This window comes from Hyaena hyaena, unplaced genomic scaffold (genome assembly GCF_003009895.1).
Source record: "Hyaena hyaena isolate Hyena2069 unplaced genomic scaffold, ASM300989v1 scaffold_94, whole genome shotgun sequence".
NCBI classification, from domain to species: domain Eukaryota; kingdom Metazoa; phylum Chordata; class Mammalia; order Carnivora; family Hyaenidae; genus Hyaena; species Hyaena hyaena.
Genome location: NW_024080726.1, coordinates 1,442,426 through 1,585,933, shown reverse-complemented (window position 1 = coordinate 1,585,933; position 143,508 = coordinate 1,442,426). Strand labels below are relative to the sequence as shown.

The 143,508-nt window shown below is 45.3% G+C and overlaps 1 protein-coding gene across 3 annotated transcripts; it reads left to right on the top strand.

The window, feature by feature from the left end:
* The first annotated feature begins 23,249 nt into the window (after window positions 1–23,249).
* UBE4B (ubiquitination factor E4B) lies at window positions 23,250–143,143 on the top strand. 3 transcript variants are annotated; one of them, XM_039234916.1, is made up of 27 exons: window positions 23,250–23,913; window positions 59,586–59,772; window positions 76,784–76,919; window positions 83,202–83,289; window positions 84,559–84,703; window positions 86,292–86,520; window positions 96,257–96,398; window positions 97,318–97,418; window positions 98,792–98,906; window positions 102,288–102,371; window positions 105,402–105,458; window positions 106,056–106,172; window positions 106,272–106,370; window positions 106,959–107,072; window positions 108,749–108,947; window positions 110,882–111,020; window positions 115,645–115,744; window positions 116,999–117,126; window positions 117,872–117,970; window positions 118,836–119,071; window positions 126,634–126,760; window positions 128,725–128,869; window positions 131,493–131,627; window positions 134,522–134,713; window positions 140,659–140,833; window positions 141,327–141,473; window positions 141,770–143,143. In XM_039234916.1, the coding sequence occupies exons 1-27, from the start codon at window positions 23,890–23,892 to the stop codon at window positions 141,829–141,831; spliced, it is 3,522 nt and encodes a 1,173-aa protein (XP_039090847.1). In that variant the 5' UTR covers window positions 23,250–23,889; the 3' UTR covers window positions 141,832–143,143. The 3 variants fall into 3 exon arrangements, with proteins under 3 accessions (XP_039090847.1, XP_039090849.1, XP_039090848.1); XM_039234918.1 differs by lacking the exon at window positions 23,250–23,913 and adding an exon at window positions 63,554–63,622 and having other exon boundaries at window positions 59,688–59,772; XM_039234917.1 differs by lacking the exons at window positions 23,250–23,913; window positions 59,586–59,772 and adding an exon at window positions 63,049–63,622.
* The last annotated feature ends 365 nt before the right edge of the window (window positions 143,144–143,508 follow it).

The following is a 143,508-nucleotide window of genomic DNA, read 5'->3' as shown; positions in this document are numbered from 1 at the left end:
ATTGTTTGATGATCCAATTAAGGACAAGGAGTGAATGAAAAGATTTAAATTTGTGTTAATCTGCATAAAATAACCCACTGAGGGAGTTGATATGAAACATAACACATCATTGGGGCGCCTGGGTGGCCCAGTCGGTTAAGCGTCCAATTTCAGCTCAGGTCATGATCTCGCAGTTTGTGAGTTCAAACCCCGCATTAGGCTCTGTGCTGACAGCTCAGAGCCTGGAGCCTGCTTCAGAGTCTGTGTCTCCCTCTCTCTCTCTGCCCCTTCCCCGCTTACAGTCTGTCTGTCTGTCTGTCTCTCTCTCTCAAAACTATAAAAACATTTTTTAAGGATAAAAAAGAAAAATGTAACACATCACAATGACAACAAAGCCAAACCAGTGAATGTGTGTCATCAATTCAGAGCGCTGTTGCTAAGCACAGGGTAAAAAACTTCAAATGCCCTGAAATCTTGCAATTCATCTCTGAAGCTTCATAGAAATATCCACAGATCTAAAACAGTCCTAAAAACACATGCTCTCCCCAATAATGAGTTTTGAAGCTAAAAGAAACCTTTCTGAAACTGTCAATAATAAGTTTTGATTAACTATGCTAGCAGAAAGATTAGCTTAATTTTTTTTCATATTTTATTTTTGAGAGAGAGAGAGAGACGGATCGTGAGTAGGGGAGGGGCAGAGAGAGAGGGAGACACAGATCCGAAGTGGACTCCAGGCTCCCAGCTGTCAGCAAAGAGCCCTACATGGGACTTGAAGTCATGAATTGCAAGATCACGACCTGAGCTGAAGTTGGATGCTCAACCAACTGAGCCGCCCACCTGCCCCAAGATTAGTTTTATTTCTGAATCTAAATATTATCTTATGAAATTGTCATATGGGGGAGGCAAAGCTGCAGAAAAAAGTTATTATAGAGGCAGTTAATAAAATTGTTTTTTTGAGCTTTTGAATTTCTTTTTTCATTCTAAATATTCATATTTGAAACTAATTTGGTGTTCTTTTTCTTTTCTTTTTTAACTCTTTTGAGAGGGAGAGACAGAGCACGAGCCAGGGAAGGGCAGAGGGAGAGGGAGGGAGACACAGAATCCCAAGCAGGCTCCAGGCTCTGAGTTGTCAGCACAGAGCCTGACACGGGGCTCGAACTCACCAGCTGTGATACCGTGACCTGAGCCAAAGTCCAATGCTTAACTCATGGGGACACACATGCGCTCCTGTATTCTTTTTCTTAAAGGAGATCCCTCCTCCCAATTGTTCACCTTCATGTGCTATGGAACCTAGGTCCATCTCTGTACTGGTACTTTCTAAAAAAGCAACTTACTGGGGCGCCTGGGTGGCTCAGTTGGTTAAGCATCTGACCTCAGCTCAGGTCATGATCTCGCAGTTCGTGAGTTCAAGCCCCACGTCAGGTTCTGTGCTGACAGCTCAGAGCCTGGAGCCTGCTTCAGATTCTGTGTCTCCCTCTCTCTCTGCCCCTCCCCCGTTCATGTTCTGTCTCTCTCTGCCTCTCAAAAATAAATTCTAAAAAAAAAATTAAAATAGCAACTTATTAATACTATTTATTTAGCCACTTATTTCTCAGTAAAAGCTGTCTCAGAAACTACTGAGGTGGATGATGGGACTTTCTTTTGGTGGAAGGTATCTATTTGGAGCTACTGAAGGTAACTCTACCTGAGCTCCAACAGAGAAAGGTGTGACATGTGATGAGGCTAAATCACATAGTACTTTTTGTTGTTGTTCTTGCATGTGGCCCAAGACGATCTAATCTGAGTAGGTTTCAGGATTCTAGCCGGGAATAATGGGAAAAGATCAGTCTTCCTTGCAAGGCTTGGTTGAGGAAGTATCCCCATCCTCGGGGCCATTTGAACACACTGCTTTTCTTTAGTTGCCCAGAAGCTGTCCTAAAAATTAAACACAGGGCAGTTATAGAGAAGCACCTGGGAATTCCTAAGCATTATTGAATATAAATTGTGAAATATAAGCAAGAACTGATTCTCATTTCCTGGCCCCTTTGCCTCAATTTACATTACCCAGATATTGATAAGGATAACGATTATGATTAAGGTACGTTCTCAAAACAGGAATGCAAATACGACCAAACAAATAAATAAAATCCTTCAAGCTGGGGCTCCCACTCTGTTTGGGTTTAAGCAGTCATTCTCTGCCAATGGGAAGATACTCAGAACCCAGTGTTCACGGCAAGCTTCATCCCTATTTTACAGATGAGGGCCACCGAGTTACAGAAAGGGTAAGTGATTTCCTGGGAGGGTCACAAGGTTGGTGAGGGACAGAGCCACGAGTAGAACTATAGGCTTGAACCTCCACACTGAATGTTTTCTGGATTGGTGATTGGTTTCATGTCCTTTTAATGGTGGGCGGTGTTAGTGTCCTTTGATGTAGATTCTCAGATCTTTCCACTGTAGACACTAGGAATCCACATGATTGGATAAGGGTCAGGCATAATTCATACTCAAAAGTATGAGCATCTCAAAAAAAAAAAAAAGGTGAGCATCTCAGCTAGGTACACATACCTTTGGTAGTTCACTATTGATGGATCTGAATGGGGAAGGGTATGGTGTACAGAGAAAGGCTGAAAAGTGCTATTCACTAAAGAAGAGGTTGAAAAAATTGGCAATAATAATTAAAAAAACACTTATATAATGCTTACTATGGAGGGGCAAGCCAATTTCTAAGTACTTTACAGAGATCAACACAGTTACTTTTCACAACATATGAAATAGCTACTATTCTTACTCCCATTTTATAGATGAGAAAATTTTGACCCTGCAGTATTGCGATTTGTAAGAAGTATATATCAGTCATTTAGATGACCAAAATAGATTTCTTTTTTTTTAATTAATTAATTTTGAGAGAGAGAGAAAGTATGAACAGGGGAGGGGCAGACAGAGAGAGAGGGAGGAGGGAGAGAATCCAAACAGGTTCTATGGTCAGTGCAGAGCCCAACGTGGGGCTTCATTGCATGAACCCAACCATGAGATTACGATGTGAGCTGAACACAAGAGTCAAACTCTCAACCGACTAAGTCACCCAGGTGCCCCACCAAAGGGTTTTCTTATATATGTTTGGTCTTCATTCCCAGTTCCTAGCTCACTGCTCTCCAAACCCTTGGAATTTCCTAAGTGTTGAGTGTGATGAATGTGTCTTTTGTGGCATTAAAGAAGGTGCCTTTGGGACCTCACCCAAGGTGGGGGGCTGGTTACCGGGGTGACCAATCACGTAATGGGAGGGTTGGAAATTTCAGTCCCACTCCCCACCTCTAGGAAGGGGAGAGAGACTGGAGATTGAATCAGCCAATTAGTCAATCCTGACTTTGCAATAAAGCTTCCATAAAAACCCAAAAGGATGGGGTTTGGAGAGCTTCTGGGTTGGCCAACACATGGAAAGTAGAAAGAATGGTGCTCCTGTAGAGGGCGGAGACGCTCTGTGCCCTTTCCCCGGACTTCACCCTGTGCATCTCTTCATCTGGCTGTTGATTCATGTCCTTTATGACATCCCTTGATAAGCTGGTAAACACATTTCCCTGAGTTCTGGGAGCTGCTCTGCCAAATTAAAGGCACCTAAAGAGGAGGTCATTGGAACTTCCTATCTGTAGCTGGTTGGGTCAGAGGCACAGGTAACAGCTTGGGGCTTGCAACAGGCATCTGAAGTGTTGGGGCAAAGGTGTGGGCGGGGCGGGGTGTCGGGGAGGCAGTCTTGAAGGACTGAGCCCTTACCCTGTGGAATCTGATGTGATCTCTAGTGGATGGTGTCAGAATTGCCGGGGGCTATGCGTGTGGGAACACCCCCTCCTACATGGGAATTGGGTCCGGGAACCCAAAAAGAGACACAGATTGTCTTACGTTAAGTAACATGTTCAAGGTCACAGTTAGTAAAATGCGGAAGCCGATCTGAAATCAGGTGATCCGGCTCCAGAGTGTGTATTCGAAATCTTAGTAGGTTCCACTTAATGAATCATTTCATCAACCCTGGTGCTTTGTAAAATGTTGCACCTTCGTTCCTCACGTATGTTTGTTCTCTTTCTCCTGCTATGCTGGCCACTAAAACACCGGGAAGCCAGAGTGTGCATTCGTGAGTGGGGGAGGGGCAGAGAGCGAGTTGGAGAGAGAGAATCCCAAGCAGGCTCCACACTGTTAGCGCAGAGTGTCACGTGGGGCTTGAACTCATGAACCACGAGATCATGACCTGAGCCAAAGTCAGACGCTTAACTGACTGAGCCCCCCAGGAGCCCGGGAAACTATTTCTACAGAGAAAACTTCTCTTCCTTCCTTCCTTCGTTGTTGGGCTCCCCGTCCAACATTGGGCTCAAACTCACCACCCTGAGATCAAGTGTCGCATGCTCTACTGACAGAGCCAGCCAGGCATCCTGAGAAGTCTTTTCAATTGTTCATTTCTTCATTCCTTCAATATATAGTGTGCCTACTGTGTGCTCATGCGTGCCGGTTGTTTGGAACCCAGGGACACTTAATGTTTCTAGTGAGTTACGCTTTGCACATTCCGAAGCTTCGTACAAAGGTGTTCGTACATATAGACCTTATTCTAGGTCACTGCTCCCAAATTCAGAGGTGTTGGCCTCTGACTATAGAAGCAAGGTGAGGAAAGGAAAGTACCCGACCACAAGGAAGCTGAAAACACAACTCCCCATGTTTGGATACTATGTGTTACATGTTCTTTCTCAAGGCTTCACAAGGCAACTGCACCCCATCATCCCCCAGGCTAGGACATGACCCCCAGGTAAAGATGTGCCAGATTCTGATTTTGATCTGCCAACCACACAGGTCAAATTGGGAACATGATTAAAGACTACTATTAGGCATGTCCATTATACCTCAATAAAGCTAAGGTTAAACAAAAAATCCCCTGCCCCAAATAGCTCTAGTTCAGAAATGTGTAAACTCAGTGTTTCTGCTGTTCGTTAAGAAGCTTCACAGATTAAAAAAAAGCGGGGGGGGGGGGGGGGGGGCGATGCATGGGTGGCTCACTTGGTTGACTATCCAACTCTTGATTTCGGCTCAGGTAATGATTTCATGGTCCATGGGTTCAAGCCCTGTGTGTGGCTCAGTGCAGATGGCTCAGACCCTGCTTGGGAGTCTCTCTCACTCTCTCTCTGCCCCTTCCCAGCTGTGGTCTCTCTCTCTCTCAAAATGAATAAATAAACATTAAAAAAGAAAAGTTGCAGAGACACTGACTCTGTCTAGATCTCTCATGTTTTGGTTCCCAGGAGAGCTGATCAAAGATCTTTCCATGAAATCACTTCCAGATGTTGGCCCTTCGGACAACTGGCTGCAGTGACTCATCTTTAGCAAAGGAATCTTTCCTAGCAGGCATCTCCGTTATCCATCCCTTCTGAATTCACGGAAATGAAAACAAAAACAAAAATAAAAAACAACAAAGGAAGAAAACAAACAAACAAAAACAAAGGAAGAGAAGAAGATGGGTAGAAGGAAAAATGGCATTTCAATTTCCCTAGTAATAAAAATGTAATTTCTTGGAATGCGACCCTTGTGTTTTTAAAAATGTTAACAGCTTTACTTATAATTTACACACCATAAAATTCACCCATTATAAGCGTACAGTTTGATAATTTTTAGTAAATGTATGCAACTGTGCAGCCATCCCACATACCCTCACATTCCTGAGAACATCCATCACTCCAGAAAGTTCTCTCCAGCTTGGTTGCTGACTATGGTTATTTTATAACCTCTTTGGAGTCTCAGACAGTGAACACCTATAATGGATGCTTTTTATATTCACTTTGTTTCTGCCCAGGGCAAGAATCCCTACTTTATTTCCCCTGAGATCTTTCGTAGGATATTATTTCCCCTAATTTTCTTACCCTCCATTCATTTGAAAGGTCTTTGGTTCTCCACAGAGAACAGGTTTGCTTTTGATATTTACTCCATGTGCTCACCAGCATTTAATTATATCTTTGGGGTGTAGCAATTTGGGCCCTTTGCAAAATAGTCTTCTAATCAGTAGTAACAAACAAGTGTTTGGTGGAGGTTGAAAATAACAGGTACCCAGTTCAATTCCTGCTTTGAAAGCATTTTCTGTGAATATAAAAATCACCAGTCATGAAATTAGAGGATAACTTTTTATTTCCATGAGGAGGTATAGATTTGTCTCACCCCTTTGAAAAGTGCTTATCTTTTTTTAATGTTTGTTCATTTTTGAGAGAGAGAGAGAATGAGCAGCGGAGGGGCAGAGAGAGAGGGAAACATAGAATCAGAAGCAGGCTCCAGGCTCTGAGCTGTCAGCCCAGAGCTCAATGAGGGGCCCGAGCCCGTGAACCATGAGATCATGACCTGAGCCAAAGTTGGACATTCAACCAACTGAGCCACTTGCGCACCCCAAAAAGTGCTTATCTTAATACCGAGAATGGCGGGGCAGATCATGGTACCGGAGGCTCCAAGAACAATGAGTGCTGACAGAGAGTGCTGAGCCCTACGCCCCAGACTCAGCCCTATGCCTTGTTCCTCATGAATCTGGTTCAGGGGACATTATGGCTGCCTCTCTACTACCCATTCTGCCCTTTTCCCATTTTGTCCCAGCCACGGGCTTAGGACAGGATTGGCCACACCCAGGTCTGAAATGGGGCCAGGTTGTGGTTGGCATTTCCTTACACCTGTACAGACTGGTTCAGAGGGAGGTAACGAGCACAGTTGAGCCATTCAGAGTGAACGATTTTTATTTATGGATGGTAGGAAGACATTCCATTCTCCCCCCATTCCCTGCTTCCCACTTTTTCTTCAAGTCAGGTGGGTCAATCAATAAAAGTCTTTTAGTATCTAACACAGCTTGAGTTGGACTTCCATGCTTGTGTTGTAAGGAGTCCTTGTGGACATGCCTTACAATAACACTGTAAGGTAGGTATTATTATTATCTAAACTTCATAGACTAAAGTTTGATTTGCTTAAAACTTGCTTGAGATCTACATGGTGTTAGAGCCCACCCTACTCACCACTGTGTATAGTACCTCTCCCATCCCGTGTAAGGTGCTCCCATTTTCCTGCACACTCAACAATGCAGGATGGCAGCACTAGATTGAACAGACAAAACATATATTCCAAATATTAAAGATATAACTTGAGCCTTCCCCTCAAGCCCATAAATGTCAATGAACTAATGGAAATCGCCAGGAAAGGAAATCATTCCATTATAATGAAGAGACGGCTATTTTCAAGCCAAAGGATTCAGAAGGGATGCAGGGTCCGAGCACCGGCACCCTGCACCGCTCGAACAGCCCAGGGGCCAGCAGGAAGTGTCCCCCTTCCAGAAAGTGGCTCCGTCTGCACACGGGACACTACCAATATCGGTGCGGGGGCCACACTTTCTGTAACCATCATGGCTTCGCATGGAGACACATGTGCTGGAAAAGATTTCGGGTCCATGCAGAGTCCTCCTCCTGGGGTTTGGACGGGAATTCAAAGTCCGGCTCCAGAGGCGAGAGAGCAGGACTCAGCACAGGGTTAAAATCTTCACCCTGGGGGAGGCGCTGCTCCCGGGAAAGAGGGCTGGTTCGCACTGTGCCAAGAAGCCCCACGGGAAACAGTCCGGAGGGACGACGACGCTCAGCCTGGAAACCTTGAACTCTCTTGAAAGAGAGAATGTTCATTCCAGTGTTTTCGTCTCCACCACAGGGGTCAGCAGGCTGATTGAAGCCACATGGTCATTGGCAACAGGTGGGGAGGCTGCCCAGGAGCTCGTCACCAAAGCAGCGTCATCCCTGTGACTCAGACCTCAGTGCGAGGGGCTGGCCTGGGACAGGGGCCCTGCCCTCCGAGGCGAGGCCGGGTCTGAACTCCACGTTTGCTCCTGGGGCTCCGGGGCGACAAGGTTGTCAGGGCTCCACCCATCTTTCTCCTGCGGAGACACTCGTTGAAAGATTCAAACACTAGTTACCATAAAAAAAACCTTCAAAAACCATATACAGACATATACATAGATACATGTGAAGATTAGTTGTCAAGAAAGGCAATCTTGGGGCGCCTGAATGGCTCAGTCGGTTAGGTGATGACTCTTCATTTCAGCTCAGGTCATGATCCTAGGGTCATGGGATCGAGCCCTGCATCGGGCTTCACGCTGAGTGTGGAGCCTTCATGGGATTCTCTCTCTCTCTCTCTCTCTCTCTCTCTCTGCCCCTCCCCTGCTTGCATTTGTGGCGTGCTCTCTCAGTTAAAAAAGAAAAGAAAAAAGGCAATCTTGCTTTGCTTGCTCCAAGACAGGAGAAAGCTAAGAATTACAAATGGCTGGTTCTGCTTTATCCTAAGGTTTTGTATTAGGTGGGGCAGTGACTAGGATTTAATGTTCTAGGAGCTTTTATAGATAAGGGAGAACATTATTCTTTCATTAAGGCCAATTTCAAAAAGATGTTTCATTGCTATTAAACAACTTTAACAATCCAGAAAGAAAAGAAGGAAGGAAGGAAGGAAGGAAGGAAGGAAGGAAGGAAGGAAGGAAGGAAGGAAGGAAGGAAGGAAGGAAGAAGGAAGGAAAGGAAGAAAGAAGGAAAGGAAGAAAAAATGAAAAAAAGGATGCGTGTGCTCAGGTGTGCTGGGATACAAAAGCAAAAATATCCATAACAGCATTGTTTATAATTGCCAAACTCTGGAAATACATGTTCATCAAGAATGAAATGGCTCAGGGCATCTGGTGGCTCAGGTGGTTAAGCATCTGATTCTTGATTTTGGCTCAGGTCACGATCTCATGGTTCAGGAGTTTGAGCCCACATTGGGCTCTGTGCTGACACCTCAGAGCCTGGAGCCTGTTTCAGATTCTGTGTCTCCCTCTCTCTCTGCCCCTCCCCCCTCAAAAATAAATATTAAAAAAATTTTTAAAAAGGGCGCCTGGTGTCCTAGTCTGTTAAGCGTCTGACTTTGGCTCAGGTCATGATCTCATGGTCTGTGAGTTCAAGCCCCATGTCAGGCTCTATGTGGACAACTCAGAGCCTGGAGCCTGCTTCAGATTCTATGTTTCCCCCTCTCTCTGCCCTTCCCATGCTCATGCTCTGTCTCTCTCTGTCTCTCAATAATAAATAAACGTTAAAAAATGTTTCTTAATAAAAAAAAAACTAGAAATGTACCAGACCGCACCAGATGTCATCTTTGTATTTGGATTCAGAACCCATTTGATGTACTGCAGGATAACTGGCTTCAGCATAATTTACAATTTCTTGGATTAGGCAAAACAAACAAATAAAATGAACCCAACCTTGATTTGCAAGACATTGCCTGTCTGAGAAGAAAAAGATCCCAAGAAAACAGTAAACTTTGACACTAAAAAAGAAATAATAAAGTCATGGGCACTGAAAAGGCTCTGCCAATGCTTGCAACAGGAAGGAGAGATTCTGCAGTGGTAGCACAGTGCTTTACCGAGAGGATTAATAAACTGAAAAAACTTAGAAAGAGTAAAATGGATGAATAATTTGTGGCATACGATTCATACAGTGGAATATTTTACAGCAATAAACATGAATGGGCTATGCAGGCTAAATAAAATAACACGGATGAATCTTGTATTGTTGAACAACAAAGAGGTTATAGGAAAATACTGTAGTATAATTTCATTTATATGCAATTAAAAAATAGTCAAACATAGTGTAGTGTTTTGGGATGCAAACATAAATGACAAAATTATGAAGAAAAGCAGGAAATCATCACTGTGGAAGTGAGGATCATGACCCTCTAGACAGAACGGACTGTGTTGTGAAGGCATGAGTTTAGACTGGTGACTATGGTCTGGTAACACTAGTCCCTTGACCAAGGTTGTGAAGCCATGGGATTTGCTTTATAATCACGTTTATGCACATTTCTATATGTGTGTTATATTTCACAATGAAACATTTTCTTTTTCCACACAGAGAAAAGAATACCCTTAGGGAAATAGGTAAGAGTTAAAAATCTTCCTGAGATTGTTTGCTCTGTTATTTTACTGTTGGTGTAATTTTTCAAAAACAAAGACACAATACGTGTGATGAGGTCCAGTTGAACAGAAACTTACTAGAGTATTATTTGGAAACCTGTTTCTCAGAATAGTGCAAACTGGAACTTCATTCTGGAACCTCATTTTAAATATGTGTCAGGTCAATTATACTCAAATTTTTAAAAAAGGGAAAAATATATGCCAGCTGGAGATACAAGAAAACGGGTACTAACTATACCAATGGTATACATACATACAACTATACCAATGGAAATAACATAGGTTTGTTTATAAGTGTTTATATATCTATATATATATAAAACATTGATAAAAACTTGTAATTTTTATGTGGTTGCATAAAAATAGGAATGTACCTTATGTTTTACATGGTTGACTTACCTTCTTCTAAACAGTTCTGTTAACTCTCCAGTTCTTCTTACACGTGCTGTAAGGCCACAAGTCTAAACGTCTAAACCAAACTGACTCCATGACAGGCTTTAAGTTTCCCCTCTAAACTAGAAGGCCTGAGTTTCGGCTTTCTTGAAACTACCAGGTAGTTACACATTGCCCAAGGCAGGAGTAACCACCCTTGCAACACCCAATCAGAAAGGCCAGCGACCACCCTCCACATTGTTAAGGGAGAGGCCTGGAGATAGAAACTATAGATAGGACCCTGTTACCTAATGTTAACGTTAACCTGTTAGTCGCCCAACAAGACCCTAGGCTCGCTCTGTGATTGTTTGAATTTAAAGGTACTCTAAATGTTGTAATTGGATCCCGCCGAAAGTAACGAATACTCTAGACAATGTGTATGGTCAAACCCACTGTCAATGATGTTGAATAATTATGATTGGATCACTGTTCCCATGTCACAACTTCTGTAACTCCCCCGTCTCAAACCCCATAAAAACCCTACTCTGCTCTTGTTCTAGGCTCTCAGCACGGACCCATATGCTGGTGAAGTCTGTGAGCCCGAGCTTAAGCCCGTAATAAAGCCCTTTGCCTTTGCATACGTGACTCGGACTCCTTGGTGGTCTTAGGATTTTGGGGAGATCGCGATCTGGGCATAACAGTGCGTGCACGCGTGCACACACACACACACACACACACACACACACACTTCGGGAAGCTGGGGGAGGAAGGAATATAATATATTCTCTTTGTGCTTAACTCACATCAAACTTATAACCTAAAACAAAACAAATTGTATCTTTTTGGATCCAGGTTTTCCAAATTCAGTGTAACTTCTTTTTTTTTTTTTAACGTTTGTTTACTTTTGAGAGACAGAGACAGAGCATGAGCAGGGAAGAGGCAGAAAGAGAGGGAGACACAGGATCTGAAGCAGGCTCCAGGTTCTGAGCTGTCAGCATGGAGCCTGATGTGGGGCTCAACCCACAGATCGCGAGATCATGACCTGAGCGGAAGTCGGATGCTTAACCGACTGAGCCACCCAGGCTCCCCTCAGTGTAACTTCTTCATGCCTCTCTTGAGTCTACCGTGATGTTAGTCAAGTCACACTTGAAGCTGCTAGAAATATTAAGAAAGGAGAAGGAGGGGACAGAGACACAATTAGTATTTTTTAGTTTGAATAATATGTACCTCTTTTCTCTCAAGTCCCTCGAATCTGATGTGATTGATTTACTCCCATGTAAGGGAGCTTCTACCTTGTCTCTTTCTTATGCTAGTTCACACATTTATCAGTCTTTTCTAAGTGAAAAGAGAGAGGAAGGTAGGTGACTTATGCAAATATAGGCAAGAAGTAGAATTTCCTTCAGATAACACTTTTCTTTTCACTTAATGAGGAAATATAGATATTGAGTTGATGAGTGGTCCCCCTGACTACAAACACATTAAATCTTAGGGGCTCCTGGGTGGCTCAGTCCGTTAAGTGTCCAATGTCAGCTCAGGTCATGATCTCAGGGTTGGTGGGTTCGAGCCCCATGTTGGGCTCTGTGCTGAGAGCCCAGAGCCTGGAGCCTGCTTCACATTCTGTGTCTCCCTCTCTCTCTGCTCCTCTCCTTCCCCTGCTTGTTCTCTGTCTCTCAAAAAGAAATAAACGTTAAAAATTTTTAAACACATTAAAACCTTATTTTTATTAAACTGTAACCACATGTTAGCTTTTAAAAATTAAACAAAACCCCTCTAATATTAAATTTTAAATATAACTTTAATGGAAAAATGTTATCAAAAAGAGGTAGAATCTGTCCATTGGGCTATAAAATGAAAGTGGGGTCAAAATGTTCCTGCTTTTCAGGGTATTAGAAAAATGAATCACGGGGCACATGGTGGGCTCAGTCAGAAGAGATGTGACTCTTGAACTGGGGGTTGTAAGTTCGAGCCCCACATTGGGTGTAGAGATTACTTAAAAATAAAATCTTTAGGAGCGCCTGGGTGGCTCAGTCGGTTAAGCACCTGAGTCTTGATTTCAGCTCAAATCACTATCTCACGATTCATGAGTTTAAGCCCTGCATGGAACTCCGCACTGACAGTGTAGAGCCTGCTTGGGATTCTCTCTCCTTCTCTCTCTGCCCCACCCCACCCCCAAAACAAATAAAAATACAAATAAATAAAAATAAAATCTTTAGGGGTGCCTGGGTGGCTCAGTGGGTTGAGCACCTGACTTCAGCTCGGGTCATGATCTCACACTTCATGGTTTGAGCCCCGCATCAGGCTCTGTGCTGAGAGCTCAGAGCCTGGAGCCTGCTTCAGCTTCTGTGTCTCCCTCTCTTTCTGCCCCTCCCCTGCTCACGCTCTGTCTCTCTGTCTCTCAAAAATAAATTACAATGTTAAAAAAATAAAAACAAAAATAAAATGAAATCTTTAAAAATAAGTAAATTTAAAAAAGGAATCATTATGTTTTAAAAGGTGGGGAAATACTGATAGAAGCTGAGATCATTGTAAGGAAGGCTGTGGGTAGATTTCCTTCAGAATCCTTGCCTACTTCAGTGAATCAGAGCTCCGTCCTCCAAACCAGAAGTCATAATCTCTCTCTTTCTTGTTTTGTTTTTTTTTGTTGTTGTTGGACTCTTCCAGCACTTTCCTTGGATTTCTTTTACGGCATTTAACACGTTTGACTGTGTCTTATAGTTCTATCTGGTTTTTTTCTCTCTCCTTGGCTCCAAGTATCTTACGGGTAAGGTAACACCTAGGGTTTCTTGATTCACCCATTAGTCTTTGTGTCTTGCCCGACGCTTTGCCCAGTGTGTGGTTACTGGATGCGAGAATGGATGAGAGACTGAGTCAGCAGCACCCCTCTCCCCTGCCCCCGGCCTTTAGCAACCACATCTGCTGAGCGTATCAAACAACCCCAGACATTAGGCCGTGTAATCCCATGGAAATAAAATCCAACTCCTAGCCAGAGAACTTCTGAATCGTTAGTCCAAGTGAGTGTCAGAAAAGGCAGATTTAAGAGAGTTAACTTTTAGAGGTGTTAAGTCAACCACAGGGCATTGCCTGTGATTATAGCCCCAAATGACCAATGCCTACCCATGAGGCCTCATGCAGGCGCCACTCTGTGGCAGGTCTGCTGCAGCATTTTATGCAAGAAGAAAGTTAAACATCTAGAAAGCTGCTGACATCGAGTCAACGGCGATGGCAAACAAGACTGAAGCCTTCCAGGCTTTTGTATAAGAAATAAATTGCTGTTACTTTCCTTTCACGAGGAAATATCCTCTTAAGCCAGGAGACCCTTACGTCTTAAGAGACAGATTCTCAGAAGACCCCGATAGTGCACAGAATCTGAGAGTGCTCCTCAGATTTTCTCGCTACCTTCTCCTAACTCTTCACATTTTCCCCTCTCTATAAATAATTCTCATTAACATACAAGATATGCTATTATTTCCCCGAATCTTAAAAACAAAATAGTTTGACCCACTTCTTGCTCCAGATAATGTCCCATTTCTCGGGTCTCTTTTGTCACAAAACTTCTTGAGAGAGTTGTCTGTCCTTGTTTGTTTGTTTGTTTATAAATAGACTACAACCTGGGGCTCAAACTCACAACCCTGAGATCAAGAGTCCTGTGCTCCACCAACGGAGCCAGCTAGTTGCCCCCTCACATTCTTTCTTTTTCTTTCTTTCTTTCTTTCATATTTATTTAAAAAATTTTTTTAAATGTTTTCTTTATTTCTGAGAGAGAGAGAGAGAGAGAGCGTGAGCAGGGGAGGATCAGAGAGAGAGGGAGATACAGAATCTGAAGTAGGCTCCAGGCTCTGAGCTGTCAGCACAGAGCCTGACACGGGGCTTGAACCCAGGAACCATGAGATCATGACCTGAGCTGAAGTCGGTCGCTTAACCGACTGAGCCACCCAGGCGCCCCTAAATATTTATTTTTGAGAGAGAGAGACAGAATGCAAGCAGGGGAGGGGCAGAGAGAGGGGGAGACACAGAATCCCAGGCAGGCTCCAGGCTCTGAGCTGTCAGCACAGAGCCCGACGTGGGGCCCGAACTCACGAACCATGAGATCATGACCTGAGCTGAAGTCGGATGCTTAATAGACTGAGCCACCCAGGTGCCCCAGATCTGTTTGAATCTACAGCATTCATCACCTTTGAATATACTATACAATTTACTTATTTTACTTATTTTCTGCCTCTCCCTCCAGCCCCCCCCTCCCCCCATGTAAGCTCCATAAGGGCAAGGATTGTTTTTTGTTTTATTTTGTTTTGCTTTTTACACTGTTACGTCTCTGTATCTAGTCAGTGCTCAATAAAGATCTATTCAATAGTCATGTACTTTTCTAGATACTGGGGTTTTAGCAAAAAAAACAAGAGGGGGCCACGTCTCTGGCCTCGGAGGGTTTACATCCTCTTGATGGGAGACAGTGTGGGGAGGAGGGAAGGCGATAAACAAGTAAACAGGCAGATGAAAACATTTCAGATTTTGATGAAGCGCCATGAAAGAACTAAACTGGGGAACTAAGCAAAGAATGACAGCGAAAGCAAGGTGACTTAGGAGGGGGTGGTCAGGAGGGTGAACTCATCATTAGCACGGAAGCCACACAGGTATTTGGACCTTGTCTATCTTGTTCAGGGTGGTGATGGAATTTCCCGGGGGTGGGGGTGGAGTTTCTCTATTTGGAGCATGTTGAGAAATAGGAACCTAGCAGGGGGCGCCTGGGTCGCTCAGTCTGTGAAGTGTCCAACCTCAGCTCAGGTCATGATCTCATGATCTCAAGAGCTTGAGGCCTGCATCAAGCTCTCTGCTGTCAGTGTGGAGCCCGCTTTGGATCCTTAGTCTCCCTCTCTCTGCCTCTGCCCCACTTGCTCTCTGTCTTTCAAAAAAAAAAAAAAAGAAAAGAAAGAACGAAAGAAAGAAATGGGGTGTGTGTGTGTGAGAAAAATGATGATGCAGAAGAAAGGGAATAAACTCTGGACCAAAGTCCTTTAGAAGGTGGGAGGGGAAGGAATCCAGAGTCCAGGGGAAGGGGTTGGCAGTAGGGAAAACAGAATATACTTAGATCCAAAGGGAGATCCCCTGGGAGTAGATCTAGCTTTGTAGATCATTAGGAAGTCACGTTTTGATCCAGTGAACTCTCTATGTTCTGGCACTTGAATAAAAGCTATTCCTAAAAGGGTTCTAGAAGAAATAAAAATAAAACCCCCGCACAACTCCTCTGCCTTGATAAACTCACAAAATCTGTCCACGGTGTACTTTTATTTTCCGTTTTGTGGTTCAGTTTGTCCTTTATCTGTTACTAGTATTAAAAAGTACTTTTGGGGGCGTCTGGGTGGCTCAGTTCATTGAGCATCTGACTTTAGCTCACGTCACGATCTCGCGGTTCATGAGTTCGAGCCCCACGTCAGGCTCTGTGCTGACAGCTCAGAGCCTGGAGCCTGCTTCGGATTGTGTGTCTCCCTCTCTGTCTGTTCCTCCCCCACTTGTGACCTCTCTCTCTCTCTTTTTCTCTCAAAAATAAACATCAAAGGATTTTTAAAAAAGTAGTTTTGCTTGCTTCTAGGTAGTTCTAAGAACTAATTTGTCTTGAGCCTTGATGCTTGGTAGTTCCCAAGAGCGGCAGACATTATTTTGCATCGTCAAAGGGGCTGAAGTAATGCTCAAATGGAAGACACTGAACAAAACAATGAAAATATGAGCAAAGCGTCATGAACACATCTGAGGCCCTTTTATGCTGTAGTGGGAAAGCTTCCCCTAAGGGAAGGGGCAGGACTCTAGCACTTAGGTAAAAACACAAATGCAAAAAGCACCAAAAACTCTAGAACAGCCTGGGAGTACAGTAGTATGTGACCAAAGGGACTTCATCTCTAATTTTTGTGATTTTACAAAATTACATTACAGTGGCAGGAAGTATCATAGAGTTGAAGAAAAAGAAACGGAGTAGGGTTCCCTTGTAAACGGTAAGAACATTGATATCGTGTCCTTGTAACACATGGAGATATTTGTGTGACAGGCAAAGAATTCAGGGGAGAAGAAAGGTTCCTAATCAGTTTCTTGTTTGACTTGGGGCAGGCCATTTAACTCTAAAAATTTTATGTTCTGCAATCACAAAATGGGAAAGATATTTCTTACAATATATGAATATTGTTATGGACTGAGTATTTGTGTCCCCCTAAAATTCATATGTTGAAAGCCTACCCCCATGCCCCCAAAGTGATGGTATTATAGTGGACTCTTGAGCAACAGAGTGGTTTGGGGGTCCCAACTCCTACCACCCTGGGTCTAAATTTTATGTATAACTTTTGGGGCATCAGGGTGGCTAACTTGGTTAGTGTCCAACTTCATCTTAGGTCATGATCTCACGATTTGTGAGTTCCAGCCCCACATTGGGCTCTCTGCTGTCAGCGTAGTGTAGAGCCTGCTTCGGATCCTTTGTCTCCCATTCTCTTTAACCACCCCCCCCAAAATAAATAAAACATTTGGGGCATCTGGGTGGCTCAGTCGGTTAAGCTTCTGACTTCAGCTCAGGTCATGATCTCATTGTTCGTGGGTTCGAGCCCCGCATCAGGCTTTGTGCTGACAGCTCAGAGCCTGGAGCCTGCTTCCCATTCTGTGTCTCCCTCTCTCTCTGGGTCTCCCTGACTCGCACTCTGTCTCTTTCTCTCTCAAAAAGAAACATTAAAAATTTTTTTAAAAATAAAACATAAAAAAAAATAATAAAATCATAAGGGAGCAGCTGGGTAGCTCAGTCTGTTAAGCATCCAACAACTCTTCATCTCTGCTCAGGTCTTGATCTCTCAGGGTTGCGAGTTCAAGCCCTGTGTTGTGTTCTGCTCTGGTATGAACCCTACTTAAAAAAAAAAAAAAAAGAAAAAGAAAAAAAGAAAGCAAGAAAACAGAAAGAAAATCATAAGGAAGAGAAAGTACTCTTATAGTATTTTCATTGGAAAATATCTCCATGTAAGTGGACCTGTGTTGTTCAAGAATCAACTGCACTTCAGGAAGGAAATTAGGATTAGATGAGGTCACAGAGACGAAGCATTCCGGAAGAAGATTAGCGCCCTCATGAGAGGCACTTGAAAGCTTGCTTCCTCTCACTGCGCTCCCTCATGTGAAGACACAGAGAGAAGTCTGTGGTCTACAACGTGTTAGAGAGTGAGCATCAGACCTGACCTTGCTGGCACCCTGAACTTGGATTTCCAGCCTCCAGAACTGAGAAAGACATTTTTGGTTTTTTAATTTTTTAATGTTTATTTTTTATTTTTTAGAGAGAGCGAGCGAGCACAGATCCCGATGCAGGGCTCGAACTCACAAACTGTGAGATTGTGACCTGAGCCGAAGTCGGATGTTTAACTGACTGAGCCACCCAGGCGCCCCACATTTCTGTGGTTTATAAGCCACCCAGCCTACAGTAGTTTGTTATAGTAGCCCAAACTGACTCAGAAAAATACTAGACTACTAAATATGCCTTGTAAAAGTGAACATGTTATGTCAAAAGTGTAAATGATGAGAGAAAAAAATAGATGAACTGGACTACATCAAAATAAAAACTCTGGGGGCACCTGGGTGGCTTAGTCGGTTAAGTGTCCGACTTTCGCTTAGGTCATGATCTCGTGGTTCGTGGATTCGAGCCCCGCGTCGGGCTCTGTGCTGACTGCCAGCTCAGAGCCTGGAGCCTATTTCGGAGTCTGTGTCTCCCTCTCTCTCTGACCCTCCCCTGCTCACGCTGTCTCTCTCTCTCTCTCTCTCCTAGAAATAAATAAAAATATTAAAAAAAAATAAAAAGTATTTAAAAAAAATAAAAAAAATAAAAACTCTGGTGCTGCGAATGATACCATCAAGAAAGCGAAAAGACCACCTATGGAATGGGAAGCGTAGTTGCACATTGTAATCAGACCTATAGGTCCAGAGAACAGACTGGCAGTTGTTGGAGGGTAAGGGGGGATGGGGAGATGGGGAGATGGGCCGTGTGGGGATGGGGAGCGGGAGATACAGGCGTGCAGTTATGGGAGGAATAAGTCACAGGACCAAAAGACACAGCATGGGGAATACAGTCCGTGGCATTGTAAGAGTGGCACATGGTGACAGATGGCAGTCACACTGAGCACAGCATCAGGTACAGAGTTGTTGAATCGCTGTGTTGTATACCTGAAATTAATGTACCATTGCGTGTCAACTGTACTCAAAAAGATTTGCAAGTTGCACATCTGTTAAGGGACTGGTATCCAGAATATATAAAGAACTCTTACAAGGTTGCCTGGGTGGCTCAGCCGGTTGAGCATCCGACTCTTGGTTTTGGCTTGGGTTGTCATTGCAGGGTCGTGGGGTCAAGCCCCACATTGGGATCCAAGCTGAGTGTGTCTGCTTGGGATTCTCTCTCTCTCTCTGTCTTTCCCTCTCTCTCTCTCTCTCTTTCCCTCTGCCCCTCTCTCCCACTTGTGCTCTAAAATAAAAAAATAACAATAAAAATTAAAAAGTGAACAGGGATTTGAATAGATATTTGGCCAAAGAACATATACAAATGGCTAATAAACACATGAAAAGATGCTCAACTTTATTAGCCCTTAGAGAAATGAAAAGCAGAACCCTGCAATGAGACACCACTGCACATCTACTAGTGGCTATAATAAAAAAGACAATAACAAGTGCTGATGAGATTGTAGAGAAATGGGCACCTCGGACGTTGCTGGTGGAATGTAAAATGGTGCAGCGGCTATGGAAAACAGTTTGTCCAGCTGTTCAGAAAGTTAAACATACATGGGGCACCTGGCTAGTTCAGTCGGTGGAGCATGTGACTCCTGACCTCGGGGTGGTGAATGTGAGCCCCATGCTGAGTGTAGGCATTACTTAAACATACGGGGCACCTGGGTGGCTCAGTCCATTAGGCCTCCGACTTCTGCTCAGGTCATGATTTCACAGTTCGTGAGTTCGTGAGTTCGAGCCCTGCGTCTGGTTCTGTGCTGACAGCTCAGAGCCCGGAGCCTGCTTCCCTTTCTGTGTCTCCCTCTCTCTCTCTCTGCACGCCCCCCTCCCCCGCATTCTGTCTCTGTCTCTTTCTCCCAAAAATAAAGAAACATTAAAAAAATAAAAAATAATAAAATCTTAAAAAAATTTTAACTATATATATAAGCCAGCAATTATCTTTCTAGGTATATACCCAAAAGAAAGGAAAACATATGTCTACACAAAAAACTTATACATGAATGTCTATAGCAGCATCATTTATAATAGTCCAAAGGTGCAAACAACACGGCCATTAACTGATGAATGGATGAGCAAAATGTGATATAGCCATACAGTGGAATATTACTTGGCACTAAAGAAGTACAGAGATATACTACAGCATGGACAAACCTTAAAAAATATACGCTAAGTGAAAGCAACCAGACACATTGGGGCTCCTGGGTGGCTCATTCTGTTGAGCATCTGACTTTGGGTCAAAAGCCAAAAGCTGACAGTTCAGAGTCTGGAGCCTGTCTGGGGTTCTGTGTCTCCCTTTCTCTCTACCCCTCCCCTGCTCGCACTCTGTCTCTCTCTTTCAAAATAAACAAACATTAGGGGCGCCTGGCTGGCTCAGTCACTTAAGCGTCTGATTTTGGCTCAGGTCATGAGCTCATGGTTTGTGGGTTCGATCCCCGCTTCAGGCTCTGTGCTGACAGCTTGGAGCCTGTAGCCTGCTTCGGCTTCTGTGTCTCCGCTTCTCTTTCTGCCTCTCCCCCACTTGCATTCTCTCTCAAAATAAATAAACATTAAAAACAATTCTTTCTTAAAAGAAAGCAACTAGGCACAGAAGGCCACCTAATGTAGGATTCTACTGATGTGTCCAGAATAGGAAAATTCATAGAGACAGAAGGCAGGTTACTGGGTTTCCCACAGGGGAGAATGAGAAGTGACTGCTCACAAGTATGTGGTCTCTTTTTTAGGTGATGAAGCTGTTCTGGAATTAGTGATGGTCGCACAACTGTGAATATACTGACCTTTGCATACTTTATGTATGTGAATTATTTTACAATAATGATGTTTAAAAAAGGGAGTGAGAAGTGAACATATTAACATCAATGTCACCAGGAGTCCAAATTCTGTCTTACAGGGAATTCCTTTCCTGGAGAGCAGATAATATGCAAAGCCAGTAGTGGTCTCATTTTACTCACAAATTCCTTGCATATCTAGCTGTCAGGTTACTATTCTAAGCAAGTGCCAAAGGAAAAAAAAATGGAAATTCTTCTAATTCTGGAATACAATCTTTAAGATTACGGTTTAGTAAACCATCCAATACAGTATGTGGCAGGATCTGGAATTTCATGAGACTGCTACATTGACTGCTTGGTTTAGATTTCTATTATTACAAAATAATTGTGTACTTCAGAGAACAGACTGGTGATTGACAGAGTGGGGTAGGGGTGAGCGAAATGGGTAAGGTGGTCAAAAGGTACAAACTTGCAATTATAAGTCCTGGAGATTTAATGTAGAGCACAGGACTACAGTTAACAATTCTGTATGATAGATTTGCCATACATATATAAAAAATACTGCAATGTATGTTGTTTTGAGAATTGCTGGGGCACCTGGGTGGCTCAGTTGGTTAAGTGTCAGACTCTTGATTTCAGCTCAGGTCATGATCTCATGTTCAGTGGGATCAAGTCCTGCATCAGGTTCTGTGCTGACAGCACAGAGCCTGCTTCGGATTCTCTGTCTCCCTCTGTCTCTCTGCCCCTCCCCTCCTCTCTCAAAATAAATAAATAAAATAAACATTAAAAAAGAAAAGTGCTAAGATAATAATTCTTAGAAGTTCTCTAGAATTCTCAGAAATTCAAGAAAAATATTGTTACTATGTGTGATGACAGATGTTAACTAAACTATTTTGGTAATTATTTTGCAAAATATACATATATCAAATCATTGTATTGTAACGCAAATCAAAACTCCAATGAGATATCACCTCACAGGGGTCAGAATGGCTAAAATCAACAACACAAGAAACAACAGGTATTGGTGAGGATGTGGAGAAAGGTGAACCCTCTTGCACTGTTGGTGGGGATGCTAACTGGAGCAGTTGGTATGGAAAAAGAATGGGGGGGAGTCATCAAAAAGTTAAAAATAGAACTAGACTATGATCCAGCAATTGCACTATTAGGTATTTACCCAAAGAATACAAAAATAATAATTTAAAGGGATAAATGAAATTTATAGCAGCATTACAATCAATGGCCAAATTATGGAAATAACCCATGTCCATTGACTGGTGAATGGATAAAGAAGAGGAATGGAATGGAATATTACTTAGCCAGAAAAAAGAATGGAATCTTGCCATTTGTAAGGACAAGGATGGAGATATAGAGTATTTTGTTAAATGAAATAGCGGCTTACAGAAAGGCAAATACCATATGATTTCAATCATACATGGAATTTGAGAAACAAAACAAATGAGAAAAGAGAAGGAAATTAAAGAAGAGAGAAAAGGCAAACCAAGAAGCAGACTCTTAACTACAGAGAACAAACTGACGGTTACCAGAGAGCAGGTGGGTGGAGGGTAAGTGAAATAGGTGGTGGGAATGAACAAATGTACTATGATGAGCCCTGGGTGTTACATGGAGGTGTTGAATCACTACCTTGTGCACCCGAAACTAGTATTACACTGTGTATAAACTAACTGGAATTTTTTTTTTTTTTTGAGAGAGAGAGAGAGAAAGAAAATGAGCTGGGGAGAGGGTAGAGAGAGAGAGAGGGGTGGGGGGAATCCTTAGGCGGCTCCACGCTCAGCACGGAGCCCGACATGGGGCTCGATCCCACAATCCTGGGATCAAGTCAGATGGTCATCAACTGAGCCACCGAGGTGTCCCTAAACTAGCTGTAATTTAAACAAAAAGGGGCATCTGGGTGACTCAGTTGGTTGAGCGTCCGACTAAGGCTCAGGTCATGATCTCACAGTTCATGGGTTCAAGCCCCGGGTTGGGCTCTGTGCTGACAGCTCAGAGCCTGGAGCCTGTTTCAGATTCTGTGTCTCCCTCTCTCTCTGACCCTCCCCTGCTCACTCTGTCTCTTTCTATTTCTCTCAGGAAAAAAAAACCCTTAAAACACAGCCCCCCCAAACATTATATCGTACATCCAAAACGAACATGATTTTAACAATGGCACATCTCGATTAAAAAATGGTATTCTTGTGCAAGTAAGGATGATTTCTTCTCACTGATATCAGCTTTTCTTACATACGGGCAAGCACTTTGAAATTTTCTGGGTGTCTCCGTCATTCTTTCAAATTTTACCATCACTTTGGAACACGTTTAAAAGAAAACCACCCCAACCGAAGCAGAAACTCTCTAAAAGGCAAAAGCCAAGTAAAAAGAAGTTGTGCTTCAGGGTTTCCTTCCAGATGGGCCTTCTCTGCGGAGATAGGAGAGCGTCCAAAGGTTTTTGTCAGAACGTGGGCGATCGATACGGTAGAGAACTGGCCCCAGAAGGGAGACGTTTGCCGTTTTCCCTTACGTGGTCGGCATCGCCGAGTCGCTAATCGCAAGCGCCTGGGAACGACGGCAGCGCGGCGGCGTCGCAGGCCCCGGTCTCCTCCACGCCCAGCTTCCCGCCAGCCGGGCCCTCCGGGGAGCCTACCTGGCCCCGCCCGCCGCGCCAGCCACCCCCGCACCGTCGCCATGGCACCGCCCCGCCCCGCCCCCCGCGCACCGCCCGCCCTTCGCCCCGCTCGCCCCTCCCCCTCCCGGGGCTGCTGCGGGGGAGGGGGTGGGGCGGGGGCGGGAGGAGACGCCGAAGAGAGGAAATCGGCGGCGCGACGCCCGCGGCCCATTGGCTGCCTCGTCCTGGGGCCAGAAGCCCCGCCTCCCTGGCGGGGTCACGTGATCCCTTTCAAAGATGGCCGCCCTGTTGTTTTGATGAATAATACTTGGTGGGGCGAGGGGGTAAGAGTAGGGGTGGAGGGGTAGGAGGATTTACTCTTCCATCCAGAGCGTCGCGAGTCCCGTCCTCCCCCTCCCCCCCTGCCCGGGCTCCGGCGTGGAGGCGGGGCGTGGCCGGCCTGCTTTGGGAGGGGAGGGGCTTCCCTCTTCAGTGCTGGGCTCTGCCTCGGCGGCTTCTGGGGTCGCCTTACCCCGGGCATCCGCTCTGCAGTCCAGCCGTTCCCGCCAGGGGCAGAGGGTAGGGAGGAGCGCGGGATCCGCTGGAGGAAGCACACCTGCCGTGCCACCGCCACGAAGACACAGCGGGCTCAGGGCACGAGACGAGCTGGAGACCCGAGTCCCTGGTCTGGGTAACCCGGGAAGCAGAGGGCAATTGTGGCGCCTTCAGCTCACCCTGTAGCAGCAGCGGTGGCGGCCACAGGAGGCTGCTCGGGGCGCCCGCAGCTGTAGGAGTCTCTGGGGCGGTTGGAGTGACCGACGCCAAGGCGGTTCAGTGCCTCTCGTGTTCTTATTTTTTAACCTCTGACTATGCAATTCTGAAACCTCCCCCATTCGGGGGACCAGACAGCCCGATAGACACCTTCCACTGTCCTCCCGCCCCGGCCACCAGAACAGAGGGCTCTCTCCCTGACGCCTTTCACCATTAAGAGGAAAGCGATGGAGGAGCTGAGCGCTGATGAGGTGAGGAGGTTGGGGGGGCACCTTGGGAGATTAGTTGGCAACTCTTTGGCGCTTTGGGCGAGGATGGTATTGCGCCAGTGGCGCCGGGGCTTGGGGCTTGGGGAAGGAATGGAGGTGACATTTTCCGAGAATGCGAAGAGGCCCCGACAGGGTGTCTGCTTGTGTCCTCCTGCATTATCTTGCCTTCTCTCTTCATTCTCAACTCCATTTGCTGCTTTTCGAGTCTTAGGGGCTGAAGGCCAGGAGAGCACATTGAGGCGTTTATTCTTTTCCTCGGGGTGTGTAAGCAAGAAAGGCTACGTCTACGTCGAGTTAATGTGTGCGTGCACGCGCGCCTCACTGCAGAGATTTAAAAAATAATTTTGGGCGGAATTAGAATGTATGGAGGTGTGTTTTTAAAGGCAGTCTTTGAAATCCCAGGTATGTGTGGCTCTTGCATGGCTGATTAAACATACGTCTGTGTTTCCGCGTGGCCTACGGACACCTCCTTTGATGTTTAACAAAATGCACATCTTCCAAAAAGCGTAGTGAATTCCAGTTAAATTCTGTTCATTTAACAGGCACCAGTGGCCTCTGGCATACTTCTCTTTCATTCTGCCTTTCTCTAGTTTCTGGCCCTTTCAAACTTGTGTTCTGAACAGGAAGCAAATGACTTTTAAACTCCGCCTGTTATCATTGCTGAAAGGAGTTTTACGGATCCCTTTCTTGATGTTTTAAAGATTATTTAAGATGGCTGTCATAAAAACAGTGGCAATCAGGGTGCCAGGAATTTTCTGTGATTCTCCTGACTTTTCCCTTCCCTCAGCTTCCTTTTCAGGACCCCTGCTGGCCTCCCTCTCTTCAGCAAATCTTATTTCTTTCACTAGTTCATACAACACTTCCTTACAGTGGAAGTAGTCATCCCTCAGGTTGACATACTATGAAACGTACCTGCTTTAGTTTTAGCTACAGCACTCCGTGTATTTACTTAGGGACTAAAATTCTTGAGGGGTGGAGCCTTCAAGAGGTGAGTTCAAGTGTCAGGTAGGAAAGGAAACAAGTAATTTTGTGGGTCATGCTTCTTGGCTGTCTGGAAAGTCAGGATTGCTCATCCTGTGTTACTGACTCTGTTTTCTCAAATACGTCAGGAGTGTAATCGTAACTAAAATTAGACGAATATTGACCGGTTTCCTTCATTGGGATAGGAACTCTCAAGAGATCCCTTAGAGGCATTTTGTTGTAGGTAATTTTTAACCCCCACCCCTTTCTTTAACATTAATTTTAATGGGTAATTTCTCCTAAGGCAAGAAGTGTATGTTTTTTAGTAGTCCTTTGCTTCCAGAAATTATTTTTTTTTTCGTGACGTTCTGTAAATCGCTCGTGGTTTAGAGGTTTTTACATCCTGGAGATTTCACCAAGGAATTGCTTTCAAACGAATGAGGCATACACACCGGTTAAAGATACCATATAATCTGAACGGGGACACTTCAGTTTACCCAGTTCTTGAGGAAGTTGTAACTTTTTTGTGACCATATAGGAACAGATGTAATCGTTGCGGGAGGAGATCAGAAAAGCATTTTTCAGGTTCAACAGAATATTGAAATAAATGTGAAAACTTAAAGTTACTAATACTAAATCAACATAAAGTTGTGCTTGACAATTAGGTGGCCTGAACTCAGAGGGACAGTTCAGTAACTGGTAAATTGCTCTCAGTGGAACCTAGAACCTAAAGGGTTTTTTGGGGAAAAAAAATTCTTAAGTTTTTTTTTTAAATCCATTTCCTTAATTCTGGGATTAAGTAAACAGTTCTCAACAAAGACTTTTCCAGAATTTTTGCCTTTGTATTGTCACTCTCTTGGTGGAAACTCTTGTCATAGATATGATAGGGGACATTCATTTGGCTAGAAAATAATACCTTTGGGGCACCTGGGTGGCTCAGTCGGTTAAGCGTCCGACTTCGGCTCAGGTCATGATCTCCCAGTTCAGAGTTCGAGCCCCGCATCCGGCTCTGTGCTGATGGGTCGGAGCCTGGAGCCTGCTTCAGATCCTGTGTTTCCCTCTCTTTCTGCCCTTCCTGCTCACACTCTTGTCTGTCTCTCTCTCTTGAAAATAAATAAACATTTTAAAAAAATTAAAAAAAAAAAAAAAGAATACATTTATACACCGAAAATTCAAACATACATCTCAGGGTGAAAACAGGGAAGGCAGTGGTCTTTCAGTCTAAATGAGGAAATTAAGGTAAAGCAGAGTTTTATATTTTAACAAAATGAAAACATGTAAGACCACAGCCTCTGGAAAATAGAGGTTGATATAACCAGACTGGTAGCTTTACAAGATTTTACGTTATGGGCACTTTTTGGTCCCTCTCATAGATTACCTGGAATTCTTACACTTTACTCTTGTGCTAAGTACAGCCTGTCTTTAACTTCCTTGCTGTTCATTGTTTATGTAGCGCATTACAGTGAGTTCACTGCTCTATGGAGTAGATCCATGACTAAGTTCATTTTCTTCAGGAACCTGCATTCCAAGGCTTGGTTATTTACATCACATTCCACGTGCGCCCTCCTCACAGTTTTTTTTCGTATGCCAAGATGATGCTACGTGTAGGGCAGGGCAGGCATTTTAAACTGTTTTCAACTATACTGATGAAATTGCATTGAAATGATTTGCTTTTTCCTTTTCATTTTTCTTCTTCTTTTTTTTTTTTTTTTTTTGGCTAAATCTTTATGACCTAATTTATCTTCAAGATGGCTGGCTAGGGATAGTTAGGGTGTGGTCAAGGTTTTAGAAGAGAGGTAGATAAGTCTTCCTTCCCAAATGCAGAATAGGTGACCTTGCACTTTTTAGCAGCATTCTTTCGGCGGAAAGGGACTGGCATTTATTAACAGCCTTAGAAGCCTGCTCGGTGGCAGGCACTTTACAACCACTGTCTCATTAAGTAAAACAATCAAGGGGTGCCCAGGGGTTCAGTCAGTTAAGCATCCTGCTCTTGATCTGGGCTCAGGTCATGGTCTCCTGGTTCGTGAGTTCAGACCCCCACACTGTTAGTGCAGAGTCTGCTTGGGATTCTCTCTCCCTTTCTCTCTCTCAAAAAACAGAAAGAAAACAAAGCAGTGCAGTCAAGCAGGTCCTTACATTTTCCTTATTTTACAGGTGAGGCAACTGAGACTTAGGTTACAGACTTGTCCATAATGACCTGGCTTAGCAGTGGCAGAGCTGGAATTCAGACCCAAGGTGCCTGATCCAAAAGCTCTTTCTACTACGTCTTCTTGCCTAACAACTGGCACTGCGTTCACTGCAGCTTCCATACCCATGTCCTGCTAACATGCCCGATCTACATAGTTTTCTGTAGAAGTGTTGTTTTTCATGAATGCATTCATGAGGTGATCGAGTTTATAATCTTCTTGGTACTGACTCTCTTTATCACACCACTCCGAAATGGTTCAGTCAACACACATTTTTTTTTTTTCCCTAAAAGATGCTGTGTATCTCCAGCCATGCGTTAGGTAAGTTAGGAAAAAAGACAGTCTTTTTTCTTTCTTTCTTTCTTTTTTTTTAATGTTTTATTTATTTTTGAGAGAGAGACCGAGACAGCATGAGCAGGGGAGGGTCAGAGAGAGAGAGAGACACAGAATCCGAAGACAGGCTCCAGGCTCTGAGCCAGGTGCCAGCACAGAGCCTGATGTGGGGCTCGAACCCATGAACTGTGAGATCATGACCCGAGCTGAAGTCGGGATGCTTAACCAACTGAGCCACCCAGGCGCCCTGACAGTCTTTTTTCTTGAAGAAATTTTGATTTAACTGGGAGATGGGGGCAGAGGTAGGGATAGACAGAGATCCACCAGTTACAATACCGGTGCTAAGTACTGCTGTGGAGGGGTGCACAGGACGTTAAGAAAACCGAGAAGGGACCCCGTGATAGGGCAGTGTTGTAGTGAAGACTTGCAAGAAAAAGGGATGCTGAATGCTGAGCCTTAGTTGCCAGGCAACGGCTGTGAGCCGGGGGAGCCCGGTTGGGGGGGGGAGTGAGTAGCAGTGGGAGTGGAGACAGGATTTTGCTGGGTCGGGGGAAAGGGGTGCATGGCTGCAGGTGGGCAGGGCACCAGATCTTGGAGGGTTTTCAGAAGTATCTAGGAGTTTAGGGGCGGCTAGGTGGCTCAGTCAGTTAAGCGTCCTACTTCGGCTCAGGTCATGATCTCACAGTTCGTGGGTTCGAGCCCTGTGTTGGGCTCTGTGCTGACAGCTCAGAGCCTGGGGCCTGCTTCAGATTCTGTGTCTCCGTCTCTCTCTCTGCCCCTCCCCTGTTCACGTTCTGTCTCTCTCTCTCAAAAATGAATAAACTTAAAAAAAAAAAGTACCTAGGAGTTTGAACTTTCTCAGTAAGACTGTAAGAAGCCTTTGAGAAATGTTAAGAGGTTAGAAAGATGACTGGCGAGGGTGTAAAAGTGGGTTGGAAGAAGGTGGCCGCAGGCCGGGAGGGCAGGCCAGGAGGCTGGTGTTGCCATCTAGCAGCGGGGATGGAGTCAAAGGAAGGCATTGGCAGTGGGGATGGAGGAGGGCAGACACCAGAAATATTGAGGATCTAAGTCAATGCACTTCCGGTGATCGGATTGATAGAAAGGAGGCGGGGGTGGGGGAGGAGAGAGAGAGATGACTGCTTGGTTTCTGGCTTGAGAGAAGGATGGATTAGGGGAGGGGTAAGGAATTCCAGACAAGGAACAAAAAGGTATTTGGACCACTGAAAGATGACTCAACATAGGGAGACCTCCACCTGGCCTTTCTGCTCTGACATCTCCGTCTCTTTGATCTTTTCTTTCTTTGTAACAGGCCTAGGCCTCCGAACCTGAGCTCACTATTTTCCCCAACAGATAATTGCTGCCACCCACCTGATAATGAGGATTCTTCCTCAAGCCTGGTAGGAAGCTGGGATGTCGCCTCCCAGGTCCCTTCTCCACTCTTTTTGCTCTTCTTAGTCAAGGAACAGAGAATGATTATGTTATCAGCTAACATTTTTGAGTGCTTAATATGTGCCAAGCACTTCACTTGCTCAGCACGGTTGGCAATATCACCCCACTTTACAGATAAGAAAGTTGAGACTAGTCGAAATCAAGTAACTTGCTAAAACACATACAGCTAGGAAGTGGCAGAACCCTGGATTTCTAATCCAGAGTCTGATTCCAAAGTTGTTCTTTTTTTTTTTTTAATGTTTATTTATTTATTTTTGAGAGAGAGAGAGTGCATGAGCAGTGGAGGGACAGAGAGAGAGGGAGATGGAGAATCCAAAGTGGGCGCTGTTAGTGCAAAGCCCAACACGGGGCTCGAACCCACGAACCATGTGATCCTGACCTGAGCCAAAGACAGACGCTTAACAGACTGAGCCACCCTGGCGCCCCCTGATTCCACAGTTCTTAATCCCTTTGGTAAACTACCTCCAAAACAGAAGTAATCTGAGCAAGTTTGTAATGTTTACAGTGTTTTAACTGTTGCTTTTGAGTTGGGAAGTGGAAGCTCTGGTTATTGCTAAGAGTGGAGCTCATCAAATAGCCGCTGCATTCTTGTAGGGGAAGGAGACAGAAAGGCTTCTGATGAGAGGCTCTTGGGTCTTTGGGCCTTTGCTTGGTACAGAGTGCATTTTCCCCCAAGGTGCTTACAGTATGTCTAGGTGACGGTGTCTTCCTGTAAGCAGCTCATTGCACCATGTTTACTGTTGACTTGCCGCGTGGTAGACCCCACAGGAGCCCTGCTTGCTTGGAGGTTTGTGCCAGTGGGAGGGAGCATCGTAAACACACATGTCCGCATACGACCGCATTTGGTGATGAGCCTGTGAAGAAAAACCAAATAGCAAAAGGGATGGAGAGTAGTGGGGACGTGGAGCGTATGCAGCTTTAGGAGGTGGCTTTTGAATAGAAATTGTAGGGATGAGATGGGGCGCCTGGGTGGCTAAGTCGGTTAAGCGTCCAACTTTGGCTCAGGTCATGATGTCACCTGTGGGTCCTGAGTTTGGGCTCCGCGTCAGGCTCTGTGCTGACAGCTCGCAGCCCTGGAGCCTGTTTCAGATTCACACATCTCCCTCTCTGTCACTGCCCTTCCCCCACTCGCGTGTGTGTGTATGTGTGCGTGTGCGCGCACGCACTCTCTCCCTCTCTAGTAAATAAACGTTAAAACAAAGAAAGAAGGAAATTTTAGGGGTGACAGAGAGCCATCTGGGGGGCAGAGTGTTCCCAGGTACAAGGAGCGGCAGGAACTAGGGGCATATCCTTGGTCTGCTCCCAGAATGGCAGGAGGGACAGTGTGGTTGGGGCCAGTCATTCTGACAGCAAAAATACGAGTTCTTATAGGTGGGGTTCAGTCAATGGTGAGATGCCTTCCCTACCCCGTTTTTTCCCCCTTCACATTTTAACATCTTTGAAACTGGGATGCTGCTTCTAATGGTATGACCGCCGCTGGCCAGGTGGCAGGTGTGACACAGTTGTCATTTCCTGTTTATGTGCCAACCTGGTTGTACCTGTTGATGTTATTGCCCCTTCAGTTGAGTGCCAGGGGTGTTAAATTTAGTTGCCATTTTAAATGCCTTCCAAAAACTCACGCTTTGATCAGCGGTAAAAGCAAAGGTTACTTTGTATGCAGAGAGGCATGGCACCAGCTGTGGGGTGTCAATATAGGAGTAAAGAAAATGTTTGTTGTTGGAGGAATGACCACGATTCCCTATTTTATTGCAGAGCCGCAACCGAGTGCGTTAGGGAGCCTTAGCGAGGCGGCAGCCCACACGGTTGGGAAGCTGTGCCACATTTTGTGTTTGAACGTACAGTGAGGATTGCCTTTCACCCCTGGGCAATGCAGCTGAAGGTCAGAGACCCTCTCCCTTCCTCAGAAAGAATTTTCAAAGCAATGGGGGGCTGGTGCACCTGTTGACAACTTGATTCCAGTCTGTTGTTAGGTCTCTTAAGTCATTTTGTCGTGGTTTGATGGGCAGTATTTTTTTTTTCTTTGGCGGTGCGAGAAATAATAGTGCAGCTCACAATCAGTGTGGCTTAAGTCCGGTGAAATATGTTATATGCCCAGTATTGTTCCGGACCATGAGGTTATACCAGTGAAAAGTATAGGCAGAAGTCCCTGCCTTCATGGGTCTTATATTATGTTTTAAGGTTTTTTTTACTCTATTAATTTATTTAATTTTATTTTTTTAAACTAATGTCTGTGTCCAGTGTGGGGCTTGAACTCACGACCCTGAGATCAAGAGCTGCATGCTTTACCAACTGAGCCAGCCAGGTGCCTCTTTCTGATTTATATTTTATTCTTTTACTTATTTAAAAATATATATTTATTTATTGTTTAGAGCAAGAGCGCTCATGAGCAGGAGAGGGGCAGAGGGAGGGAAGGAGGGAGGGAGAGAGAGAGAAAGAGGATCTCAAGCAGGCAGCTCGGGGCTTGATCCCACAGCTCTGGGATCATGACCTAACCTAAAATCAAGAACTGGACAGTTCAACCTGGGTGACCGATCCAGCCACCCAGGCGCCCTGATTTATGTTTTAAAAGAATTCTATGCTGTAAAGTGCACAGACATAGAAGGAAAGAGTGAAAGAGAGAGAGGTGGGCCATCATGGGACTCCCAGGACAGGGTGAGTGTGAAGAAGCAGTGGCTTGTCACATATCTTGTGGGTGGAGCCCTGCCCCGGGTGATGGGGTGGACCTGGGGCGGGAAAGAGAGGAGTCGAGTGGCTGCGCTAGTCGTGATGTCATTGGGCAGACCGTTGTGACAGAGACCTGAAACAGCAGCTTTTTACACCAGATTGATGTTTGTTTCTCTCTAAATGGGAGTCTGGGCAGGAGGCTGGGGCTGAGGCGGCTTTGGTGCTTTCTGTCTCGTTGTACCAATTTGCTAACATAGGCTTCCGTTTTTTGGTCTAAGCATGTCTGCATCCTAGCAGGAGGGCAAGAGAGGGGAAGGAAGTCGCATTCCTTCTCTTGGATGGCCCAGCTTAGAAGCTGCGTGATCACTTCTGCTCCTCCCCCTATCCCCCCAATGACCATTGAAAAATGTAGGCAGAACCTCAGTCATGTGGCCACAGGTCCTTGCTGGGAAGTGAGAAATACAGGTTCCTGGGTAGCTGTGTATTCACCTAAAAATTCTCTTATGTTACAAGTGGGGGGGGGGGGCAGAACAGTCTAGGCCTTTCTTTCCTAACCCTTCTTCCCACATCTAGAACACATACACTCTGTACTTTTCCGAAGGAGACAGCCCTCAGTCAGCTTCTGAGCTCAGAATCTCTGGCTGGTTCATATTCAGTCCAAGAATCTTCAGATCAAATGCAAGATGTCAGCCGCCTCCCCTCACCCCCCAGTTATGGACTCTGATTGAGTCGGTTAAGATGATGGAAATAAAACTCCAGTTCAGGGAAGGGAAGAATGGGGAGTACAGACCCGTCATGGTCCCAGCCATCGTTAGCTGCTGCCGGGCCACGTTGTGGGCACCTCCGCCTTGGCAGTGGTAGGGTCCCCTATTGCCCTTTAGCCGCCCTTCGTCGGCTCCCTCGGAGGAACTCCCTTGTCCCTTGCCCTCTGTGGTGGTTTGTCAGTGTCTCTTTTCCTCTGGGGACAGGTCATTGGAGAACGCCCCCTGCCTGGGGCTGAACAGTTTCCCCAGCTTTTTTCTGCCGGATACTGAAGCGGGGGGCTTTTTCAACCCTGTTGAGCCCCCAGATTACCAGAATGAGGAGATCTCAACTGTAGGCCGTGGACATGCCTCAGGCAGACCTCTATTCCCTTTTATCTCCGCATGCAGATCAGCAAGTTGTAGCTTGAATCTGTCTCATTCTTGTGGGACTTCTTGCTTAAAAAGCGGCCAGAAGCCGGGAAGCACCCAAACTGAACTGTTCGACCAGTTCCCCTAGAATTATCAGCCGTGCTGGCATGCAGGCAAGTTTTGAAGATATCACAGGTTTTACCAAATATTTTGTTGCGGCCTTCCAAGGGCTACCAACCTCCTGTCTTACAGTCTGTGCCCGTGCTGACCTCTGAGCCATTGCCACATATTTATAGTCTGTTTAGGTTGATTACTTCCAGATTCCAAACTCAGTGCATTAGTTAGGATATTGCTTTGGTGGCTGCAGCCCAGAGAGCCAAAGTAATAATGACTTAAACCAAGATAGAAGCTTATTTTTCTGTCAAGTAAAAATCTGAGTAGGTGGTTAAGAAGCTGGTTTAGTAATTCTGTGATTACTAGGGAGCCAGACTCATTTTATTTTGTGCTCTATCATCCTCAGTTTGAGCTTCTGGCTTGTAGTCCAATATGGCGGCCCCAGCACCTACACGCACTCTCTGCATTCCAGTCCTTGTGGACCATTCCAGACCTTGGGGACTAAAGAGGAAAAGAAAGCATGTTCCTGTCCCTTAAGGACGTGATCAGAAAGTGTCACACATCATTGCTTACACCTTCTTGGCCAGAACTTAGTCACGTGGCCACAAAGAAATGGTGGCTGAATGTGTAATTCGGAGGCAAGTAGCAATCTCTACCATCATCATATCCAGAGTTTTAACCTCCACAGCTTGAAAAATCGGGTTGTTGTATATTGAAATGACAATTGAAAGAAGATTGGAGGGAGATACGAAGTTATGTTTCAGGCGTATTATGATTATATTGTTTATCAGTTGTCCACATAGAGATGTTGAGTTGGTTGTTGGATGTATATTGGGTTTGCAGCTCAAGGAGGCTGGCCTTGGAGATGCCCATTAGGATGTGTCAGTATATCTAAAACCAGGAGAATGGACAGATTACCTGGGCAGTGAGCATAAATGGAGAAGAGTGGAGGTGAGGAGGTGAGAGGGCTGAGCCTTGAGGCACTCCAGCATTTAGAGGTGGGGAGGAGATAAACAGGACCCAGGAAAAGACCAGTAGGGGACAGCCCCTGAGATTGGAGGAAGGTCAGGAGAGCATGGATCCTGGCATCCAGGAGATGAAAGTGTCTCATGCCAGAGGGGAGTGTTCAACTCATTTTAATCTCAGTAAAGGAAGTTAGTGGAGGACCAGGCCTTGACCCAGGGTTTGGCAACACGGAGGTCACTGGTGACTTTGACAGGATTAGTTTCATTGCTGATGAGTAGGTTCAAGAGAGAATGGGAGGAGAGACTAGATAGCTCAAGAATGAGGCATAGGCTTCAGGGATAGGCTGAGGAGCCCTTGGTAGACGTAGAAGTCATGGGTTTAGGAAGTGGGAAGAAAATATTTGGTGAGCATATAGTGTCTTTTACCATTCTTTGTTATCGTCACCAAGAATATTCGGTGTTTACTCTGTTCCTTTCTTTCCCTGAAGTAAGAAGTCAAGGCACAGAGGTAAGATGTTGTGTATTATCCCTAGCAGGGTGTTTTGGGCCTGGTGAGTTTCACATATCAATCTTGAACCATAATCAGAGGAACACTAGATCATATTATAGTTCATTTTAAAAAGTTTTAATAAAAAATAAGAATGGCAAATATGTAGATGGTAAAATGTTATTAATTTCCTTTGTTTACTTTCAACAAGTATAGGTGGGATATTTACTAGGTACTGAGGGATCCATGTGTGGAGATACCATCTCAAATACGAATAAGAAGACCCAGTCTTTCGCTTCAGTGAGCTCACACTCCAGTGGGGAGACAGGAAGACAGGCAGCTAGAGTTCAATTGCTCCTGTAGATATTTACAGGAAGGGAGAGCTGTCAGTGGTGGGGGGCACTTAACTGCTGACTGGGGAAAGTCAGAGTGAGAAGCTCTGGGAGGAAGGATTGAGTTAGGCCTTAGCCATGGTCAGGAGTCTTGACATTGAGAAAAATCTGTGGTGAGGATACATGTTTCATTTATTTCTTACTCTGGGCAAATTCTCTGAACATTCATTCTTTTGAAATCGATTGTAGACATTATTAGAACCACCGAGGAAACACTGGAGATGGTGAAAAATCTGATAGGGCTGGGTATTTGCTGATCTGAAAGGTTTTGCGATGTATCAGGCATAGCCAGATATGGCCCCCAAGCCCTCCAAACCCCTGAGAGTCAGCAGAAGCTGAAGGAGGAGGAGCTGAGGAGAAGCAGGGGCAGGAGAAAAAGATGTTTCCTGAACCTCTCTTCTCTCCTGACGCGAATCACCCTGCCCTGGACTTGTCTGTTTGCCCAGTGGACCAGCCATTGCAGCATGAGCTCCTGACTGCCCTTCACTGTGTTTCATCCAGCTCTTAGCACGGGGCTTGGCACAAAGGGGCCCACGATAAATATTTGTCCAGTGCAGGGATTGAATACGAGCTCTTTTCGCGACTCCCGTTTCCCGTCTTGTAATTGTTTTTTGTTGTTGCTGCGTGAAAATGCATTAGGTAAAGGGAGGCGCTCGGAAGAAACCTTATCGACAGAATTGTCATTCAGAGTCACAGAAACACGGGTTTTAAGCGAACCAACCAATTGGAGGACCTTCTAGGCCTCAGCCGCTTCAGCTGGTGAAGCTGGGGGTGGGAATTTTTGTCTTCGGGCCCCGCGCTTCACGTTATTGCAGCCGTATGGAGAGTGGCCGGCACAGCGCCCTGGTGGGGTACGTTCCTGGGACATGTCAGCTCGCTCTCCTGGAGTCACATCGAACCGTATGTAATTAGAACTTTAGTTGGTGCCCAGGTACCATCTAACAAACCCTTTCCATGCACAGCATACCTCCGAGATGCAGCAGGGTTCGCTCCACACCGCTGCACTAAAGCGGGTATCAGAGTAAAGCAGGTCCCGTGCATTTTTTGGTTTCTCAGTGCATATTGGGGTTATGTTTACACTATACTGTAGTCTGCTAAGTGTGTAATAGCCTTAAAAGTATGTATATTTATACCCATATAAATATAGCGTAAAGATGTGTCACCTTAATTTAAAAATACTTTATTGCTAAAAAACACTACCCGTCATTTGGGTTTCAGTGAGTCATAATCACTGATCGCGGACCACCGTAACAAATGGTGAAAAAGTTAGAAATATTGCGAGAATTACGAAAACGTGACCTAGAGACACAAAGCGAGCAAATGCTGTTGGGAATCCGGCGCCGAGAGGCTTGCTCGATGCGGGGTCGCCACAGACCTTCAATTTGTGAAAACGTACATCGTGTCTGTAACGTGCAGTGACGCGGGGCTGCAGCCAAGCGAGGGGTGCCTGTGGGGGTGCCGAGAGCGGAAAGGGCAGTGCGTTCCTGGTTCCGGGAGCGCACGGGCCCTGGCTTGTGTGAAAGGTTGGGCTGGAATTTTCCACCTCTACCCCTTCAACTTCCTCAAGTCTCTCCTCAATTTAAGCGATTCTGTTGTCACGTGTCAGGCCTCTTCCTCCCTTTTCCTAAAATCTGGAGTGATCAGGTGGCCCGAAGATACCAGGGGGTGAAGGTGGAGCCCGCAGGTTTGACAGCAGCGGGGAGCTGTGCGGACAGGACGGGAGGAGTCTCAGGAGAAACGTCACACACCAGACCTAAGAAAGGAAACCCGAGGTGACTCAGTCTACCCAACCAGGCGACTGGCGTTGTCTTCTGAAGGGCCTGCTGGTCCTGCAGAGCTGGAGGGGGGTGCCGTGGGGTCTCTGAATCAGTCGGTGTCATTGTGTTCACTGCTCACCAGCTGCTGTATCTTTTGCATCTTGTCTAATTCTTTGAAGACAGCAGTCAGGCTGGGAACAGAGGTATGTTTTGAGTCCTAGCATGAGGACGTGCTGGGCCTTGACTTAATTAACTTTCTTCTTTTTTTTAATGTTTATTTCATTATTTTGAGAGAGAGAGAGAGAGAGAGTGAGAGCAAGCAGGGAGAGAGGGAGCTAGAGAATCCCAAGCAGGCTCCACGCAGTCAGTGCAGAACTCGATGCGGGGTTCGAACTCACTAACGGTGAAATCATGACCTGAGCGAAAATCAAGAGTCGGACGCTTAGCCGACTGAGCCACTCAGGTGCCCCTGAATTAGCTTTCTAATTAAACATTGTGAAATGTATCTAGTGCACATTGTTCCTTTGTTCCCGGTCAGTGTTGGGTATAGATTCAAGATGTGTGCTAGTGTCATGGTAATTTAATTAGTTAAATTTTCTGACTAGATGAGGTAGCGCTTTGTTTTTATGGGCCTTTTTGGGAGCTGAACTCCTAGGATTCCCAGACGGATCATAGGGAGTACCCATAATCTGCCAGGCATTCTTCTAGAATCATATCAGGTCAGAGTCTTTTGTCAGATCTGTGTCTATACTTGTCACCAGGGCTGGCATCATGGGCATGTGACCCACAGTCAGATGGTTTAGTGCACGCTCGGCTTAAGGCTCTGCTGTCGCTCTCTTGGAATTCTTAATAGGTTTTGAGCAAGAGGCCCGCATTTTCAGTTAGCACCAGGCCCTGCCTGCTTTGTCATGGACTTTCCCTCTGCATGTATGTCTGGGAAGAGTTTGACTAGATCCCAATATTATAGAAAACCACATGAAAACCCAACAAAGAGATGTTCATGTCCTTCTGGAGAAAATGTTAGCATGTGTCTGACTGTAATGTGATGTCATTAATAGAGTTTGTTGAAATTTTGAACAGTTTTCTACATACACATGATGTGGGCTCTTTGGATAACTTATTTAACTTCATCCAATAGATTCACTTTTTTTAAAATCAAGATTTTTGACACAGAGGCACTTCCTCTGTGTCATTATCTTTTTCATATTATTTCTCTCATCTCAACAGAACTTCTTTTGTATTTTGCCCAGTACAGTATGTATTTTGGTCATACTTTTACAGTAGAAACACTCCTTTTTGGAACTATGAAGGGTTTATTTTATTTTATTTTATTTTATTTTATTTTATTTTATTTTATTTTTGAGACAGAGAGAGATAGAGCATGAGCAGGGGAGGAGCAGAGAGAGAGGGACACACAGAATCTGAAACAGGTTCCAGGCTCTGAGCTGCCAGCACAGAACCCGATGCGGGACTTGAACCCATGAACCGCGAGATCATGACCTGAGCCTCAGTCAGACACTTAACTGACTGAGCCACCCAGGCGCCCTCTATGAAGTGTTTTAAAACTATAACTATATGGGGTGCCTGGCAGGCTCAATCAAATAGAGTGTGTGACTTTTGATCTCAGGGTCGTGAGTTCGAGCTCCAATTGGGGTGTGGAGCCAACTTAAAAAAAAAAAAAAGGAACTCCCCTCGCCCCCGTAACTCACGTTGCTTTTAGCATTTAACAAATTTTAAATTAAAAAATATCATCCGAAGCCTGGTTTTTTAAAGTATTAGTGTTTCTCTGTAAATACTTAATCTGTGCTAGCCAATCAGGTAATATAACTAATCAAAAATAATCACTTACAGATGATCAGTTTTCAGAAATAATAAAGTACATTTAATGTTAGAACTGGAAATAATATGTATAATATGGAGGTCCTAGTGGGGAAAACTTATTTCTGAGAAAGAAATGAAAATTGGTGGAAAATTTAAGACTATCTAACAACCTTTGTAATCAACTCAGTAGAACTTTCTATGAGTGTGACTTGATTTACTCACGAAATTGTCATATTTGGAAAGATCTTGAAAGATATGAACAACCAGAAAAAAGCAGACAATAAATTTTTTTGAGACAAGATGACGGAAAAAAAACCACTAAAAATTAAAAAAAAAATCCCCAACAGTCACTTTTTCTGTGTTGTCTAGAGATCTGCCAGAGAAATTTACACTTTGGTTTCAGAGATAATCATTTGGTGGGCCACTTAAGAAAAATTATGGCCCCGTTGAGCTTGAATACCAATTACATAAAGTAGATATTTAGATTATCATTTATGGCATTTTTGTTTCAGGATGCTAACGTGTGACAGCCTGTGTACATTTGTGTTTGATGAATAATGATTAATTAATGAACCTTTTCCTTTTACATTAGTTAATCTTTTACTTATGATAAGTATAGCTCAGACCTCATTTCCATGGAGTTTCATCAAAAGAAGCGCCACATTTTTTTTTTCCCTCTAAGACAACTTGGGGCAGGTGAGGTAGTCATCTGCAAGGGCTCCGGTGTGCTCATTCATTTTTGCTTCGTACAGACATCCTCATACTCAAAAAAGTTTGGTGTTTTGTGGTCTAGGGTAATGTAAATAAAGCAGCCTTTTGCCCTGAGATCTTATGAGTGGGAGAATTCTAGTGAATGCCAAGTGGAAGAAATGCCCACGGGACACCTCTTCATCTCTTTTTTGGATGTTATTACCTAGTGACAAGCACATTCACCTCTCCTGGAACAGGATGGTTATGTGTAAATGTGACCATTTTTTATTTTATTTGCATATTAAAAAATTTAAAAAAAATTTAAAATTTTAAGTAGGTTCCATACCCAGCATTGGGCTTGAACCCATGACTCTCAGATCAAGAGTCACAGGCTCCACTGACTGAGCTAGCCAGGCGCCCCATCATTTCTATTTATTTCTTTTTACTTTTTTAATGTTTATTTTTGAGAGAGTGAGAGAGACAGAGTGTGAGCAGAGAGAGAGGGAGACACATAATCCAAAGTAGGCTCCAGGCTCTGAGCTGTCAGCATAGAGCCTTACACAGGGCTCGAACTCATCATGACCCGAGCCGAAGTTGGACACTTAACCAACTGAGCCAGCCAGGCGCCCCATCATTTCTGATTTAAAAAAAATTTTTTAATGTTTTATTTATTTGTGTGTGTGTGAGAGAGAGAGAGAGAGAGACAGAGTGAGCAGGGGAGGGTCAGAGAGGGAGACACAGAGAGAGAGAGAGAGAGAGAGAGAGAGCGAGTGAGCAGGGGAGGGTCAGAGAGAGGGAGACACAGAATCCAAAGCAAGCTCCAGGCTCTGAGCTGCCAGCACAGAGCCCAAAGCGGGGCTCGAACCTACGAACTGTGAGATCATGACCTGAGCCAAAGTTGGACACTTAACTGACTGAGCCCCCCAGGCAACCCTTGATTTTAAAAAGGGCCTGTTGGCATTGGCAGAGGGCTGATGCATAAGCTGCAGGAGGAAGTTAACATGAACAGTCCACATTAGGAAGGAAACCTTTATTCACACCAAGAACTCGATGGTCACGTAGTGGTCAGATGAGTATTTTCTCTCCCCAAGAGCATGCTTTCCTGGACACTGTTGTGTATAGATCTTCTGGAATATTGGCTTTAGGATTCAGAGTGCATGTGAATATAGAGCTTTGGTAGAGATTAGAGGAAATCTGTGCATCCTCTTGCAGAAGAATTTACACTTGAGTTTCAGCAGGAATTATTTTGTGGATCAATTTAAGAAACTTTCCATATGTCTGGGTTTGAAGCAATTCTGTAAAAACACTTAATGCTGTCTGTTTTACTTGGTGCCTTTTAAGGGACCAGAATCCATTGTACAGAATAGTGGCAGACATAGCCGCTGCTTGGTCCTGTGTAGGCTCATCTTGTTGGTTGAACCAGGTGGGATCGAAGATGAGCACGGGGCGCACACCATCTTTTTCTAGCACTTAGGATATTTTTGGTGAGGACGTAAAACTGTAGTTGCGAGAATCATTTAAAAAAATTTTTTTTAAGTTTATTTATTTATTTTGAAAGAGCAAGTGGGGTAGGGTCAGAGAGAGAGAGACAGAGCGAGAATCCCAAGCAGGCTCTGCACTGCCAGCGCAGAGTCCGATGTGGGGCTTGAACTCATGAATTATGAGATCATGATCCGAGCCGAAATCAAGAGTCGGACGCTTAACCAACAGCCACCCAGGCGCCCCAAGAATCATCTTTATACAAAACCCGATCTAGTTAAAAGTCCTACTCTCGAGATGTTTCTCTGCTGTGTAATGCTGGCAGCCTCAGGCCCCTGATCCTAGTAGTTTGTCCAGGGGCCAGTTTCACAATCATGTAATAGATCTGATGCTAATTTTGAGTAGCTGCGCTAGAATTCATATTGTTTGGGTGAGACAGAGCCCCGAGCTCAAGGGAAACAATGTCTGGGCCTACAAGGAAGGTGGAAAAGAGCAAAATGCTGGAGAAAACTTGTAGGCTAAAGTTACATAAAAAAAGTAATAGCCATTTACTGTGTGGCAGGTGGACACTTGTTATTCAATAAATATTTATGGCGCACTGTCTGCATTAGGGGTTGTTATCGTTACTGGGGAGGCAGCACAATCGAGTACATCGAGTCTCTTCCCTCTTGGAGAAACTTCCTGCTTGGGGGAGACAGACTGTAGACTGATAAAAAGATACCAATTCAGGTAGTATGTTGCATTACCTTTATCTCTGATGACTCTTGCTAGGTAAGTGATATTTATGCCATCGCCTTCTTCCATATGGGGAAGCCAAGGCTGAGAGAGGTAACAAAGCTCTAGAAAGGGGTACAGCTGAGGTTGTGACCAGAGCTAGCCACATGCGAGCTCATCGCTTAGAAGACTTTATGAAGATGGGGCCACAGAGCGCCATTTTCCTCATCCACTGCCTGGTCCTTCGTTTTCCCCAAGTGGAATGTTTATTTTAAAAAAATGGCTCTAATGGCAAATGTTGATGAAGAGTCTAGAATAAAGCGTTATTTCTATGAGCTATTATCCTAATTTAAACTAATAATAATCATATTTTCAGCATCACAGGTAACTCAGGAAAGTACTTTTGGGAATCAGCAGGTTATGCCTTTGGTGCTCAGCCTGCCTACGTAATGTTTTCCATATTATTGATCAGGCAGAAAGTACTGCTGTTTTTTTTTTTTTTTTTTAATGTTTATTTTTGAGACAGAGACAGAGTATGAGCGGGGGAGGGTCAGAGAGAGAGGGAGACACGGAATCCGAAACAGGCTCCAGGCTCTGAGCTGTCAGCACAGAGCCCGACGCGGGGCTCGAACCCACGGACTGTGAGATCATGACCTGAGCCAAAGTCGGCCGCTTAACCGACTGAGCCACCCAGGTGCCCCAGAAAGTATTGCTGTTAATAATCGTTGCAGTTTAGAAAACTCCTTGTAATGAAAATTATATAATCGATGGATTGATTGGAGAATTACAAGGGCCACATGTTTTCTTCTCTCTACAGTTTATGGTTTGTTTCTAATAACCATTTCTTTGGTTCTGCTGCAGCCAAGGTGGTAGGAGTTCGTGTGTATTTTGTGTCTTTTGCTGGTAATTGCTAGAACTTGGCCTTCGCAAGAATTCTGTGCTTTAGTTTTGAGTGCTTTCTTCAACCAGGTGTTGAGGAGGTAAGGTAGCTTGCCTTGTCCGCCGCCTTTTCGCAGGGAAGGGAAGCGTGGCCGGCAGTGGGCAGGTCACGAGAGGCGCTGGAGCGCAGGGCGGCCCGTCGGGTGCCTGGGGGCTGACCCTGAAACGGTCACGTGTTGACCGGGACTCTTCTGAGAGGGAGAAGTAGACAGGAGCCCTGGAGCCCCCTGCCCTCTGCAACACTTTGGGGCTGGCGGGAAGCATTCGGGTCCAAGCACTATTTGCTTCATAAGGGTTTTGACTCGGTGGCCGGTCCTGGACATGGTCACACTGTGCTCTGGAGAAGAAATGTGCTGGAGAAATGAGACTCTTCGTACGTGGAGTCGGTGTCATTAGAGCTGGTGAGGAATCTGGGAAGGGAGGCAGGTGATTGGGAAACCGAGGCTGCAGAGGACACGGTGATCCTGTACTCTTCTCTCTCCACTGTGCCCTGTGTGTCCTGTGCCGCTTCTCAGCTGATGGGGGGCGGGGGGGGCCCTTCATTGGTCAGCCTGCACAAGGGGATCCGGGCCGTCAGACCCACGTGTGTCAGCACTTGCGGGGCGCGCCTGCAGGACAATGTCCAGTGGCCTCTTCGTCTCTTCTGATGTCTCCCTGAAAGGCAGGATTAGAGTTCTGTCAATTCTACAATTAAATATACTTTAGGGTCATTGTATTAAGAGACAAAAATAAAAAGGAAAATGGGAAAAAGAAGGTGAAAACAAAACATTTGTTCAGAATCTCACCATCCAAGGATACTTTTTTCTTCTGGGTTAGGGCTTATGTTTTTTCCAATTAATTGGTTAATTAGTTGGCCCACAGTGTGAGTGCAGGAAGGGCACATAAGGTGGGGAGAGAGAGAGAAAAAGAGAGAAAGAATCCCAGGCAGGTTCCACACTGTCAGCGCAGAGCCCAACATGGGGCGTGAACCCACGAACTGTGAGATCATGACTTGAGCTGAAAATCAAGAGTCTGGTGCTTGACCAACTGAGCTACCCAGGCACCCCCAAACTAAATCTTCTAAAGTGATTTTTTTCTCTTAGGATCACAGATTTGTAGAACTTGAAAAGCTTTTAGAAATCTTTGTAGTCTACTTTCTTCATTTATGAAAAAAAAATTTTTAATGTTTTATTTATTTCTGAGAGAGACAGTATGAGCAGGGGAGGGTCAGAGAGAGAGGGAGACACAGAAGCCGGAGCAGTCTCCAGGCTCTGAGCTAGCTGTCAGCACAGCCTGACGCGGGGCTTGAACCCATGAACCGTGAGATCATGACTCAAGCCGAAGTCAGACGCCCAACCGACTGAGCCACCCAGGCGCCCCTGCTTTCTTCATTTAAATTGATTTTTTTTCTGATCATGAAATTCAATAGCATAGATTCACTGAATTCTGTATGATTCTTTGTAAGAAGACTTCCAAAATCAAGAATTAAGGGAAGAGCAAGAATTACCTGTAATCGTGTTATCCAGAGGTAATCATTGTTAATTTTTTGGCGTATGACCTCATGGCCTTCCATTAATTTTCTCTGTGTGTGTTTTATTTTTTTTAATTTTTTTTTATTTTTATTTTTTTTAAATTTTTATTTATTTCTAAGAGAGAGAGAGACAGCGTGAGTAGGGGAGGGTCAGAGAGAGAGGGAGACACAGACTCTGAAATAGGCTCCAGGCTCTGAGTTGGCAGTCAGCACAGAGCCTTATGCGGGGCTCGAACCCACTAACCGCGAGATCATGACCTAAGCGAAAGTCGGACGCTTAACCGACTAAGCCACCCAGGCACCCCTCTCTGTGTGTGTTTTAAAACACAAAATTCCGTTGAGTAAATTTAAAGATCAAGTTGGCGCTGTTCAATGAATCATGAATAGGGCAGCATCCGATCTAGCAAATGGAAAGGAGTTCCCAAGAGCGAAACACAATGGGAGACTTTTCTGGGTGGCGGGAGTGGAGTGGGGGTTTGTTAAGGAACAAGGAAAGAGTGGAGCGTGGAGTACCTCATCTTTCCTTGGGGGCCAGGAGGGGTCTGTCAGGCAGATCACCTCACTAAGGCTGTCAGGAATTTCCGTATTTACTCCTTTAAGATTACGTTCCTCGGAGAGGTTGAAAGTGCTGTTAGGTGAGGTATTAAGTCTTGGGTTTGCTATTGTGGGGCTTGGCACAAGTGACTCCATTAGGGCCTGTTGTCTTTTTTTTTAACTGTGTATATTTGAGTGGCCTCTGGGTGGCTCAGTTCGTTTAGCGCCTGGCTCTTGATTTCAGCTCCACTCATGATTTCACGGTTTGTGAGATCGAGCCCCCTGTTGGGCTCTGTGCTGACAGTGCAGCGCCTGCTTGGGATTCTTTCTTTCTCACCCCGCCCCTCCCCAGCGCACACGCACATGTGCTCTCTCTCTCAAAATAAATAAACATTAAAAAATAAATAAACTGTGTATGTTCCTTCCTCCTGTATCTCTGCCCTTTCTGAAGGCCTCCTTCCCTGAGCATTACAAGCTCTCCATCTTTTGAGACTCAGCTTATGTGTCACCTTCCCCTGGACCTTTCCCTTAACACCCCACATTCCCGGGTCCCTCATGCTGGTTCAGCTTTGCTTCTGTTCTCATCATATCGCGTTAGAGCAATCTGCGTTTGTGTCTCTTTCCCCTGCTAGATTGACAGCAGAGAGTAAGTCACATTCATTTTTAGTTTCCAAAGCCCATTTATTTCTGCCTAAAACATTGGGGCTTGGTTGAGGTTTGTGGAATCGATAAATAAATGATTAGAATCATATAGTATGCAGTTTTATATATTGCATTTGAATTAACATTGCATTATAAGCATTTCCTTGTATCCTTACTAATTAAAACAGCATTTTTAATGGCTACAGGGTTTTCCATCATTAGATGTACTGATTGTTTCCCTAAATGTGGGAAATTCCGGTAGTTGTCAGTTTTTTCTTTCTTTTTTTCTTAATGCTTTATTTATTTTTGAGAGAGAGGGAGTGCAAGCTGGGGAGGGGCAGAAAGAGAGGGAGACAGGATCCAAAGCAGGCTCTGCACTGTCAGCTCAGAGCCCCCTGTGGTTCATGAACTGTGAGATCATGACCTGAGCCAAAGTCAGATGCTTAACCAACTGAGCCACCCAGACATTCCAGTTGTTGTTTTTTTTTTAAATTTTTTAATGTTTATTCATTTTTGAGAGAGAGAGAGAGGGAGACACAGAATATGAAGCAGGCTCCAGGCTCTGAGCTGTCAGCACAGAGCCCAATGTGGGGCTTGAACCCATGAACCACAAGATCATGACCTGAAGGCAGATGCTTAACCGACTGAGCCACTCTGGCACCCTGCCAGTTGTTTGTTTGTTTTTTATTTCTGTTTTTTTGAAGTAAACTCTGTTCGCAACAGGGAGGTCAGACTCACGACCCTTAGATCAAGAGTCCTATTCTCTACTGACTGAGCCAGCCAGGCGCCCCTCTTTTTTAATATTATATATGATTTTGTGACAAAGCTTTGTATATGAATCTTTTTCTGATTTTCTGATAATTTCCCTAAGATTTCTAGAAACAGAATTACTGCGTCAAAGGATGTGATCATCTTGAAGGATTTTTCTAGAATATAGCCAGATTGCTTTCTTTTTTTTTTTTTTAATGTTTTATTTCTGAGAGAGAGACAGCATGAGAAGGGGAGGGTCAGAGAGAGAGGGAGACACAGAATCTGAAACAGGCTCTGAGCTAGCTGTCAGCACAGAGCCTGATGTGGGGCCCGAACCCACAAACCGTGAGATCATGACCTGAGCCGAAGTTGGACGCTTAACCAACTGAGCCACTCAGGCGCCCCCAGATTGCTTTCTAGAAGAAGGGCAGGGCTCCCACCTGGGTGCCAAGTGTGCTGGGCTGTGTTTTGGAGGGTCAGCTTTTTGTGATCCAGTGTCATTTTCTGAAGATGTAGAGATGCTGCCATAGGGCGGCACACTTGGCGGGGCACCATCTGAGTCTTGGTTAGGATTAGGGGTAAGAAATAGGCTGTGAGGACAAATAAAAAATAATTGGAAGGAAAATGTAGTGTAAGCAGCCCCAGCGTCCCTGTGCTCTTTTTCTTTGTATGTTAATTATATCACAGAATGACTGACTTTGATCTTTTCACTTGCGGTCTTTCTTTTTTTAAAGCATTTACTAATCTTTTCTAATCTAGTACTTAATCATGACAAGTTACCATTCTTTTGGCATTTTCTTGGGAAACATGTTTTTTTGGGGGTGTGGGGGAGCATACCAGAAATACTCATAATAATAGCAATAATAGCTAATGTATTCAACACCGGATGCGCTAAACACTTTCCATGGGTGATAGCTGTTTAACCCCATGAAGTGAAGGTATGGCCACTGTTCTCGTTTTATTTTATTAAAAAAAATTTTTTTTTTAACATTTATTCATTCTTGAGACAGAAACAGAGCATGAGTGAGGAAGGGGCGGAGAGAGAGGGAGATACAGAATCCAAAGCAGGCTCCAGGCTCTGAGCTGCCGGCACAGAGCCTGATGTGGGGCTCGAACTCACAGACTGCGAGGTCATGACCTGAGCCGAAGTCGGATGCTTAACTGACTCAGGTGCCCCCACTGTTCTCATTTTATACGTAGACAAGGGAGGTGATACTCAGTCACTTGCCCAGGGCCACGTAGCTATTGCTAGATGGAGGGTTGAGCGCCCTCGACCTGCCCGACTGCGTCCAGAAAACAGGAGTCTTGCTTGGGCAAAAGCCCGAAGCAGCCAGAGCTCTGTAGGAGGGCACAAGGTGTGTGTCTTTGCCCTTCCACTGCCCTCAAGGCTGTTCTTCTGCCCTCAGGGCTGTTAGAAGAACCGCTCTTCCCAACCCCCACTTGGCTGAAGGGACAGCCCCTCCTCATTCCCCGCAGGTGACAGTGACTTCTGCTTTTCAGAAGAAATCGTAGTCAGGCCCTTCTGGCCTGTTGACTTTACCTCCCAACTTCATTCTCACAGACGGACTTCTTCCGTTTTCAGGGGAGGAAGCCTGCCTCTTCCTGGTAGTGGTGGAGGGGACGTGTTGTGGGCTGCTGACCCCTGCTCTAAGCGCTCGATTTGCATCTCTGCTCCGCAGGGCAGCGACTTTGCCGGGCTGTGTTCTGTCCCCTCTTGCCCCGCGCCTGGCTTTCTTGGTGATCATGTCCGTCCCCGGCCTTCCTCCTCTGCTCCTTCTGATTCCGAAGACCTCCAGTTCACACCGGTGGCAAAACCAGCAAGGTGCCACCTCTGGTCCTGCGTTCCCCTCCAGCTGTCACTTGATCCCCATCGTCCCCTTTCACAGACCATACCCTTACGAGAGTGGATCTCCCTGCCTCCACCCCCTTCATTTTTAGTGCCCTCCCTCCTTATGCTCTTTTGGGAGGCTTTTCCCTTCACTGCGGCATCCAGACCGCTCTTGCTAAGGCTGCCGGATCCCGGGCACTTTGCAGAACATGTTGGTTGACATCTCTTTGGCTTTTGACCCTGGCGTCCGTCTCTTTTGCAAAGTGTCTTCCTTTGGACGCCACGGGTACACTGCTTCCTTGCTTCCCTTCTTCCTTTTCCCGTCACCATTGCAGCCCACTCTTTCCTGACAACACCTTAAATGATGTTTCTCAGGATTCTGGTCTTTTTGTTTTGTTTTTTTAAAGGTTTGTTTATTTTTGAGAGAGAGAGTGTGTGAGCCTGCACACACGAGCAGGAGAGGGGCAGAGAGAGAAAACAGAGAATCCCAAATAGGCTTTGTGCTGTCAGCGCAGAGCCCGATGCAGGGCTCGAACCCATGAGCCGTGAGATCATGACCTGAGCCGAAGTCAGATGCTTAACTGAGCCACCCGGGCGCACCAGGATTCTGTTCTTGATTTTCCGTTCGTTTGCTACCTTCCAGGTGCATTTACTGACTGATGACTGACTGATTGAATGAATGAATGAGTATCATATTTGGGGGCATTCCTTTTATTTATTCTCCAGGTACTTATTCCACGCCTCCTATGGGCCATGCATTGTTCTGAAGTAGCCTGGAGATGAGCAAAGTTCTGCCCTCTCGGTATCTATAGTTACCTACCAGTACGTACTGCTGACTCTCACGTCCCCTTGCTCGTCATATCTCCTGCTTGAGATCTGTCCCCAAATCTCTACCCCAGTGAGAACATGGCTTCTCAGACTGTGGTCCCTTATATACATGACTTTGCTTTGGGGTGTCTGTGGAAAGCCACTGAAACTCACCGTGACACACTTCTTACCCAGACTTCTGTTGGGAGCACCTCCTCCGGGGGTGGGGTTTGCAGGAAGGATACGCAGCCCACGCGTGCCGTGGCAGTAGCTTTTCATCTCTTTTGAGCCAGGGACCTCTCTGAAAAGCTTATGAAAACCGGACACCCTCCTCTCCCCAGGGTTTTGACACACCCTGCCCTCAGTACTCTAAAATCTGTCTTTGAATCAAGTCACACCAATCAAGGTGATGTGCGGATCTCCTCATTTGGGTCACTCCAAAACCGCTTGCTCTGAATTGTACTTTGGCGTTAAGCCTCTGCAGATACGGGCATGTGATATGTGTATGTTGCGTTGATACACACGTGTAATGTGTGCTCACCTCACTTCTGGCTTTATCGCATTCTTTTGTGCCGTCATTTTACTTCTATCCCCATTTCCTTATCTGTTTGATTTTAGGTTAAATTTAAAAAATGATTTATGGTGTCTTTTGTTAATCCCTTTCAATCCTTGCTAGAACAAGGAAATGGAACTATTTCCATAAATAAATCGATAGACACATAGGTCCGTACGTACGCACCATGCCAGCTGCCTGTGGGGCGTTGCATGTGGGTGTTCTTACGGGCACCTCACCCCACAGTGTCGTCAGCACTCAGTTGCTCTTCTCAACCCCTTCTTTCATGGTCTCCATTTCAGGGACTGTGCCGCCCGCTTATGTCTGAGATCTCGACTCCACGCTTCCTCACGTCTCACTTCCGAGTAATGACCAAGTTCTCTTGATTATACGCCTTGTCCCTGGACCCGTCCCTTCCACAGTCCATTCTCCACACAGCAGCTGGAGCGATTCGTTTTAAAAGACAAATCCGACCCAGTTATTCCCCTGCTTTCATCCGTCAAAATCTCTTCCTTTCCTTCTAGAAAAAGTTCGGTCTTCGGAGGGCATTCAGAGCTCCTCAGGAGCTTGTCTCAGCCTGTCTTTCCTGCCCCGTTTCCTGCTCTGTCCCCTCACCTGGCCACCTCCTACCTGTCTGGAAGAAGAAACTCCAGGCAGCTGACATGCATTACGTCTGAATTTGTATGTTGCTCAGTTTTCAGAATTACTGTCTGGGATATTTTTCGTTACAGTAATAAACATATAGCTCGTGTAAGTGAATTTGAATCCTGAAAACCTACTGGTGAAAACATTGAGGCGATGCTCTGTGCACAGGTTACTGAGTGTCTCTGAGGAGTTGAAGAAGTAGTTACAAACATTCACACAGTAAGTGACAGAACAACTTTCCGAGCTAAAGCAGAACATGAGATTTATTTTAAGGATGTGGGGGTCTTCTTCCTGAAGCCAAGGACGGAGAGGTAGCTGGGCCACCGGAAGAGCCCAGAACCCAGAGTCCAAGTGCTGCAAGGGCTTCCTTTGCCTTGGGTTTCTGCTTCCTTATACCGCCGTCTTGTGCACACTGCCCGTGACCTCCCTCGTGCTCACTCAGCAACCTGGGATGCTCGGACTTCGTGCCTGCTCTGTGCAGCTGAACACGGCTTGGGAAAACATGAGCCGTGCTGGTGGATCGAATTTTTTCCTCAACTTTTTACTCTGGAAATTTCCAAATCTGCAGAAAGATTGATTGAGTCACCTTGATTCATCAGGTTTCGGTGTTGACTTTTTGCCCCATTCCCTTTCTTTCTCGGTACGTACGTGTGCGTGTACGCGTGCATGTGTGCATGTGTACCTGCATTCGCCTACCTGTTGGTTTGGGCTGAACTATTTGAAAGTATGGAGAACCATAACGCAGAGATGGGAGATAGGAGGTGGTGAGGGACGGCCTCCCTGGGGAGGTAGCATTTGAGCAAAGACCCGAAGGAGGCGATGCTGGGCAGTTACCCTGGGGAGGAGTGTGCGGGGGGAGATGGGGACGGCAGTACAGCAAGTGGCCCCTGACATCAGGTATGCGGTCGGTGAAATCCTGTGCCAGGCTGTATTCTTGTTCAGATATTCCCTGCCCTTCCTGGGGGAGGTTCTGTCTCCGCCCCACTGGCTGTCGGGACGGCCATGTGACTTGTTTCGGCCAGTGAAATGTGAACAGAAATGAACGGGTGCCTTGTGGGCCAGTACCCCCTGCGCCTCGCTCCCTTCCCTCCGCCTTGGCAGGGAGCAGTGCGCGCCGGGTGCGGAGTGAGGATGATCTGGAGCAGAGCTGTGCCTCGACCCCCGTGTTCTCAGTTTTCACAGACATCGCAGGGAATAATGATGGTTTCATTTCCTTTGTCAGAAATTGTGTGACAGGAGGCGCACCTCGGGGCTCAGTTGGTTAAGCATCTGACTTCCACTCGGGTCATGATCTCATGCTTCGTGAGTTTGAGCCCCGCGTTGGGCTCTCTGCTGTCAGCACAGAGCCTGCTCCAGGTCCTCTGTCCCCCTCTTTCTGCCCCTCCCACGCTCGTGTGTGATCTCTCTCACTCTTGCTCTGTGTCTCTCAAAAATAGGTAAACATTAAAAAAATTAAAAAATCGTGTATGTGAAAGGAGAAGATGGGAAAAAATAGAAATTTATTATGTATCATTGCCATCTTCATTTATGTGTAATTTGCACTAACGATATCCCCATGATCGTGTTCCCACGTGAATGTGCCCGAGTGGAATTAATGTGCGTGTCCTCGTACAACCTGCTTTCCTTCAACTCAATTTAAAAAAGTACTCTGGTAAAATACACATAAAAAATATCCCTCCGTTTAAGAGCAGGAGATCTCGAAGTGAATAGAAAGCATGTTTTTAAAAAATAAAAAAGGGAAAACATGTTTTCGTTTAAAGATAAGCATTATCGAGCTCCCTGTGTATGCCGTGTGTATGTATGCCCGTGTGTGTGTGTGTGTGTGTGTGTGTGTGTGTGTGTGTGTAACCTCCCCATGAAGCAATAACAGATACCCCAGGCTGCGTTGGGGTCTGAGTTGCCCTCCTTTGTGTCTTTTCTTCTGTTACTGTATCTTGTGCAGACCTTTCGTGCACAAGATAACGTAATAATTTCGTGCACAACATAATTGTTGGGTTTCATCTGTCTTTCCTCAGTGGGTCTGGAAACCCTTGAGGGTAGGGATTAGGATTTGGGTGTTATGTTATCTTTGGTGCCTGCCACAGTGATTTACGTGCACTTAATAAACCAGTAAAAGACTGAATTTGGGGGGAACAAGATTATGTTCATAAAGTGACATTTTTGTTTGTTTGGTTTGCTGGTGCCCTATACACTCTGGACCAGAAAATGGGAATATTCTTTATTTCAGTATACACACTCATCAAAGCGGGAGTTCACTAACACTCTAATGTTAGAGTATGAATACAGTATTTTGAAATTATAACATCCTACATACAAATTCATTAATTCATAACTGATAACGAACAGGCACTGTGTCGTCAGGGGAGTGAGGCTGCCTCTATCTACAGGTCACTGCAACTTCAGAAGGGATTTTCTGCTATGAAGATGCATGGGCTGTGGTTAGAATCGTGCACTCCAGAGTTAGACTGTCTGGGTTCATATCTAATCTTTCATTTTCTAGCTGTGTGACCTTGAGCAAGTCACCTAACCCCTCCAAGTTTGGTTTCTTCATCTGTAAAATCGGAAGATAAATGTATTGATCACCTTGGGTTTTTAACTAGGCTTATATACATGAATCCCTTAGAATAGCATCCGGCACATGGTTTATGGGCTGGTTAAGTGTTTATCATACTATTAAAACTATTCTTTTGTCTTAGAGCCTGTAAAATAGTGGATTTTTAAAATGCAACTGGTGAATTTTTGATCACAGCTCTGTTTGGATTTGAATGCACTACTTTGAGATATACTGTTGGGCTTAGATCCAGGCATATTGTGAAATTATAGTAGCATTTTACAAGTTTTAGATATGGCCAGCTATGAACAAAGTCATCAGAGTAAGAGGTATCTTGGGGCACCTGGCGGGGGGGGGGGGAGCCTCAATCAGTTAAGTGTTGACTCTTGATTTCAGCTCAGGTCATGATCCTGGGGTTGTGGGATTGAGCCCTGCGTCGGGCTCTGTGCTGAGATTAGAGCCTGCTTAAGATTCTCTTTCTCCCTCTGCCCTTTTCCCCCACTCATCATGCTCATTCTCTCTCTCTCTCTGTCCCTCCCCCTATCTAAATAAATAAATCATACATAAAAAAAAAAAGAGGGGCGCCTGGGTGGCTTAGCCGGTTAAACATCCGACTTCAGCTCAGGTCATGATCTCACGGTTTGTAGGTTCGAGCCCGGCGTCGGGCTCTGTGCTGACAGCTCAGAGCCTGGAGCTTGCTTCAGATTCTGTGTCTCCCTCTCTCTCTGACCCTCCCCTGCTCACGCTCTCTCTCTCTCTCAGAAATAAATAAATAAATAAATAAAATAAAATAAAAAATAAGCATCTCTAAGGACACCGTTCCAAAGAGTAAATGTTTGAAAGTGTTTTTCTTTATGTTGGAATTTAGTCTTCTTTGAGTATTGAAAGATGCCTTTGTAGAATGACTATTCACCAGGTTTAAAACAATGCTTTTGGGGGTTGCTTTGGTGGCTTAGTCAGTTGGGCGTTTTGACTCTTGATCTCAGCTCAAATCTTGATCTCAGGGTTGTGAGTTCAAGCCCCATTTTGGGCTTCTCCCTGGGTATGAAGCCTACTTAAAAAAAAAAAAATTAAAAAACAAACAAGCAGTGCTTTTGGGATTTACCCCCCAGCCGCACCCCTCCCCCGCATCCAGCTAAAAAGAGGAGTGGAGTTCGGCCCATCTGGTCAGAGCCTCTGCCCCACGCCACCACAGTGGCCCTTGTTGTTTTGAACAGTAGCTGTTTTGAATCTATTTTTAGTTCATTGGGACTGTGAGCGTAGGGTAATGCATCAGGTAGAACAATTCCAGGGAAAACCCTATTTTAATGTCACTGTGAAATGAGAGCTGAAATAGTCAAGACCAGAAAAACTCTAGAAACAAGATTTCATGATCCGTACGTTTAGGTTTGAATTGTGTTTTAGGATATAAGTTGAAGATTGGAAGTTCCTTTTTTGTGCTTGTGGTATTTTCTCTTGGGGAAAATAGAATTCTTTCAAAAAGGGCTTGTTTTTAACGTAAGAGAGAGGATGCCAGTCTTATGTGTTAAAAAGAGTAAGCAAAGAGAAGAAAGTGGAATAATATTTTGATGTGCTGAACTATTTTTAGTTTGCGTCTCATATGTTGTGATGTGCTGTTTGTGATAAAAGTGAGGTCACATCTCTTAATAGTCAACTTAATCAGATAAGCCTTTACGCCTTCGATTGCTCAAAGCCATCTCTCGGGAGTCTCCTGTCTAGATATTCCCGGGGTCCTTGGGCTGCTAAACTAGTTTAAAGCCACTGCACCTCGCACCTCGAAGGGCACTGTCCCCCATTGAGTCCCCTGCAGGCAGCAGCCCCGAGCGCTGGCCCTTTCATGGATATTTCTCCTCTTTCCAGTAGGTCTTGAAGATGGGGGAGGTGAGGACGGGTTTTATCGTCATCTCCTGCCAGTTCGTGTCATGCACGGACCTGCCTGTGTCCCTTCCTGCGCTCCTCTGTCTTCATTAATGGTCCACAGTATATTTCACAAAGTCCCGATTCTTCTTTCTTTTTTCTTCTTCTTTTCTAAACCTGTGTTTGTGGAGTGTTGGGGGTAGGGACTGGGGAACATCGGCACAGTGGAAATCTTTCTTGGAAAACTTCCTTCAAGCCTTATGCAGTGAGTCAGGACATTTATTCTATGTTTGTTTCACTGAGGAGAACGTTTAAATTTAACATCTCAGGCTGAACCTGGCACCAGGTATAAACGTGACTTTGTCTTTTTTCCAAAAACAGCTTGTGTGCTTTTTCAAAATAATGGTAATACTAATTCCTGAATGGTAAATTTTATATACAGTGTATTTTCTAGTATTTTTTCATTCTTTCATTAACTCAGCAAATATTTAGAGAGCACCTACCATGTTCCAGGTATTCTTCTAGAAAAAACTGAGAAAAGTCCTTGGGTTAAGAAGCTTAGAGTTGGGGAATGGTGAATGGTGAATAAGCAATACATAAATAACATCACATGTGTCGGAGATCAGATAAGAGCTGTGGAGAAAAAAGGAAGTAGAAAACGGCATGGGTGGTAGTTTTCTCACAACTCTGTGTGGAGGCTACTCTTTCCACACCCATTGTACAGATGTGGAAACTGAAGCACAGAGAGGTTAAGTGACTTATCTTGATCCTACCTTAGTAGTAAGTAGTAAAGTTTGAACTTGAATTTGAAATCAAGATTGGGCTCCCAAGTTAGCTACCTCTAAGGTAATTCAACTCAACTTTAAGCAGATCTCCCCAAACACAGGTTTCCCTGAAAATTTAAAGTCTTCTTTCACTAGGCCCTCTGTCACATTGGTGTGTATAGATAAACACGCTTCAAAGATTAAAATACTAGTTTAATTCCAGTATCAGATAGTGAATACAGGTTTGTGTGAGGTATTTTAACTTTAATTACTTATTTAATTACTCTTTCATACAAAATTTTAAATTTTAAAAAATTCATAGAATCCACACACAGAATGCAGCATTTGTAGGCCTTGAAGAATAAGTAGGATTAATTTTTAAAAATTACAGGGGACCTGGGTGGCTCAGTCAGTTAAGCATCCAGCTTTAGCTCAGGCCATGATCCATGCAGGAGTCCATGTAGGAATCAAATGAATGAGCTTGCACCCTATGCAACAGTCAGGAAGATTCTCACAAACAATATGGAGCAGAAGAAGCCAGATGTAAAAAACCATCGACTGCAGGATTCCATTTATTTATTTATCTATCTATTTATTTATTTTCTTTCTGAGAGAGAGAGACAGCATGAGGAGGGCAGGATCAGAGAGAGGGAGACACAGAATCCGAAACAGGCTTCAGGCTCTGAGCTGTCCGCACAGAGCCCAACATGGGGCTCGAACCCATGAACCGTGAGATCATGACCTGAGCTGAAGTCGGACGCCCAACCGACTGAGCCACCCAGGTGCCCTTGCATGATTCCACTTATAACAGGTTCCAAAACAAACAAAAGTGGCGTGAGCAAGCCTTTTCTCAGATGCTGGTGATGGTCTTTGCCTTTTAACTGACACCAGAGTCACACCTGTGTCCGCTGTGCGACAGTTCCCTGCTGTACACTTTCAGTGCGGGTGGCAAGCTCCCGGGGCTGCATCTTGTTCTTCTCCACCCACCTTATGTAAAAAGCGCGGCGCCCTCTCCGCAGCGCGCCCTGCTGTCCCTCTGCTACTTTTTTCTCGAACGGTGCTCGTAACCACCTGGCATCCTCTTCGTCCACTAGGCTCTTGTTCTCTGGGCCTCTGCTGGGATCTGAGCGCTGTGACAGCAGGGACTGTTGAGTTTACTGTGGTGCCTGATGAATATTGGTTCAATGAGTGGATGTCTGAAGAGGCCCTCACATCAGAAGTCTGAAACCCTGGGCTTTGAATATTCAGTTAAACATTCTCCTGTGTGGGGGCGCCTGGGTGGCTCAGTCGGTTAAGCGTCTGACTTTCACTTAGGTCATGATCTCGCCGTTCATGGGTTCGAGCCCCGCGTCGGGCTCTGTGCTGACTGCCAGCTCAGAGCCTGGAGCCTGTTTCAGAGGCTGTGTCTCCCTCTCTCTGACCCTCCCCTGCTCACGCTGTCTCTCTCTCTCCTAGAATTAAATTAAAAAATATTAAAAAAAACAAACATTCTCCTGTGTGGCTTTAATCCTTCGCCTGTCTCGATGGCATGTTACCCTTCCTCATGGCTCAGTACGTACGGGCTCGTAGGTGCCTGGCCCTGCGCTCCGTGCTGGTGATACGCCCGTCAGCAAGACAGACGTGGTTTGCTCACGGAGCGTCCCTTCTACTAGGGGACAGAAAATGGGCAAGACAGTAAGAAATAGATGCCGTAATTACAGACCGTGTGGAGTGCCTGAAGCGTGTGATTGCAGGGCTGCAGTGGCTGGGAGCGCAGAGGGGAGGGTAGTGCCAGAGAGGGCGATCAGGGAAGTCCTGTAGGAGGAGGTGACATTTAAGCTGAGAACGGAAGGGCGAGAAAGAACCAGTCTTGCCAGGAATTAGAAAAATTTCTCTAGGCTTAAGGAGTTGCAGGTGGCCGAAGGCAAGCTGGAGCTTCCCAGGTTTTAGGAACCGCCCGAGGGCGGGAGCGGCTGCCGCCAGGGCCTGGTGTGGTTGGTGGACCTTAACCAGGGAGGCAGCTGATGGCTCCATAGAATGCGGTGAGGACTTGGCTTTTATTCCAAGTGCAGTGGGAAGCCATTGAATGGCTTGAGCAGGAGAGAGTGGTTTGTGTTTTTAAAGAATTCCTGTGATTGCTGTGTGAGTAGATTGTAGAAGAAAAGTAGGATAACATGCTTTCTTATCACTCAGGATTTGATTCTCTACTTAAGAGTTTCTAAATCGCCCTGGCCCTTGGCAGCCGCCATTCTGCTCTGTCTCTGTGAACTTGACTCCTCTAGATACCTTCTATAAGTGGAATCCTACAGTCTTTGTCTTCTTGTGGCTGACTTATTTCACTTAGCGTAATGTCCTCACGGTTCATCTGTGTTGTAGCACGCGTCAGAATGTCCTTCCTCTGGAAGGCTGGGTAATATTCCACCGTATGGCGATGCCACGTGTCGTTTATTCATTTATCCAGCGGTGGACACTTGGGTTGCTTCCCCGTGTCAGCTCTTACAAATGACCGCTGTGGACGCGGGTGAACAAATAGCTGTTTGCGTCCCTGCCTTCAGTTCTTTTTGTGCATTTCCTAGGTGTGGACTTACTGGATTGCATAGTAATTCTATTTGTAATATTTTGAGAAACCACCAAGCTGTTTAAAGTGGTGCCTGCTCCACGTGACCTTCCCACCACCATTACAAAGGTTTCCATTTTCTCCACATTGTCACTAACACTTGTTTATTTTATGATTTCTTGATGGTAGCCATCTTCATGGGTATGGAGTGCTATCTCATTCTTGCTTGATTTGCCTTCCAGAAATTTAAAGATTTGAAAATGTTTAAAGAAAGGAATACGGAGCCTTTGCTTATATCAGGCCTGGTAGATTGATGGCCTCTTGCAGAGATCCTGGTGAGAGAGGGTGGTGGCCTGGATAGGGTGGTGGCAGAGGAGCTGAGAGGGGAGGGTGGCCCAGGTAGAAAAGGCAGAGTTTGGGGATAAGCAGAGTGTTGGGGAGGCGAGGGGGAGCCAGCAAGCGGGGAACACAGCTCCTGCGTCTCAGGCTTGAGTCATTGGATCGGGAACAGGTTGGGGTGGGAGTTTCTGGCCCACGTTCCCCACCCACCACCCCAGGTGAGCGGTCCTGAAGCACTTCAGTGATTTCCTCAGTGAGCTTTTTCCGTCTCCAAACCAGTTCTCGCCAGATGGTTTGTGGTGACCTTCACTGTTCTCCTCCGTTCAGCTCAGGTCAGGGAGCACTGGGCTCGACTGTGGGGAAATCAGGATGGATGAGAGAGAGGCAGCCTGCGGGTCTGCGCTTTGGTCTCAGGACTCCTTTATGTTCTTATAAAATGTTGAAATCTCAAAGAGCTTTTGTTTAGGTGGGTTGTATTCTTTGATGGTTACCATAATAGAAATAAAAAGCGAGAAACTTAAAAACATACATTAATAAAAAAAACATTGTATGTTAATAGAATTGTTTTTTTTTAATGAGAGAGAGAGACAGAGGGAGAGGGAGAGAGATCACGAGCAGGGGAGGGGGCAGAGGGAGAGAATCCTCGGCGGGCCCTGCGCCAAGGCGGGACTCCATCCCACGACCCTGGGATCATGACCTGAGCTGAAACCGGGAGACGGGAGACGGATGCTCAACCGACTGAGCCCCCCGGGTGCCCCTAAATAATGAGTCCTGAATGAAAACAGTTACATTTTCCAAAACAAATGTGGTGAGAAGAGTGACTTTTCCAGGTCTTTTTAATGTCTGATTTACTAGAATACAGCCGCATTCTTGTGTTAACTCCTTTATTTGTTGCAACTTGCCATGCCTTGCAGCCTCTGGAAAACCCCCGCTGGGCACTTGGGACCGACCAAGGCAGATGTCTTAGTGATACTGTTAAGAATAGCTTTGGCCTCAGCATCCCCCCTGCGAGGGTCCTGGAGACCCCCAGAGGGTCCCCAGACTGCTGGATTGCTGGTAAGAGCGTAGCGCTAGAGCCGCTGCATGGGTTCAATTTCCAGCTGTACCACTTAAGAACGAGGCAAGTATCTAACCCCTGTGCCTCAGTTTGCTCATCTATAAAATGGACCTAAGTACCCACGAAGGCTCATTCTGAGGATTCCATGAGTATAGATTTATAAAGCATTGAGAACATTGCTAGGAGATAAAGTGCCGCATCAGCGTTTATTTATTTATTTTTTTTCAGTGTTTGTTTTCAACAATTAAGAGCTAATGTTTCCTTTAAGGGATTGATTACTTCTAGTGAAGAAGGTAGATGAACGACCAAAGCTCAGGATTTTGCGTAAGGCCGTCGGGCGACATCTTTGCAGCAGGGGCGCAGGAGTGGGCCCCTCGGGTCTGGGGTTAAGAACCAGAATGTTCTCGGGTGTCTGGACAGTAGTCGGAGCAGCTGTTCTGAAGGGCTGGAATGACAGGTTCTTGGTTCGGATCAGGTCCATCCCTGCTAGCGTCTGTTCTAGGTCAGCGTCTTCCCTGTCCGTAACGGACGAGTGTGAGCAGCCTCGCTGGTTTGCTTCTTTGAGGCCGACTCAGAGCCAGAAGCCTTCCCCTCGCAGTTAGACGTCCTGCCTGCCGGGGACAGCAGCGGGTCAGTGAGAGTTCATTGCCTGGCTGTAAATGAATGACTGTCAAAGTGGGATGTGGTAGAAATTCTCTGTGATGTGGTAGAGATTCTCGCAGTCACTTGCTAACCCCGGAGTACTATTGTGAGGAAGAAGGGCCCCCGATATTTTGATTGCAATTACGTAAGAAGCAGCTAATCACTTTGCTGCTGAAAGCGATGGTAAAATTTGTGTCTTCGTCTAACGTTTGTTACTTTCGAAACTTGTTTTAGTGACTCTCGTTGAGTATTTCTTTAAAATCTCACCTATTGAAAATGACCAGGTTACACAGTTTTATTAAAAGAACAAGCCTCAGCGTGTTTAGGAGTGTAGTGTGCTTATGGCACAGTCACTGTGTCGGTCAGGAGGTGTGATAACGGGGACTGTAAGGCTGTGTGCCCGCGTGCCAAGTCCCTGCTTGTCTCAACTGGGTCCTTTTTTCTCTAGGCCTGTTTAGTTGTTAAGCTCCAGCACGGTTTTCGATGGTTATCGATAACGTTAATGTTGCTCTTCTCGGGCAGAATTGTGTTTTGTACGGTTGAGTTACAGAAGGTCTTTTGTCCCCTCACGTTGTAGATCCGACGGAGGCGCCTCGCACGACTTGCTGGTGGACAGACCTCCCAGCCGACCACCCCGCTCACCTCGCCCCAGAGGGAGAACCCGCTGGGACCTCCCATAGCAGCGTCCGCCCCGGGCCCCTCCCAGAGCCTTGGTCTCAATGTCCACAACATGACCCCAGCTACCTCCCCAATAGGTGCATCAGGTAAGCCTTGCTTTCATACCTGGGGCGTGTTTGTTTTGGTCCTAGCTTTCTGTGAAGCTTACTGTGGTTGTGACATTTTCACAACAGGGTAAAAGATTGGACAGTGTCTCCACAAACGGCAAAATTGGACAGCCGCTGCTTAAAATCCTGCAAGCAGCAGTTTAAAGATTAACATCATCGCATTGTGTTTTCTTAGTCGCTATTCATTTTGATGGTGATCTGTTCAAACTAACTGTTTTCCTTTCTGTAACTTTTACCCTTTGTTTCAAACAGGATCAGGTCTTAATCTCTGATGGTAAGGCTATTAAGACTTAATTTTGCTCAGCTGATTTTATGAGTTTGGTTGATGCTTTCCTTCTGTGATAAAATCATCTGAAAAGGCGAGATAGAAGTAATGGTCAAAATAACAGGCTTCTAATTACAGATTTCCTTGTCTTCATTGTACATTGTGATAGAACAAGATTCTTTGAATTTTCGGGGTATAAAAGTTCACCTAATGTGATGTTTACAGTCGTCTCATTGACACGTATTTAACTATTGTGAATTTATTTTTCTTTATAATTAATGGGCTCATCATTGATATCCAGGTATGTCTTTGTTGGGAAACAATGATATTGACTCATTCTGTATATTTGAAAGTATCTTTTGTCAAGTGAACTTTTCTTTTGAACATGAGTAATATTATTATAATTAATATAATTACTTAGGATTCTCATTTGTAAAAGCAGGTGCATTCAGAGCTGAATTCATCACGTCGTTGAATAAGCTAATATGATTGTTATTTCTGCATTTAATGTTCTCTCTCTTAGTTGCCTTCCACATAATCTGTCTTTCTGAACTAGGTAACTCGTCAACGAAAAATATTTGCAGAGGGGCGCCTGGGTGGCTCAGTCGGTTAAGTGTCTGACTTTGGCTCAGGTCGTGATCTTGCGGTACGTGAGTTTGATCCCTGCATCGGGCTCTGTGCTGACAGCTCAGAGCCTGGAGCCTGCTTCAGATTCTGTGTTTCCCTCTCTCTCTGCTCCTCCCTTGCTTGTGCTCTATCTCTCTGTCTCTCTGTCTCTGTCTCTCTCTCTCAAAAATACATAAACATTTAAAAAATTTTAAAAAAAGTATTTGCAGAGTTTCAGTTATCGTTACTCTTGATAGACCTTATCGTAGATGCTTATGCATCTTCCTGTCGATTATAAAAGTGAGAGAGGTTCAGGCCAAATCCTCAGTTAGTAACAAACAATGCGTTTGCCTGAAATGTCGCCTGTGCACACCTTTGAGAAGCTGTGATGGTCTTCTGGTAGGGGACGGGCTCAGGACTCCAGATGGAGTTTTCCCCTTTCCCGGGAAACGGTACCACCAGCAGTTCTGTTGACTCCACCGTGACCAGGTCCCGCCTGGGATGCTGGCGGCATCAGGGGAGAGCAGGTGGGATGGGGCGGGGCTTCGGATCACGCTGCACCGGCGGCGGTGAGGCAGGAGACGAGCTCCGCGTGCGCCTGCTCACAGCACCGATTCTCTTTGGGACCACCGGAGTCCTCTCAGCATGCGGCCTGTCCTGCTTATGTCAGCCACCGGGCCTCCCGGGCCCCTTACCTCTCGGTCTCTGACCTGCATATGGCTTGTCACGGACACCTCTCTCCCCGCAACCCCTGTTCCGAAATCCTCCCGGTCCGTCCCCGGCACAGTCCTTCCCCGTGGACGGTCTTTCCCCTCAGGGCTCCGGCTGAATTCGCGCCCGTCCCCATGTCTTCTGGACGGCGCTTCCCCTTCCCTAAGAACACATCGCTTTGAACCTTGTGTTGTTAGACTGTGTTCCCCATTCCTGTCCTTGTCACAGCCGGACTCTGAACCCGCTCACCCTGCCTCGTTCGCTCCACTGCCTCGCTCCCCTGCACCCTGTCATGGTTTGTGGTGGCCTCAGCAGCCACAGGGACGGCCTTGCAGGACTCTGCCCTCGCACTCTTCTGAGCTGCTTTCCCTTGGTCACCTGGTCTTCCGTCCGACATCAGCCGCTCACCGCCGGGGTCATACTCTAGATCTTTCCATCTCAGTGACTGCCTGCCCACCGCCTTCAGCTTTCTGGCCCAGCCTCTCGGTCCCACTTTCTTCACTTCTCCCCTCCCTGGTGTCCCCTCGCCTCTCTTGCCCCATTTACGTCCCACAGTTACTCGTTGTCACTCCCTCTCTCCCCTCTCTCGCTTTCTCTTACTTCCTGGGTTAAACCATGCTCCTGGCTTTGTTGTGTCTTTTAAGATTTTATTTTCATTCTTATTAATGTATATATTTATTTTGAGAGAAAGGGAGCACAGGCAGGGGAGGGGCAGAAGAAGAGAGATAGTCTCCAACGTGGGGCTTGAACCCACAGACCGTGACATCATGACCTGAGCTGAAATGAAGAGTCAGACGCTCAACCGACGGAGCCACCCAGGCGCCCCTAAAGATTTTATTTTTAAGGAAACTCTGCACCTAGTGTGGGCTCAGTCTCGCAGTCCCGGGATCAAGGGTCGTATGTTCTACCGACTGAGCCAGCCAGGCGCCCTCCGCATGTGGCCCCCATGCTCCCGGTTTTAAATCCCATTCCCCAGCTCCTGTCTGCCTTATGCAGTGGAACAAGGCTAGAAAAAACCCCAGAACCGTGCTGTCGGTCTCATTTCCGACTCAGGGTCACGCGCTCCAGCAGACCCTTCGCACCGGCAGGTAGTTACAGCGTGTTTCCTGTCGCTCTCCCGCTCCCCAGGTCTGTTCCAAACCCTCTCCTTCAGTCGCCAGCACCTCGTTCTGTGTGCAGCTCTGGCCCGACGGCCTGCCTTCCTGTTTGATGAGGAAAGCAGAGGCAGGCCAAAGGGAACCTCCGTAAGCTCCCGTCACCGCATTCGCCTGCTTACCTGTACGTGTGGCCTGTTTTTATTAAGCCTGAAGCGTCCCTGCCCTTCCTGAATGCTGTCCCCAGGCCCCACCTCCTCTGTCCGACCCACAGCTGTTGTCCCCGGCACTTCCCAGCTTTCCTGCTCCATCAGGTTTCCCATCTCAGGTGGAAAACTTTTATTTTTTTAATAGTCGTTCTACATGCAGTTCCTTTTCCTCTTCCGGGAATATACATAGAAAGGAACTCCTCTTTTTTTTAATTTTTTAATGTTTTATTTATTTCTAGGAGAGAGAGAGAGAGAGACAGCGTGAGCAGGGGAGGGTCAGAGAGAGAGGGAGTCACAGACTGAAACAGGCTCCAGGCTCCGAGCTGGCAGTCAGCACAGAGCCCGACGCGGGGCTCGAACCCACGAACCGCGAGATCATGACCTAAGCGAAAGTCGGACGCTTAACCGACTAAGCCACCCAGGCGCCCCAGAAAGGAACTCCTCTTGATCTCATTTCCCCTGCTGGCTTCCACCCCACTGCTCTGTTCTGCGTCACCACAAAACTCCTGGCCTCTGTGTCCATCTGTCCTTGCACCCACTGCTGATTCGAATCCAGTCGGGTGAGGACTCCTGCGCTCTGCCCCGAGTCACCGGCTCAGCCCCAGCTGATGGGACTCTGGCTCTCTTCTTGCAGCACTTTCTTCTTTTGGCTTCGGGAGCTCTGTGCACTCCTGGGTTTCCTCCTGTCTCTCCTCCTGTCTCTGTTTCTTCTTGGTGCTCCGTATGGTTCTTTGTCATTTGTCTGATGTGAAATGTCAGGGGTTGTGGGGGAGGGTCCATATTTAACATGTTGCCTCTGCATCCGTGTCTGTTTTCTTACCCACCTGATCTAGTTTCCCAGCTTTACTTACTGTCTCTGAGCTTTTGCTCCCTAGGTTGATCTCTGCAGCCCAGAACCATTCCTTGAACCTCAGACTCACACACTATCTAAGAAGCATCTCACGGTGAGCACGTCCAAAATCGCCTTGTCTTCTCCTGGAACGCCCTCTCAGAAAATACCAGCTCTGTTTTTTCCTAGTTGCTGAAGCCTGAAACATTACCTCTTCTTTCTCTGGATCAGGGATCAGCAGCCAGCCCTTTCTGTAAAGGGCCACACAGTCAATATCTTGGTTTTGCAGGCCGCGTAGCCTCACTCACAGCTCTTCTTTTCTGCCCCGGTAGCACAGAAGCAGCCACAGGCAATACATAAACAAGCGTGGCTGTGTTTCAGCAAAACTCTATTTACAAAAACTGGTTGTGAGCCAACCGTGGGGTCCAGGGCACTGGCGCACCTTGCCTGGATTACTGGAGTGGCCATGCTTCCCCTCGCTTCACTTCAGTCTCGGGGTAGCCCCAGGCTGGGTCCTACCGAAGTGTAAGCCCTAGCTCGTATAACAGCGGGTTCTCTTTCGTAGCGAGCTCATTACGTTGCCGTCACAGACTGGGAAGACGGGGGCGGCTCTGGCTGGTCGGTTCTGGGCAGCGCACCTCTGTGCGGGGACGTCCTGATTATGTCTCCCCCATAGTCACCACTGTTCATAGATGTTACTAGCCATGCACTAGCATCCAACTATGTTGGATAAACGGTTTCATGAATTTATTAAATAAACGAAACGGAAAACAAGCACCTCCTCAGATGGGTCACGGCAGTTTTCCGTTGGCTGCCTCCGCGGGCTCCCCGAGAACGAAAGTCAAAGTCCTCGCCTCGATCGGGGCTGTGTGTGAACCGGGCCCCCTTTGGCTCCTCCTCCTCGCCGCCTCTGCTCCAGCCGTACTGGCGTCCTTGCTCTTCCTGAGCATTCCAGCCATGGCCCCTGTTGCGGGAAGGCTCAGCCCCCAAAATCCATATGGCTTTTCATCGGACTCCTCAGATGTTTGTACAAGGATCTCTTTCTTTGGCCCCACTGCCTGAACGCGTCCCTCCGTCTGACGTGGGTAACTTTCTGGGAGCTCCTGTCACCAGCTGGCGTGGCACCTGCGTGACTGGCTTATCCTGTTTTCTCTGCTTCCCCTGCTGCAGTGTAAGCTGCACAGGCCAGGGACGTGCGTCCATTCTGCGGACGGCGTAGCCCGGTGCCTTTAACAGTGCCTGGCACGTTTAGGTAATCCGTCGAATTAGTAGGTGACCCACAGAGGAATGCCTGAAACGGCAGAGGCATGTACTGCTTCAGAGGAAATCTCAAGCGGGCGTGATAGTGTTCCATTAAAACAGTGTGGGAAGCTGCCATGAGGAAGATGATGGCGGGTGCTTGTTTTCTGTGGCCCTTGATGGGGGACGGAGGGCCAGCGGGGGGATGTATTGTCCACTGAATGGGAAGGAGGGACTTCTGTTCTGGAGTCGAGGAGTGCTTTCTGACAGACACAGATACTGGGTAGGCGGCCGCCTGTGGAGAGGAGGCCTCGCCCGGCAGCCTCTCAGCGGAGCTGCCCTGCGCTGCAGGAGCGAGAACAAGGGCCCGGGGCCTCCAGCGAGTCCCGCAAGCTGCTTCTCCCGTGCGGGGTCCCGGCTTCTCGCAACGCCGCCTGCGTCTGTGTTAAGTTCCCCGGGCCGCCACGACACAGGATCGCAGGGCTCGATGGCCGGAAACCACTGAGTTTTATTCTCTCGCAGTTCCGGAGGGTAGAAGTCGAAAGCCGAGGTGTTGGCGGGGCCGTGCTTCCTTGGAAGGCTCTGATGAAGAACGTTGCCTCTTCTAGCTGCTGTTGCTTGCGGGCCGTCCTCCGTGTGCCTTGGCTTGAGGCAGCGTCACCGCGGCGCCCTCTGTCTTTTCACAGCCGCGCCTCTGTGTCCAAGTTGCCCGCTTTGTGTGAGGATTACTGGATGAAGGGACCGCTCAAAGCCAGCGCGACCTCATCTTGAGTACATCTGCAAAGACCTCGTTTCCCAGTGGAAATACCATTGATGGACTTTTTTTCTTTAATCACCATCCCCTCCTCCCTTTATTTTTTTACTTATTTTTTTTTTTTTTAAATGTTTTTATTTCTTTCTCGGAGAGAGAGAGAGAGACAGCGTGAGCAGGGGAGGGTCAGAGAGAGAGGGAGTCACAGACTGAAACAGGCTCCAGGCTCTGAGCTGGCAGTCAGCACAGAGCCCGACGTGGGGCCCGAACCCACGAACCGCGAGATCATGACCTAAGCGAAAGTCGGACGCTTAACCGACTAAGCCACCCAGGCGCCCCTTTTACTTTATTTTTTTAATGTTCATTTATTTTTGAAAGAGAGGGCACCACTAGGGGAGGGGCAGAGAGAGAGGGGGACAGAGGATCCAAAGTGGGCTCTGCCTCAGGAGCAGAGAGCCCGATGTGGGGCTCAGACTCACAAACTGTGAGATTATGACTCAACCGACTGGGCCACCAGGTGCCCCCCTCCTCCCTTTAGGATGTAAGATTAGAGCAGAGACCTCATCAGTGCGTTTCATTCCCTTGTCCCCAGAACCATGCTGGCGCTTAGTAGGCACTCTGCTAGTGCCACTAGTTCAGCAAGTAAATGAATGAAAAAATAGGTTTCTGGGAATGTTAGGCACAAAGTAAAACTTGAGCTCTGATTGGTTGATTGGTTGATTAAATTGATTTAAACAATTTTTTGTTTTACATTTATTTATTTTTGAAAGACAGAGACAGAGCACAAGTGGGGGAGGGGCAGAGAGAGAGGGAGACACAGAATCTGAAGCAGGCTCCAGGCTCTGAGCTGTCAGCAGGGAGCCCAACGTAGGGCTCGAACTCATGAACCACAAGATCATGACCTGTGCCGAAGTTGGATGCTTAACCGACTGAGCCACACAGGCGCCCCTAAATTGATTTTTTACAAAGTAATCTCTACATCCACCGTGGGGCTTGAACTCACGACCCCGATATCAAACGTCGCACACCCCACCGACATAGCCAGCCAGGTGCCTCTTGAGTTCTATTTAGAGAACATTTACTAACGATTAGTCTTTCACTGTGACCCACTTTAGTCTGTCTCTTTGCTTTTGCTGGCACTCAGAACAGAATTTAAAAAACCCATAAGGCAATTTTTTTTCAAAAATTTTACCAAAAAGCTTACTACAGAATATTCTGGACGTACAGGATAGATAACGTTGGTGAGGCATGGTAACGTCTTGAACTCCTGACGGCTCTGGCTCTCCACCCCCTCCCCCATACCAGCAGCTCACTGCTGCTCAGAATTTTGCATTCATCATGCTCAGACATTTCCTTTTTTTTCTTTTTTTTCCTGCACTGTTAATATGACATTGCTTTTGCCTGTCTTAAAACTTTTCCTACAGATAATTGCCACTTTTTCACGGCCGTCGTTGATTGTGCTGCTTTCACGTTTCAGTTCACCGGCGTTTATTTAGGGCTTCCTGTAGGTCAGACCCGGCAATAGGTCATGGGAACGTGAAGATGAATGAGGCTCAGTTTCTTTCCTGGAAGAACTTACCATCCGGGAGGGGAGAAGGTGTTCTTTCTTTCGTTTCCTTTGACAAATCTATGCTTATTAAGTTCCTGGGAGGGCAGGCTGGTTTTGTCAGCTCCTTCCCCCCTCCTTAGACCGTTTGGCCCAGCCTTCAGAAATTCTTAACCCTCCTGGATGATTTGTATTTTACAGTCTTGTTTTGAAATCATACTTATCTTCCTTCCGTTTCCTCTGATGTCTACCCCTCAGACGTCTTGAATATATCCAACTAAAGCCTTACCCTTCCTGGCTGTCCTGGCCTCTCTGAAGACATGGTCATTCTTGCACAAGAGTCTCCACTGAGTCCTTTATCAGCTGGTTTTATCTTGACAGGATTATTAAGTCTGGTGGACCAAGCTCTCCGGGTGCCTTTTCTACCCTCTGGAGCTGGAGTTCTTAAAAGAATGTCATTGCATGAGTTCTGGCAAAGCGGCGAAGCCTTTGATCTGCTTCTCCAAGTATATTTTAAATGTATCTAATAAAACAGAGGATTACAAAGGAAACCAATTATACAGAACTATAGTTCTCACAATATTTTTTAGGGATTATGACATAGTAATTTATGTGTTCCGTGTTCAATGCTTTCAATAAAAGATCTAGCCGCTAATCAAACAGCTTCTATAATCTCGGCCCCCTGATTCCTGTCTCCATCTGTGGAAGAGAACCCCTGCCCTGGGAGCAGCAATGAACAACGGGGCCTGTTGGGAGGGAGTGAGAAGCCGAACGATGTGTTTGGCCCCTGGGCTGGTTCCAGGGTTTCGATCAGAAAGAAGCACAGAGGCCATTTCCTCTGTCTGACCCGCTAATCTTTAATAACGTAGTACGAGTTTAACCGAAATTCTTCTTATGTTTGAAGACGGTCTTTGTCCTGTTCCCGTTGATGGCCTTTGGGCACTTGTTTAATGCCTTCCATTTGCCGGGCACTGCGGTAGGAGCTAGGGATGCAGGCACGGAGGGGCAGGTCTCCGTTGGGGTGTCCGAGGACCCTGTGTCTGGCAGGAGAGGGGCTCCTCGTGTGGAGGTCTCCGTGCCGGTGCGGCCACAGGTAGGTGCTGCCTCCCACTCCCAGCTCTGTGGCGGTCAGGTTTTTTGGAGAGTCTCACACAAGTCAAATTCTGATTGAATTTTACCTGACTGAAAATTCTGCCTTAGAAAAAAACAAACAAACAGGATTGGGGCGCCTGGCTGGCTCGGTTCGTGACTTTTGATCTCAGGGAGGTGAATTCAAGTCCCACGTTGGGCGTGGAGCTTACTTAAATAATGCCCTCCCCCCCTAAAAAAAAACCCCAGGGTTATTACTTTTGAAAATTGGGAACATCCTTCTGTTTCCCATTACAGTTGTTATTCTAAACCCTCCAAATTTGCTTGACATGTTTTCTTACATGTTTTAGTTTTGGTTTGTATCCTTTGTTATCAGTGATCCTCTGAGCGATGTAGGTTCATGCAGCCTTTATTTAATACCTTCGCATTTAAATCCCGTCACGTCTGTTAGGTTCTGTTCTAGGTCACGTTGTTTATAGTCTAGTGAGAGAAGACAAACATCTTTTCGAAACCATAAAATCTGTCAGGTGGTGAGAATTATTGTGGAGAAAATAGAGAATTATGTTGGGAGTAGCTATTGGCGGGGGAGGAAGGCCTTGCTATTTTAAGTTAGAGAGTCGACTGTAGGCCTCGTTAAGAAGATGACATTTCATCAGAAGCCTGAATGAAGCTGGGATGCAAACCAAGTCGTTATCTGTCGGGCCTTCTTTTCTTTTCTTTTTTTTTTTTTTTTTTTAATATTTTTTATTTATTTCTAGGAGAGAGAGAGAGAGAGAGAGAGACAGCATGAGCAGGGGAGGGTCAGAGAGAGGGGGAGTCAGAGACTGAAACAGGCTCCAGGCTCTGAGCTGGCAGTCAGCACAGAGCCCGACGCGGGGCTCGAACCCACGAACCGCGAGATCATGACCTAAGCGAAAGTCGGATGCTTAACCGACTAAGCCACCCAGGCGCCCCGGGCCTTCTTTTCTAACAGAAGGAACAACAGATGCAAAGGTCCTGGGGCAAAAATGGGCTTGGTGACGATTGTGCAGAGCCTGAGACGTGGTAGTCGTCTCCAGTTTCCCTTCAATTTCCTTCTCTGATTTTGATACAGAACTTCGTTATCAGATAGTGGTACATTTGTAGAAATTTCAACAAAATCAGAATCGTGCTTTTATAATAAATTGTCTCTGGCCGAGAATGCTGTTAGCCATGACGAAATTAGAACCCTTCGTCCTAGCATTGGTTGCTATTCCAGTATTTAAATCTTTTTTTTCTTCTTCTTCAGAAAGAAGTCCTGTTGTTTCTACTTGGTCTGTAGTTTGGGAGAGGGAGAGAGGGAGACGCAGAGGGAGAGGGGGTGACTCAGAAGCGAGCCGGAGGCAGAGGCTCAGGCACAAGTCTCAAGGGCAGAGGGGCTGTAGGGAGACCCCTCACAGCTGTGGGGCTTGGGAGGCTCCTGGTGGTGTTGAAATCTGTTTTGTTTTAGTTGTATCGGGTGTGCCCTGTACCAGCACAGTCACTTCATATCACTGGGGTGACTTTTTATCTACCCAGGGGGTCATATTTTACGTGTATTTTGGCCACCAAAAAGGAGAGGATGTTCTGTACGTGTTGTTTTTTTTTTTTTTTGCATAATAGGCTGCATTTATATAACATTACTGCTAAGATCATGATATTTATTTTGTGAATCTAGAAAAAGTCTGACGTCTTCTTAGAGGTGTGGAGCTCTGGGAATTACTTTCCTGTTTCGACCTGGGCTTGATCCCTTTTTTCTCCTCCTCTGTCCCCATTCAGGCTAACCTGGTCCTTGAACTTCTGTTGCATCTAGACTAGCTAGACTCCAGCTATCCAGATCCAGCTAGACTCCAGACTAACGCTCACATGAGGGCGTGAACCTCGTGGCACTGCTGCTTTCACTGCTTAGGGCGTGCTCCCAAGTGTAGGGAAGGCACGGAAGTAAAGGGTGTGTGAGAGTGGTTTCCAGAAAATGCAGCTCCTGTCCCTGGAGGGACTTGATGGCTTAGTAGGTGGAATCAATCTGTCACCTGCTCAGAAGTCTTCCTTGTTTCCATGTTCGCAATTGTAACACGGTCCAGGAGCTTTCAGCGTCCTCTGTGATCAGCCCCCCGCCCCTTCATTTAACTCCATGTCGTGTTTTCCGAGCATCTCTGCTCCTGTTCCAGTAACCGTCATACTCACTCCAGACACTTAGAACCCTTAGAAATTGTGGCACACAAGCCGTTCTTAATCTTGTGTGCATTTGTCTTGTTTTCCTAACTAGATTGCAAACTCTGAAGAAAGCTAGCTTATATTTCTCGTCTGTCTATTGAGCTCATAGTAGGTATGTATCCAGGAAGTAATTCTCTGTGTTCGATCTGGGAATATGCTGGCAGTTTTACTCGCCAGCCATCTCCAGTTCCCCATTTAGAGTCTAAGGGAGCGCATTTGAGAGAAACTTAATGTTTTGACATACGGCCTTCTAAGACGGAATCATGAAGAGGCAGAAAATCTGAATCACCCAGTTACTAGTAAGGAGACTGAGTCAATAATCAAAAACCTCTCAACAAACAAGCCCGGGACCAGACACAGCTTCACTGGTGAACGCAAGGAATTAATACCAATCCTCAAACTCTTCCCGCCAACCCCCCCACCCCCCACCGCCGATGAGCTTGCAGAATAAGCGTTTGACAAAATCCAACGTCCATTCATGACAAAGCCTCTCAATAAAGTGGGTGTAGAGGGAAGGTACCTCAGTATAGCAAAGGCATGTTTGACCCGTCCACAGCTAACATTACACCCAGTGGTGAAAACCCAAAAGCTTTCCCTCTAAGATTATGAATAAAAGAAGTTTACCCATTCTTGCCACTTCTTTTCAACACAGTTTTGGAAGTCCTGACGAGAGTGATTAGGCAAAAAAAAAAAAAGCATCCAGATTGGAAAGGAAGTAGAACAGTCACTATTTGCAGGTGGCATGATGCTCTGTGTACAGAACCCTAAGGACTCCACCCAAATACTGTTAAAACTGATAATGATTTCAGTAAAGTTGCAGGATAAGAAAAAAAAATCAATATAGAAAAATCTCTTGTGTTTCCATACGCTTGTAATGAACTACTGGAAATAGAAATAAAATAATCCCATTTGCAATTGCATCAAAAAGAACAAAATATCGAGGAATAAATTTAACCAAGGATGTGGAAGGTGTATACACTGAAAACTACAGGATGTTGATGAAAGAATTTTAAAAAGACACAGGTAAGTGGAAAGATCGTCTGTGCTCATGGATAGAAAGAATTAATCTTGATAGAATGTCCATACCGAGCTAAAGCAATCTGTAGATTCAGTCCAATCCCTATGAAAATTCCAGGGCATTTTCACAGAAATGGAACAATCCTAAAATTTATACAGAGTCACAAAAGACCCCCAAATAGCCAAAACAGTCCTGAGAAAGAAGAACAAAGCTGGAGGCATCACACTACCTGATTCCAAGCTGTTACAAAGCTATAGTAATCAAAATTGTATGGCCTGGCATAAAAACATTCACATAGGTAAATGAAACAGAATAGAGAGCTCAGAAATAGACCACCCATATATAATCGATTAATTTACGACAGAGGAGCCAAGAATGTACAAGGGGGGTAGTCTCTTCAGTAAAGGGACAGCCACGTGCGACAGAATGAAACTAGACTGTCTTGCACCACACATAAAATGTAGCTCAAAATGGATAAAGAATTGAATAAAAGACCAGAAACCACGAAATTCCTAGCAGAAAACAGGCTTATGGTACGTACCTTGACATCCGTCTTGGCACTGGTTTTTTGGCTCTGACTCCAAAAGCAAAGGCAACAAAAGCAAAAATAAACAAATAGGACCTTATCAAAGTAAAAAGCTTCTGCGCAGCAAAGGAAACCATCAATGAAATCAATAGGCAACTTACAGAATGGGAGAAAAAATTTGCAAATGTTATTTCTGATAAGTGGTTAATATCTATAATCCATGAAGAACTAGACCTAACTGTGAGACCCAAACCCATAAAAATCTTTGGAATACTACTGTTAACCCAACTAAAGATGATTCTCCTCTGGTCTATGACACTTTCTCTCTTTCCGTGCTTTTCATTTTCTTGACAGTACTGAAGAACCATTATATAGAATGTCTCTTAATTTGGCTTTGTCTTGTGTTTTTCTCATGATTAGCCTGGGGTTTGGGGTTTTAGGGGGAGAGGATCCCACAGGCAAAGGGCCCTTCCCCTCACCTCCTGTCCGGGGTGCACACTGTCCATGTCGCACTGCTGGTCATGTTAACCTTCACCACCGAGTTAAGCTGCAGTTTGCCAGGTCTCTCTACTGTGAACTTACAGTGTTTTTCCCTTTCCAGACTCAGTTCTTCCCGTATTGATTTCTTAAGTCCAGCCTACTCCACCCAGGCAGTGGGAGTTAAGCTTCACCTTCTGGCGTGGGGAGTATCTACATACAGATACATCACCTGGAATTCTTCCGTAAGGGGCGTTCGCCCTTTCTCCCATTATTTATTTCATCTTTATATCAGTATGAACTCATGTAAATTTATTTTGTATTTTGAGTTATAATTCAAATTACTTTATTATTTATTTTTACTTTATTATTTTACACAAACGGTTGTAGTTTTGGCCACTGGGAGCTCTTTTGGGTTGATGACTCTGTTTGACACGCTCGTCTTTTTATTCTTTTTGAGCACTGTGTCGCTGGCCCCAGGCTCATCCTGTCCCTGCTCTCCCTAGCCCTGGACTCATCCATTTCTCCAAGGAGCAGTCAAGATATTTGGATCCCAGGTGTATGATTCTTGGCATGATCCACCCTTTTGACACTAAGGGAAGGAATACTCTGTCTCATAAATAAGAAGAGCAAAGCATTTTTCTAATTTGAGTTGTTGGTTTTCTTGTCTCGATATTTTAGATACCACTATATTTCTTTACAGGTTTGAAATTTCATTTTATTTGTGTTTATTCACAAGAACAAAATGTTTTCCCTAGGAACTTAGCTGCTGACTGAATATATCTGTTGGTTTTGTGGAGTAGAATATGTTCATTATAAGTAGTATTGAGGGGGTGAATTTGGTATTGGTCAAAGAAAGTACTAGTGTACTTTGTATTTTCCATGAATGTTAACCTTTTAGCTTAGTTCTTTGTCAAGATCTATGTAAATAAGCCTTAGAATTTTGATAAGTAGTAGAAGGAATGATTATTTCTATATCCTTAATATCTTTTGAAGTTTCGGTTTTATTATTTTATGTATTTATTTTAATGTTAACTTAATTTTGAGAGAGACAGACAGACAGAGTGGGAACAGGGGAGGGGCAGAGAGAGAGGGAGACACATAATCCGAAGCAGGCTCCAGGCTCTGGGCTGTCAGCACCAAGTCTGATGCGGGGTTCGAACCCACAAACCTTGAAATCATGACCTGAGCCAAAGTCAGACACTTAACTGAGTGAGCCACCCAGGCACCCCAGCTTCTATAATTTTAGAATGCAGAAGCATATATCTTTGATTTAAAATAGCTGTGATCAAAGAACTGTTCAGCAGTTTGGGGTAGAGGAAATAGTATTTTCTCGGGAGTCAAGAAACATGTGTTTTATCTGGCCTCTGTTTCTGACTTGCTAAGGGAAATTCTTAGACTTCTAGATCTCCATATTCTCATCTGTAAAAGAAGAAGATTTGGCCAAGATCATAAAGTCACCCCCCCTTCACACGCATACCTTTTTAACAGCTTTATTGGGGCTTTAAGGTCCCTTCTGGCAATTCTGTGCTTCTTATAATTTAGCAAGCCTCTGTGTGTGTGTGTGTGTGTGCGCGCGCGTGTGTGTGCTTGTGTGCGTGTGTGGGTGCGTACATGCTTGGGTAACATACTGGACTAGATCTAGTGTTACAGCTTAAATAAGCATTTGGTCTGGTCTATACCTGAAAAGGAATAGGGTTCAGAAATACTACAGTTCCGAGAAGAAAATCTTAAAGAAATAAAATCCTCCTTTCTTTATTTCCTTTAAAATGATTGCCTTCCCACACAGAAAGTATAATTTACCTTTAATAAGCTCTTATTAGTAATAAAAGTTTGAAAAGCTGCCATCTTGAAAGTTTCTGGTTCATATTTTAATTAAGCAGACAAGGCTTACTGACACATCGTCATTTTTTGAAGAATTGTTTTAAATTTTTAAATCTTGTAAAAGAGAATCAGAGACTATATCTGTTGTAATTCTTCAATATCTGCCTTTATGGAGGTGAAGAAGTGGGGGGGATTCCCCCCCATTCCTTGAAATTTGGCCTCCTGACAGCGATTTCCCAAGTTAGGGATGGTGGAGGGTGACGGCCACAGAAGCTCCTGTGTGGTTTGGAAACAAAGCAATATCTTGTATTGTTGCTTGATTTGGCTTTACCCACAATATTTAATTTATATGGATTCTAGATAAAGTCAAAGACATCATCCATTTTTTAAGTGTAAGAAAGCAGTGGGGTCACCCCAGATTCTGGGTGGTGTGTACAGACCGAGGAACACTGCAGTAAGTAGCAAATTCTGGGGGGAGCTACCCCGGTGGACCCAGGATGTGAAGAGCCCATGGGGAGGGGTCAGGAAAAGAATTCAGATGATATACTTGATGTCTTATAAAAATATTGCATAGCACTGCTACGAATTTACCCAAGGGATACAGAAATGCTGATGCATAGGAGCACATGTACCCCAATGTTCATAGCAGCACTCTCCACAATAGCTAAAACATGGAAAGAGACTAAGTGTCCATCATCAGACGAATGGATCAAAAAGATGTGGTTTATCTATACCATGGAATACTACATGGCAATGAGAAACAATGAAATCTGGCCATGTGTAGCAACATGGATGGACCTTGAGGGTGTTATGCTGAGTGAAATAAGTCAGGCAGAGAAGGACAAATATCATATGTTTGCACGTATAGGAGGATTAGGAGGAACTTAACTGAGGAACAAGAGGGAGAAGAAGAAGGGGGGAAATGGTGGGGGAAAGGGAGAGAGGCAAACCATGAGAGACTCTTGAATGCTGACAAAAACTGAGGACTGATGGATGGGGTGGGGGGATGGGCATGGAGGAGGACACTTGTGGGGATGAGCACTGGGTGTTATGTGGAAACTAATTTGACAATAAACTATTTGTAAAAAAAAAAAAAAATTGCAACCACAGCATCCTGCACTACATGGTCACTCTGGCGCGGTGGCATTGTAGGGTCATTGTACTACACGGTGTGTTCTGTTACACAGGTTTTTTGAACAACTGTGTTTAACTTTAGGACTGATTTTAGAAGGTAGAAATTTTAAAGCTGCTTAATCGATACTCCATAAAAGGTATTGAACTTTATGATTGGTTAATTTTATTTAAAAATGGTAGAGCTTTCCTTGTGATACAGTTATCATGATCCTAGCTCTCAGGAATGGACGAATGTTTTGTGATCTTCAGTAAATAGTTACTGAGAACTTACTCTGGGTTCCATTCTTGAACTCATGAATTTAAAAGTTTTACGGTCTTCTCCGAGCTTATTTCAGAATTCTTGCCGCATCAGATGTTTTCTGTATTTTCCTTGAGTCCACTTAGGAATAGGGAGGATTCAGTATCTTTTCTCTTTCATGCGTCCTGCGGAAGCTTTAGTAAACGGAGATATGTTAAAACCCGCGTATTCATATTCAGGAATATGAATATTTTGTGAGCTTCTTCAATGAGAGCCACAGAAGAGGGGCAGGTTTACTTTCCAGGAATGCTGGCAGGGTTCAGGTTTATCCACTGGTAGTTGTTTTAGCTACACATGGCAACGCAGGTTTTTTTGTTTTTTTTTTTAATGCGAGTTTGATTTTCCTTTCAGCAACATAGGTATATATTTTTTAAGGTACTTGCACATGCCTGGGTAAAACTTTTTGGTAGAAAGATATTTATAAAGTTTTTTTTTTTTTTAATTCTACAGGATAAACATGGTTTTAAAGACACGGATGAGAAATAATCTGTGCTGTACTCAGGGCTGTGGTTCACTGTACTGTAGGCTCTGTGAAGGCAAGGGCAACGTCGGGGTTTTTACCTTCCCCAGTCATCACATGAGATGTTCAGTCAGTGAACGAACCGATCTGTATTTAAGGACGTTGGTTATTGACGGCTCTATTTGCCTGCTGTCAGCGTTTTATTGTGCAAACCGTAAGCATGCGGCAAAGTTGAAAGACTTGCAACGAGCGCCTGTATCCCCGCCATCTGGCTCCTACCATTAACATTTTGGTATATTTGCTTTATCACACATCTGTCCGTCTGTGTATTTCTGCAGCTGTTTATTAATTTATCTTATTTCTGGTATATTTCAAGGATTTTTTTCTGAACGGTCATGGTAGCTAACTTGTATTCAGGGACCACATCTGAATTGGTGAAAGAAAAAGTGATGTGTCAGTTTTTGTTATTGGATGTAGCCCTGTCACTGGCCTCAGACGACGTATATGGGCGCACTGCGCTTTCTTGCGAATGTTTCTATGATTTTAACGTTACACAGTTAGCATGATCTCCTGACGGAGGGTCCTCGTTTGCTGACTGCCCTGGTGGTGTGCTTGCCGATTGTGTGTGTCTGCTGTTGCCGTCACGAGTGGCCTTAACGTTACTTCACAGGAAACCTAAATTTCTCGTGTCTTTTCTGGTTAGGAGTAGCCCATCGAAGCCAGAGCAGTGAAGGAGTCAGTTCTCTCAGCAGCTCGCCCTCCAATAGCCTTGAAACCCAATCTCAGTCTCTCTCACGTTCCCAGAGCATGGATATCGATGGTGTCTCTTGTGAAAAAAGGTAAAGTAAGTCAGTTGTCCACTAAGCTGTGGGATTCACGAAAGGGGAAAGATTCAGTCACTTTAGTCTCTAGTTCACCCAGCGACTTATGCCAGCACTTAGCAAATTAGTGTGAGATCTACGAGGCTTAGAAGTCTTTGTGTTATTCTGAAATGTTCTTTATAAGTTGTTTTGGTTTTTGCATTGAAATGTCTCTTATGAAACAATGGTGTAAGTGGTTAAAAAAAAAAAAATGTTTTCTTTGAAAAATGTTTTCTAATGTCCTTATTTTGTATATAGCATGTTGGCAAGCAGATGTCAGTCCCTAAGAATTTCTCCAAAGTTTTACTCATCAGTGAAATTTAAAAGTTTGGAAGGGTACACACGGGGAAGCCAAATACCTTAGGAGCTCCATAAGGCTCAGGGCGTCCCAGAGCGGGGTGCTCTGTGCTGTGAGTGAGCCCTGAGTGGTACTGGCGTGGCTGAGGTATCGGCTCCTTCATTCCTGGGGCAGCCAGAACCCCAGCCCCAGGACCCATCTCCTCTGTCCTGAAGCAGCTCCCTCGGTTCGTGTCAGCGGACCAGACAACTAGTGTTTTCTGCGTGGTGTGTTATGGCGTGAAAAAGGTCGAGAAGCCCTGGACCGGAGCTTCAGCGTTTGATGGCATTGGGGTGAGGAGGCAGATCAGAGATCACCTCACAGTAGGAAAGAATTCAGAAAGAACGACTCAGGGAAGAGATCAAGTAGAAGAAAATCAACCCCACAGAGTTAAAACAATTGCGTTCTTACCACCTTTGCTCTGAGTAGATACATTTTTTGACAGTCAGGTCAGCTCTGCAGTTTCACGGCCAGTGGGTGACTTCATATGGGTTTAGCACCTAGATGTACCCTATTGGTACCGTCTGAAGAGCCTCAAGCTGAGAACTAGCGATGGACCCAGGCCCATACTGCTTTTCAGGCATCTTACAGAAGCAAATGTAAATCATGTCCTCAGAGGATTTCCTTAGAAAAACTTCCAAGAGGTATGAGCTCATGGTCCGAAATCACGGAACTCGCTAGATGAAAGCCACCATGAGTAACGTAGCAGAACCAGTAACAGTAGAATTACTCACCTATAGATTTTTGGTTTTTGGAATTACCAGCTGGAGAATACAAATTATGTATGTTTAGATAAATTACAAGGGGAATGGAAGACATGAATAAGGGGAGAGCAACTATAAAGATAACCAAGCACGTTTAGAAAAGAACCAAGTAGAATTTCTAGAAATGAAAAGATAATCCAAATTGAAAATGTGATGTGAGAGTTAAATGACTTGATGACTTAAAGAGTTGATGAGACATAGCTAAAGAGAGAATTAACAAACCGAATGATAGCACTGAAATTACCCAGAGTGTGTCACAAAGAGAAAGAGATAAAAATATGCAAGATATTTAGAGATAGAATGGACACAGATCCAATCTATATCTACTAGAAATTTCAAAAGGTGAGCATAGGGGCGCCTAGGTGGCTTAGTCAGTTAAGCGTCCGACTTCGGCTCAGGTCATGATCTCACGGTTCGTGGGTTTGAGCCCCGCGTCGGGCTCTGTGCTGACAGCTAGCTCAGAGCCTGGAGCCTGCTTTGGATTCTGTGTCTCCCTCTCTCTCTCTGGCCCTCCCCTGTTCACGCTGTTTCTCTATCTCTCTGCCTCTCTCTCAGATATAAATAAAACATTTAAAAAAAAAAAAAAGTGAGCATAGAGAGACTTAGAGCAATTCCCCACACCATGCTTTATTCCATGTGTTTTCCTCTACTGGTTTGGAAGCCATTTTCCAAAAGATAAATGGCTGAGAATTTTTCTAGAGTTGATAAATGATATGAATCCTCAGATTCAAAAAGCCCAGCAGCCCGCATGCGGACGAAACAAAGAGAAATTCGTATCTGGACATTTTATAGTAAAATTTTAGAACATCAAAGACAAAAGGCCTTTCGTGCAGCCAGAGAAAAAAGGGACTGCCTACCAGGGAATGATAGTTAGATGTCTGCATGATGGAAGTCAGAGGGTTGGATAATAGTGTCAAACGCTGAAGGGAAGCTAACTGTCCACGGGGAATGGTGAAGCCCCGTGCACCAGTCTTTGAGAAGCACGGATGAAATAAAGACATTTATAGATTGGAAAAACAAACACCCACAGACATCCTGATAGTCTGTCAGTTGAAGACCCCAACTTTTAACAGACGTATTTGATGAAGAAGGAAAAGGATCTCATGACTAATGTCTGAGATGCAAGAAGGAAGGCTGAGTCAGTAATAAATGTGGTAAATCTAAACAGACACTGGTGCTATAAAGCAATAGTAACAGTACACACAGTAATATCGAGGGAGAGAAGTAAGAGTTAGATGTAACATGCTGGACGGCAGTAGCATGGGAGCCAGAAGGAGGGGGAGAGGTGGAGAGGTCATTAGAAGCACTAATGTCCCTATGTACTTGGGACTGGCCAACTTTTTAGATACTGAGTTAAGGACACTTGATACAATTTCAAGGGTGGCCACTAAAAGAATAGGAATGGAGTATTTTCTTCCAAACCAGTAAAGGGAAAATCTGGAATGGGATTTTAAGCGTGGGGAGAGTGTGGGGGGATTTAAGTTAATTCAAAAAGGAGGGAAGAAAGAAACTCAAATTTTAAAGGAGAGACAAATAGCACAAAATAAGATGGTGAAAAGAAATGATAAATAGGTCAGTAATCGCAGTGAACCACAGTGAAAAGCCTTAGATCCAGGTTAAAAATGAAACAGAACCCAGCTTTATCCTTGTTTACAGAAGACATGCCTGAAACATGACGTTAGAACTTTGAACCTTTTGTTGGAAGTGAAAGAAAGGGTAAAGATATTTCATGCAAATACTAAACAAGAGAAGATTGGGGTAACATTAATAAATTAGTCTTTAAGGCACAAAATATTACTAGAAACAAGCACTGTGTACTGTTTAATAGTAGGATGTAACAGTTTCCCAATTATTACTTAATAAGATAGCTCACTTACACGATAGCAGCAATAATGCCAGAAATGGTAGAACTAGAGGAAAGTGACACATAATCACGGTGGGAGATTTTGACACATCCGTTTTATCCATAGATAGGTCAAAAAGGATGAGCATCAGCAAGCATATGAACAAATTAAACAACACAGCTAACAAGCTGATCTAATCCTTTTTACTCTGCACTTGGAGAATACACATTCTGTCCTAATATCCAAAGACTAGAGAATTTGGGGATGCAGCATGATACAGGTCACGTGTTCTGACTAGGACATTGGTTAGGTAATACAGGGGGGAGAGGTGTTTTTTAAAAATCCCTCATACATTTGGAAACTTTAAAACCAGAGCATGCTTCTAAATACAGGTCAAAGAAGACCTTTGAAATCATCTAGAACTGAACGATAACAGATATTACACATCATGAGCTAAAATGGTCCTTAGAAAACGTAAAGCCCTGATATAAACGAAACAAGGAAAAAGAGAATATAACTAGGTATTGGAAATAAAAACCCTTTCCTTGGAAGGCTCTTTCCCTGGATACATGCATGGCCAACCCCCTTCCTGTTCGCACTCATGTGGCATTTCTCAGCGAGGCTCCCCCCGTTTAAAGTGGAAAGTCCTGCACTCGCGGTTGCCTTTTTGCTGCCTTTTTCCCCCTTTATTTTTTCCATAGCATTTGTCACTATATGGTAATGTTTTACTTACTTATTAGATTTATTGTTTATTATCTGTCACCCTCTAACTAGAAGGTAAGCTCTGTGACACAGGGATTGCTTTGTCTCTTCTGTTTGTTCACTGGCATCTCAGACACCTGGAACTCTATGCCTGCATAGAAGGGGGAACTCAGTAGTATTTGTTACTGAGAAAGAGAATTCCATGAAAAAATGTAAATATGCAACATGCAAATAAGTATGAAAATTTGGATAAAAATCAAATTCCTAGAAAAACATAATTCTCCCAAAATGGACTCCACGGGAGAGAGAAGACCTGAATAATCAAAAACCATGAAATAAACTGAATCGGTATTCTAAAATTTTCCAAAGAAAGCACCTTGCTCATATAATTTTGTAGGTAAATGCTGCCATTCCAGTTATACACAGATTTTTCCAGATAATTAAAAAACATGTAGGGAATACTTACCAGCTCAGTTTACAAAGCTAACACCTTAATATCAAAGCCAGACAAGAATAATATGAAAGAAAAAGAGTACCTGGTAATCATGCTCGTGAACGTATTTGCAAAAATCCTGAGATACTGACAAATCAAATATTGTAACACATAAAGAGGAGACAAAACTTCTATGCGGCTAGATGCCAGGGTAGTGGCCACCGTGGGCTAGCACAGTTCTGACCGGAAGGGTTATCAGGGGGCCTTTGGGATGCTGCTAACATTCTAGTTCTTGATATGGGTGCTGACGACATTCGAATGTTTCCTTTGTGGAACTTTACTCAGTCCAACACATGTGATCATCTGCAGATGGTTCTGAACAGATATTTCAGTCATAAGTTGAGTTAAAAGTAACGACATAACATAACACGAGCAACTTGGATCTATCCCAGGAATGCAAGGGTGCAGCATTCGAAAATCTATAAATATCATTCACCACATTATATATTAAAGAGAAAAGCCATATATGATCTTGGTAGTTGGAAGAGTTTGATAAAATTCAACATCAGTTCCTGGTAAGAGTCTTCGCAAACAGGGCACACAAAGGTGCATCCTAAGTGGACAATCTGGCAGAGACAGAGTTGAGCAAACATTTCACATGCTCCCCTGCAGTCCCAGTTTCCTTTGCAGTTAGATTGGGGCCAGGTACCTAGTTTTGCCCGGTAGACTGTGAATGGAAGTGACGTGTCACTTTTAGGTGAAGGCAGTTGAGCCGATGTTCCTCCTCCATCCCTCTCTTCTCTTGCTCCAGTGACCTTGGAGGCTGTGTATTGCAGATGGCATAGATTAAAGCTGGAGTAAGGATGCTTCACTCTCACCAGACTTTGCGTAAGCAAGAACTAACCCTTATAGTGTTAAGCCTCTAAGATTTCCAAGTGTTTGTGTAACCACAGCATAGCCTACCTTATTCTGACTAAGATAAAGGACATCTCTCAGGAAACTACAGCAACTCTCACACTCAGGGGTGAGCAATTAGAAGCACGCTCTTTAAAATCAGGGATAAGAACAAAGGTGGCTGCTCTTTCTACATCTGGTCCACACGGGGATCCCACCCAGTGCAGTAAAACAAGTTAAGGGTTGGAGTAGAAGAAGTAAAACAGTTATTATTTGGAGATGAAATTATTTTCTTCCTAGTAAGTCCTATGTGTAAGTAAACAAGTTGCTTCTAAGAGGTCTGTCTCAGTTATGTTACTAGGGACCAGAAACAAGAAATTAGAAAAGTTAATTTTTAAAAAGGTACCATTCACCGTTTCATTTAAAAATATGCGGTACCGAGATACCAGTTTAGAAAAGAAGTGAAAGACTCAGGGAGCAAATTATAAAAGTATATTGAAGGACTTTGAAGAAGGCCTAAATAGCTGGAGAGAGATACCTTGTCCATGGATAGACTCAGAAACATCATGTCATTTCCCCCCAGTTTTGACCTCACAAGTCAATGAATTTCTAGTTGAAACACCAACAGGATTTTGAAGGAATCTGTGAAGCTGACCCTTAAGTATGTGTGAAGAGCAAAAGGCCAAGAATGGCCAAGACTCTGTTGAAGTAGGAGAGTGAGGTGGAGGCTTTGACCTAGCAGATGTCGAGGTTTACTGTGAAGTTTTAGTAAGATAGTATGTTTTTGGGGGGGTGGGGAGAAACATTATCAAATGGAACAGAAATAGACACATCCATACATCGTAGTTGGACCTGTGAGAGGTGATTTCATATTAGTGGTAAAAGGACGGTTTTTTCAATAAATGGTGCTAGGAAACTCATTTATTTCGTGTGGGGAAAATGATATATGTGTTTAACCAGATTTTTGGAGTCAAGCTCTGATTGTCTATGTACCATTTAAAAGTAATATGTATAGAAAATACGTTCTAATTTGTTTTTGGAAGTGAGCCTAAGACAGCTTAGGAACATTATTTCCAACAAGTACGAGAGACAGAATGTTACTTGCTGGAAATAGTATTCCTGTATATGAAGTGCTCTTAAAAGTTAATCAGAAGAAAGATGAACGTTTATTATTTTGCTTTCCTGACTGATTTTGACTGATACTTAAGAGCTTTTCCTCAACCAGCAGCTATGACACTGAGTGGATTTATAAAAGGTAAAAGCCTTATTTGTCTTTTGTACTTAAAGCATGTCCCAGGTGGATGTGGATTCAGGAATCGAAAATATGGAGGTTGATGAAAACGATCGAAGAGAAAAAAGGAGCGTCAGCGAAAAGGTTGGTAAGAGATGAAACCCTTGCTTCTGTTCTTAGTAGGTAATATAAATAAGTACGCTTTCATTTCTTATGTCTGTGGAGTCTGTTAGAGCGGGCCGCTCCAAGTCAGCAAATCCTCTCTCTCTTTTTCTTTTGAAGAGAAACGCACAGCCTAGATTGCCCTAATGGAAGTGTAGCTCACTTCTTTTATCTGGTCACCTCCCTCTGTTCCCTTTGTTTCAGATTCATATTTTTATCAGTAAATGTAGTTTGTAATGAGAATGAATTTAGAGGTAGCTTGGACTTTTTCTGTTGATCTTTTTGCTTAAGCCGATAGGTCATCACATGTTTGGTAGTATTCTGAGGAAAATGGCTGTGGAATCCAATAGCACTTAGAGGCTGAGGTCTTTATATTTTGTTATATTTTGTTATCATCTGAGCTTAGTTCCCTATATTTAGCAAAAGAGGTGTTTTCTTGGGGCGCCTGCGTGGCTCAGTCGGTTGGGCATCCAACTTTGGCTCAGGTCATGATCTCATGGTTCATGAATTCAAGTCCCATGTCAGGCTCTGTGCTGACAACCTGGAGCCTGAAGCCTGCTTCAGATTCTGTGTCTCCCTCTCTCTCTGCCACTCCCCTGCTTGCACTCTGTCTCTCTCTCTCTCAAACATAAATAAAAAAAAATTTTAAATAAAAGGTTTTTTTTTGCGGGGGTGTCATGGTGTTAAACTGGTAGAGATAATTGCATTTCTTTCTGTGCGGCAAATTAATTGGGTTGAATAACCTGTTTTGATGATTTTGTTGGACAGTGGCCTTCTAGTGGCACAATGCTTTGTTTTGTAGAGCTCCTTTGTGTTTATGGAGCTCTTTTATGTGTGTGTGTGTGTGTGTGTGTGTGTGTGTGTGTGTGTATGATATTTTATCTGTGATGGAGACTAGTGGGTCACATTAAATTCTGGGGAATTTTTTGGATAAAAATTGGTTATGTGCCTAGAATGTTTACCTGGTCCTTTGGAGTTCAGAAAAGTAAAGAAATACAATGTAGGCGTATCCTTTATTCACATTACTCCCTTGGTGATTACAGGTGATTCTCCTCTTTTATCCCTGCACCCCCCCCCACGCCTATAGCTTCTGTTGTGAACTCATCAACCCCCCATGTCACAGCTCTGCAGTAATAGTCACCAGCTGCCTGTGCCCCAAGTCAGTTGGTGAACAGTTGCATGCATATCCAAAATACCCTCATTAATAAATGAATTACTTGAAATTAACCCCCAAATCTTCTTCCCCACCAGGAGCCTTCATCGGGTTCCGAAGTGTCCGAAGAGCAGGCCTTACAGCTGGTCTGTAAGATCTTTCGCGTCTCCTGGAAGGACCGGGACAGAGACGTCATCTTTCTTTCTTCTCTTTCTGCACAATTTAAGCAGAACCCAAAAGAAGGTAGGAATCCAGCTCTGCTGTTGAGAGAACAACAAGACTGTAAGATCTTTGTCCTTGGCTTTTATCCACATGCAGTCTCTCTCGCATTGGGGTTACTGTAGTTTTGACTATCAGAGATACTTCTTGATGTTTGGCCACTTTCCACTGATCTTACTGATACACTGTTTTTTTACTTTGATGATTTCTGTAGAAGAAAACTGGATAAGTAAGTTAAGGGTCTCCACTGTTTCCGAGTTGAAGTTGTTAAAGTGTCTAATAGCGTAGGAGCCTGCTGGGTGGTCTCCGGGGACCCCGAGAGCTGCTCTGTATGACCTCTACCCGCGTTAAGTGCCTGCCAACTCCGGTGTAGACAGTGCAGCACATTAACTTGATTGAATTGCTTCGGAAGATGGAACATATTGATATTTTGCTGTTCCCAGGATTCTATTTTAAGAGGCTACACTAAACCACACTTGTATAACAAATTAATAAAACTTTTAGCAAGATACCAGCATTAAAGGGCACAGTCACTCTTTAACAGCAGAAGAGATGGGGGGGATGGTGGTAGTGTTCCTTTGCATATCACTGGAATATAACTTCCCTGATGGCGGGAATTTTTGTCGGTTTTGCTCACTGATATATTCCCGGTGCCTGGAAGGGTGCCTTGCACTTAATAATCTCTCAATAGATATACTTTAAATGAGTGAATGAAAGATCATCTTTCCCTTTTCTGCCCACTTTCCACAGCAAGAAAAGTCCCCCGTGTTCCCGGCAGATAGATCGTTTACTTCTGATTTTACTGGGATCTTCTTATTAACTGGTCATAGACATGCTTAACACCCATGTGTCCCAAACCCCACCACTTGTTATAATTCTTACTGTAAATTCTTAAATCTGCCTTGTACATATATAAGTGATCATTTTTAATAACCAAATCAGACCAGGTATACGTGGGTTACAACTTTTATTTATTTAGTGGTACATAAAATGTTATCTAAAGATCTATAGTAAAGCCCTGGGGAGCTGCAAAGAATTAAGGAGAACGTTAGAAAATAGAATTTGCTCCAGAAAGCTAGATGGTGGCTAAATGTTAGCCCCTTTCTAAAATATTTTGAACCTCGCATTTAATAGTTTTACTGTATATAACGCACCCGTGGGCGAAGAACTATGAACCCGGCTTTATTTCTAAAAATAAACGATAAACGGGCGTCTGTATTTGGGAGTGGCTTGTTTTTACAGTTAACGTATATCAGCAGCGATTCTTATCGGCTGTACTTCTTTTTTTGGAATAAGTTTTGCATTCTGGAATCATGTTAGATTTGCAGAGAAGTTTAAGACCGTGCAGGGAACTCCCATCTGTACCCTTGACCTGGGTTTCCCCTAATGTGAACATCTTAGGTAACCACACTGTATTTGTCAAAACTAAGATCTTACTATTACCTCACCTCCAGACTTCATTTGGATTTCACCGGGTTGTCTACTAATGTCCCTGTACTGTTCCAGAATCCAGGCTGGCTGCCGTCCTGGACCTCTAGTCTGATGTGGCTTCTTCAAGGGCTGTGTGTGAGCAACTGTGCGTGACCTCCTCTTTCTTGTGCCTTTCCACCAGTGTTCTCCGATTTTAAGGACTTGATTGGCCAGATTTTAATGGAAGTGCTCATGATGTCTACCCAGACTAGAGATGAAAACCCGTTTGCCAGCCTGACAGCCACATCACAGCCAATTGCAGCAGCAGCTCGGTCCCCGGACAGAAATCTCATGCTAAGTACCAGCTCCAATCCAGGAACAAGCCCCATGTTCTGCGGCGTGGGTTCCTTCGGTGCCAGCTCGTTGTCTAGGTCAGTGTGGCTCCTTTTGCACATCTGATTGGTGCTAGAACAGCCGAGGAGCGTGTGAGAGAGGGGACTTCCCTCTGGGCCTTTGTCCTGCAGATGACCGCGCGGGTGGCATGCGGGTGGATGCGTTTCGTCACTGCAGGACGTGTTAGTTTGTCTGGCTTCCCACCGCTAGGCTATTGGTAAATTTTAGAAACAAGTGGCTGTGTATCTAGTACCTTATTCCTTGGAAAGAGGGCTTTATCGTATTGTAACTGTAGCCTCTGGATCCCCATAGCAGTTAGATGGTAACGAATTTAGATGAGTATCTGAAAGACATGTACACTTGAATGCTTCCAGGTCTGAAGTGTAATCACACTATTCTTTAAGAGCTTGATATTTTCCACTGTAGTCCTTTACCTCAAGTTTGTCTCCCATTTTCTCTCCTCTTCTCTCCTCTTCCTCCACGGATTTAGCCTCTATGAAAGTAGCCCAGCTCCCAGCACAAGTTTCTGGAGCTCGGCGCCGATGCTGAGCCCATCCTATGCGTCCTCCCCTTCCCGCGCCGCTGGCCAGACAGCTGTGCCCGCCGCTTCCCTCAGTCCTCACGGTGCGGCTTCGGGGACCGCCGCAGGGAGCCAGCCCTCCTCTCCGCGGTATCGCCCCTACACGGTGGCCCACCCGTGGGGCCCTTCCGCCTCTGCCCCGCGGTCCCCGGGCATCGCCGTTCTGTCCAGCTCGCCCAGCCGCCCTGGCCTCGCTAGTAGCCCTCCAGCCGTGCCCGCCGGCTCCCCCAGACAGAGACCCTCCAGCCTGGGCCCAGCGTCACTGGCCGCCTCGCCCAGGGCCGCGAGCAGACGCCCCTCCTCCCTGAGGATCTCTCCTAGGTACCTCCTTCCTCAGCAGGAGAGCGGGGTGCGTGCTTGCGGTGCAGGCAGAGACCATTAACTTCGGTTTGGAGGGGCTGGTGTGTGACACTGACCTCAGTTACGTGTGCTTTTCCGTTTGGGTTATTAACCCGTGTGTCTAACTCGTTCGGTAGGCTCGCGGCCTGAGTCCGTGCTTCCGCCAGGCTTTGCTAACAGTGGGAAGTGTGGGTGTTCCATCACGGCCCCCCCCTTTTTTTTCTCTTCTTGCCCCTCACTCTTCCTCCTTACCGTACAAGAAAAAAATAAGCAAGAAGTCACTTCGTTTTCTGAAGTCTACCTCCCATGTCGTTCCTCATTACAGATGAGTTCCAGAGGCTGTGGGCACTTTCCATTTGAGAGAGGCGGGGCTCACGGGAGCACTTTTCAGCTCTCTGTACTGTTGCCAATCATAGTTGAAATGCTGTGAGCCCGAGGGGTGGGGGGAGCAGGGCTGGGCTGGTCCCCTTACCTCTGATCACTGGGGCTGGGCCAGTGTCCCGTGCCGTGACACGCTGATCAGAGCCTCTCAGAAAGCGGCAGCATCAGCATCCCACTAATCCACTGCACACACACACCCCGCCCCAAGACACACCCGTGCATCTATGTGATGGGGCGGAATTGCTTTTCCTGCATGTCAGTAGATGGAACGTTTAGCGTAACGTTTAATTTAAAGGGGACAGCAGTTACAAAAGCTTTTCCTCTCTTGTTTTTCCTTTGTTCCCTGATGACCTTTTTTGCTTTTGTTGTGGTAGTATGTACGACAGTCCTTTCTCCTTCCTCTTCCTCGCGCTTTCTGGCGACAGTAGTGATGAAGATGAAGAAGATGATGATGATGGTGATGATGAAGGTGGTGGTGGTGGTGATGAGTTTTCTTGTGTCCAGTTTGGGTCCAGGTATCAGAGGAATGGAGTCTTACCCTGCATGTGCGTAGGCGCTTAGGAACTAACTTTTATAAGGCCTCATCAGGGGTGTGCTTTGAATCTAAGTGGGATACGGTTAGATGAGACAGGCTGGAGAGTTGAGGTGTGGGAAACCTGCATGTTCCGAGGTGTCAGGACCTTACCATGGGGTCAAGTGGCACATAGGAACTTCCTCATCATTGTTGCCTGGTAAGTTTCGAGGAAAACGTACGTGGAATCATGTGTTAGAAGTACGAGCAGCAGATTAAAGATCAGTCATTGAGTTTGCGCACCCCGAGATCTGAGATGAGGGATCTTGTGAGCTGCAACATGTACTCTGGGAGGCGTGTTTTCTTATGTACAGTTGCATGGAGTGCTGCTACTTAGAAATGGCAGAGGGGCCGGGATCGTGTGTGCGTGTGCGTGTCTGTTTCCCCCCTTTCCACCCCAGCTCTGTCTGACGGTCTGTCGAAGACCATATGGGGCCACACTGTCTGGTAGAACTGTGAATCTGCTTTCACTTCGAGCCTTCACAATTTCACCGATCACCTCCTTGGCCTCAGCAAAGCGAGACCCTTGTTTAGACAGCCTTAGGGATGACAGCAGAAGATAAAACACAGTTCACGATGCTGCTGAATGTCCTCCCCCCCTCCCAAAAAAAAAATAAGTGAAAAACTATTTAGGGTTCTAGGTGACTTTGGGCAAGAAAATATAATAGCACCTTCTTTCTGAACCTCTGACTCATTGTCTTACAATTTTGCTCTTAAATCGAAGTTTCCACTGGACTGACTTGGTATTTGTGCCCAGCACTGTTCAAAAATAACTCCAGGCTATAAATAGAGATAGCAGTAGGAGTTAGGTACACTTCATTAAATTTGACAGTGTTCAGAAGAATCATTAGAGAGAGTATATAAAGAGAGAAAGGAGTGTGGGTGCAAGGATGAATACTGATTCAGGAGCGTTGATATTTGTATTAGGTTGAACATTATATTACTGTTTCTCAAGTAAATTTCCCAAAGGTAGAAGTATCTTTTTCTTTCTTTTTTTTTTTTTTTAAATTTTTTTATTTATTTCTAGGAGAGAGAGAGAAAGACAGCGTGAGCAGGGGAGGGTCAGAGAGAGGGAGTCACAGACTGAAACAGGCTCCAGGCTCTGAGCTGGCAGTCAGCACAGAGCCCCATGCGGGGCTCGAACCCACGAACCGCGAGATCATGACCTAAGCGAAAGTCGGACGCTTAACCGACTAAGCCACCCAGGCGCCCCAGGTAGAATTATCTTTTTCAAGTAGATAAAGCCCTCCTGCCTGATTATAGTAAGGCATCAGGCATCCTTTTGTAAAAAAATTGTTTAATGTTTATTCATCCATTTTTGAGACAGAGACAGAGAGCACGAGAAGGGGAGGGACAGAGAGAGAGAGGGAGACACAGAATCCGAAGCAGGCTCCAGGCTCTGGGCTGTCAGCACAGAGCCCAGCACAGGGCTTGAACTCATAAACGGTAAGATCATGACCTGAGCGAAGTTGGACATTTAACCATCTGAGCCACCCAGGTGCCCCAAGCAGGCATCCTCTTTAGGAACCGGTTTCTATGCATGATAAAAGTGCTTTGTTATCTGTTTCACTGTAAATTGTGGGAGAAATGCTCGCTTTCCTTGGCCTATTCAATTCCAGCGTGCTCTCCCAAAGATAGCGGATTGTGTGCTGCTTTTACAGCACTAGACTCCCAGCATCCTGACCTTGTCTCTGATCTAGATTCTAAAGCTACAAGGAGAAAGAATGGTCTGTGTAATAATAGCTCCAGATACTTACCGAGCATCGGGTGCCAGACCCGGAGCCGGCACGCTGCACACCTTGTCCCTTCATCCTCACAGCGGCCCTCCCAGTTACCGTAAGGAACCCGGCGACAGGGAGGCCCATCACATAACTGGTTCAGGGCAGGGCCTGAGTCCGGAATTCACCTGCTGCACCCCAGCACTGTGCTCCCAATAGGACCTGTGTTGTTCTCGCTCCTCATACTAGTTATTTTGCTGCCCAGTGTTTATGCCATCTACTCCGTTCCTTGGCAAGGGAGCGCCAGCATTTTACTCGGTAATTACAAAATTCCATTCAGTTGGCAGGCCCTTTGCTGGCTGTGAAAACAGAATCTGATCTATCCAGATTTTGGCAACTTCCAGCTTTTGAATAGATCTCAAACAGAATGTGAAAGGATGAGTAAAAAAAAAAAAAAAAAAAAAAAAAGGCTGGTAACTGATTACAGCACACGGAGAGGAACTCGAGAACTCCTGGAGGGTCAGAACCAAGAAGAGGTCATAAAAAGCCTCGTTGGTTTGAGTGATCGGGAAATGGTTATTTTCTTTCTCTCCCTTTCTAATTGATCTCCGCAGAATTTTGTTTACTGTGAAGTAAGCAGTCTGGGCTCGTACTTCTTGCCCAGTAAGATTAACGTCGTGGTAGAAGAAAGAATCAACAGCCGCATCTGTCTCCCCTTCTGCTTGCCCGGTGGAGTTGATGCTGGAGTTGATGCGCTACAAATGCTTTAGGAAATAGTTGGAAAATACATTCGTATGCTAACTATCTATAGTGGTGAAGAAAAGGAACAATTTAAGAAAGGTAAAACATTCCCGGGGCGCCTGGATGGCTCAGTTGGTTAAGTGTCTCACTTTGGTTCGAGCCCCACCTCAGGCTCTCTGGGGTCAGCGCAGAGCCCGCTTCAGATCCTCTGTCCCCCTCTCTCTGCACCCCTGCCCCCAACTTGTGCGCATGTGCAGGCACGCTCTCTCTCAAAACTGAACATTTGAAAAAATATAAAAGAAAGAAAGGTAAAACATTCCTTCCATGATTTTTATAGCCCGCCGTGAAGGGAGCCATAGGAATTAGAAGGATCTGGGGGGCGTCGGAGCGTACACAGGTGAAGCAAGGGCATCTTGTAATAAAGAGAACATTGCAGTTCCTCTGAGGAGAATGCTTCTGATTGTGTCCGAGGAAATCGATAATGGGAAAGAAATCTGGTTTTAACTGCTTAGATATTTCATCCAAGGAGGGGAAGTGTGGACAGTCATGAGGCTGTGCAAAGAGAGAAAGGGAAAGTTAGCAAGTACTGAAGAATGTTGACATTTGCCCTCTTGTGTCTGCTGCTCATCACTACTTGGGGGTGAAACGTGGAAATAGTTCCACCATGTCTTGTCTCCAAACCCTCCAGGAATGTCCCCTGTCACACAGAGTAAAACCCAAAGCGTCGTGAGACCCTTCGCCTCACACACACGCACACGCACACACACATGTGCATTCCTCTTTTCTAACCTCACGTGCCTCCACGTGCCTAACCCCTCTGCTGCTCACGAGCCTGTTCTTGACCTCCCTCGGCACAGTCCCCGCTGCCTTAGGCCTTCACATTTACGTCCTCTCTTTGCGACGGCTGGCCCCAAGATAGCTGCGTGGCTTGTGCCCCTGACCCCCAGGGGTCTCCACAGACACACCGTCTTATCAGAAGGTCACATCACACAGCGTATAAAACAGACACGTACTTACTGCCCGTTTCTGTCACCGTGCTCTGCTTTTATTTTTCTTCATAGCATTTCTGAAATGTTTTTGGACTCTGCTTCCCTCCCCTCTAGAATGTACTCGCCATACGAGCAGGGTCTTGATCTGTTCGACTTGCTGTGTTGCCCCCCAGAGCCTGCAACAGTGCCTGCCATACAGAAGGCACACTGAACATTTGTTAGATGAACTTACGTTGCTCGAACCTGCATAGCCCTGACTTTGCCTTGCAGCGAGAAAACACAAAACTCTAGAGTCTGCATTCCAAACAATGAGTAAATAGGAGGGTGCATTATAGAAAAAATGAAACTGCAGTGGAATCCTTTTAAGGAACACTTTTCTTGATGCATTTCAAATGGGATTCGGTTTGCACAGATCTAATGGATGCAAGACTCCCCAGGAAGAGGTTCACTGTTTTTTTTCAGAAGCATTCAGCTGCATTTCTATTATGTAAAGTAATTACATTAAGCTGGACTGTGGATACAGCTGTCAGGAAATGGCTCACAAACCCTCCCACAGGGCCGCGTAACTTTGTAGATGACTCGTAGGCCTTAAATATACGTGTTTCCAATGCAGTATTCCGTGTGTCACAGTTGTAAAAGCATCAGGAATTTTGTGATGACTTTTTTAGGGCAAAAAAGTGTTATTTTATTTTATTTTATTTTATGTTTTTTTAAAATTTATTTCTTTTTTTTTTCTTTTTTTTTTTTTTTTTTACAAATAGTTTATTGTCAAATTAGGTTCTACATAACACTCAGTGCTCATCCCCAAAGTGCCCTCCTTCATGCCCATCCCCCCCTCCCCCCCACATCCATCAGTCCTCAGTTTTTGTCAGCATTCAAGAGTCTCTCATGGTTTGCCTCTCTCCCTTTCCCCCACCATTTCCCCCCTTCTTCTCCCCCTTGGTCCTCCGTCAAGTTCCTCCTAATCCTCCTATACGTGCAAACATATGGTATTTGTCCTTCTCTGCCTGACTTATTTCGCTCAGCATAACACCCTCAAGGTCCATCCATGTTGCTACACATGGCCAGATTTCATTGTTTCTCATTGCCATGTAGTATTCCATGGTATAGATAAACCACATCTTCTTGATCCATTCGTCTGTTGATGGACACTTAGGCTCTTTCCATGTTTTAGCTATTGTGGAGAGTGCTGCTATGAACATTGGGGTACATGTGCTCCTATGCCTCAGCATTTCTGTATCCCTTGGGTAAATTCCTAGCAGTGCTATTGCTGGGTCATAAGGGAGTTCTATTGTTAGTTTCCTGAGGAACCTCCACACTGTTTTCCAGAGGGGCTGTACCAGTTTACATTCCCACCAACAGTGCAGGAGGGTGCCCGTTTCTCCACATCCTCGCCAGCATCTAGAGTTCTCTGATTGGCTCATTTTAGCCACTCTGACTGGCGTGAGGTGGTATCTCAGTGTGGTTTTGATTTGTATAAAATTTATTTCTGAGAGAGAGAGACACAGCATGATCTCGGGAGAGTCAGAGAGAGAGGGAGATATAGAATCTGAAACAGGCTCTAGGCTCTGAGCTAGCTGTCAGCACAGAGCCGGATGCGGGGCTCGAACCCACCAACCTTGAGATCATGACCTGAGCCGAAGTCGGATGCTTAAGTGACTGAGCCACCCAGGCGCCCCAGGAAGTGTTATTTTAAAACTTTAAAAATGTTGATTGATAGCCTGAATATACACACATAAACACGACACCACTTTCTCCTTCTGTGTCACATTCAAAATGTGAGTCCAAGTGCTTTCATTTTGAACCTGAAGATCCTTGTCAGATTTCATCATTGAGACCATTGTGTCGCATCGTTGAGACTGGCTGCCTTTCCCGCTAGGGGATCGATCATGGCTCACTTTAGGATTGAGTCTCAAATTTGTAATATATGGACAAGCACTGGACTTTTCTCTACATTTCCAATTTGGTTAAGTTTTATTTCACTTTTTGGTCTTCCTTCCTTTTATTTCACTTTTTGGACTTCTTGAAAGTCAACTGTAGTGTTGCTTGGTGTCTGACAGATGATCACCAAAATATACCAACTTCTTTTAGCTTTGAAAATTCTCTAATATATTCTGAGTGCCTTTGTTTGCATTTCCTGGCACAAGACCAGCGATTTCTATATGGTGTTGTCGCTTTTCACGATCTTAGTGAGGTAATTGTGAAGATACCTCAGCTGGCTCTGAGGTCTTCACATTTTAGTTAATTAAATGACAAGTGTTGGCTAAGAATAGAACCTTCAGAACCCAGTTTCAGTGTGTGAGCAGGGACTCCGTGAGCGTGCTGACTCCACGCGAATGTTCAGGTGCTTGCTGTGGCCACTGGGTCACATCGACCCCGTGCAACTGGAAGGAACCTGTTGACATGAAATGTAAGATGCTTTTCATTTCAGAAATGGAAAAATGGAAAGAATTTGGGAAATTGTATAGTTGAAATTTTTCATTTTAAACAGGAGGATGATCTGTTCTCATGGTCTTCCACTGGAGCCACTCAAAGGAAGATCAGCCTGTGTTGGTGAGGTTCATCTTTGGAAGTACAGGGAATAATCTAGTCACTGAGTCACTACTATCAGACAGAAGAAGAAAGAATTGCAGTTAGTTTGAAACTAAGATGGTGCAGTAAATAAAAAGGTATCTTTCCCCTTTCTACTTCTGGAGATTCACCTCTTATATTATGTTTGTGGGTAGGTTTTTCTGTTTTGTTTTATTGGTTGCCTTTGCTTTTTTTCTCTCCCGGTGCTTTCTATTCTCTTCCCTTCTGTCAAACCTATAGAGTAGGTTGTAGGAATTCAGATTTTTAGACTCTGGCCTGAAAACCTTGGATTTAAAACTGGCATTGTTTTCATCTTCTTAATGTTAATATCATACTTTCATTCCAAGGTCAGTTATGTCTCCACTTGACCCTTCAACAACAGGGTTTGAACCATGTATACGTGGATTTTTTTCAATAAATACAGTACAGTATACCGTAAATGTATTTTCTTAATAACATTTTCTTTTCTCTAGCTTAAGAATAATACTCAAGAATATGCTGTAAGAACACAGTGTATAATACACATACAAAATAACCTGTTAATCAGCGGTTATGTTGATAAGACTTCTGGTCAACACACTGTTAGTTAAGTTTTGGGGGAGTCAAAAGTTCAATGCTCAGAAGTGGCACCCCTAATCCTTGTGTTGTTCAAGGATCAATTGAATTTTTCTAAAATTCTAAGGCCAGTTATACATATATACATTGCAAAATTAGTTATGTACGCGTATGCACCTGTCTGCATAGCGTATTGTTTATATCTCCATTGCTATTAGTGCTGGGGGTTTCTAGCCTTTAGCCCCAGTTGAAGGAGGCCGGGTCTCTCCATTTAGTGATCTTCTTCCCATCCTTTATCATCTTTCCTATATACTTTTTTTTGGCTAATCTTAAAGATAAAATTATCTTTGTCTCATTTCCTTCTCGTCTCAAAATTCCTGCCCTCTCCCTGTGCTGTGATTACTCTCTGTGTGTCTTTGGTGGCTAGCAGGTAAATCTGTGAGTGAAGCATCAGACTCGGTACGTGACTTGCTGATGGACGATCTGAACTTTCATTTCCTCGCACCTAACCCCTGAGACAGTGTTTGGCGTTGGTCTCGGAGAATAGCTATGGCTAATCATAACAGTGCTTCATGTTGGATCCTGCTTCTGATTTACAAAGCGCTTCCACTTGGTTTCACTCTGAGTCTCACTGCCGATGGGACGAGGGTCTAAGATCGGGTAATGAGGAAGCAGGACGGCTGGGATACAACCCAAGTTTGGATACTCCTAGTACAGGATTTTTGTTTTGTTTGTTTTTTGCTGTACTTCATTGCCTTTGTCGCTGAAAGTTTGGATATTTTTGTGTTCATAACAAATACTTCTATGTTTCCTTCTCTAACTGGACAGATCTCTTCTTCTGGTGCTATTGCCAAATGGTGGGTGAAGCCCTTTGAGACTTAAGGCAGAAGTCACGAGTATTTTGTTCGTCTTTATAAAGTCACTCCCGAAGTGTTTGATCACAGCGGTAGAGTAGTCTGGTTTCAACTCACAAGTGTGCCCGAGGGGAGCTGGCCAGTGTGGTTTAAGCACACGTGGTGTCCCTTCAGATGCCTGGCCCATGGTGGCAGTTCTCAGTCCTCCTGGCTGTGTAAGCTGCCGTTCCGAGTAAGACAAGATGTCGGGTTTCTGACCCGACTCTCTTCTTGGGTCAGTAAAATGGCTATAGTGAGTCACTGTTGTCAGACTCGGAGCAGGAGAAGGTCGGCGCCGGGCCTGGCTGCATGGTGTCTGTGCTTCGTCCCGGGTGCGGGAGTCCTCACAGGCTTTCTGCTGCAGAAACACAGATGCTAGCAAAATCCTTCATTCCTAGAAGAGAATGAAGAGAATTTCCTTTTCTCTCCTCCAAAGTTTGGGAGCCTCCGGTGGGGCAAGTACTTGGGATTCCTACAGTGACCATTTCACCATCGAGACCTGCAAGGAGACAGACATGCTGAACTACCTCATCGAGTGTTTTGACCGAGTTGGAATAGAGGAGAAAAAAGCACCAAAGGTAATGTGAAATAGATTCATTTCAAAAACCCCTCAAAACCTGGTTATTTTTTGATAAATAATCATTCCCCACCCCCACCCCACCCCCGTTTCCTTGATTCAATCAGAAAAATGGTTATCAAGCATGTACTGTGTGCCAGGCACTATGCTGGGAGCTCAGGGTATATCAGTGAACAAAACAGACAAAGATCCTGCTCTCCCGGAACTCACGTTCTAGTGGAAGGAAGAAGTGATTGGAGGCAAGTGCCATTGCCACCAGCAACTTACATGGCCCTGATAATTCCCGATAGTCTGTCACAAGTGTAATAATCACCCGCATTCCTGGAGTGCCTGGGGGCTGCCAGCACCGGGCTAGGTCTCCGGTAGCTCAGATTCTCGCGGTTGTTCAGGTGGTCCAGGGGAATCTAGTGTAAGATAGGTACTGTTTGCATTGTCTTAGTAAGCAGACGAACCTCAGGTACATTCATTAGCCATAATCACATAAAAATTACAGAATCGGGTTTAAACTCCGGAAGCTATACTTTCTCTGCTGTTTCATGCTGACTCTATTATTGTTTCCTTCCCAGTTCATTGGCTGCTTCCAGTTTTCCAAACTAGTCCCCTTGTCTACCTGTTAGTTAAATGCTCATGAAGGGCTTCCCTGGGCTTTGTTGCTGTAACCGTAGCAAAAGCGAGCATGTGCGTGCACCTCTGCAATCCCCCATTGGTCACCTCGCGCTTCCGCTCTTCTCTGACCGTAGATTTCAGCGGAGGCAGCACACTCGGAGGATACGATTACTCCGGTTGGCTCATTATGAATAAAGGAAGAGAAAAGCGTACCATTTCCTGGAGATTGATCCCCTCTGACTCTTGTCAATTTTCAACAGTACAGGGTTATTTTGTTTGTTTATGTAGTCCTAACTTCCGCCTTCTCATTTCAGATGTGCAGCCAGCCAGCAGTCAGCCAGCTTCTGAGCAACATCCGCTCACAGTGCATATCCCACACCGCGTTAGTTCTACAAGGTTCCCTCACACAACCAAGGTAGGCAAGCGCGTATGTGCTCCTGTTAGCAGGGAGAGGACCCTGTCCATCAGTGGGCATCAGACCGCCCAGCCAACTTGCAGCACCCTGGATAACACTCTCTGTCGCCTGGAAAACAAAAGCGGTCAACTAGGTGACTGTAAAGGTCCCTTCCCCTCTTTGAAACACTGTGAAAATAAACCATCAGTGAAATATGTCAGTGTCATGGCAGAAAATGAGTATTTAGTTTAACAGCAGCTGCCTGAAATCAGGGGAAATATTTGGAAAAGTGTGCAGGTCATCACTCTCCATGTATCATACAATCAATATCTGTTACTCAGTAATAAGTAAAAGTGGCAGAATAGTTAACCTGGGAATCACACAAAGGATACTACGTTATTCACTGATTGTTTCTGAGGGTCCCATAGAGGTTTCTACTTCATCAAAGTCTTTGTGGGTTTCGTGTATTTTATGGAAAATATCTGAAGGAAAAAAGATGCAAAAATATCTAAGGGAAAAATGGTAGCGTTACAGCATTTATTTGTTCTGAATGTTGTTATATTATTTTCTATACCATAACCATATGTTTTTGAAACTTGTCAAAAAGAAGGAAAAGGAAGGGGGGTGCCTGGCTGGCTTAGTGAGCAGAGCGTGCACTCTGGATCTCGGAGTCGTGGGTTTGAGCCCCATGTTGGGTGTAGAGATAACGTAAATAAGTAAGCTTCGGGAAAAAAAAAAAAAGGAAGAAGGAAACATGTACCAAAACAAAAAAAACTTCTATTTTTAAAATTAATAAGAGTTTTTTTTTAAAGTCCTCAGCTACCACTGAATTTTTCTTTTCAATTGGATGAGGCATAAACAAGTAAAATAGATAAGGCTTCCTTTTTGGGGGGTAATGCTTTATTTTTAAAGGGTTGAATGTAGAAAAAGATGGATTCTTTGAAAACTTTCAATAGTGTCTTGTTAAAAAGACCAAAAAGTGATTATTAACGATAGGAAGGGTGATCTTTTGCCCAAGGCCGTCGCGTAGAATATTTGGGAGATTCCAAGTTTGACTTTTTTTAATGTTTTTTTTTTTTTTTTTTTTAATTTATTTCTGAGAGAGAGAGACAGCATGAGCAGGGGAGGGTCAGAGAGAGAAGGAGATACAGAATCAGAAGCAGGCTCCAGGCTCTGAGCTAGTGGTCAGTGCAGAGTCCGACATGGGGCTCGAACCCACGAACCGCAAGATCATGACCTGAACCAAAGTCAGACGCTCAACCGACTGAGCCACCCAGGCGCCCCCAAGTTTGACTTTTGACTGGACGCCTCCACTGACAGGACAGCCGTGTGTCATCTTGTCACCTGGCGAGGAACCGAGCCCTCACAGTCCTTGCCTTTTGGTGGGTTTGCAGGTCCGTGCTCCAGCCGTCCTTCCTGGTGCCGTATATGCTGTGCCGCAATCTCCCGTATGGCTTCATGCAGGAGCTGGTGAGGACCACTCACCAGGACGAAGAAGTGTTCAAGCAGGTGAGGGTCTGCGAGTTTGCTACCGAGACTTTTCACCGAGGAGCTCCTGCGCCAAGGCAGATTTCTAAAGGCACCATATATTGGAAACTTCTGTTTCTGAATGTGAACCTGCGTTATTTGCTCAGAGAGATCTACCCGAACTTGCTTGTTTGCTTTTTTAATGTTTAATTTATTTTTGAGAGAGAGAGAGACAGACAGAGTACGAGCAGCGGAGGAGTGGAGAGAGAGGGAAACAATCTGAAGCAGGCTCCAGGCTCTGAGCTGTCAGCACAGAGCCCGACATGGAGCTCGAACTCGTGAACCATGAGATCATGATCCAAGCCCAAGTCGGACACTTGCTTTCTTGAGATGATTAGATTGACAGCTGCATTGTTCAGATCATTTGTCCACTTCAGTCAGTCAAGCATCGAGTGTTTTAAACAGTGTGTTAGTGCCACGGGAGGGAAGACCTAGCGGGCCCTGCCCCTGATTCCAAGGTGCTTTTAACACGAGACTCCTGAGAGAGAGCATGAGACGTGATGTGCATTTGCGGTTGAGTCATACTGAAAGTTAGTTCTCTGAGTTTATAGTCAATAAAAGACGATCAGTAAATCAGTGACTAAGTTAGCTTCGTGGCAGCCTGCACGCCACATAGAATCTTCTGTCTTCTCACCACTAAACTGGGAATGAGATCCTTTGTGTTACTAATGACCTCTTTCATTAAGTAGTCCTACAGCTTTATATCTCCCTCTGGGAAGTCAAGTGAAAATGCAGATGTGGGATACTTAGTAATAAAGCTACTTATTTAGCCTCGAAGGTCCCTTCATGGTGAAACTTCAGCATCACATTTGGCCGTCATTTTCCGGCTTGTGTTGTGAAGTGAACGCTTTGCCCCAACAACTTTCACACAAGCCACGTCCCTGATGGAGGGACTTTTGTGCCTATTTCTCACAGTATGCTGTGCAAGTGTGTCTTTTCACACAGAGGAGCAGAGGCAGTAGCTCTCATTGATAGGGTTCCTTGTCATCTGTTTTTCTGCCTAGTATTATTTGTAACTTTTCATTTTGAGGCCTTTGAAACCTCAGGAATTGTGTTTTACCAGCTTCCCAAATACTAGCAAAGGAAGAATCCAGGGGCCAAGCTCCCAGTTAGGAGTGTGACTATGTCTGAAATCCCTCGAGAACTTCTTGGATGGTGGTCTTGTTGGCTTGTAGGAATACTTAAGGCGGCTTAGTGAGCTTTTCTTCTCTAGAAAGATGAATGAACCCTGTTGAAAATAAATAGCTGTCTCGGCAAGGCTCAAGTGTACACTCTGTTGTGTGTGCAACGTGCACTAATTAGATTCCTTTTCCTCTTCTACAAGACCTCATTTGAGGAACCCAGAGTAGCTTTAGCCATGAAAATCAGCCCAGTGATCAGGGGTACCTGGGAGGCTCAGTCGGTTAAATGTCCAATTCTCAGTTTCTGCTCAGGATGTGGTCTCATGGTTCGTGAGTTCAGGCCCCAAACGGTGGCTCTGCTGACAGTGCAGAGCCTGCTTGGGATTCTCTCTCTCCCTTTGTCTCTGCCTCTCCTCTGCATGCATGCTATCTCTCTCTCTCTCAAAATAAATAAATAAACTTTAAAAAACTTTTAATAAAAAGAAAAAGAAAATCAGCCCAGTGATCTGCTGATAGGGGTGTTATGCCTATTTTATTCTAAAGAAACGTACACAGAGTTCATGAAGTGACTTCTGTTTTTTTAATTGAGATGAAATCCACATAACATAAAATTAACCAATTCAGTGGCATTTAGTACATTCACAGTGTTGGGTAACCATGATTTCTTTTCAATCACAGCATTCTGATCCCTTTCCTGCCACTCAATCTTGAACATTTCTTCTCTGTCTTACATGTTACCTTGTGTCTTTTTTAGAGAGAAATGATGAGTGAGTGGCCTTTGAATCACCAACAAATACCGCATAAACTCCACACATATACCATACACAGAATCCATAAAAAAATAAAAATAAAAATGCGTAAGTCACACAAATATCATAGTGCTTGACTATTTGAAAAATATTGTACCTAATAATATCTTGTCTACTGTAAATTAGATCCTACCCACAAGAAAGGATAACTCTACTAGAAGGATGCATCTTGATAACATTCTGGAAAAAAAAAGTTGGAGATTTTTCTAGATGACCACTTGTGAAATTGATTTTTGGTGATTTGGGAACTTCGGTTTTGTTTTCTTCTTGATTGTAATTGTGACATTTCCCCAACCCCACACCTAAGCTTTACCTATCCATTTTTAACAGCACGTTCCATCCACCCTGATGCTTTGAGTTGCAGAAACTAGAACCATCTCTTCCAGAGCTATCTTTTGATCTCAAGAAACTCCCCAGGCACTTTGTATTCCAGGGTACTTTTTTTTTTATTCTTTGCTCCTTAAATGAGGAAGCTGCTGGATACAACGGGACAAAATTAGTAGGAGAGGGAATTTGTCAGATTTTCTGGTGGCTTTATAGAATATGGCCATTTCAGCTTGTTGGCATTTGGATTGTCACCTGTTGTTTATACCACTTTCTACTTAATGTCATTAGTTTTGAATCCCAACCAACTCCCGAAGTGTGTCGATCAGGGAGCGCACCGTGACATTTGAAGATGAACTGTGCTGAGTTGATCTTGCATGGTGATAACGTGCCCTGGGATTAATGATAAACTTGTAAAAATAAATATAAGTGCCCTTATGTAAATATAAGATCTGATCTTACATTACTGTATTAATTAAACCACAAATGGAGGTAAGTCATCCTGATCAAGTTTTCTTTTATATTTTCAACGTGTATCAACTATCTCTTTACTCTGTATCATTAAAGCTAATGTCCTGGTAATAATATCCATACTGGTTTATTTTTCTTGTTCTCTTCAAAAGAAACAGGGAGAGACAAGAAGAATCTAGATGGAGGTGAGAGAAGGGCAGCAAAGAAGTTTTTAAAATACTGATAGAGTTGGGAAAAGCTTCTGTACAGACTGTAGGTGCTTGGTAATCCGAAACATACTCATTGCTGAGATGTACAGCATTGAGTCGATAAGGTGAGGATCCCCAGGGACTCCTAGAACAGGCTCGAAAATCAAGAGTTTCTACTGAGTCCCTCGGAGTCCCGCCAGAGAACTAGGACTCGCCGAATCCTGTTACTTCTGGAAAACCCAGCTGTATTACTTTATGGTCAGCCTCATCGAAGGGCAGAGCCACGCTCTGTGGCCAGATGCTGGACCCTTGATAAATGGAACACATATTCCCTGGGGAAGGTGGAGACGCTTGGACATTCAGAGTTGGCACTTTATTTAACCTGCCTCCTGTTCTTACATCTTCCTGAACTTACGTTTCTGATTTGTTTTTTTTTTTTTTTTCTTGCAGATCTTTATCCCCATTTTACAAGGCCTGGCTCTCGCTGCCAAAGAGTGCTCCCTCGATAGTGACTACTTTAAATACCCCCTCATGGTAAACCTTGGCTCTTTTTCTTTAAGCTGTTCATGAGATGCTTTCCCTCCAGATTATTTTAATGCATGCTTTCCTTTCAGGTCCATGATCAACCTTGTTTTCACATTTAAAACATGAAATCATTGCGTTGGCCGTGCAGTGGTTGGTGTGAAGAGAGCTTTAGCGCCTGGGACATATTCCACCCATTTGAGCCCTAGACAGGGGTCAGGGATGCAGCCCTTAAAATGCGCTTCCCCGAAGTCCAGCGTAGCTTGTGAAAATGACGATTATGGCTGGTGTCCTTCTGATTCTTCTAACAACAGGCATACAGTAATTGGAATGAAACTTTGTTATTTAAAAAAAAAACAAAAACAATGCTATTACACTTTCAAATAAGAAGGTAGAGCTATACTAGGAAAAGTAGCCCAACGTTATGTAGTGACTTTCTATGGAAAAATCTCAGAGTAGTTTTCTTGTTTATTTTCCCTGTTCTCTTCAAGCTTCACGTGGGAGACAGACGTGCTGGTCTCTGTAAGGCTGTAAGGCACTAAACAGCAAGCATGAATCATAGACACAAGTTTCCCCTAGATGCCCATTGAGGGCCTTGACTGTTGTGAAAACACTAGAACCAGGTAGAAAAAAAAGTAGGGGGAGCTCTTCTCTGAATTTGCTTCTTGGAGATTTTGGGGAGAAAACTACCCTGACGTCTGACTATTTTTCACTCTAGAAATATGAAGGAAAAATATTAAAATATGAAATGAGCAAACTCAGTGAGTAAAAACAACCTGTGTAAGCTGAGGCCCTGGTTAAGTTGCTCTTTTTACCGTAGTTGTTCCTTTTACTCATCCTACCTACCGACTTAATTCCCTTCTTCCCATTCACTCAGTATCCACCAGGGACCTATTCTGTGCCAGAGACCAGGGCCGATTAGACAAGGCGCCCCTCTGCTAGCTGCTCCTGACCCGCTGCACAGCTCAAGTCCGCAACAGCACAGTCAGATAACCATACCGTGATAAACGCTAACACAGAGGTGTGCACGAGGGGTGCATTTATCTATTTTAATAAATCAGTTTTAATAAGTGTGCTTTAATCAAAACTGAGCTAAAAGTCTAAGACGGTGCTGGGGAATTCTTACTTTAAAAAATAACTTTGAATGGATATATGTCAAGGCTCTTTCCACTGCACATGCTATTCAAGTTTCTAATAAAATTCTGTTGATCCTTATGCAGGCTTCTGTCTGTGCCAGATAAAAGGAAGTGAGATCATCTGATTGTTTGAGTTCAGTGATGAAATGAGTGCACATTAATTATCACTGTATTATGTAAATGTTCCTTCATGGAACTGTGGCCTTTTCTGTTGCGGACTGAACTGGCTCGATGTTTCGGCAAGGAGCTTTTAGTGTCAGATAGCAACAAAATGTTCTTGGTCAGAAGACAAAGGCATCCCTTATGACAGACAATAGTTTGATTTTATGCCATGAGAGTGCCGTGCAAGGAAGGACAGTGGGGGCAGGAAGAGGAAGATCGCTGGAGCTGGAATCAGAAACAATCGTGATTATTCTCTGGCTCAGTGCATTCCAGCGTTGCCGTGCCCTGGATACACCTGGGGGTGGGTCTTCAAAAACCACGGATGCCCGTCTCAGCCGTGCTTCCTCCGTCTCCGTCCCGGGTGTGGTGAGGGTGGGAACTGGCATTGGGCTTTTCCAGCTTCCCAGGTGACCTCCCCCGACCCCCAGCCTCGTGCAGCACTATCTGGGAATCCCTGTGCTAGGCACTGAGAACTTTTCCTTCTCGGTGGCTCGCTGGGCCTCAGTGGCACCTCGGGGCCTGTCAGTGCCTGAGTGCATCGACTCAGAAGCTTCCGTTGGCTGGCTTCACAACTTGTGTGGCTCTGGTCAAATCACAGAAGATTAAGCTCACTGTTAAAATAGCGTTTGAAGGGCCCCTGGGTGGCTCAGTCGGTTAAATGTCTGACTTCAGCTCAGGTCATGATCTTGTGGTTCGTGAGTTCAAGCCCCATGTCCGGCTCTGAGCTGACAGCTCAGAGCCTGGAGCCTGCTTCAGAGTCTGTGTCTCCCTCTTTCTCTGCCCCTACCCCACTCACACACTATCTCTCACTCCTTCAGTTCCTCCCTCCCTCCGTCTCTCTCTGTCTCTCTCTCTATCTCAACTATAAATATTTAAAAAAAATTTTTTTAAAGATATAATAGCAGTTGATTGGCATACCATGGCCATGTTAAACTGTGTTCATGCCCCTAAAATCAGTTTTTCCTGCTTCACTAATGTGAGAATGATTGGAACTCCACAGGAAAGTGTTGGAGTTCTCAGAAATACCAGAGATCTTGAAACCATGTAATACTTTTAAATATGTCCTGAATTTGGTTGCATATGAGATTGTAATTAGTTACAGTGCTATTTAGCAGTGGAAAGACTAGCCATCTCAAGTTTATGGAGCCTATCATTTTTTTTTTTTAATATTTTATTTATTTCTAGGAGAGAGAGAGACAGCGTGAGCAAGGGAGGGTCAGAGAGAGAGGGAGTCACAGACTGAAACAGGCTCCAGGTTCTGAGCTGGCAGTCAGCACAGAGCCTGACGCGGGGCTCGAACCCACGAACCGCGAGATCATGACCTAAGCGAAAGTCGGACGCTTAACCGACTAAGCCACCCATGCGCCCCTGGAGCCTATCGTTTTTGATATGGAAAGATGTTAAGGGAAAACGTTTTTTGTAAGAATATACTCATTTATCTCAGTGTGTGTATGCACAGAAACATCTTTGGCATGCTGTTTACTAACATATCAACAGAGGTTATCTCTCAGGGTAAAGTTTATGGGGGATTCTTAGTTTCATTTTATATTTCTGTTTTATCTGCAGTTTTTACAGTGAGCAGGAATTAACTAAATGGTCCATCAGAAAAGCAGTGAGGCTGTTAGTGTTGTGGAAGGAATGCATATACATTTAGAGCAGCATTCAAGCTGCTCCTTGATACTACACGTGGTAGTCAGCTTAAGGTGAAATACACTTAAACGACACTTTCTGATCTTATTTCTAGGCTTTAGGTGAGCTCTGTGAAACCAAGTTCGGGAAGACACACCCTGTGTGCAATTTGGTGAGTGCCTCCCTGATGGACTTTCATATACTCAACGGACTGACGTATCACTCAGAAGATATCCCTTGAGTAACATTACCTGAAAGACCTCGCTTAGAGGACATTTAGATGAGGTGTAGGTAACACGCCTGGGGGCAGGGCGGCTCGTGGCAGTTCAGTCAACCCTGTACGTCACTGCCTGGGATGACGCTGCTTGCCGCCTTTGGTGGTGTTTGTAGAAGTATTGTGCAACTGGGAAAGCAAGTCCTATGGAAAACTTGACTTGTCCTTTGATAGTGAAAGAGTAGTTCATCTGAAGTCTATCGAAGAGCTTCTCGAAACATAGAAGTTCAAAGACTGTCTTGTAAAAACGTAGAGGGCCTGGAGGCTTCTCCTCCTCCACCGGACATGAGAAAATACCAACAGGAGTCCTAGCACATTCGTGAGCTTTGGGTTTTTGTGTGTCAGCTGTCAGCCGTCTCGCTGGTGGCTGAGGACCAGCCGAACAGGTTGGTGGGGGGAGAACTCTGTTCGTTACACTTTTCTCTCACTTGCCCACTTAGCAGCTTGAATCACCTCTTCCTTTTTTTTAAATTTGATTTGGTTTTTTTTGCGTAGGTTGCTTCTTTGCCGTTGTGGTTGCCTAAATCCTTAAGCCCTGGCTCGGGGCGGGAGCTGCAGAGACTCTCTTACTTGGGGGCTTTCTTCAGCTTCTCGGTCTTTGCAGAAGATGATGTAAGTACGGTGGCCATTTGCACTTGGCTCCTCTTCTGTTCAGATTCCTGCCTAAATGTACATTGCGTATGGGTTGAATTCTTTTCCTTCTCTTTCCAGGCTAAGGTGGTTGAGAAGTATTTCTCAGGGCCTGCCATTACCCTGGAAAACACTCGTGTGGTTAGCCAATCATTGCAGCACTACTTGGAGCTGGGAAGGGTAGGTGTTCGGAAATTGCATTCAAAGGATGAGTCAAAGAGAAAGTTGTACGTAAGTGACCTGGGCCTTGAGTGAGAACCGTCACAACGATGCTATGTGGTATCACAGGGTACTGGTTCTGAGGTTGGTGGCCGTGCTCTCTCTCCGGCTCCCTCTCAGGGCTTTAAAATACGAGACTGCGCGAGCGCTGATCTCTTGTATATGCTCCTTGATGACCCCAGTACAGGGTGTGTCCCAGGTATAAATTAATGTGTCTTTAGTTTTGAATCTTTTAGCAGCAAAATTCTGGGCTAATGATAGCATAATTAAGGTAATTTTGATCCTATCCCAACAAGGAAGTAGCAAAGGCTGTTTTCTTAAAACTGTAATAACTCCTTACCTCCTCCACTCCGTAATCCACTTCCACGCGAATTGTCTTGACACAGCTGAATTTGGGCATTTCTGCTCCTCTTGTAATCCGCTTCTCCGAACATGAGTGGAAGGAGTAGAGGAGAGAAGGGCGGAAGAAGCCTAGCTGTTCTCGAGGTCAAAAGGAATAATTTTTTAAAGTTTTAATTTTTTTTTCTTCCTTTTAAAAATAACTTCCAGCAAGAGCTCTTCAAGATTCTGCATAGTATTTTGTTAAATGGTGAAACGCGCGAGGCCGCTCTCGGGTACATGGCAGCTGTGGTCAATGCCAACATGAAGAAGGCCCAGATGCAGGTAGGACTCCGAAGGCCTTCTTTTACTTCTTGATTAAGTTCATTTACTACCTTGCATTTATTCGGGAACAATACCGGGCACTGTTCTAGAAAATGGAGACGCGGTGCTGAGCAAGACGGAAGAACTCCCTGCCTCTGGGGCTTATGTTCTCCGAGCTAAATGGGTAGACACATAAACCTAGTATCTCAGGCAGTCCCAGAACCTGTGAAGCAAGTATGGCAATGCGGACTGAGTGTAACCGTGGCCGCACCGGAAGGAAGGCACGGGAGTGATCTTGGATCAGGTGGTGGGGAGACCCCTCTGTGGAGGTGATATGTTATCAGAGACCTGACTCGTGTGAAAGTCGCCCATTGCAAGGCTGCAAAAAGAGTTTTCTAGACCTGGCGAGGCACCAAAGGTGGAGATGAGCTAGCTTTGGAACAAGCCGCACATGCAGACGTCAGTGGCTGAAGGATAATGTACAGGAAGGAGAATGGAGGCTCATGGGCTAGCGGGATGGGCAGAGGCTCCGACAGACCAGGGCTGATGCGGTAAGAACCGCAATGGGAAAGCACTGGAGGCTTTTGCGGCAAGGAAACCACCACGTGTGCTGTGGGAGGAGGGACAGAAGCAGACGCAAGGCGACCAGTTAGAAGGTTGTAAGTGTGCCAGAGCTAGTGAGGAGGCTGGTGGCTTGGACCACTTTGCAAAAGTAGAGAGGTTAAAAAGGCATCCTTCCTATGTTATTTATACGTAATGGGTGAAAGATGTGACCTTCCTACTCAGAAGAGGAAAACAGGTTTAGAGAACCGCACGAGACTGCCTGGGTTTCCTGCTGCAGCCCCACCATTTACTAACCTGACGGTGGGACCTTAGGTAGTTCTTTCTCTGTGCCTCTGTTTCCTAAGTGTTAAGTGGGGTTAAGAATAGTACCAACCTGTGGATTTAGTATCTGTAAAGCTGTTAGAACAGTGCCTGGTGCATCATGGACACTCAACGGATGTTAACTACCAGGGTTATAATTGTTCTGTTATTAATACAGGACTTTGCTAATGATGTTGACCAGAGAAACTATTAGCCAAATGGTGATGAACGAAACAAGGGTTTTCATGCTCTTGACGGTAAATAAAGAAGAGAAAGGAAGCAGCATTTATTGTGTATCTACTGAATTCATTTTGAGGACTTTGGACAAGTCCCTCAAATTCTGTGAGCCTTAGTTTCCTCCTCTGTACAATGCGAATGATGGTGGCACTGACTTGCTGGGGCTGTTCTGAGGATCCAGTGAGAGAATGTATAAAATGCTTCACATGTGATTAATACTCCACAAAGAGCACCTGCTAGCAGAATGACAGTGGTGACGATATTTGTCCTCTCGTCGACTTCAGGATGAATGTCTGGTCTCCTTGTACAGTTGTGTCCAAATTTCCATGTAAATCGTTGTTTTAAATCCTTTTTAAAAAAATTTTTTTTAATGTTTTTATTTCTGAGGGAAAGAGACAGCGTGAGCAGGGGAGGGTCAGAGAGAGAGGGAGACAGAATCTGAAACAGGCTCCAGGCTCTGAGCTAGCTGTCAGCACAGAGCCCGACGCGGGGCTCGAACCCACAAACCGTGAGATCATGACCTGAGCCGAAGTTGGACGCTTCACCCACTGAGCCACCCAGGTGCCCCTAAATCCTTTTTTTCCCATAATTCACAGACAGATGATAGATTGGTATCTACGGATGGATTCATGCTGAATTTCCTTTGGGTGCTGCAGCAGCTAAGTACAAAGATCAAGCTAGAGACGGTGGATGCCACGTACATATTCCACCCGAGGTGTCGGATTGCTCTTCCGAATGACGAGACAAGAGTGAATGCAACGATGGAGGATGTGAACGACTGGCTGGCTGAGCTTTGTGAGTGATGCGCCCGTGATTAGACCATTTAAAGCGCCACCCTTTTATTTGAAATATTGTCATTACCTTATTTTTTTGGATGCTAGCGATTCCTCCAAAATTGTATTTTCTCTTCAGAAGATGAACTTACGAGCCTGAGATACACAGTAAAAATGAATGCACTAAGAAAGTTCTTATTTGGAGTAGCCAAATAGAAACATAAAGCAACTGGAAGGAAATCTACTATTCAGAGTAAAATAAAAAAGAAGAAATATAACTAAAATGATAGTGGAGGCTTACTTATCGTATAGATTTTTGTGTATACCAATTAAAGTTCTCAAGAAATATTCATAGATCTTAATGAATTGGTGGTATTAAAATAGGAATATTTTCAAAGTGCTACAATTGTTGATCTTCTTTCCTTGTTATAATGCACGTTAGTGACAGACATCAAATCCCTCTGGCACTTATTTTTTATATATTACAAAATCATTCATGGAATAGGAGAGAGATTCTGTGCTTACCTGACAGCACAGCATTGCGATCGGGTGTGTTTACATGTTCCAGAAAAACGTTGTTTTTTAAGTTTATTTAATTTTGAGAGAGAGAGAGAGAGAGGCACAGAGAGAGGGAGAGAGAGAATCCCAAGCAGGCTCTGCACTGTCAGCACAGAGCCCGATGCGGGGCTTGAACTCATGAATCGTGAAATCATAACCTGAGTTGAAGTCAGACACTTAACCAACTGAGCCGCCCAGATACCCTATGAAGTTAGCATTTGATTAGTGTCATTTAAATAAGTGGCCACTGGTATAGTCCTGGACTCATATTATGGACGAGTAAGTTCCAGAAGAATTAAGGGGTTAAACATTTAAAACTATATATATAATAAAATGTGAAAAAAAAAACCAAACAAGATTTGACCCAGTCATGAAGGAAACAAATTTATAATGATTAAAAAAATGCGACATCTCATCAGAGATAATATGTATTTACAGTACCTTATTATGTAAATACACTTTTTCTGGTGTGAGACTGAATGAATACGGAAAATTTAAAAATGGGACCAAATGTGTGCACATGATTGATAAAATCATTCCTTACAAAATATAAAATTGTTAGAAACGTATAAGGCCCAAACTGGATTCTACCAAGAGACAGTGCTCACTTCGGCAGCACATATACTAAAATTGGATTCTACCAAGAGAAGTTTTCTTTTGTTTGGGGAAAAAAATGTAAGCAGTATATATCCTAAGAAATAAAATATGCTTCTTGGAAAAGATATACATACTTCTAGGAATTAGGTACAAATTGAAAGAAATTCAGGTTACTGTTGTATATCTATGAATTATCCAAAAACAAAGTGATAAGATAGAATGGAAGTTTGTGAAGAAATAGATGACATTTAATCAGTTTCTTTAGTGAATTCTGATTTATGTAAAAAATGATAACACTTTCATTCTCAGTAATGCTACATTTTAGAATATGCTCCCAATGCTGGGGGTGGGGTGAAGTAGTACATTTTTATACTTAGATCTTCCAAGCACTCTTTATAAGAGAGAAAAAAGAGAGAAATGACAAATGTGCCCACAGAGGGGAAATGGCTATGGAATCTGTAGCTTATTAACATAACATAGTCTAATAGCATTTTGAAATGTAAGGTGGTGTTTTGTGACCTGTGTTGAATAGTAGAAATGGTTATGTAAAATACATCAGGAAGGCACAGAACAAAAGATGTCGACGTACATCTAATGCAAACATTTAAGCAGAAGGGGCAGAATATCTACTCACTGAACAGAGCTCACAGGAATTCTGTTCGTCTTATAATTGATCCGTATTTTTTTAAAAGCATCCTTAAACTTCTTGAAAATTCGAATACAGTTTTGTCGTAACTGTGCTTTTACTCTGATTTAGTCTTGTTGTAGGTTTTATTTAGGGAATTCTGTTATTTTTCCTAGATGGAGACCAGCCGCCATTTTCTGAGCCCAAATTCCCTACAGAATGCTTTTTTCTTACCCTGCACGCCCACCACCTCTCTATTCTGCCAAGTTGCCGTCGCTACATCCGCAGACTCCGGGCCATCCGGGAGCTCAACAGGTATGTGAACCCATGTCCCGGGATCGCCTGAGTTCCCACTGCTCTCAAAGCGAGCAGTTCCACTGTGACCAGGAGATTTGAACGTGGGGAGAACGTACGTTACAATATGCCACCTACCTCTGCTTCCACATCCACGTTCCTCGGTCGGCCCGAGTTCTTTATGTGAAGTGACCCACACTGTGGCCTCTGAGAGTCCTCAACCCTTGATGGGTGGTTGCTAGACTTCCATTAACTCTTTCCACCGGCCATGGTGTGGACCAGGAGGTACTTTCAAGGACCTCCCAGATTCCAGACATACTCCTTCTTCCCTGCACTGTGAAACAGGAAGTCTAGTTCCCCTTGATAAACAAGATCATTCACTCCTACCTACATGTAATGCTCTTTTTTTTTTTTTTTTAATGTTTTTTATTTATTTCTAGGAGAGAGAGAGAGAGACAGCGTGAGCAGGGGAGGGTCAGAGAGAGAGGGAGTCACAGACTCTGAAACAGGCTCCAGGCTCTGAGCTGGCAGTCAGCACAGAGCCCGACGCGGGGCTCGAACCCACGAACTGCGAGATCATGACCTAAGCGAAAGTCGGACGCTTAGCCGACTAAGCCACCCAGGCGCCCCTGTAATGCTCTTTTTTGCATGTTGTCCTATGGCATAAAGAATTCAGAATGGCCGGATAGTAGCCTCAATTCCCAGTTCATTAGCACCATCGTTGAGTTTCTTAACCTACGCATTTCTCCCTGTGTACCAACATCTCCAAATAAACAAACCATGGGAACAGGGAGCAAAAATATATTTGAATGGCTCCTCTGGAATGATAACAGCGTGGCCGCTTCATTTGGTTCCATGACCTATGTACACGTGTGGCTTGAGAACAAGTATGTGGTATCTATATCTGCAACTGTATGTCTCTATCTGCCTTGCTGATCACTTGTTAATGCTGATGATTACTCTGTAGATGCTTTAAGGTTTTCCTTCTACACGTATTTGTGTTGTTTGTAAATGATGATAGTCTTCTCTCTTATACCTTTTTTCTTTTTGCCTAAGTATACTGGCGACAGTTTCTAGTACAACCTTGCATAGGGACAACCTTCTTTGTATATCCTCATTACCAGATTAAGAAAATTTCCCATCATTTTTAGTATTTTAATAGTTTTCATTCCTAACAGAAGTTGAATTTCATTAAAAGCTTTTTCCATAGTTGTTAAAGAGATCAGATTTTTCCCCCCTCCTATATTCTGTTAATGTGGTCGAATTACATCAGCCTGCTTTCTGATATTAAACCAGACTTCCATCCCTAGAGTAAAGTCAGCTTTTATTTCTCATTGATAATGCTTTTATGTCTCATATTCCATTGACTAATATTCTGTTTAAGATTTTTGAGTCTATGTTCAAAAGAAAGATTGACCTGTAGTTTCTTGTTAAGTCTTCCTCAGAGTTTGGTATCAGTGTTATGCTTGCCACATAGAATGAGTCGGGAAATATTCTCTCTTTTTATATCCCTAGGAAGAGTTTATTGTATAGCAGTTATGTTATTTTTTTCTTGAATGTTTGGGAACATTCGTTGATGAAGCTGTCTGGGATTAGAGTTTTCTTTGTGGGACGGCTTTTAATTATGTGTTTTATTCAGTTAATAGATACAGGACTATTTAGATTTTTAGTTCATCTTGCGTTAGAATTTCTGTGACATCTAAAGTTTCAAAATCTCTAGGTCTAAAGTTGCTCATAATATTGTCTTTCTATCATTTTAATGTCTGCAGCACCTTCATTATTTCCTTCTACTCTTTTTCAGTTTAATTTGCATTCTTGTTGATATTTTTATTGCCCCTTGAGGTTGGTACTGAGATCATTCATTTTCAGCCCTTTCTTATGTGCATTTAAGGTGTTTCATTTCCCCCAAAGTGTGGTTTTGGCTGTATCCCTCATGTTTGGCATGTCGTATTTTACTGTTCAGTTCAAAATATTTTCTATTTGTTTTTGTTTCTTTTTTGACTATGGATTATCGAAAATATATATTGTTGAAATTCCGGATTCTCAGTGGACTTGTCTATTTATCTCTAGCTAAATTTCATTATGGTCTAGAGGACATGTTCTGATTTGTGTTTTTTAAACTTTTTTTGGAATTTGCTTTCTGGCCTCACACTTAGGAGTAAACATTCCGCGTAGATGTGGAAAGAATGTGCTTTCTGTGTTGTATATTGCACAGCTTCATTTCATCTATTAGGTCAGGTTTATTCATCTGTCATTCACATTTTTCTCATATTTGCTGATTTTACCAGCTTCTACTCAGAGAGGCCTATAAAAATTTCAAGCTGTGATTGTGAACTTGCTTCTTCCTCTTGGAATCTTGGGATCCCATCTCTTCCACTGACTTTGGATGATCGATTTCACTGATACCAGCTCCCGCTTTCAGTCCAGCTCCCAGTGGGTGGTCAGAGCTGTCAGTATTCCCCTCACCTGTGTACTTCCTGGTGCTGTGACAGGAGAGGTGTCCTCCAGGGAATGGGGGGGGGGCGCCGAGGGGGCACGTCCTGGGAGGCGGAGTTGTCTGAGCTGATCATACATGGTGTAACTATATTAATCTATATTAATGGCCTCAGCTGCTGCTGCTTTTTTTTTTAAAGTATATTTATTTATTTTGAGAGAGGCGGGGAGAGAGGATCCCAAGCAGGCTCCGAGCCATCAGCACAGAGCCCAGTGCCCGGCTCGAACTCACAAACCGTGAGATGGTGACCTGAGCTGAAAGCAGGAGTTGAATGCTCAACCAACTGAGCCACCCAGGCACCCCAATATTCTCAGCTTTTTTAAAAATGTTTTTTTATTTATTTTTGAGACAGAGAACACAGAATGCGAGTGGGGGTGGGACAGAGAGTGAGGGAGACCTAGAATCTGAAGCAGGCCCCAGGGGCTCGAACTCATGAACTGCAAGGTCATGACCTGAGCTCAAGTCGGGCGCTTAACTGACTGAGCCACCTACACACCCCAATATTCTCGGCTTCTCAAGTGTTAGAGTTTTTCCTCTGAATTATGTCAGGGAATGCCAGATAGCTCAACTTCACACAGCATAGGTCACTGTCAATTCCAACTTTGAGTCAGTTAGCTGGGCACACATTTAAAACCCATCCCAGCTATTCGGGACAGTCTTGAATCCAGGATCTCTGTTAGTTGTAACCATGTTGATGAACTTAGAAGGATGTTAACTTGTTTCACTCTTGGTGATCAAGCATCTCCAGGATCCGTTGCACACACACTCCCACGTTGTGTCACTACAGATGTGGCAGATAGAATAATGATGTCCCAAGGATGTGGAAGGGAAATAAGAATTCCAAGTGCACTGAAATCTACAGCAGTTTGCTTAGAAAAACAAATACGTTGACCACACGTTGTCATGACCACCCAGTTGGAAGCGAACAAGGCTGCCTTGCACTTGTGCTCATTGTTCCATGTGCCTGTCCACTGTGGCTCCCTAGAGGTGGCCCGTCAGGCCCGGCTGCCCCCACAGTGCTTCTAAGCTTCTTTCAGGGTCATCTCATCCCGCCATTTGTGGCATAGACAGGTGCCACACAGCAGTTTCAGTGCACTAGCTGTCTATCAAGTCATCGCCACTTTTTGAGAGCCACTATGTACTAGGAGTCCTCTTTTGAACCTGACCTGGCGAGAAGCTGCTTCAAGGTTCATCCTGACAGTAGGAGCTGTGTCACCGCTCAGGCAAAACTCCTCCAGCCCTGTGCATCCAGAAAACCCTTGTGGCTGCCACTCCCCAGTATCCGCTTCTGCCTTCGATGAAAGTCACCTTTTGATGGAGACTAGGTCATGGTCACAGTTGTTGGCAGTGAGGGAGTCTGGGTAAAGGTGGTTTCAAAATTTTTATCAGCCTCTAGTTTTCTATATGTTGTCTTGACAGAGGGGGTTGAATAGCAGTAAGTGGGCCAGTCTTTAAAACGTGCAGCCTGTGGTATGACTGGCGGGCAATATTTGGGCAGGCACCTGAAGGAGGTGAAGGAGCAAAGCCACAAAGATGAGCTTAGGAGCATTCCCAGCAGAGGGAACGATTGCAAAAGAAGAAAAGGTACTTGCCGTTACTCAACTAGCCTTTCGTTTGGGGTAATTGACCAGGCGTCTCAACCTTGAATTTTCATGAAGGATTTCTTTTTCTCCCTCGCTGGAAAATAAGGGAACAATGTGTTTCTTTCTCTATTTCATTAAATCTGAAGTACCATCCATTTTAAGACCTCATTATCTGTGGAACCCATAAGAAAGAAAATTTCTGGGGCGCCTGGGTGGCTCAGTCAGTTAAGCAGCTGATGTCAGCTCACCGTTCATGAGTTCAAGCCCCACATTAGGCTCTGTGCTGACAGCTCAGAGCCTGGAGCCTGCTTCAGATTCTGGGTCTCCCTCTCTCTCTGGCCCTCCCCCACTCATGTTCTGTTTCTCTCTGTCTCAATAATAAATAAAACATTAAAAAATAAAAAAGAAAGAAAATTTCTGCCAGATCATGATAAGATACACTCTGATTTTAAAGACACTAAAACGAGGGGGGGAAATGTGCCTCTGAGAGTCAATGACATGGTCAGAATGAACAGGTAAGATGGATGCGTGTGTCTTCTTGCACGTGACTGTTAGTCTTTGGTTTCAGAACTGTGGAAGATTTAAAAAATAATGAAAGCCAATGGAAAGACTCCCCGCTGGCAACTAGACACCGCGAAATGCTGAAACGCTGCAAAACTCAGCTTAAGGTTCGTAAAGTTAACTGGTTTAATTACAGATCAGCCTTGTAACAGGAATTTTCCCACCCGCGAGTGGGCCTTGACTGAGCCAGTCAGTGTCCTTTTCCCCTTCATTATTCTGTTCCCCTGAAGAGGAGACACTACACTTTCAAGCCTGTTGATGCCTCACCTGTGTCTAATACAACATTTAAATCTCAGCACAGAATCTGCACATGCTTATGCCAGCGACACCTTGAATTCTTCCTGGTCTTACCACCCTCAGGGCAACATCACCGGCCTCCCTCCCCCATCTGCAAGGTCCTCCCCTCTGCTGCCTCCCCAGCCCTGGGACCCAAAACACACAGGCACCAGGGTGTCCAGCCACGCACTTTCATGATGTTGCACCAAGTGGGTTTGTGGTGGTGGGAAGACTCCCTTCCTTTGTCCCTGAGTCTCCATTTGTCATTGAAGGTGATCCACTGCACAGACCCTCGCTGTAGACAGGGAGTCTTCTGTCGTTGGGTGCTGGGCAAAGGCTGTACGAGGAAGCGTAGACAGCAGACATGTGCATTTTTCTTATGTTTGTGTTCAAACTATAAAATAGTATTAGCTGGTTCTGCCTACAGTTGATTAGTAGGAGGATAGGTGGACATTTTAACTTCGATTTCTGGTGCGAGTGAAGATAGGTTTGTTTTATTTACCACTAGACCTGCTCGAGATGCCGAGCAAACCAGGGGTCCTTACCTGGCTTCTCTAGGCCTCCATGCGCACACCACAGACATGTTATTAGGAGCCTGAAGCTGTGTACCCTGGTGTGCCGGTGCGTGTGCATGCGTGCGTGCATTTCCTTCTCACAGCCATCCTCCCAGGCAGGTGTGGGACCCTCCGTGGACAAGCATTTTTTTGCCCTGGGGCAGCTCGTAAGTGGTGACCTGGAATCCAGACGCAGATTTGACCAGCTTCTTTCCGCGAACCGTCTGATGCCAAAGTGCCTCCCCCATCAACCTTGTCCCCCAGTCGAGCTACTTAAACACGACAGTAATAACTACCTTTTTGAGCCCCAGCTGCGTGCTCCGTGGTTTGCATGGCATACCTTTTGTTTCTCTCAGAACAAAGAAAGCTCTTGAGACATGACCAGCTTCCTGTAGCTAGTTAGAGATGGAGCTCCCGAAGCCCTAGAACTTCAACTTCCCATCTCTTGGCCCGTTCCCTGGCCAGTCAGCGCCGCAGACACTTGCTCGCAACTAATGTGTGGGCTGGGGCGGGGCGTACCTCCTTCCACAGAAACTGGTACGGTGCAAGGCCTGTGCTGACGCTGGCTTACTTGACGAGAGCTTTCTGAGAAGATGTCTGAATTTTTACGGCCTTCTCATCCAGCTGCTGCTCCGCATCCTGGACCCCGCCTATCCCGAGTGAGTGCCCCCCTTCCCCGCCACCTCCCCTGTCCTCGTGCGGGCTTTGTTGCTTTCGTTGTTCTTCAGTCGATAGCTAAGACCCAAGCCCTTAGTCCATTCTTTAATTTCTAGATCGTACTTTATACAGACCACAAAATTGGTAATATTTTATGTTCCTCGTAATTATCATAAGAAGGGAATGTCCGCACCTATTACTTTCATTTTCACCTAGCACTTTTTACAAACTGGCTCTGGATTGACAGAAAAGGAAATCCCTAAGTTAGAAACTAAAAACTGGAGATAACAGGCTATTAGGCCTGTTAAGCAGTGGGTCCAGGAAGATACCCAGCCAGTTACTATTATTTTATTGTTACTGCGAAGTCTCCGGGTCTCGGATGTGGGCAAGGTTGACCCAAGGCCGTCTGTAGGCGTGGAAACTATTATTTAAAGTATATATGTAGCTCTTTTGTCTCAAAACAGCTTGAGTTGCGTAAAATGACCAAATATGACCCTTTTATTTCTTTCATATTTTATTGCATTAACCTTAACAGAAAATCAATGAAAATTTCTCGTGCGTGCCCTAGCATATCCGCTGTCTTCATTCCTCCCGGCTCATTTCTGGTTCTGGTCTCTTGCCTTGTATCCTTTTCCTGTAGCTATATTATATAGGAGGCCCTCCCCCCCACCCCCCATATACTTACCCATATAATTTCTGGTGCCATGTTTTTGTTTCATAACTTGTGCTTTTTGTTCTCTTTGACAGCATAACACTGCCTTTAAATTCAGATGTCCCCAAGGTTTTTGCAGCATTGCCTGAGTTTTATGTAGAAGATGTTGCTGAATTTTTATTTTTTATTGTACAGTAAGTGCCTTTGACATACTCCGTGACTCTGATATGTTTTCATACATAATGTGTACATTGTATTATGAACTGCATTGCCAACCTCCATTTTATGCCTGAAATTCTGTGTGATAGCTGTAACTGAATGCTGCCTGGAGACTGGAAAAATAAATCCAACCATGGCACCCAGCCAGTGCCAGTAATATCTTCAAGACAGAAGCAGGATGAACAGTGCTGCTAAGAATGTACTCTGTGAAGACTGAGTTGAATTTCTAATAATTGAGTATGTGTTTCTGAGAAATAGAAGGAGCAAACAGTTTATTAATATCTAAGTGAACATTCAAAAGCCAGAAATACCCATATCTGTATTTTTAAAATGTTTCTCAATTATGAAACTGAAGAAAGCTTACAAAGAAATGGTTTGAGTTTATAATTGACTTTTTTTTTTTTTTTTTTTAATTAAAACAACTATCAGAAAAATCTGTAGGGGCACTTGGCTGGCTCAGTCGATGGATCATGCCGCTCTTGACCTTAGGGTTGTGAGTTCGAGTCCTTCACTGGGTGTAGAGATTACTTACAAATACAGTCTTTCAAAGAATTTTTTTGAGTCTTTTTAGTTGCAAAGATCTTTTGAAAAATTCACCTCGTTAATTTAATCATGGCTTTAGGGCTTATTTCCTAGAACGTAATAAATGAATATAACATGCTTTGACCAATAAACACAATAGATTTTAAATCTGTCTAGTTATAAAGTCAGCAGTCACTTTAAACTCCGCAAGTTCAAGGTAATTCAGTATCTTGGCCCCTTCCCTCCTTAATGATCCTGGCATCCAGACGGGTAGAGTTTCTCAGAGCTTTATTTCTTGCTCTTGTTGCCTCTCTTCAGATACTCTCCTCAGGTGCTTTATGAGCCCTGTACTCAGGACATTGTGATGTTCCTCGTTGTGATGTTGTGTAACCAGAACTACATCCGAAATCCTTATCTGGTGGCCAAACTAGTGGAAGTCATGTTTATGACCAACCCTGCTGTTCAGCCACGAACCCAGAAGTTTTTTGAAATGATTGAGAACCATCCTCTCTCCACCAAATTGCTGGTCCCTTCACTGATGAAGTTTTATACAGGTAAGTCCCACATATTCAGATAGGCAAGGTCGTCTAAAGCTAGTGGACGGAGTTACTCTGAATCTGGTAGCTGATATCCTGATGGCCAGTCAACAGGTATGACCTATGAGCCGACCGCTGACAGAGCATGTGCTGTTGCTTATTTTTCCCCGAATAGTGGAAATATCACATTGACCAATCTATGTACTCGTCCCCGATGCTGCAGCAGGAGCCAGTGGGTAACACTGCGAAGTCACATGGGTAACACTGGGATCTGATTGGTATCAATCGCATGGATTAGTTGTTTTGTCTGAAATCCTCTGGCTCATTTTAGCTTCAAACTTTCAGAGTGTGGGTCAAACAGGGAGCTTATTACAAATGTTTATTCTTGAACCCCACTCAAATCAGTGGAATCAGGATACTGGGGAGTCTTCTCTCATTCACTCAATCTATACATATTTGCTGAGTGTCTGGTAATAGCCAGGCGCTGTCCTAGGTTCTGGCTTATGCTGGTGAACAAGACCCGAAGCCACATGGCACACCCTGTGAGGTGGTCCTCCACTTCTGCATTAGTTGGATTCTGAATTTTTATGTTTCCTTTGGCTTTTGAGCTGCAGGTGTGTTTGTATAAAGCTGATTACCTTGGGACCAATTCACCTGTCTGCCAGCAAAGGCCTAAGATTGTACTAAAGGCACACTGTCCTTCCAGTTTGCACATTTTGCAGGAAAGGAAGTGTGTTCTGTCTGTCTCATCTTTTGTGGAAGCTAGCCCATTCTGGGCACTCAGGACGTGTCCTGAGCATTTAGTAGAATGCACTTGCCATGCTCTTGAAGAAACTCTGGACGTCCCAGAGTACAGCTTCCTGCCGTTCGCTGCAGCGACCAGTTTGAGGATTCAGTCCTCTGTGTTCAGTGACAGCCGTCCCCTCCCTGACTACCAAGACCTTCTGCTGCTTGTTTGGGGCTTGTGTTGTCACCTCTCCCTTCACTTCTGAGGGTTCCAACGGTCTGCCTGCCTTCTTTATCCTTTGTCACTATTGCTTTCTAACATCTAATAAGAGCCTCTCCAGGGCACCTGGCTGGCTCGGTCGGTAGAGCATGACCTATGATATAAGAATCGGTAGACTCTTGATCTATTATAGGTCAAGTTCAAGCCCCACTTTGGGTAAAGAGATTACTTTAAAAAAAAAAAGTTTCTTTCCTTCCCAGCTTACCTATATCGTCTTAAACCTAAAGTAAGTCAATGAGCATCTTGAAGTTTTGTTAACATCTTCACTTTTACAACAGCACAGAACCCTCCTGGGTCAAAAGCCTTTTCCTAGCTCCTGAGTCCTCCTCTTTCATTCCTTAGCCCTGGAAATGCCATTCGGGTGCAAATGAGGAGTTACACATGTACAGGATAGGACCTTATTCGGTGCCTTGTGCATATGAAGATAATTCTGCATTTCTTTCTTTTTTTTTTTTTAAGTTTATTTATTTTGAGAGAGAGCTCAAGTGTGAGTTGGGGAGGGGCAGAGAGAGAGAATTCCAAGAATTCCAAGAATGCTCCATGCAGTCAGTATAGAACCCAGCACAGGGTTTGATTCCAAAGTCAGGACTCAGATGTTTAACCAACTGAGCCACACAGGCACCCTGAAGTTAATTCTGTATTTCTTAAAATGGCATAAGGTACCTCTTTTCACCTATTTGTTTTCTAATTTTTTTTTTTAGGAAGAGAATACCTAGTAGTAGCTAATAACATAGTTGTAGAGAAGTATATTAACCTGCACATACTTATTTCATCTCCCCTATAGCTAGTGTGCAGAAGCAGTGCTGTGAAACTCTATGAGAATGTAAATTGGTAAAACCTTTATGGAAGGCATTTTGGCAGTCCCCACCAGAAGCCCTAAAGATCTATACATCCTCTCTGTTAGTCAGGGTCCAGTAAGGAAGACAGAAATGTACCAGTTATTTTAACAGAATTGAGTACAGTTGACCCTGGAACAGTGTGGGCATTGGGGCACCCCCCACACAGTCAAAAATCTATAGTTAATGCCCCCAAACCCTTCATTATTAAAGCCTGCTGTTGACGAGGAGTCTTATCAGCAACAGTCTATTAACACATCTTCTGTATACGTATTATATGTTATGTTCTTATCCTAAAGTAAGCTGGGTAAAAAGTTAAAGAAAAATTATAGGGAAGAGAAAATACACTTACAGTCCTGTATGTATTTTTATTGGAAAAAACAAACAAACATGTAAATGGACCCATGTAGTCAAACCCGTGTTGATCAAGGGACAGCAGTATAAGGAACTGTTGGTCACATAGGTATTAGAAGACAGCAAGGTGAATAAGGAACTTTGGGATTAGACAGAGTGGAAGTGCAGGGAGCAGCAGAGCTGGGGGCACCGAGGGAAGAAGCAGGAGGTAGTAAAATCTAGCGGTGCGGATGAGGGCTCAGCCAGGCCTCTTAGCAGTGACACCGGCCATCTGGCCTCTCTGAGGGTGTGCGGGCTGGCTGGTTCTGTGAGTACTGAACGGAGCTGGAAACCAGAAGTAGCTGCTGCTGCTGGGAAGGAGAACTATTGCCAGCCAGCTTACCCCCAGGACCGAGCCCCTTCTCTCCTTCAGGTTTCCGGTTCTCCTGCAGCGCCCCCTGTTGGTGAACCCAACAGAGGGCCAGCTGACCCGGGAACCTGCAGAGTCCCAGCCCTCGCATTGCAAAGCCCTGAAGGGTGAACTGGGGGCTGAGAGACAGCAGCTACATCAACAGCTCACCCTTTTGATTGTAAACTTAATTTCTGTTCTATGGGGATGATTATAAATGTACGTACATGTTTACAGTGATCATCACTGCAGCAGTGTTTACAGTGTGGTGTAGTGGAAATTCGTAGAACTGTCTGAATGTCTTCCAGCTGTGGATGAAGTAATTTATACAATAGCAGGTCTCTCTGAGCTATGAAAACTGATGTGTTATTTACAGTAAATGGTGAAGTAATAAAAAGTAAAGAAGATGTCAAGTAACGAAACAATATGTACACTGTGACCACGTGTTGGTACCCATATATATGATGGAAAACTGTGCGGAAGAACAGATACCAAAATATTAACAGTGAGTTGGTTACTTTTGAATGAGAGACTTGTGAATGGTTTTATTTCTCTTTTAAAAATTATCTGCACTTGGGGCATCTGGGTGGCTCAGTCAGTTGAGCATCTGACTTTGGCTCAGATCATGATCTCATGGTTCATGGGTTCAAGCCCCACATCAGACTCCACGCTGGCAGTATGGAACCTCTTTGGGATATTCTCATTCTCTCTCTCTCTCTCTCTCTCTCTCCCTCTCCCTCTCCCTCTCCCTCTCCCTCTCTCCCTCTCCTCCTCTCTCTGTCCCTTTCCTGGTCACTTTCTCTCAAAATAAATAAATAAACTTAAAAAATCTGAACTCAATTATTCTGCAGTAATTGTTGCATTGTTAGTGTATTGTATTGTTAAAACATGTGTTGTTAGTGTTAAAAACAAAAATTGTTCAGTTAAATGTATTTTCTTAATTTTTTTTTAATGTTTATTCTTGAGAGAGAGCACAAGCAGGGGAGGAGCATAGACAGAGAGGGAGGCACAGAATCCGAAGCAGGCACCAGACTCCGAGCTGTCAGCACAGAGCGTGACATGGGGCTCGAACTCACAAACTGCAAGATTATGAGCTGAGTCGAAGTTGGATGCTCAACCGACTGAGCCACCCAGGCGCCCCTAGTTAAATGTATTTTATACTCGTGCCCTGAGCCTGTCACTGTGGCTTAGGAATAAAACATGGGCATTGAGTAGAAGCATGTGCAAAGGCCTGGGCCTCTTCCTGGGAGACCCGTGCTGGGCGTGGTGAGCCCCGCCCGTAAGGTCACAGGGACAGCCTGTGTTCTCCCGTTCCCCCTGGCCACCAAGCAGTGTACCGTCTGGCCCTGGAGCACACCTGCAGTCCTAGATCGACGATACCCGTCCTAATAATAGCCACTGCTTATTGAATACTTTCTAATCCTTTCACTTAATCGGCACGGCCGTCCTCAAGATGGGTCCTATAAATATCTCTGTGTACGAATGAGGAACCTGAAGCTTGGAAAGGTCAAGTAGCTTGCTGAAGGTCAGCCGCTAGTGAGTGGCAGCAACCTCAGCAGTCGGGACCTCAGTACAGATGCTCCTGACTGCTGCGCTGTTACTCTGTGGTCATGAGGGTCTGGCGCCAAGAGAGCCCTGCCGTGGGGCATCCAAGCCGGCCCCCCACTCATGCCTGAAGCCCATGTTAAGACCTGCTGGCCTGGGTCCCGACTCTTAGACATGAATTAGAGATCGCTGTATGGAACAAGCTCCTTTTTTGTGCCCCAAGAGAATATCCTGGCCTAGGAAATGCTGAAGGTCAAGTTTTTATTTCAAAAATTCAGTTAAGCTTCAAAATCAGAGTATTTTATTTGTATCAGCAGTCAGTTCCTGAAGGACCAGTGTTCTCCACCTGCTGCTTGGAACCTAGAAGAGCACTGATAACTACGACGTATTTCAAGACTGTCCTCTTCCCCAAGGGGGTGTGCAGCCACAAGGCCAGCGTTAGCCTGGGTAGATTCTCTCACAAATTCAGCAGATATTTATGAAACTCCTGCGGTGTGGCAGCCCTGGCTTTGATGCTAAGGCCTGGTGGCGAAGATGTCACACTCGCTGCTTTTGTGAGTCAGTCATTCTGGTTGGGAGACAGACACGGAGCCAATAAATAAGATCCTTTCAGACAGTGGGTGTGGGAGGAGGGCATGATGCTACTTTAAGAAGCGTGGTCAGCGAAGGTCTAATGAGACAAAAGAGTGAATCACACGAAGGCCTCACCCACGGTGTGGCAGGCAACCCGGACAGCAAGTGTAAAGGCCCTGAGGCCTGGGCAGCTTAATGAATCAAACAAGGAGACCTGCAGGAGGGGAGCACGGTGAGCAGTGGGGGGGCCAGCCAGGGTCTGGTTCATTACAGGCCTCTTAGAACTTGGACTTGCGAAATAGAACTTGGGCTGCTGCAGTTTTGAGGGAGCATTAGGAGTGAAATTTATAAAATGTTGGGAGAGGTGAATATTGATCATAAGTTAACAGTCATTGCTTGGCTTCCGCTCTGCTCAGGATGTGGTGCGGGTGTGATGGGCGATTTCGAGGATGCGAGACGTTGTGTCAGCCCCCAGCGTCTTTCCCAAGTAGACTCTGTTTGAACCAGCTCTCCACACTTTATCTCACACTTTTTTTACAGTGAATAAAATGATACTTAGTTCACCGTAAAGAAAGTTTGACCTAATGAAGATGCATTAAGTGCCTCAGGTCTTTGTATGATAGGTGTTACCGTATTCCTTTCATTTTTAAGTTCCTTTTCTTGTCACAAAATATGTTCTTTGCAAAATACAGAAAATGTCAAGAAGAAAGTAAAAGTTATTGATAATCTCTGCATTCAGAATCTCTGTTAACATTTTGCTCTGTATTTTTCCAGCCAGTTTATACATATGAACTGTGTGTGTGTGTGTGCGCGCGCACGCGCACATGTGCGTTGTGCGCACGCGCGACACTTGCAAATATGATTGGCCCCATTTGCTTGCCTGTGGTTTTCACTTACCATTTCACAAATACTTTTTCATGTTCTCTGTTGGGCATTTGCACTTATATCTTTTCCATAAGTACTATAGTACTTAGTACTAAGTACTTTGCTTAGTACTTTAAAGTACTTTAAAGAATGTCCTGGGAGATCTTTGAACATGCCAGTGTATGTTCTCTGGGATAGAGTTGGTGGGTCAGAGAGATGGGTTTGTTGATAGCTTGTGATACAAGTCACGTTGCCTTCAAGGGATTGTATCACTGTTTATTCTCACCAGTCAGACAGTAACTTTTCCCCACATTCTCACCTTGTCTTTTTTTTTTTTTTAATGTTTTTTTATTTATTTTTGAGAGAGAGAAAGACAGAGTGCGAGTGGGGAAGGGGCAGAGAGAGAGGGAGACACAGAATTTGAAGCAGCTCTAGGCTCTGAGCCGTCAGCACAGAGCCCGACATGGGGCTTGAACTCACAAGCCACCCAGGTGCCCCTCACATTGTCTTTTTTGTAATATCTGCCAAGTTGATAGATTTTTAAAAAATGGCATCTTATTTTAATTTACATTTTTATCTTGAGCCTTAATGTCTTTACCTGACAGCTTTCCCTCTTTTTAAAACTTGTCATAAATTCAAGAGCTTCTCATGCATAAGCTATTTGTCTTTGGATAACTATGTTTGATCTTTGTGCCATTTTAATAATATATGGATGTTGGTAAATGAGTAATGAATACATAGGGTTTTACTCTACTTTTCTCTACTTTGGTACGTGTTTGAAAATGTTAATTATCAAAAATATTTAAAATAATACAGACGTATTTGAGAGGAATTGCAGGTTTGGGTCCAGGTCATTGCAATAAAGCACATTTCAGAATAAAGAGAGGCAGATTAATTTTTTGGTTTCCCAGTGCATATGAAAGTTATGTTTACACAATACTGTAGTCTGTTAAGTGTACATTTTCATTATGTCTAAAAAACACCAATGTATATACCTTAATTTAAAAATATTTTATTGGGGTGCCTGGGTGGCCCAGTCAGTTAAGCGTCCGACTTCAGCTCAGGTCATGATCTCACAGTTCATGGGTTCGAGCCCTGCGTCGGGCTCTGTGCTGACGGCTAGCTCAGAGCCTGGAGCCTGTTTCGGATTCTGTGACTCCCTCTCTCTCTGACCCTTCCCTGTTCACACTGTCTCTCTCTCTCAGAAATAAATAAAACGTTAAAAAAAATTTTATTGATGGGGCACCTGGGTGGTTCAGTCAGCTAAGCGTCTGGACTTCAGTTCAAGTCGTGATCTCAAGGTCTATGGATTCGAGCCCCGCATCAGGCTCTGTGCTGACAGCTCGGAGCCTGGAGCCTGCTTCCGATTCTGTGTTTCCCCTCTCTCTCCACCCCTCCCCCACTCACACTCTGTCTCTCAAAAATAATTTTAAAAAATAAATGTTAAAAAAATAAAAATCTTATTAAAAAATAAAAATATTTTATTGCTAAAAATACTCTCCTCTGAGCTTTCAGTGAGTCATAATCACCCATCACAGGTCACCAAAACAAATTTAATAATAATGAAGAAGTTTAAAATATTGTGGGAATTACCAAAACGTGACAGAGTCACAAAGTGACCACATGCTGTTGGCAAAATGGTGCTGATAGACTTCTCATGATGCAGGGTTGCCACAAACCTTCAATTTTTAAAACATGATAAAATGAGCTAGGCCTATAGTCAGATTTAATAGGTCATGTGGCCCTTAAGAAAATTTAACCCATTTCTTTTCTGGTCATTGGTGAGCTGATGTCATGCTGGTGGTGCCAGGCAGCTTTCCGAGCCTAATTGATTTTGGTATCGTGTCATTGCCTGCCCTTCACTGCGAAGCCTGTGTCTTCGGTACCACTTCATACAATCTCTCTCCTGCCTTACGTGCGAGATACAGGTTATGTATTCACATCGTGACCGCAGTAACTGCTTAAAAGGGTAAGACCGTATCCATCCTTCAGTCCCTCTGTCTCTCTTCTTCAGATGTGGAGCATACCGGAGCCACCAGTGAGTTCTACGACAAGTTCACCATTCGCTATCACATTAGCACCATTTTCAAAAGCCTTTGGCAAAACATAGCTCACCATGGCACCTTCATGGAGGAATTCAAGTGAGTATAGGGCCCCTCATGTCACAGCTTGCTCTCTTGCAAACCACAGGTAGGGTGGCTGCTTAACAGCTTTCATAGTTGGCTCTTATTGACTGTTTGCTTGGTCTCAGCCTCCTTTAAGTTTTCTAGATGGTTCTGCTACATGCAAGCAGGGTTATCGAAATGTCTGTGCTGGCAAGACATTGCTGAACTTTAGACTTGTTGAGATACTTTGGGGATGGTATGTACACATTAAAGAAAGAATCTATAAATATTCAGAGATGATGTGTTAAGTGTCTTTCACTGTTTCTGTGATTACAGTGTGAAGCAAAGTTGTCAGAATGACTGGAACCAGATCTTAGAATGTTCTGGAATATGATGTCAAGCTTTAGATGAGAAATGTTAGGAAGGCTTTAGATTTGGAAGCAATCAGGTTGGGGTTGTCATTTCAAATGTCGTTCTTTTTAACAAGGCCCTAAACCTTGATTAAGAACTTTTCGTTACCTATATGGAATTTTAGTGACTACTTAAACCCGGACACTAGTAATTTCATCTAAATTACTTCAAAAAAATATTTTTTTTAAGTTTGTTTATTTTTTAGAGAGTAGCCAGAGTGTGAGCGGGGGAGGGACAGAGAGAGGGAAGCACAGAATCTGAAGCAGACTCCAGGCTCTGAACTGTGATGTAAGCACAGAACCTGATGCGGGGCTCAAACTCACAAACTGTGAGGTCAAGGCCTTAGCCAGAGTCGGATGCCCAACCGACTGAGCCACCCAGGCGCCCCTCGTCTAAATTACTTTACAAGGGAAGGTGCTTGAGAAAGAAAATAGATGAAAATGTTGAACTTTCAAGTTATTCTTAAGACATTTTATTCCATCTACTTGGATCTTTTGCAAACCACGTTAGAGCTTTGATTAAAGCCAGCTGTCACTTGTTAATGAAGTCACTAGTCGATATTATTTGTTAACCATTTTGCTAGATGGCTTTCTGCAAAGTGAACTCTTTAAGTTAATTCCCCCTGTGAGCTGCCCTTATGGTCAGAATTATGTTCCAGCAAATGCTGGCACAAGTTTAGACCATACAGGCCTACAGCTTCATCTGCGTGGTGCTGAGTGGGAGTGTTCTTCCTGAACTTTCCTTGCTCCTGAAATCCAGGCTTCCCACCCTTGTCCACTAGAACTTACCTTTCCCCCGGCCTGGGCTTGCCGCCCCCCAATTACACAGTGGTAGATCCAGAAGTGTGTATCTCCTCTTTTTCTCTACTAATCTTGCAGTTACAAAGCCTCACGGTATACTAGCATCTCAGTGCACGAGTGAGCCCTCTGTTATAACAGGATATGCAGGGCAGTTTTACAGATTGGAAGCTTCAAGTTCTAGAAAGTGAATTAATAGCCTCCTTGATCAATATTACAGCTGCCAACTTTTGTTCAACGTGCTTTTCTTTCTAATAAGAAATAAGTGTATCAGTAATTCTCTTGTCCCTTATACGTGGGTAATTATTTGTGCTTTCTTTGTACCTTGGTGAGTTTAAGCATATTTTCTAGTCTGGAAGAGTGTCTTCTCTACATCATTGAAAGAGCGAGCCAGGGACGTGTTAGTAAATTGGCTTTCCGAAGAGGTGGAGAAAATTCCGCATTTGCTGGTTTTCCAGGGTATAAATACTTCCACTGTTGCTAAATTTAAGCCGCCAAAGGAATCTGCTCACAAAATTCCGAAATATTAGCAACTGGCTCTCATAAACCATGCAAGGGGCCTCCAGCACACCACTGAAAGGAGCTTGTCACAGTTAATGAAAAGGAGTAGCCAGATCCAGGGAGAGACTCCGTGGTCCTTGACCTCCACGGTACTTGAGTGGTGCCCCGGTAGGTAGGCTTCAGGGGGAGCTGGTTGGCGTTTCGGGCAGAGGCCCGTTTTCTTTGCGAGCTGCTGCGGCGTTTTGCTTCGGCAAGAGCTAATGACCGTGTGCAACGTGATTCCCTTTTCAGTTCGGGGAAGCAGTTTGTGCGTTATATAAACATGCTGATAAATGACACAACGTTCTTGCTCGATGAAAGTCTGGAATCTCTGAAGCGGATCCACGAAGTGCAAGAAGAGATGAAGAACAAAGAGCAGTGGGAGCAGCTGCCCCGGGTGAGCACACGGCGCAGGTGCCCGGCCGGCCGGGAGGGAAACTGCTCTGCTGGGTGGGGCTCGTCCTGGGTCTGCGTCCCTGGGCCCTGCTGACTTAGATGTGACTCACTTGTCACTGCTCACTTGCCACCTTCCACCTGCGGGCTCCCGTGAAGTTAATCTGGGTTCGGGGGAGGAGTGAGCTTAAACGCTTGATCTAAAGCTAGGAAATGAGTCGCAAAGTCTTTCAAAATGCGTTCTAAAAACTTCCTTGCCTTTTTATTTTTAAAGGGCTATTTTGGAGAAGAGCTTTTATGGTCTGAATATGTTGATGTCAGTTTATGAACGTAGGAAAGAAATCTCCAGAATTCTGTGCCAGACAAGCATTTGATTTGCTCACATAATCTCCTTTAGACAACGGTGTGAATCACGCAGGATTCTAGTGGGGGTTTTCCTTCCAGTTGACCTTGGTTTTTATATCCGGTTATTAGTGGAAGAGAGTGGTGTTGTGCCAGGTTCCGTGACGTGGTGGCCGTGACAGCACACTGACCCCCTTTTCTGACATTTATTGCAACCGTTTCGATGGTGCACTGGTCAGTTACTTAGCCCTTGACAGCTACCGGTGACTTCGTATCCAGGTTTGTTCTGTTTGTGGCTCAGGATCAGAACTGCTTCCCTGAAGGGGTTCTCATGGGAAAGGAGGGAGGGCTGGGTTTCCTTTACGCGCAGTAGCATCCTCGGCGCGAAAACACCGTCGAGCTTAGTGCCCTACAGTCAGAAAGTATCCTAAGATCCATAAGCACATATAGAAGCACATTTAGGAAATGTTTTGATTCCAAGTATTCCTGCAGCTGTGGTGAGGCTTTTACGTCCTGCTGTAGCCAATGTGCTTACACTACAGACTGGAACCTTCCGGGGCTTTGCAGGGCCCGTGAACACTGGATCCCCAAGTCCAGGCCGCCACACGGTTTGACCCCCTCCCTTTCTATTCTTGAGATAACGTGGTGGTTGTCTTCTTTTCCCTCGGCACTGCCCTGGCACCCGCTGGATTCTGACCTGCCGCCTACCCTCATATTCACTCCTAAACAAGCTCTGAACTCTTTCCTGCGGTGCCTCCAAAGCTTCCCTCCCGCACCTCCCCACCTCCCCCACGCCTGCTGCTCCGCGCCTCCCCAGGGGGAGGTCCTTCCAAGCTTCTCTCCATTCCAGTCTGTTGGCCCCAATCTAGACCCGGCCCCGGGCCCTCGCAGAACGTGCCGGCGAAACCGGTGAGGCCCGGCCAGAAGAGCTCCAGCTTTGGGGCCGTGCACCTAGGTTCGAGGACTGACACCGCCACGCATTGAAAGTCCCTGAATCGGGTTCCTTGTCCGTGAAGCAGAGATGATTCCTGTGTATCTGTGTGCATGTTCGTGTACTGCCCCCCCTCCCCCACCTAAGCGCTGTGGGGCTTGCGGGCTTGGGCCTCTTGGTCATGTTCTGTACTCTTATCACCAGAGCCAGAAGGTGGGCCCGGCCTGGAGGAGGGCCCGGGCACCAGGTCTGCATGACTACACGTGACACGCAGACACGCATTGCACTCATTCTCACCTCGTTGTTCTTGTGTCTTCCTGCTCCAGCGTGAGCACAGGCACAGTCCTGACCGAGGGGCAGTGGGCAGGCCACCCAGCATCGTTGCAGAACCTCCCCCAGCCACCCACTCAGTGGACACTTACCCAACGGGCACTTGTTTGGCGACGTTAGCCGCCCTGGCTCTTCCCCCTCCCCCATGGCTTTTCTCCATCCCAGAGCCTTTAGTGCCCACCTACCTTTCCCCATGACCCAGAGCCCTTCTCTTGTTTCCCAGCCCATGGCAGAGGTGAAGGACAAGGATGGTGCCAGAGGCAAGCATGCTGGCACTTGTCAGTGGCGACAGCCTGACGAAACTCAGACCCTTAGCGATGTGTAGGCGCTCCGTGTAGGGGCGAGAGCTTCGGCCCTGGTGTCGGAGCAGAACACGTCACATGTTTTCACAGTAAGGATGACTGCCAGTGGTGATTCAGGGAAACCAGCTCTCCTTTATTAGCAGCCATGTGTATCGGGTATGATGGAAGAATCACTTACTTCTTTTTTTTTTTATGTTTTTTTATTTATTTCTGAGAGAGAGAGAGAGACAGTGTGAGCAGGGGAGGGTCAGAGAGAGAGGGAGACACAGAATCCGAAACAGGCTCCAGGCTCAGAGCTGGCTGTCAGCACAGAGCCCGACATGGGGTTCGAACCCATGAACCATGAGATCATAACCTGAGCCGAAGTTGGACACTCAGTCAACCGACTGAGCCACCCAGGCACCCTAAGAATCACTTATTTCATCCTGCACAGAACGTGAACGTGACTTCTTTTATCATTGAGGAGACCAAGTTGCACAGATGTGAAACACTGGGCCACGGTCACCTCACCCAGAGGCCTAGAGAGTTCTGATGCTGAAAGGAATGAACATTACGCTATCTGGAAAATTCTCCGCTTTGGGTTGTTCCTGCTCCCTCAGCGTGTCGGCTTCGCTGCACACGCATTCTGTTAGGAGCAGACTATACTTTCCCTCACCCCCAGTGTGCCCATGAGCTCGCGGCCACCACTCACCTTGGCTTGGCGTCTGCTCTGTGTTTCCTAGGATCAGCAGCAAGCCCGTCAGTCCCAGCTTGCTCAGGACGAACGTGTGTCACGCTCCTATCTCGCCCTGGCAACAGAAACTGTGGACATGTTCCATATCCTCACCAAGCAGGTCCAGAAGCCGTTCCTCAGACCGGTGAGTCGACACTTTGGGGCGTTTGCTTGGTGTGTCGGATGCCACACTCAGGCTCTGGCGCCTGTAATGGAAGGTAGTTATTGAGATCCTGGACCTTTGAGCTCACAGTCACCAGGTGAAACTTTGATACTGGTCTTGTTCCCAGTTATGTTAAGGGAGATAGCTCTCTGGATAGACGGAAGTCTGCAAACAGCCTTTTCCAAGATAACTTAATTCGCTTTCTGCTTACAGAGCACACGGGATCCCTGATGTTGAAGCTGTGACATATTTTTATCATTATTGGTTCCTGTATTTCATTCATAGGAAAAGTAGAAAGTAACGGCAGTTGGAAATTAGAGTCTGTCAGATAGAAATCACTGATAGTGGGTGAGAGCTTCAGTTCTCCTGTCTGTGACTTTGCTGCACCCAAGAAGCCAAAGGGTAATGAGAGCCATTATTAGGGTTTACGACAGATCAAAGGTAGTCCAAATATTTGGCCTTGATATTATTAATAAGATCTGGGTCGTGTTTCTGAATTGGAAACTGAGCAACGTGACTGAAGATGGCTGCTTTGTGATGAGCCCCTGCCCTGCTGCTGCCGCACAGCACAGAAGCCGGTATGGGGTGGCCAGGGCAAGGGTCGTGAGGAAGGAGGAAGGGACCCAGGAGCTGGTGGTTAATTACCTGGCAATACAGAGACAGGTTTACAATGGAATGTGATTTTTATTACTCAGTTTCCACGTTTGCGGTTTCGTTCAGCAGTATTGCCACACCCTGGCCCGTGTGCATCTCAGCACTGAGTCTCCCCTCCCTCCATTATTCCATTTCACATCTCTTTATAAAAGAGCAGTGGAACGTGAATCAAAATCGAGCTCACTATCGAAAGCGTATGAATGCCACGACTAATTTAAACAAGATAATTCAGGCCCTTGCTTCCCTGGGTTTGCAAATGAAAGTTCTTTAAACTTTTTCTTTGAAGGCCAGATAGTAAATTGTTGGGTGTTGTGGGCCATACAGTCTGTCACAGCCACTCAGCTGTGCTGTTGGTGGCACATAAGCAGTCACAGACTATATATAGGCCAGTAAGCGTGGCTGTGTTTCAATAAAACAATAAAAACAGTGACCCCAAATCAGCAAGTCTTTGATTGCTAGGAAACTAATCATTTGAGACTAAATTGTCATAGAGCCTATTTTTGGTTCTAAATTCTTCATTTTTAAAGGAATTTGGTGAAAGTAAAGTCTAATATTTTCATGTCAACTAAAATTAATGTTTTTCAAGGCCTACTCCTTTTTTAAAAAAATTTTTGTTTATGTTGAGAGAGAGAGCATAAGCAAGAGCTCAAGTAGGAGAGGAGCAGAGAGAGAGAGGGAGAGAGAAAGAATGCCAAACAGGGTCTGCAATGTCAGCACGCAGCCCAGCACCGGGGCTCGAACTCGCAAATCGCGAGATCATGACCTGAGCCAGAATCAAGAGCTGGACGCTCAGCTGACCAAGCCACTCAGGTGCCCCTCAAGGCTGTTCCTTAACCTGAGTTATCTGTGTGCCTTGGCCCTAGTCTTACACGCGCACTCCTTTCCCGTGCCTGCTTGGATGCTTCCTTTTCCTTTGCTACACAGTTTCACCTTCTTCGCCAGCTAGCTCAAGCCTCTCCCACATGACGAAAAACGAAAAAGCTGCCAACTGTATCCTGTTCTTATCACCCATTTATTTCAGTTTCCTAACAGTCAAATACAGGAGCACTTGACTTTGTGCAAAAGCAACTTCTCGAAAAGCCAAATTCCAGTTGGATTTGTTTTTTTTTTTTTTTTTTTAAATATTTTTATTTATTTCTAGGAGAGAGAGAGAGACAGTGTGAGCAGGGGAGGGTCAGAGAGAGAGGGAGACACAGACTCTGAAATAGGCTCTAGGCTCTGAGCTGGCAGTCAGCACAGAGCCCGATGCGGGGCTCGAACCCACGAACCGCGAGATCATGACCCAAGCGAAAGTCGGACGCCTAACCGACTAAGCCACCCAGGCGCCCCCCCAGTTGGATTTGTATAAGTGAAATCATTAAATGTAATGGAAACCTTGTTCCCTGACTCCTCTTTTTTATGGCCAGTGCCCACCCCGATACTGCCTAACCTAATTTGCTTGAAGCACACGTGCCCGGCTATACGAAGTGCTGGGGTATCGGGTGAGTTCTTGCATATTGTTTATATTGGCTTCATGTTTCTTTGAAGTGTGCTTTGTCTCTCACCAGCCACGTTTAAGATGATTTAAGACGTAAACTTACTCTTCTACTTCTTTTTCACTTCTCCCCTCTTGGCATCTGATAATAAGAATGGTGCACCTTGTCTGAACTGTCAGACACTTTGAAATTTAGAAAAATAACGCAAAAATAACGCATTGGGGCGCCTTGCTGGCTCAGTTGGTGAAGCGTGCCACTCTTGATCTTGGGGTCATGAGTTCGAGTCCCACGTTGGGTGTAGAGATTACTTAAAAGTAAAATCTGAAAAGGAAAGAAAAAGAGCGCAATACGATGATGGCTAAATGAGCATACTAAAAACTTGTTTGACTTACGTTATGATGATGAAATTCTGAGTGATTTTCCCTCTTACCTGCTTCTCTGAATTTGGAGTAATCCTTGTTTTTGTAACTGAAAGCATGAATTCAAAGAAAAGGTCGCCTTCTGTTGATATTTATAAGTAGTCCATCAACCTGCAGCATTATTAAGTGTTGGAATTATCAGGTTGGAGATGGAGAGTAAAGAAAATTTAAATGGAATGTCCTTCTTCAGCTTATGGTCTCCAGCACATATAACGGGTTCTTTGCAGATTAATCCAGCCAGTTCGTGTTCCTCCCCTGAGATGGGAGCTTTGGTCCACCTCGCTTGTCTCAACAGCATGAACTGCCCTGTTACCCTGTGATTTCCTAGGAGCTTGGACCCCGATTGGCTGCAATGCTCAACTTTAATCTTCAGCAGCTCTGTGGCCCCAAGTGCCGTGACCTGAAAGTAGAGAACCCTGAGAAATACGGCTTTGAACCAAAGAAGCTGTTGGACCAATTGACCGATATTTACCTGCAGCTGGACTGTGCCCGGTTCGCCAAAGCCATTGCTGACGACCAGGTCAGTACCCGGGGCGGGAGGCGGGGCGCGGGGGCAGGCCGTTTCCTGAGGGGGAGGCTGGGGTTCAGGCCGCTGAGCTGGGCAGCCAGAGGTGGCGTCTCTGTGGACTTCCGGGCAGACCCTGTGCAGTGACGTGCCACCTGCCCCTGGATTTTCCCCACTTGAAATCAGGGAAGGCGATACTTTTTAAACTGTGGTTTGGGAAGTTTTTACTAATTGGAAATAATCACCACAGTGGCCAGGGGAGCTCGTCTGATGTAAACGAAAACGAACCAGCTCTTTTCCTTTGGGTGTAAAAGCGCCGACATGGCCCCCCGGCGCGCCTCCAGCGGGGTTCTTAGCCGCCCCGCTGGGGTCCGTAGGCGCGGCAGGTGCGCTGCCCTCCCGCAGAGGCCCCGCTTCCCAGCGCGCCGCGCCTGCTTCCCAGGCCCTCGCTTCAGTGCCGCCTGCTTGTGATCCCGGGTCCCAGGCCTCGTGCGCTGTCTTCACAGTCTTCTCCCTCCTTTGTTCCTCGTGCCCCCTGTGGTGACGCCACGTTGCGCCTGTCATTTCCACAGCTGCCAGTGGAGTGCAGCCCCACCCCCTTCTCGCTTCCCGGCCGTCTCCTGAAGGGCTTCCCTCCCTCCATGCTCTTCTGGCCTGCGTCATAGCAGCGTCGTAAGAGCTGATGCTTATCAACCGAATACCAAGTTTTAACCACTTGGCATTTTTTCACTGACGTAATCCTCACAAGATCCTGTGGTATCGGTTCTATCAGATTCTTCATTTTCACATGAGGAAACTGAGGCACAGAGAGTGGAAGTAGCTTGCTCCTGGGGGCGCAGGTACTGAGGGATAGAGGCAGGTTCATACCCAGGCAGTCTGGCCTTGAGCCCCTCTGCTTTCTACTTAAAATGCCCCCAAATTCCATGCTCACCTGTTTCTCCATCTTCGTTCACACTCTCTCTCCAAATATGACTCACATTTCAGGTTAACCAGCAAAGGAATTCTAGAGGGTTCTTTCCCCATATCTCATCCAAAGGAATCATAGAAAAATAGGGAATAGTGGGTATTATTTTTTTTAATGTATATTTTGAGAGAGAGTGAGCATGTGCACGTATGTGCAGGGGAGGGGGAGAGAGAGAATCCCAAGCAGGCTCCACACTGTCAGTGCAGAGCCCAGTGCAGGGCTCGATCCCACAACCCTGAGATCATGACCTGAGCTGAAATCAAGAGTTGTGCGCTTAACCAACTGAACCGCCCAGGTGCCTCTAGGTACTGTTTTTTTGTTTGGTTTTTTTAAATAACAGCTCTATTTTTTTTTAATGTTTTTATTTATTTCCGGGGGGGGGGGGGGGGGGGGGGGGGGCTGGGGATCGTGAGCAGGAGAGGGTCATAGAGACAGGGAGATATAGAATCTGAAGCAGGCTCCAGGCTCTGAGCTAGCTGTCAGCACAGAGCCCGATGCGGGGCTCAAACCCACGAACCGTGAGATCATGACCTGAGCTGAAGTCGGACACTTAACCAACTGAGCCACCCAGGTGCCCCAATAACAGCTCTATGGAGATATAATTCATATATGTGGGTACTTTTAGATGTAAGCAAGAGAGTTGGTCTTGACAAAGTGCCTGCCAGGGAAAAAAACCACACGTCTAAAGCAGTGTTTCCATAAAAAGTAGTATCTCAGAGGCGGTTAGGAGTTTGCCGTTAATGGGGCGCCTGAGGGGCTCAGTCGGTTAAGCGTCCAACTTCGGCTCAGGTCATGATCTCGTGGTTCGTGACTTCAGGCCTCACATCGGGCTCTGTGCTAACTGCTCAGAGCTTGGAGCTGCTTCAGATTATGTGTGTGTGTGTCTCTCTCTTTGCTTCTTCCCCCCTCATACTCTGTCTCTCTCTCTCTCAAAAATGAATTAAAAATTTAAAAAAAAGAGTTTGCCATTTTTATGGGGAGAGGCTAAGATGTGTTTCTAGCCTACAGCCTGTGATACTGCGCGTATTAAGAACTATGGAACGTAAGTGAGGGTCTGCAGGGAGAGAAAGGAAATGGGGCTGGACCCCATCCAGATAGGGGTGTCTGCAGCCCAGCTTCTCCAGCCTGGCCAGAGGTCAGGGTGCGAAAAGTCCCCACACACACTTCCGCTTTTACGGTAAGCAACTTGGAAGAGCCGTTACGTGTGGTCTCGCTGTGGCTGCCATGTCACAGGTGGTTAACATAACCAGCTTTGCAGGGTGAATAAACACGGTGAGACCGTGAAAACCACGCGGGGACAATACCTGGTAAGGCCCGTGGACTGTCATGGCGGCCCGTGGTGGCATCCGCCTTGAGTCATAGATAGTGGTTCCTGCCCAGGGGCACATGGGTTGTCCTGAATGTCTAAATAGCCCTGGTCTCCCCAACTCAGGAAGCAAACGCACATGAGTGCGAGGGTCACGATGGAGAGAACGGTATGTTAAGTGGATTTTTTTTGCTTCCTTTTACAGTGTGGTATTTGTTCTGATTGCTGGGTATTTTCCACTTGTATTGGCTGGAAGCTGATTCAAGTCCTGATGATCTTTTCGAAAGAGGGTGTGAGGACTCGGAGGGAAGGGTGGAAGTCTGAAACGCTCTAGGGGAGCAGTAGTGCAGTTTTCTCCTTTGGGAGCTGGGGCCTTGCTTTGGTCTGTGTGTGCGGGAAGAGCAAGGAAGAAGAAATGGCAGCCCTGCAAGCAGAGAAGAGCTTCTCTCCCCGTCAGCCAAGAGCGGGCTGAGCACACGCGTCCGGGACGCCTGGGGGGCTCAGTTGGTTAAGCGTCCGACTCTTGATTTCAGCTCAGGGTTTGCGAGATTGGTCCCTATCAACGTGCTTGGGATTCTCTCTCTCCTGCTCTCTCTGCCTCTCCCCCACTTCGTCTCTTTCTCTCTCAAAATAAATAACCATTAAAAAAAATAATAAAGAATAAACAGCCCATCTGAAGTCACACTTCTCCCATCCGGTCTTTCCTTTTTTTTTAAATTGAGGTGAAATTCACATAACATAAGAATAACCATTTTATTTTTTTAATGTTTATTTACTTGTTTTGAGAGAGAGAGTGAGAGCCAGGGAGGGGCAAAGAGAGGAGAGAGAGAATCCCAGAAAGGCTCTGCACTATCAGCGCAGCGCCCACTGTGCAGCTTGCTCTCTGAACCATGAGATCATGACCCGAGCCGAAATCGAGAGTCAGACCCTCAACCCGCGGAGCCACCCTGTGCCCCAAGACTAACCATTTTCAGGTGTGCAATTCAGTGGCGTTTAGTACCTTCACAGTGTTGTGAAGCCATCACCTCTTTCTACATCCAACAGTTTATCCGAACATACCCTCAGAAGGAAATGCCATATTCATTACGCAGTCACTGTCCATCCCCCCTCGGCCCCAGCCCTCGGCAGCCATTAATCTGCTTTCTGTCTTCATTTTACATAATTTTGGATTTACCTATTTGCCCAGTTCTGGGTATGTCATGTAAATGGAATAATATAATACACTACCTTTTGTGTCTGGCCTCTTTCATTTAGCATAATGTTTTTAAGGTTCATTCGTGTACATGGAGTATCACTAGCTCATTTCTTTTTATGGTTCAGTAAGATCTCATTATGTGAACATTGCATGATTGGTTTATCCATTCATCCATTGGTGGACATTTGAGTTGTTTCCAACTTTTGGCTATTATAAATGGTGCTACTCTGAACATTCCTGATGAAATATTTGAATACCTGTCTTTAATTCTTTTGGGTATGTACTTAGGAGTAGAATTGCTGAATCATATGGTAATACCTTGTTTAACTTTTTGAGGCAATGTCACACTGTGTTCCATGGTGTACGAGTGTTCTCATCTCAAGTTCTTCACATTCTCACCAACACTTGCTACTTTTCCATGTGTTTTTTTTTTTTTTTTTTAATAGTTACTCTAGTGGGCGTAAAGTGGTACTTTGCTGTGGTTCTGGTTTACATTTTCTTAACGTCAAATAGTGCTGAACATCTTTCCGTGTGCTTCTTGGCCATTTGTGTATCTTCTTCGGAGAAGTGTCTATTCAAGTCCTTCACCACTTTTTAAAAAATGGATTGTGTTTCTGTTGAAATGGAAGTTTTTTTATATATTATAGATACAAGGCCTTTACCAGATACACGATTTGTAGATGTTTTCACATCTAATTTTAGAATGACTCTGGAAGATCCTTGAGGTCAAGAACAGCATCTTTACTGCATCTCTCCCACATCAGACTTGAAGCGACAGCTTAGTAATGTGCATCTGCTCCGTGCATTGATGCCGTCGCTCCTTGAGGCTGAAGGCCGTGTCCCCTTAGTGCGGGTCCCTTCGGATTTCTGATATGCTCACCACGCTGCTCTGAGAAGTTGACTTATAAGTAAGCACACGTTGGTTAAAAACTCATCATCTTTGGAGAAACAGAGTGGGTGATGTTTCACGAGTATCACCAAGTGGCTCCTTGTTTCAAATAGAAGTTCAAGGTGAAATCATCTCCGACGTGGCAGTGCCCAGCCAGCAGTAAGTCCCTGTGCAAAACATTCTAGTTTCGTCCTTCCAGCTTCTTACTATAACCTTTTGGCCGCTTATCCCCGGCGCCCCTTCCCAGAGAGATGAAGACTGGCTTCCTGATTCATAAGTAGACGTCACACAAGGTATTTGCGGGACCAGCGTAGTAATTTAGTTTCAGAGCTAAATACTGGAGGCTCTCTGAACTTTTCAGGATTGTGCAAGCTGGCTTTCAGGAGCTCTGCTAGGACCAAGGCCAGCGCTCGCCTTTCCCTCTCTCTCGCCCTCGGTTGCATGAAACAGGGCATGGGTGCCTGTGAAGACAAGATGTGAGCGTGTGCACTTACCTGGAGACCAGAGTTTAAAAAGGAAAGAAGAAAGATTGAGGAATTTCAGCTCAGTGCTCCGAGAATACAGACCCTGCGATGGATTCATCCTGCAGACGTTCGTCTGAGTCCTTGGATGGGAAGGGCCGCACACGGGTGACGATGCCGTCCTTGGCGTCTTGATCGGTCTCCACCTCTGTTTGCGTCACCGTCACTGAATTGACAAGTGGCCAGTATTTTTGCCAGAAATGCAAATTAGGACATACTGTGATGTTTTGAAATGACAATGATTTATGTGAATTAGGTACCTGTGGGGGGTGTCACCACCCCCATTTTACACCCAAGGAAACTGGGGCTCAGAGGGGTGTGCCTAAGACCAGCCAGCCCTCGAGGAGACGGGGGAGCCAGAATTTGAGCCCAGCTTCATCTGGGTCTGTGGTAGGCACTTGTCCTCTGGACCACTCCCCGTGCTCCTGTGAGCAGAGCACTTGACACTTCAGTGTTGAGCGGAGAGCTCTGGAAGGAAGAGGGACCGCCAGCAGGAGAAAGCTCCTTGACTGGACCAGGCCGGGCTGCTCTCGCCACGTCTCCCTTTAGCAGAAAGAGCTGACGTTTGCTGCCAGGGCCCAGTGCTGTGCGAGGCCTCAGAGAGACTTGATTTTCGTTCACTTTTTAATACTTACATTTTAAAAGGAATGAATGTTTACTGTAAAAATCCACTGTTTAAAAATTCCCCTCATTGGCCTCACTCCCAGTCCTCCTCAGAGGTAATGACCTTGTGCAGTTTGGTATGTGTGTTTATGTGTTCATAGCCATGTGAAGGTATTTACTATGTGTTGTCGTTTCAGGGCTTTGTCATTTTTCTTTTTTAATGTTTATTTTTGAGAGGCAGGGAGGGGCAGGCAGGGGGGGGACAGAGGATCTGAAGCAGGCTCTGTGCCGACAGCCCAGAGCCCAACACGGGGCTCGAACCCATGAACCGCGAGATCATGGCCTGAGCTGAAGTCGGACGCTTAACCGACTGAGCCCCCACCGGGCGCCCCTACATGGGTCATACTTGCAGCATTTTCTGCAGCTTGCGTTTTTCCACTCAGAATATATTTATGCCTCCCGTTGTCTCTCCCCGCCTGCAGAGATCCTACAGCAAGGAGCTGTTTGAGGAAGTGATCTCGAAGATGCGGAAGGCAGGGATCAAATCCACAATAGCCATCGAGAAGTTTAAACTCCTCGCCGAGAAGGTGGAGGAGATAGTGGCCAAGAACGCACGCGCAGAAATCGACTACAGCGACGCCCCGGACGAGTTCAGAGGCAAGCGGACCGCTCTTTTCGTGCCGAATTCTTTGATTTGAGTTCCTTTGAAACACGTAGCCCAAAAAGACGGCATTTCATTTTTTTATGGTGCTCTAGAGTTGCCCCTTGAGACACGCTGTCTGAAATTACATTTGCCTCCTTTTAGTTCCCGTTATAAATTAAAAGGGAAAAGAAAGTCCTTGGCTCGATTTCAAACAGCCAGGAAGCTTCCAGGATCTTCTTGCCTTGGCAGGAGGGGATTTCCTGGAAGTCCTCAAAGGCGGGAGCGTCCTGCACGGCCCTGCTCCTTCTCCCACCCCCCCCACCGCCATAGCTGGCGACAGTGCTCTCCCCTCCACCAAGGGCGCCGGGTGCGCCTCTGTCCAGTGCTGACTTCCAGCTAAACTTGGGGGCCGAGCAGGACCGCGGGAAACCGGAGGGGCTTTGTTGCGCTTTCATTTTCAGGGTTGGGCTCTGTGAGTAGAGCTCGCTCCTGGTTTTGTCTCCGCAGACCCTCTGATGGACACCCTGATGACTGACCCGGTGCGGCTGCCCTCGGGCACCGTCATGGACCGCTCCGTCATCCTGCGTCATCTGCTCAACTCCCCCACGGACCCCTTCAACCGACAGATGCTGACCGAGAGCATGCTGGAGCCAGGTGGGGGCGGGCGCGGTGACAGTCACAGGGCCCCGCGCCGGGCCCAGCTGTGGCGCCCGAGTCATGTGTCCAAGATTAATCAGAGGGAGGAGAGAGCAGTCCCATCCAGAAGCCACACAGTGTAGGACGCCCGGTGGAAAAGACACAAAACAGCCTTTGCTCTTTCCTTCGCTCCGGGAGCCCGGTCCTTCCCCAGGCTTCCTGTCAGCGAGGGAGGGAAGGGCCCCGTCTTCCCGCGTTCGCACAGCCCGGAAGACGCCCGCTGGGGCTCTAATCCTCTCCTCTTCTTTCCCCAGTGCCCGAACTGAAAGAACAGATTCACGCCTGGATGAGAGAGAAACAAAACAGCGATCACTAACCGTCCCCCGTGCGCACCCTCCGCTCGAGGCCGAGGCCAGCCAGGCAGGCAGGAGCGGCGGCGGAAATGCTGTTCAGATGTTGGAGGCCCAGCGCGGCGGGAGACGCCGAGAGCCCCCCCAGAGCGACCAGACGGCGGAGATCTGCAAGGTCACGGATGAGGAGAGGAGCCCGATTCCTGTACATATATTTAAGTGACGCACATGGTCAAAAGCTCGAGGGACACACTTTACGATTGCTTGTGTAATAAAACTCGTCCTTCTTACGTCACCATTTGGGGCTTTTGCGACGGAAGTCTCTGAGTGATTGATGACAGATGGGTCTGGACAGTATCCCCTTCATCGTTATTTCCCCCCGAACCCGATACCCGTTGATTTGATTGTGATTAGAGAACCTTGGACATTTTGCTGCTAAAAACTCCTTTCCCCACCCCCCTCCTGACCCCACTTGCACTGCTGTGGATTTTTTTAAGAGAAGCAAAAACAAAAATAAACTCCTTCGCCCCCCTCCCCCCCCCCCAGCCCTCCAAACATATACTCTGTGAGAGAATTGTGCCTGCAACAAAGTGTTCATCCTGGGATCGTATTTTTATATCATATTCACATATTTGTTTTTTTAATTGGTGTTAGATGACATGATTAATAAAAAAGGCAAGCTATTTTCAGAATTTGAATTTCAGTTTTTATTTTTATTTTTTTCCTTTTGAAATGTAATGTCCCTTTAAGGTTTTTTTCTTTTTTTATTCTGAACAAAATGAAGAGAATCTGTCACTCTGGTCCTTGTAGTGAGGCCTCTGTTAGGCACCTGAGGAACAGCAGGAGCAAAGGAAGTGTTCAAGTATATCAGGATTTACGTGACTTATGGTGTTTGGGGGGGGGGGGGCGGCAAGTACGGTGGGGGACGACTCAAAACCATTACAGGTGTCCTAGGAGGGGGAAATCAGTTCCTCAACCCTTGAGTCTGCGAGTTCGAGGGCAGGGGGCGTTTTATGACCTGTCCTTTGGGGCTTGGCCTTACCAAAGCAAAAAAGGGGTGCAGGAAGTGTGGCTGTGTCTGCTTGTAGAAACACACACAAACACACCCACACGTGCGCAGAAACGTGAGACTTTTTGTATGACTGCTCCCGACCTAACATACTTGAATTCTTGAATTTCCTTTGGGGTAAAAAAGGATCTGAAACCATAAAGTGTTTTTGAAGCTACGGAAACATACTTTTTCTTTTCCTTCTTTCCCCCCCCCCCCCCCCCCCCCAGACAATGTCCTCTGTTCAATTCCTAACGCAAACTACAATAAATGGTGATACACATTCAGAAGGAAGCTTCTTGGAGTCTCTTCTTTTTGTGGAAAGCAAAGGGGTGGGTGAGGAGCAAAAGCCAAGTGGGTTTGCATATGGTGATGTCTCTTGTCTGCGGCCACTTAGGAGCTGCTGTTTCTAAGATAAAACCTTGGCCGTTCTGTGTCTGTCCCAAGGCTCCGTGTGGTTCCCAGTTTACCGTTCGGGGTTGAGGGGGTCGAGCTGTGTCATGTTCAGTCTCTGTCATCTATGCGCAAGTTGTTCCCCATCTCGAGTACCTTTCCCTTGACTCTTACGGTCCTTTCCCTTGACTCTTACCCATTTCACCGAGCTGTCCTCTGGCGCTGCAGTTTTACACAACCTCATCAACCAGCACATGTACTT

What these genes read in the sequence shown, in the direction of transcription:
- UBE4B (XM_039234916.1), top strand. Translation starts at nt 23,890, where the DNA reads ATGGAGGAGCTGAGCGCTGATGAG. An exon ending in GGTGTCTCTTGTGAAAAAAG is followed by an intron (nt 76,920 to 83,201) that starts GTAAAGTAAGTC and finishes TTGTACTTAAAG; the next exon opens with CATGTCCCAGGTGGATGTGG. An exon ending in TAAGCAGAACCCAAAAGAAG is followed by an intron (nt 84,704 to 86,291) that starts GTAGGAATCCAG and finishes CCTTTCCACCAG; the next exon opens with TGTTCTCCGATTTTAAGGAC.